This window comes from Mus caroli, unplaced genomic scaffold, assembly GCF_978045245.1.
Source record: "Mus caroli unplaced genomic scaffold, Mus_caroli_1 scaffold_2, whole genome shotgun sequence".
In the NCBI taxonomy this organism is placed as follows: Eukaryota; Metazoa; Chordata; class Mammalia; order Rodentia; family Muridae; genus Mus; species Mus caroli.
In genome coordinates this window covers 1665577-1805890 of record NW_028227257.1, presented here as the reverse complement: position 1 = coordinate 1805890, position 140314 = coordinate 1665577, and the positions used below count along the sequence as shown (strand labels likewise).

The 140314-nt window shown below is 51.0% G+C and overlaps 3 protein-coding genes and 1 pseudogene across 6 annotated transcripts; 2 read left to right on the top strand and 2 right to left on the bottom strand.

Moving 5' to 3' along the window:
• Positions 1–1933: 1933 nt before the first annotated feature.
• Positions 1934–47600, top strand: Osbpl2 (oxysterol binding protein like 2). Of its 3 annotated transcripts, none has more exons than XM_085831700.1 (14): positions 1934–2174; positions 22116–22249; positions 23339–23483; positions 26231–26306; positions 29999–30133; positions 30259–30356; positions 33642–33824; positions 35408–35515; positions 36485–36574; positions 39020–39143; positions 40602–40742; positions 42930–43053; positions 43937–44027; positions 46386–47600. In XM_085831700.1, exons 2-14 carry the CDS (start codon positions 22213–22215, stop codon positions 46486–46488), a joined length of 1455 nt encoding a protein of 484 aa, XP_085687826.1. In that variant the 5' UTR covers positions 1934–2174; positions 22116–22212; the 3' UTR covers positions 46489–47600. The 3 variants fall into 3 exon arrangements, with proteins under 3 accessions (XP_085687826.1, XP_085687832.1, XP_085687816.1); XM_085831706.1 differs by lacking the exon at positions 1934–2174 and adding an exon at positions 5038–5200 and having other exon boundaries at positions 23366–23483; XM_085831690.1 differs by lacking the exon at positions 1934–2174 and adding an exon at positions 5039–5200.
• A 7792-nt stretch (positions 47601–55392) lies between these two features.
• On the bottom strand, positions 55393–56903 carry LOC147005697 (uncharacterized; annotated as a pseudogene). The gene is made up of 2 exons (XR_015045590.1): positions 56044–56903; positions 55393–55662 (listed from the first exon to the last, which is right to left on the bottom strand). The product of XR_015045590.1 is annotated as an uncharacterized LOC147005697 (transcript).
• On the top strand, positions 56475–61100 carry Adrm1 (ADRM1 26S proteasome ubiquitin receptor). The gene is made up of 10 exons (XM_021184848.3): positions 56475–56566; positions 56912–57125; positions 57733–57849; positions 58769–58892; positions 59169–59255; positions 59703–59784; positions 59962–60194; positions 60400–60557; positions 60656–60758; positions 60877–61100. The coding sequence occupies exons 2-10, from the start codon at positions 56913–56915 to the stop codon at positions 60981–60983; spliced, it is 1224 nt and encodes a 407-aa protein (XP_021040507.2). The 5' UTR covers positions 56475–56566; position 56912; the 3' UTR covers positions 60984–61100.
• A 107-nt stretch (positions 61101–61207) lies between these two features.
• Lama5 (laminin subunit alpha 5) lies at positions 61208–111778 on the bottom strand. Its single transcript, XM_085831676.1, has 79 exons — positions 111421–111778; positions 107181–107333; positions 93486–93603; positions 92413–92531; positions 92159–92329; positions 91957–92054; positions 87315–87430; positions 87084–87202; positions 86902–86992; positions 86644–86778; positions 86386–86448; positions 84103–84243; positions 83883–84020; positions 83649–83783; positions 83428–83562; positions 83215–83352; positions 82671–82723; positions 82326–82431; positions 82179–82228; positions 81985–82090; positions 81450–81549; positions 81133–81289; positions 80846–80984; positions 80518–80660; positions 80330–80436; positions 80104–80257; positions 79633–79793; positions 79443–79551; positions 78930–79027; positions 78648–78849; positions 78358–78484; positions 77817–77956; positions 77342–77457; positions 77048–77259; positions 76536–76740; positions 76218–76362; positions 75895–76035; positions 75630–75791; positions 75320–75421; positions 75150–75233; positions 74179–74409; positions 73417–73530; positions 73110–73237; positions 72699–72779; positions 72383–72597; positions 72019–72119; positions 71643–71823; positions 71404–71553; positions 70646–70797; positions 70455–70565; positions 70162–70273; positions 69327–69497; positions 68933–69129; positions 68539–68655; positions 68245–68399; positions 67850–67991; positions 67653–67755; positions 67231–67341; positions 66358–66537; positions 66135–66283; positions 65878–66054; positions 65640–65776; positions 65407–65560; positions 65108–65241; positions 64872–65034; positions 64634–64756; positions 64404–64552; positions 64050–64326; positions 63808–63938; positions 63519–63689; positions 63313–63427; positions 63075–63220; positions 62808–63003; positions 62536–62700; positions 62292–62445; positions 62079–62212; positions 61908–61998; positions 61697–61816; positions 61208–61583 (listed from the first exon to the last, which is right to left on the bottom strand). Exons 1-79 carry the CDS (start codon positions 111730–111732, stop codon positions 61366–61368), a joined length of 11157 nt encoding a protein of 3718 aa, XP_085687802.1. The 5' UTR covers positions 111733–111778; the 3' UTR covers positions 61208–61365.
• Between the last annotated feature and the right edge of the window lie 28536 nt (positions 111779–140314).

Sequence of the window (140314 nt, the reverse complement as noted above, 5' to 3'; positions counted from 1 at the left end):
ACCTGCCCCTCCCATCCTGTATGCAGCTTCCCTGGCACCGAGGCCCAGCCAGCGGCTCCGGCCAACGCATTTGGCTCTCAGCAAGCTAAATCTAACCCAGCCCAGCTGTCGCTCCTCCAGTTCTCTCCCGCCCTGCCAGTTCCCTGCACGAGGATGTGCGTATATTCTTGCCACCCAACGTGGGCCCCTGGGACTGGTGGATCCTGGACCAGGATCCGGGACCTCTCTTTGCTCAGGTGTACTCTGCATCTGTGTTCAGGGTCCAAGCCAGGGTCAGTGTGTGGCAGGTGCTCAGGGGATACTGGGAAGAAAGACAGGGACCTATCTTCCATCAGCTCCAGTACAGCCAGGAAGAAGGAACCATAGTTTCCTGGGCCAGTTCCATGCTGGGTATGGAGTTGCCCTAAAGACTATGAGATGGAGTCTGGCTGGCATCTGTCCCACACTGCCCCAGGAGGAGGATATTGTGGAATTCCATTGTTATGGGCTTTAGTGTATGTGTGGTGGGTGGTGAAGTCCCAGCCCCTGGGTCCTGGGTGGGGGTGGGCAGTCTCAGACACTACTCAAGGTGAGGCCAGCAGGTAGGCCTATTAGACAAGCGACCACTGACCCTTCTGAGCCTGTTTTACTTAGGCCTCAGGTAGAATGCTTCAGCCTTGTCAAAGTAGCAGGGGATGGTGTGTAAGCGGAGAAATAGATGTTGGGAAAAGAGAGAGAAATCCACTTTCCACCAGTCAGAGTACAGCTGGGAAGAGGGACACACTGGCTCACTGGCTGAACTTTCCTCAGCTCCTGGGGCAGATTTTCAAGCTGATTTATCTTGGGGGCGGGAGCAGCAATGTTATCCTTCCTCCCTCTTTTCATCCCTTCCTTTCTGGCTAGAGATGTGTGTGATGATTAGAGCACCAGCCACTGTTTTGGGCCATGGCGTGACATGAGACTGGAAGGAACCCTTGTTGAGTAATACAGCAAGGCAGGAGCCAGACAGGGCAGCTTGGGCTCCTGTCACATGGGAGCAAGCACACTTCTATTTTGTTGAAGCCTTTGTTATTCTGGGCTTCTTCAGAAATGGAGTGCTTGCTAACCATTCCTGAAGGGCAGGCAGCCAAGTCGGCTCAAATGTTTCCTTCAGCAAGGCAGGATGCCATTCTAGTGACCTGTCAAGAAAATCTCAGTGTTCGCACATGCTGGGTCTTAGCTGGGCTCTTTGCGTGCAGGCGCCTCCACACACTCTGGTCAGCCTTGTGGGGGAGGAAGAAGCGTGCTGGCTTTGACCGGTTTTTCACACATCCCTCTGATCTCAGGAAACAGTAGCTAACTGGCAAGTGAGGCCTCCTGACCTCAGGTAGGCAGACTCCTGGGGGCCTCCTGATCACTTGCCGTGAGTAGTTGGGCATTTAGCTGACACAATCCACTCTAGGGCACTCAGCCTACAGTGGGGCACACAGAACTGGGAAATGAGAAATTAGCTTCCTTGGTGCTTAGAAGGGAGTCTGTGGGGCCTCCTTTTCCACCTCCTCTGGATCCTCACTCCTTGACCTCTACAGGACCTGTCACTAGGCAGGTTGTCTGGGTAGTTTCCCAAAAGAGGGAGGAGTGTTGGGGTTAGCCTGGGATGTCTTGGGCTTGCTGTCACATGGAAGGAACTTTGGGGTGAAAAGTTTAATGGGGAACACCACTTTTCCTGCTTCCTTTTGGCAGAGTTTAATAGGTGCAGCTTGTTCGTGTCCCAAAGCCACAGGGGAAAAAAGAATAAGAAAAAGCCCTTTTCTGCTGCTATTGATAACTTGTCTCTTCACGAGGCGGGTTCAACCTAAAAATACCCACCCTCCCCGACAGGGAAGCCAGCATCGTCACGTTGCAGAGGAGACTTGAAAGTTGGCTGAGAAGAATCAGTCAAGCCACGTGAGCTGGTCCAGGCCTCTGTGGCCAGGCTGCCCACTGGCAGCCGACTTCCTGTCCCCACGGAAGATTCCATGGCATGGCTGAGAAGAAAGCTGGAAGTGTGTTCTGCCAGGGACCTGGGAATATGGGGTGGAGATGGCCTCAGGCTGGCTTCAGCAGCAGGGGCCAGGTGGGGCCACATACAAGGCACCCCAGTTCCTGGATGCCACACCCTGGCCCAGCTGGCCGACACACAGGCTGAGATGAAGAGATAGTACTCTGGCAAAGAGGTAAGAGTGGAACGGGTGAAGGGCAGAGGGTGGGTGGTTGGTAGCCTGTTCCTGGGCGAGCTGCTGCTCTTGAGCCTTAGCTTCCCTGCTGAAATGGGGAGCGATCACCTCTGTTCTGCCTCCGTCAGGGGTGAGGATGGAGAGCAGGATGATAGGGTTGCTATCTGGCTGTGACCGCCCACAGCGCCAGCTGTGGTCAAGGGAGGCCTTGCGTGGGTCTTTTGAGACACAGGCAGATGGCCCACCCTTGGGGAAGGGGTAGTCCCCGCCCTGGTCAAGAAGACAGAGGGATTCTGTCAGGGAGCCTCTGGCCTCCATTCTAAGCCCTCAGAGTTGGCTTGGCCTCCAGGATCTATCCTGTAATCCCCCACCTCCACTCAGCACTTGGGACCGGATGTATCCTTTATTTATACCATGTGGGGTGGGGCAGCATCCTCATGGCATCCCATTGTGTCCCAGGAGCTGTTCAGGAGGAACACACTCCCCCAAACAGTCCTTTGGCACTTTTCAGATGCTGAGAGCACTCAAAGCTACAGCTACTCAGGGGTCCTGTGACATGGAATCTGATCTTGTGGCCCTCAGCCATAGCCCCTTCAGGAAACTCAGGGCAGATTCTGGTTTGGAGTCTGGGCATAGCCAGACTGCTGGTCCATCAGATGTCTCTGTGCCTTGCCCTCTGGAGGCATTTACTGGGTTGAGACCCAGTCTGACATCTGTAAAGTGGGAGCAATGACATTCGTCTCCCTGGTCAACTGATGACATGGGGGAACCAGAAGGGACATGGATATCATGAAACACTTCAGGGGCATTTCGACTATCACTATCTGCACTGTCATGGCCGGGCGCAGAGCCAACTCTGCCTCTTTCTACACCCTACTAGTCCATCCTAGAGGATATCGCTACTCGGCAAAGATGGAAGGAGCCCCTCCCCTACTGACAGGGATGCTGAGCCACCCAGCCCTGCACCTGAGGCTGCTGAAAGGCAGCAGCAGCCCCTAAAGGGGGCAGAAAGCCAGGAGCAGTGGTAGGCACCTGTCAGCTCAGCTTTTACCGAGAGGTAAAAGCGGAAGTGAGGAACTCAAGACTCTCCTCAGCCACAGCTGGAAGACAGGTGGTTGGAACACCACTCCGGCCCCAGGGTCAGCCCATCTACTACACAGCTTGAGTAGGGATGCCCAGCCCAGCCTGGGTGGTTATTCTGTCCAGGTGGCAGGGCCCTGTAACTCAAAGTCCAAAAGCAGGTGGTAAGCTGTGTCCTTCTGAGGCTTGTCCCTTGCAGAGGGGCTGATCTTGGGAGATTTAGGTGAGAGTGTGGGTGGTGGTGGGTTTCTGAGCTAGTCTTGGCCAGGTCCCCAGAAAAACTGCAGAACCTGGTCAGTCTGACTATCTCCGTGGCAACCGGCTAGCTGTCCTTGTCCTGGCTGGGGGGCCAGCTGCCGCACCCTTCCATCAGCCCTCAGCGGGCTGGAGTTGCTTTCTTCAGAGGTAACCATGGCAACGCCTTTGTTTCGGAAGCCTGGCCCGCCTCCCTCTGTCTCTCTCTTTAGGAGCAGAGCGTGCAGGGGGCTCTTTTCCAGTCCCAGCACGTCTCTCCTGCGCCATTGAGAAGGGGCCACCAGAAAGCCAGGCTGTCCCTGGGGTGGGAGCTAGAGAGGCAGACAGGGTCTGCTGGGCCACAGAGGCCCATGCACTCACTCCGTGTTTGCAGAGGACTTGAGTATCTTCAGAGTGGGCCACAGAGGCAGGGGGGGCAGGGGCGGGGGCCTGTGTGTGAGTGTGAGCACCACCTTACTGGAGGAAGAAGTGTGGCCTTGGAGAAGAATCCTTCATTATGTGCTGAAGAAGGTTCATGGGGGGCATTTAGAACCCCTTTGCTAAAACCTCAAGACTGGCTTAGCAAAAAACCCAATTACTCAAGTAACTGGAAAGCCTTGGACTGATGTCAGGTGCAGCTGGCCCTGGGTGACCTGGGGGTCTTGGTTCCTCCTTGGTTTCCTGTTTCAACGACCAGACAGACACCTATAGAGGCCCTCACCTCACTTGCTTCTGGGTAGGTTTGTAAAAGACAAGAGACATCTAACTTGCTTCCCTCAGGTTTGACACTGAGCTGAACTTCCTGGCTAGGACCGGACCACAAGCCCCATACCTTTGAATTCCTGTGCCCTGCAAAGTCCTATGCAAGTCAGTAGCCATCGTGATTCATGTCACTTCACCTTTCTCAAACCAGACCCCACATTCCAATATGATGAGAAGGCTGGGGAACAGGCCAGCCAATATGATGAGGCCCGAGCTACAGAGAAAACTGAGTGTTCAGAGAGGTCAGATAGCTTTCCTGAGGCCAAACAGGCTGCAGGCGTGTCCCCAGAGATTCTGGGTTTAACCAGGAGCCACTGCAGACCACAGGGCGCCTAAGGGTGTTAAACGGGATGAACCGGCCAGGGAGGCCACTGGAAGGGTAAACTGGCCCCAGGGTATGTTAAGTCACGATTGGCGCGTAAAGGCCGGCAGCCACATTTGCCATTTGTTCATACCCCAGCAACCGTGAGAAGCGTCTGCGGGGTCGGGAGCCAAAGGGTGGGTCTAGCCCAGCACCAGCCTGGGATCGTCCACGCCCAGCCACCTGACTCACTGTTTGTAAACTAGCCTCTCCCAAGGTCACTCCCCTTCCTCCTGCCTCCCCTTCCTTCTAGCTCCAGTATCTACATAAACCCACCTTCTCCAAGGGGTGATTGGCTGGACACGCCGCCACTCCCCCGTGTGAGCCGGATTCTGATAGGGCCGAGGGAGAAGCTGTCCGGAGAACGTGATCGGCATGGTTCCGCCCCCGGCGCGGCCTGCGGGCCGAGCGTTGATTGGCCAGGCGGCGGCTGACGGACGGCGCGGGGCGCGGCGAGCGGCGAGCGGCACGGCGGGCTGTAGGTCGGAGAGGCGCGGGCTGCACTTCCGCTTGGGTGTCAGAGGGTTGCTGGACGCGGTCGGGGGCGGGGCGGCCGTGGGGTCGGCGACGCCGCGGGGACCGCGTTCGGGTGAGTGGGCTGCGGCGGGGCGGGCGCGCGGGGACGGGTCTCGGGGAGGCCCATGTGCCACCTAGGCCGCGGCCGGGCTCGGGCTGGAGAGTCGCGGCGCTAGGCCGCCGGGAGTATGGACGACCGCAGGAGGGACGGGGCCCCGTGGGGCTCGAGAGAGGTCCGCGGTCGCACGCGAGGGACTCCGGCGTTCTCCCTTTGCTGGGCGAGCCGCGCATCCCCTTGGGGCGCGCGGGGAACTTGGTGCCCGCATGGCCTCAGGTCCGAGGGCCTGTGTGTCTGCACAGCAGAGTCGGAGCGCGCCTTCAGACCTGCACCGGCGAGGCAGCCAGGGCTGTCCGCGTTGAGTGCCGCTGTTGGGCCCCGCGTGGAGGCGGAGGCAACGGCGGCGGCGCTCTGTCCCCCTTGCTCCTCCGAGACGCTGCGGCCGAGTGGGGCGCCTCAGTTTGAGAGTTGGACAAGCTTTTGGGTCATGCTCTTTTGGGTCGCCCTTTGCACATCTGGATCAGTGGTTCTGTGGGGCTCTGCACACACTCGGAGGAGGCCTTCGTGTAGGCTAGGCTCCATATCGTCAGAGATGTTGATGGGACAGCTCCTGAGTGGGAGCCTCAGGGATGGGGTACTGCTGACCCTTTCTGCAGAGAGCCTGGACCCTGCTAACTGTCACTCGTCATCTCTCCCACCTTCACTTCTTGCTTGTGGCATGTGACATCTGGTGTACCAGTAAGAGATACATATGGGTCAGTCGTCTGCAGTGGGCTCTGACAAGCAACAGGTGCTCCAAAGTGTTAGTTCACTGATGTAAGGAAATAGGAACATTTGAGTGGACACATTGTCTGTCGCCTTCCATTGCCTCTGATGGTGCCATCTAAAGGGTGACAATGAGGAAATGGGTGGCTGCATGTCCTCCATAGAATCTACCTTCCTGTTTGCCCCAGGTACTGTCTGGTAATAACAACTCTTATCTCAGGGGACGCTAATTTTGAGCAATTATTTGCTCTAGATCATTAGAAGCATGAGTCTTACAGCAGTCACTAACATTACCTTTATTCCGAATAGAGAGCTCAAGTAGCTTACTTCAGAGCACCTAGTAGCAAATTAAGTAACAAAGGTACTGAAACCCCAACTTCCTCTCTCTCTCTCTCTCTCTCTCTCTCTCTCTCTCTTGTTGCTAGGGATGAGCATGGCCTTATGACCGTCAAGATAAGCGAGCAGCCTCTTTATCCCCAGCTTTACTTTTTGATATTGTAATATAATTACATCATTTCCTCTAATCCCCTAGTAGTCCCTCTGCTCTCTTCAGTGGCCTCTATTTCTTGGATTATTGTTACATATGTATATGTGTGTATGTATTATGTATCCTTAAATACATGAACCCTACCTGCTCAGTTTGTGTAATGTTACTTGTACGTATATGCTTCCAGGACTGATCATTTAGTATTGGATACCAGTTAGTGTGTTCTTTACACTCATTTTGTTACTTTTGAGGAGGATCTGATGTAACTGGGTAGGCTCAAATGTAATTGAGCATGACCTTGAATTTCTGGTCCTCCATGTTCTGGGATTACAGGTATGCATCATAGCCCTGGTGAGTTCATATTCTTTTTGAGACAGGGTTCCACTATGTAACACTGGCTGGCCTGAAACTTGATTTGTAGATCATACTGACCTCCAACTCAAGGATCTGCCTGCCTCTGCCTTCTACTTGGTGGACATTTGAGGCCAGCCTGGTCTACATAATGAGTTCCAGGATAGCCAGGGCTACATAGAGCAACCCTTACTTGAAAAACAAAAAACAAACAAAAAATGCTAAGTGAAAAAAATTTTTTTCTGCTTTGACACAGGACCTTACTCTGTAGTCCAAACTGTCTAGACCCACCCCCAGTCCATCTACTTCAGCTGGGATTATAAAAACCTTATATGAAAGTTAGGCTGGGTGTGGTGGAACACACCTTTAACACTCAAGAGGCAGAACCAGGTGTATCTCTACAAGTTTAAGATCTGTCTAGTCTACATAGTGAGTTCCAGGACAGTCAGGGCTATGTGGACAGACTCTGTCTCAAAAATACCCTCTCCCTAAAACATACTACATATATATACATATATATATCTATATATATATATGTGTGTGTGTGTGTGTGTGTGTGTGTGTGTGTGTGTATGTATATGCACACACACACATAGGGAAGGGGGAAAAAAGAAAGTTAGTATGGAGTTCTGTTTAAGAATGTGTGTTAAGAATTTAACAATGAATAATGACATATGCCCTTTAATCCCAGCATTCAAACAACAAATTGCCCTCTCACAAAAAGGATGGAAACTCACAGGCAAGATACATAGCTCACTGGGGAGAGGCACTTTCTGCCAAGCCTGATGACTTAAGGTGGATCCTGGGTACCTGTAAGGTAGAAATCCTGAACTATCTCCCAGGTTGTCCCCTGACCTCAACATGTACACTATGACTTGTGTACATACACATATGTATACACACATGTACATACACACATGCACATACACACATGCACATACACACATGCACATACACACATACACAAAATTAAAAAAAATTAAATTCTGGTTTCTTTTTGAGACAGGGTTTCTTTGTGTAGCCATGGCTATCCTGGAACTAGCTCTGTAGTCTAGGCTAACTTCAAACTCACAGAGATTGCCTGCCTTTGTCTCCCAAGTGCTGGAATTAAAGGCCTATGCCACCACTACCCAGCTAAAATAAAATTCTCAAGTATAAGTTTAATAGGAATCTATAATAAAGGACTGGAGAGATGGCTCAGCAGTTAAGAGCACTGATTGTTCTTCCAGAGGTCCTGAGTTCAATTTCCGGCAACCACATGGTGGCTTACAACCATCTATCTGTAATGGGATCTGATGTCCTCTTCTGCTGAAGAGTGTCTTCTAGTGTATGAAGACAGCTACAGTGTACTCATATACATAAAATAAATAAATCTTTTTAGATTTATTTATTATTATATCTAAGTACACTGTAGCTGTCTTCAGATGCACCAGAAGAGGGCGTCAGATCTCATTACAGATGGTTGTGAGCCACCATGTGGTTGCTGGGATTTGAACTCAGGACCTTTGGAAGAGCAGTCGGTGCTCTTAACCACTGAGCCATCTCTCCAGCCCAAAATAAATAAATCTTAAGAAAAAAAGAGAATGGCAAACTTGAGGAGGTAAGACAAGAGAAGGTAACAAGGGGGGTGAATCTGATCAAAATACACTATATAACATGTATGAAAATGTCAGTGAAACCTTTATTTTGTGTAGTTAACATATGCTAATAAAAACTTCTGTTATTTTTTTGAGAGAGGGTCTTATATTGTAGCCCTTGTGGGCCTAGAACTCACTGTGTAGATCAGGCTGGCCTTGAATTCTGATATTTGCCTGCCTCTCAGAATGTTAGGATTAAAGGTACACACCGACACCCAGCTTCATTTTTTTTAAAACATGCTAATATTGCCAGGCATGGTGTTAAACACCTTTTTAATTCCAGCACTTGGGAGGCAGAGGCAGGTGGATCTTTGTGAGTTGGAGGCCAGCCTGGTCTACAGAGCAAGTTCAGCCATAGCTACACAGAGAAACCCTATCTCAAACAAACAAAGCCATTGAACTTTGACCCTCCTGCCAAACACTTCTGGAAATGCTATGAGATCTCCTGGTTTATAATGGTAATTGAAAATATAATACTCCTTTTTTTAAAGGATTTAATGTGTGTCTGTTTGTTTGTCTTATGTGTGTACTCATTTCATTACCAGTGGAAGACAAAAGAGGCATTAAATTCCCCTGGAGCTGCTGGTGGTTGCTAGAGACAGAACTCAGGTCCTCTGTAAGAGCAGCAAGAACCCTTAACCACCACCATTCCTTAGGCTCTGTCATTCCTCTTTTTGATTAGAACATTTTTGGTGCCTTTTATTCTCCTGTGCTGCCTAAAATGGAGTTGACTGCATCTTGGAGATTATTTCTCTGATGGACAGACAGTGTTGTTATGCTGTAGCCAGGTATCTGGTGTGCCTTTGGGTAGAAGTTGTGTGACAGCCTTCATGGTGGTTGACGTGGTAGTGTGGGGTTAATGGGAAGGCTGTGGTAGGTTCCTGGGTCCTGGCTGGTCTCTGGGCTTTTGACAGGAGCAGTCACTATTTTCTCTTGCCTTCTGTGCCTTTGCCTGAAAAATGTGTTACTGAGAGGAATTTAGGTAAAATATAGCTATATGCATGTGGAGTGCTGTAGGACACCTTTGGCTTTTCCACCTTCAAGGTGAGACAGGCATGTAGGAATGATACCACACATGACATACTGAGGTCAGAGAGTCTTTGCCAAGCAGATCTGTGCTCTGGAATGCATTGCTGTGGAATGAAGGCCATCAAGTGGGTGTCCTATCCTTATAAAAACATCCTGGACACCTCAGGGTAGGGTTATTCTGACTTGCTGTGAGCCTCTGTGGTGGCACTGTGAGTGTAAGTCAGTGTCTCCTTGATATCACCTGATTCCATTTGGATGTGGACATCTGATGTACTGTTTAGCACTAATTGTCCCGTGCAGGGTTTAGTCCAAAACTCAGACAGTATTTGAACACAACTGTTAAGCGTTTCAGTCATGGGACAATGAAATGGCTTAGAGGGTAAAAGCATCTGCCAGAGAGCCCAGGGCCTGAGGACAATCCCACAACCCATGAAACAGTGGACCAACAGAACTGACTCCACAGAGCTGTCCTTGGGCCTTTACATGTGCCCTGCTGCATGTGTGTTTCCCCCATAATAATAAATAACCGAATTAAAAAATTACTTCAGAGAGATGGCTCAGAGGTTTAGAGCACTGACTGCTCTTCCAGGTCCTGAGTTCAATTCCCAGCAACTACATGGTAGCGCACAACCATCTATATTGAGATCTGGCGCCCTCTTCTGGCATGCAGGAAGGAAACACTCTGTACTTAATAAATAAGTCTTTAAAAAAAAAAAAAAAACAAACTTCAGGGCTGGAGAGATGGCTTAGCAGTTGAGTGCTGATTGCCCTTCCAGAGGACCCAGGTTCATCTTCTAGCACCCATGTGGATGCTTAGAGCTGGCAGCAACTCACATCTGGTGTACAGACAAAACACCAACACATAAATACAATTTTAAAAATACTTCAACCATAGAGTTAATAATAGTTCAGGCTTGAGTTTAATAATACTTTTGGTGTCTAGGTTCAATCCTGAGTTTGTATCTGATTTCTAAGTTTTGCCTTTTCAAAGTGTTTTGTTAACACACTTCAACTGCTGGTATTATATATAGTCTCATGAGACTACGGGTTTAGTCTGAATCTGCAGCCCTTTATAAACATGATCATGTGCTTAGTGTGACGTGAACTTGTTGACACTTCCCGTTCTTTTCAAATTCAGAAAACAATGCGGTGGTCGCTTGGTAGAACCTCCGTACATCTTTCGCTGGTGTTTTTGGTGATCACACTTCCACAGCCTCAGTGCTGGTGTGGTAGTGAGCCTGGAACGGCTGTGTGCGCTGTTGCTGGCTGCTGGTGTATGTCTCTGTCTTTGCTTGCTTTCTCCTGCCTTTCTCCGCCTTCCGTTAGAATACCTGGTTAATTTTGAGAAACATATTCTGTGGTCTCTTTTAATTGGAAAAAGACTTTGTATTTTAAAAGAGATTGGCTATTTTAAAGGGATTGAAATTTTAAGAATTTGCAAAGACTGTGGGACTTTTAGTTATTTAGATCTTGGTCTCTTGGTCTGTGCTGAGGAAGGATGAGTATAAGCAGGATGTTTACCTGTTGGGGCTGACAGGGCCTGCACCCAGGCCTGGGTACTGGCATGTTCTAGACTTGTGCTAAGGTATCAGGTAGGTAGGGTTCCTAGGGCTCTTTTTCAGAAGGACTGAACAACTACTGGTTTGAAAAAATACCTGGTAAGTGTCTGTACTGGTGAATGCTAGAGTTCTTGGTGTAGGAGCAGTTACACATGGAGAACAAGAGGTCTGTTGTGAGCATGTACCAGTCTGCTTTGGCAGGTCACAGTGGATCACCTGGCAAACAAGTGTAATCTGGCTAAAGGCTAGTTGTAGACCAGCTGCAGCCTGGCACCTTGTGTACTGGCTCTTGACAGAAAATGAAATGCTTTAAAGCCAGCAAAAGGGTGTGACACAGTGTCTGGGAGACCCTGGAGAGGGGGAAAAAAAAAGCACCATTAGTGTCATAAGTGAGGCCACCCCAGAAATTGTTAAAGGACTTGGATCAGATCTGGGGTGTATCTTACTCCCGTGAATGTGCGAGCCTAGTGCTGGCCTTTCCCAGTGGTGTGTAGCAAAGACAGCACTCTAGATTTAATAGTTTCATGCAGCCAGGAGGGGTTAGGCAGGTGGGGTTGGAAGGACAGAGGGGAGCAGTCCTGGCTCAGTGTCAGCAAACGTGGAGAATGTGTGAGCACACCTTCTGGTCCTGTCCCAGACCTCTGATATTCCCAGCCTATTTTTGGATCGAGGATCTTTATCACGTAATCAATAGCTGAGTCCCCTCGCTTCAGATGAAAGGAACACTGATTGAGTCTAGCAGCTTTTCTCCTCTCGTTCCTGCTTTGTCTTCTGTCAGGAGGAGTCGGGGTTGATGGATTTTCTGACCTTCACCCTTGGCCCCAGTGCTCAGGCAGACAGGATCCAGGGTGTGATCTTGGGTAGGTTTGGTTTTATCAGGACGAGCTTTTCAGCACAGTAAAACCAGTTCAGCTAAGGGACTGCAGAGTGAAGTCGAGCAAGTTGATGAGGAAGAACCTAGAGTGGGAGAGGAAGCCAGCCAAATACAGTGTCAGCAGGGCTGGGAGCAGGCTGATGCCCGAGGACATCTCACTCACAGGTGACCACATCTCACAGGTCACCCATCTGGTTCTGCAGCAGCTCCTCTTTTCTTGGCTCTTGCCAAAGCTGTGGTTTTGCTAAGCAGATGGTCAGTGAGGTGGGGTGGTGGTGCTTGGGGGAAAGAAGCCACGTGGAGCAGAGGATTAACCACTTGTCTGATTCTGCTGTTGTCTCAGTGGCAGACATAAGCTGTGGGGAGACCCATCCACAACTTCCCCACCCACTCTTTTGAGCAGCTTTTGAACAGTTCTCTTCTGTTGCAGCATAATGATGACTAAAACAAACATTTTTGTACAAAAGCACTGGGCTCATCTTGTGTGTACTTGAAATACATTGTGTTGGATTATAAGATAATGTTCTTGAAGTGTGTGGTATGTTTTCTGTGCTTGCTTGCTAAATGTGATCCAGTGAAGGAAGGAACCTTATGATTAGTGAACTCCAGACTCTCTTTAGAGGTGACAGTCCCCCCACCTCCCCCAAGTGGCTGCTGTTAAGGGACCCTGTTGAGCACCTTCTTGGCCTGCAATTGAGGGCCACCCTGCTGGTGTGGAGAATGGAAACAGCAGGCGATTAATGCTGTTGCTTTCCCTGTCTTTCTCTGGGCCTAGACACTTCCCATTTCCTGCATGAATTCCTAATAAACTTAGAGTCCTCTGTGACTATAAAACTTGCTCAGCAGGTAGATGCTAACAAGACTTGTTTTTGCTGTTGCTGAGTGGAAACTGAAGGCTGAGGTCAGCTGTTCACTTACACAGCTCTAAGCACGGTTAGGTTTTACTTTGGTATGGATTATGTAGCTCCTGGCAGAAGCCACAAATCTGGGAACCTAAAGAAAGCTGAGGCTCTGGGACAGCTAAGTAAAGGCCATTTGTCTCACCTATAATGGCACCTCTTGTACAGCTGGAGTTAACTGTGTTTGGCTAAAGGATTGGGAGCCAATGTTTAGTAAAGGTCACTTCTGGTTCCTTCCCCAAGACTGCCTGTGCTTAAAGCAAAGCTTGCATGACCTGTGCACTCTCCTCTTGATGACTGCAGGCCAGGCCAAAGCCCACCAGCCGCTCTTGCTTCTTTCCTAAAAAAGCTATTGTGAAAAAGTAGGGATTGTTTTTGTGATTCTAAATTTATACAAAATTTGTAAAAATAGCCACTGCATGTCTACCATGACAGGGCTCTTCAGACCTTTCATGAGTGCCAGCAAGAGCATTGTCCAGTGACTGTGAACTGAGAGCTGCAGGGGTTTGGAATGAGAGTGGTCAGTCTCTCGTTTTTGTCTCATCCTGGCGGAAGGCTTGGTCTTTGCGAATTGGCGGTGGCATTTGAGCTGAGCTTGGCTGCTGCTGCCCCAGCACAGGGCTGGGTTTAAGGACTGGGGAGTCTCCTGCTTCATTTCCTCCTCCTACCTTTTGGGAGCTGTCAAGAATTCTAGGGTCAGTGGATAATGGGCCATGCTGCCTCACCAGGCCTTTTAGAGTACGTGGTGCATGGAGTCATGTTGAACAACTCATTCCTCTCTCACACTACATTTCCTGTGGCACAATAGCTTCCTGGGTATTGCAAAATGACACCCAAGTGACAGATGAAGACAGGCATTGAAGAGGTGACCAAGAAGGCAATGCAGCCAAAAAGCATTGTCCACTCAAAGTAGCCTGGCTGTTTGGGAGAGGAATGAGGACCCTCACTAGGCCTGGGGCTGGTGACTCTAGATGTTGGGGGAAGGGTTGGGAAGTAGGAGCCTAGGCTTCAGCTGTCTTTGGGCTGTGCAAGTAAATGCTGTGACTGTGGTGGCCTTGGGATGAAAGGTGCTGTCATGATACCTATGGCTGCCGTGTCTGGTATATTTCTGACATTTCTCTAGGCTCCTATGTCCCTACCTACCCTTGAGTGAGGGTGGAATTGTACATTTGGCCTTAGCTTAGCCACTGATAAGACTTCACTGTTTGAGGATTCCTGCTCTATGATGCTACTATGTGACCTCTTGGGACAGAGCAAGTTTTCCAGGAACATCTGTGAGCTTCCTGTCTGGTCAAGTAGGGGTTTTGAGGATTGGAAACTAACATTTTCCTGCAGAAACTAAATAGAGGGTTTCTCTGTGTAGCTGTGATTGTCCTAGAACTCACTCTGTAGACCAGGCTGGCCTCAAACCTCAAACGCAGAAATCCGCCTGCCTCTGCCTCCCAAGTGCTGGGATTAAAGGCGTGCACCACCATGCCCGGCTCCCTCTCCTTTCCTATTTGGTTGAGACAAGTCATCTTTATGTAGGCCAGGCTGTTCTGGAACTCCTGCTCCTCTTGCCCCACCCTCTTGTGTTGTGGGATCATAGGTATGTACCAGCATATCTGGCTCTAGATCTACTTTTAGTAATAACCTAAAGATATATTGTAAGAGTACAGTGGAAGAATTCATGGAAGTAGTGGGGCACTTTGGGCCTGATTGGATCAGGTCCTTAGAAGACAGAAGACAGAAGGGGCCGCCTTCAGAATAGCCTGGGAGGGCCATTTTTGAAGCAGATGGACATTTATTGGGTAGCAGAACAATTGTTGAGTGTCCCGGATTGGGGAGGGGTTATGGTGATGGTATGCTTGGTGGGCCAGATGGAAGGAGAGAGTCCTGCCCCAGCCTAGAGTGATTTGTGGAGAAGGTGGAAGGCCAAATGATGCCCAGCCAGAACTAATCTCCTGGGTGTTCTCTAGGCCTCAGAAAGGGAAATCCCTGACTAGACAGCACTGATTAAAGAAACAAGGACTCCAGAGCCCTTCCTGAAGCAGTCCCTATGGAATGATTCTTAGAGCAGGAGAGCCTATAGGTCCATTGCCCAGGAGGTAAGGTCTGTTTTTTATCTGCTTTATGTGTGGTCTTAGCTTTGGCAGAGAGCTGTGTCGACACACACAAGATAGCTCTTAGGTCAGTGGGTTGATCAGTGGGTGAAAGCACTGTTGCCAAGCCTGTTGAACTGAGTTCCCCCCACATGCTGGAAGCAAGAAACAGCTCTACAACTCATCCTCTGACCGTTATGTTTGCCTGTGGTACACACATACCTTCACCCTACATATATATAAGGATAAAGGAATGGAAAAAATAACCTATAGCCCCGAGGATTCAGGTTGCCCCATGTAAAATGTCCCAATATGGAAGCAGTGTTGTGAACTTTGTGTGGTTGCAGAACAATTGCAGAACAAAAGACAGACAGGTCTTTTACCGAATACATTGTTGGGGACGTGAGGCAGGCAGCACAGCAAAGCTTAAAATGTTCTGCTGTAGGTTGTGGTATTGCTCTCTGATGGTGCTCTGGGCTTTTGGTTGGTGGGAGCCTGTAGTCTGTTAAGAATACAAAGTTAAAGGGGTGTTAGGTCAAGCAACAAGTGTGGGCAACAGTGGCTTTTAAGGGGAAAAATGATAACCCGGGATAGTTTGGCTCTGGATCTGCAACACTCCAACTCTCCACCATGGGATGTTCTGTTCAGAAAGCCAGACATAGTCTCCTTTAACAGAAAAGGCTTATTTGCCAAATACAACTTTGCATTCTTTGAGGATTTTCTGCTGAATAGAAAAAAACCATAGAGTCTGTAGGTTACATGGACTTGGGAGCCATGTTCTGAACCAGGCCCTAGAGATGATGGGACAGACTTGCAGAAGGTCTGAGGACTGATAGGTGCTGTTCCACCCTGTGGGCCATTTGTGAAGTGCTGGGTACCCTCATGGCCTTAATGGTGCTCAGCCCCATTTTCCCACAGATCTTCTTTTTTTTTTTTTTCTTTTGAGACAGGGTTTCTCTGTGTAGCCCTGGCTGTCCTGGAACTCACTTTGTAGACCAGGCTGGCCTCGAACTCAGAAATCCACCTGCCTCTGCCCCCCCCCCCCCCAGTGCTGGGATTAAAGGCGTGCGCTACCAGCCTTTAATCCCACAGATCTTCTTGTTAGTTGTGGCAGTCCATCAGGAGAGTTCCCTGGGAACATTGGTGTAGTTGGCCATGCCAGAAGGACTTGCTCCATCTCTGTCTGAGGCCCAGCTTCTGATGGCTTAGGTCTACTGAAACTAGTGCAGTGGAACCAGGTTTGACCTGACAGTACAGCAGTCTTCCCTGACCCTTGAGCAACTTTTGTTTCCTCCATGGCAACCTGCAGCCATGCTGGTAGTTAGAGGTCAGTGGCTTCACCTACAGTTGTGAGACATCCTGAGGATGAATGAGGAGATTGGGTCCTTGACCTTGTAGAGGCTTGTTTGTTTGTGTGTTTGGTTTTTTTTTTTTTTCAAGATAGGGTTTCTCTGTGTAGGGCTGGCTGTCCTGGCCTTGCTCTGTAGATTAGGCAGGCCTTGAACTCTTAGGGATCCACCTCCCTCTACCTCCTGAGTGCTGGAATCAAAGGTGTGCACCACCACTGTCTGGCTCCAACATGGGTTCTTGGTCACAGTTGGACACTAGGGGGACATATGGCATCGACATAGGCCATAGTAACTGTAGTGTCCCAGTAGCTGACAAGCTTGTATCTGGCCTCACTTTTTATGCACTCATTACAATGATTTTCTGTAATTTACTTTTAACATTAGAGGTTTTGCTTTAGATAAGAAAGCATGTAAAAAGAACAGACCTGCTTGTAGCATGTTTTCACGGAGCTTTTACAAACATAGCAGGAAAGTGGTACAAGAGTCTCTTGTTTACCTGTGTACAGCTCTCTCCGTCCAGCCTGTGCTGCCAGGGGTTCTCCCTGATTCTTCTGAAGAGACCCACATGCATGTCTGTGTACAGCTCTAGAACAGGAGGCCCCCTGAAAAACACTGTCATGATACCTTACACATAAACTTGATCTTCACACTGCCCAGTGTCCAGTTTTCTCACTGGTCTCTCTGAGTTTAACCTTGTTTGAATTTGGCTCCAGGCATGATATTAGTGTCGTTTTATGTGTATGTGCCTGAATGCATGTTGCATATACATGCACCACATCCATGCAGGAGCCTGCAGAGGTCAGAAGAGGTATCGGCGGGTCTCTTGGAACTGGGGTTACAGACAATTATGAACCACCATTCCAATTCCAAGAATTGAACCCTGGATGTCTTCAAGGGTAGTAAGTGCAGTTAACTGCAGAACCATCTCTCCAGTCCCCCATTAATGCTGTTTTATTTTTGAGACAGGGTCTCTCTAGTCCTGAATGTCCTGGAACTTACTATGTAGACTAGGCTTGCCTATAGCTCATAGAGATCTACCTGCCTCTGCCTCCTCTGCCTCTCAAGTGCTGGAGTTAAAGGCATAAAGGTTTTTTGTTTTTTGATTTTTTTTTAAGGGTTTTCTTTGTGTAACTCTAGCTACTGGAATTTGCTCTGTAGACCAGGCTGGCCTCAAACTCAGAAATTTGCCTGCCTCTGTCTCCCCAGTAGGATAAAGGTGTGTGTACAACTACCACTTGTATTTTTTTAAAAAGATTTATTTATTATATTTATATGAATACACTGTATCTCTTTTAAGACACACCAGAAGAGGGCATCAGCTGGGAATTGAACTCAGGACCTCTTGAAGAGCAGTCAGTACTCTTAACTGCTGAGGCATCTCTCCAGCCCCCATTTGTATCTTTTAAAAGGTAGCTTTTTCTCCAGGCACTAGGAATTGATCTCAGGTTTTACAAATGGTAGGCAGCGTTCTACCAGTCAAACCACACCCTTAGCCCCAACAAAATACCTTTTTTTTTTTTAACTTGTTTGTGGCCTTATTTATAGACAAGTCTTTTGTACCCAAGCTGTCTTCCAACTTGCTTTGCAGTCAGGATAACCTTGATTTCCTAATCCTCCTGCTTGCACCTCGTAAGTGCTGGGATTGTAGGTCTATACCACTGCAACAGGCTTCAAGGTAGCTTTTGAAGTATGTTAACGTGCCTTCCTGTGTGTATGTCACGTCCTACCACAGAAATACTGCTGTTGGGATAATGCCTGCCCTCTGCCACTCTGTCACTTTCTTTTCTTTCTGGCTTGTTTACTGGAGAAGCTTCCTCTGGCTTGGAAGGTTCCAGAGTCTGGGCGTTGCTGTTTGGGCTCCCACAGTGTCTAGCACAATCCTTTTCTGAGTATTTTCTTAAGCTTGTGGATTAAACCAGATGCACTGCTGCATTTTGGTATGATTTTCTCAGCAGGATGGCGTTAGTTGGCCATGTGATTTTTTTTTTTTTTCCTCCCAGAATGCACAAGCACTGTGGTCACATTTGATCTTGGTTGAGGACTGGGAAACAGTTTTACTCTTTTTGTTTGTTTGTTTGTTTGTTTGTTTGTTGTTTGTTTGTTTGTTTTGAGACAGTGTTATACATCCTGGGCTGGCTTTACCATGTAACCAAAGATGACCTTGAACTCCATCTCTGGAGTGCTGAGATTACAGGGTGTACTCGGTACCGGGATCCAGCCTAGACTTCCCTATATGCTTGATAAGTACGTTATCAGCTGAGCCACATCCTCAGCCCCTCTCCTTGTTCCAAGATAATTCACTGGATACTTGTTACCAGTTACCTCTTTGTACTTGGGCCATCCATGTCTCTGATAGGTCTGTTATGTGCATTTCGGTATGTGCCTTATCTTTGCTGTGGGAGCTTTTGTTTTGGCCTCTTGGTTTTGTCCATTTTGTGCTATTGTAGTGATAACTGCCTGCACAGTAGGCAGTTTATAGTAAACAGACACTTGCTGGCTCTCAATTTTGGATGCTGGAAGATGCAACAAATGGTACCAGTCAGTATCTGGTGGGGTTGTTCCTGTGGCATACCACTGTAGAAGGGGGCTGTGTAAGGGCAGAAGGAGAGACATAACATAGGCAAGTGTGTCTGTGTAGGTGGGAGCTGACATAGCTGTCACTGGGAATCCATGCCTTCAGGATGGCACTGATAAATTTGTTCACCAGGGCAGGCTTTTGGCCCAGTCACCTTGTAGAGATCTATCTTGGAGGGGCAGGCATAGTACATCGGCAGCCATTTGGCTATCTTACTACCTGTAGGACAGAATGGTGTCCAGTCTGAGTTTAGCAGTTTCTTTTCCTGCAGCTGCAGGTGGTTGAGGGCCAGCCCTACACTGTTAAGCAGCACATCTCTGCTTTGTACAGTTCATAGCAGACCATGCAGTGAACTGTGGCTGCTCTGTTGCTTCACAGGTATCTGGTTCCTAAGTTACACGATTCATTGGAAAGGGAGCAAAGAAAAGAGAAGCACCAAAAAGTGAGCCAGGGGCTTGGCTGATGATCAGATACTCAGACCCTTATTAGTAAGCAAGACTTCAGGGACTGGGTGGACATTGTCTCTAGTACTGCGTTGGTCACTCCAAGGGCAGAAACCATATTTCTCACCTGGACCTTCCTTGTCCCTCAGGACTCATAGGCAACTGCTCAGAGACTTTTTTTAAGTTACATGTGGCACTTTACTTATTTTCAGGGGGAAAAACCTTTTGAAACAGTTTGAAGGTGTTTGTTGTTTTCCTTTTAGATCATGTAGCTCTGGCTGGCCTCAAACTCACAGAGATCCTCTTGCCTCAGCCTCAGAAGTGCTGGGATTAAAGCATACTTGCCAGGTTATAGGTTGAATTTTTGCTTCACTGTTTTAAAATACTGTTCTTGGGCTGGGCATGGTGGTGCACTTAACCTCAGCACTCCAGAGGCAGAGCCTGGTGTAACTGTGAGTCTAAGGCCAGTCAGGTCTAAGTATAGAGACTCTGTCCTGAAAAAACAAAAGTATTCTTCCAAATAGGAGAAATTATTATACAGGAGTTCTAAAACGCTAAGCTAATTACTAAATTAATGAAAGTAATTTTGAGAAAGATTTTTTGTTGTTGTTGTTAAATGGTAGAGCTAAGTTATATAGTTGTCCTAATTCTCTGACTTGGAAACTGGTGTCCAGGCTGTGGATCTAACTCTCAATGGAATGTTTGCCTAGGTGTGTGTGAGGCTCTGGGCTCCATCCGCAGCACTCGCAGTTGGTGAGGTGGATGATGTTTTGACACATTATCCACTTACGTGTTTCCCAGCTCCCTGTGACGCATAGCAGAGCCTCCTGCGGTCTGCAGAGCCCGTCTTCACGTGATGACCTGTTGAAACTACTCTACTGCCCACACGTCTCCCTAGAATTAATATTCTATCACTTCCCTGAACAACTGTAAAGGGTTATTTTAAATATAACTCTTAAAATAATGATTACTTATCGATGTATTAGTCATTGGTTGTTATTAAACTTTTCCCTTTTACACTATTTAACTGAAGATCAAACCTAGGGCCTTGCACATGCTAGGTAAGCGCTTTACTACTGAGCAACATTCTTCACCCTTCTTTCCCCTACATTTTGTGTGTGGGTGAGTGCTATGGCATGCATAGATATCTCAGATGATAACTTGTGGGGTCGATTCTCTCTTTCTACTGTACGGTTCCAGGGATTAAGTGCAGCTTAGCTTGGTAGCAAGCACTCTAACCTGCTGTGCTTACTTTTTATCAGGAGACAAAACTCTCACTAAACTTCCTCAGGCTGCCCTGGAGCTCTGTTTTTATTTTGGGGGAGCTGAATCTTATTACTTTTTCTGTTTTTAAATATGTGTGTGTGTGTGAGTGTAGTATGTGGAGGTATATTTTCATGTGTGGAGGTACATGTATGCATGTGTGATGTGTGTATGTGTGTGTGCTTGATTGTGGAGTCTACAGACTGATTCAGTCAGGGTCTTTCTCAGTTCTTCTTCCACTTTATTCTTTGAGACAGGATCTCTTCATCAAACTCAGAACTTGCTAGTCAGATTGCGCAGGGTTCCCACCTTCAAAGCCATAGCTACAGGCAGACTGCCTTGACACGTTTACGTATGTGGGCTCTGGGTATCTGAACTCCAGTGTGCTTGCTTATATGCTAACCACTGGGTAATCTCTCTGGTCCTAGGCCTTGACCTGTTTTCCTCCCATTTATTTATTTTGTGTTTTGTTGATCTATTCTTATTTCTTTACTGTGTGTGTGTGTGCATATGGGGTAGGAATGTGCAAGGTCAGAGGACAGCCTCCAGGAGGCAGTGTCAGTTTTTCCCCACCATATTAATACTGAGCTGACTTTCATCTTTATATTAGGTATGCATGCATCTTTTGATTCCTGCTGCTCAAAGAATGAATTTGTTCTAATTCACTTTTTTTTTTTGTCTTTTTTTTTTTTTTGGTTTTTCGAGACAGGATTTCTCTGTGTAGCCCTGGCTGTCCTGGAACTCACTCTGTAGACCAGGCTGGCCTCGAGCTCAGAAATCTGCCTGCCTCTGCCTCCCAAGTGCTGGGATTAAAGGCATGCGCCACCACGCCCGGCCACTTTTTTTGTTACTTAAACATGAGATCAATTTTTTTCTTTTCATTTTCTTCCTCCTCCTCCTCCTCCTCCTCTTTTCTTCTTCTTCTTCTTCTTCTTCTTCTTCTTCTTCTTCTTCTTCTTCTTCTTCTTCTTCTTCTTCTTTTTCTTCCTTCTTCCTTCTTCCTTCTTCCTTCTTCTTCCTTCTCCCCCTCTTCCTCCTCCTCCTCCCCCTCTTCCTCCTCCTCTTCCCCCTCCCCCTCCTCCCCTCCCCCTCTTCCTCCTCCCCCTCCCCCTCTTCCTCCTCTTCCTCCTTCTCCTCCTCCTCTTCTTCTTCTTCTCCTCCTCCTCTTCCTTCTCCTCTTCCTCCTCTTCTTCATTCTTCCCCTCCCCTTCCTCTTTTGAGATAGGGTCTCATGATATAATCTTGACAGACCAGCAACTCCCTTTGTAGACCAGGCAGACCTGAACTCATAGAAGTCCACTGTCTCTGCCTGAGGAATGCTAGGATTAAAGGCATGTGCCAGTGCACCTGGCCCTTATGGAGATCAATTAGATCAATTTTAAATATGCGTATTTGGCTGGGCATGGTAGCAATCCTAGCTCTTGAGTCTGAGACAGAAGGATGTTTGAATTCTAGATCAGTTTGGTCTACATGGCAAGTTCCAGGCCAGCCAGAGTGAGAGCCTGTCTCAAACAAAAGCCAAAAAAAAGTGGGGGAGTAGGGGTGGGGATTTACAAGTTGTTTCTAGCCCATAGGCTTTGTAGAAGCTGAGTTCATTCCAAAATATTTCTCCCCTCAGATTTCCAGGATCCACACAACTTCAACATAAATATAGATCAGATATGATCCAGTAGGAGGACCAAATCCCAGAACAGTGACAGTCTTGTCACTGAAGGATGAACGGGGAGGAAGAATTCTTTGATGCCGTCACAGGTGAGCAACTATAAGAAATATGACCCAGAGACTGCATCTTGTGTAGGAATCTGTGGGCTATGGAGTATGGGATTTGGTCTGGCTTAGCCAAAGGCAGGAGTGTTAGATTGGACCTGACATTAGTTTTATTAGAAAGACAATGATGGCTTCTCTCATGAGGTGAATCTTGACTGGATCTTAAGAGACAGCATGAAAGGACAGTGTGTGTGTATGGGGGCCGGGGGAGGGCTGGATGCATGGAAGAGCCTGGCTCTAAGGCATGTACCACCACTTCCTGGCTAGTACTTTGATTATTCTAGAGTATCTGGGCATGGAGTGTCAGCCATTCATTGCTCAGCCCTGAGTGCTGGCTAGTCACAGAGTGGACTTACCAAAATCTCAAAAGAAGACACTGAGCTCCTTGGCTTTTCCAAGGCTCAGTGAAATAATTTTCATTATTTCATGACCGAGACCCATTGATTCTGTTTCACGTTGGTGTGTGCCTACAAGTGGAGTGTGCTGGAAAACAGCCTCAGTAGCCCTACAGACAGACCCAGGAGACCATGCCTACCACGAGAGACCACTGCAGATGCCTCCTCACCCACACAGTCCCTAGACGTTCCCTCTTATCCAGGGACTCGGTGTAGCAGATACTACTTCAAACACCCCTGAGCTTTTGAATACGTTTCTCTTGATATTCCCTGAAGATGGCTTCAGCCTTATTGATGTTGAGGTGATTTCTGGCATCCTAGCAGACAACAGTGCTCCCACACAGCCCCTCTGTGTCCTGACACTGAGGTGGACCATCCTTTCACCGAGTAGGCAACAGAGATGATTATTTTAAGTGTACCACTTGAAAATAGTCTCATGGGGCTGGTGGCACATGATCCCCGCACTCAGGAGGCAGAGATGTGAGTTCAAGGTCAGACTGGTCTTACATAAAGAGTTCCAGACCAGGCAAGGCTACATAGTAAGGTCCTGCCTCAAAAAACAAAACCAAACAAAAGGTTTATAGATTTTTAGGCTTCTGTTTGTGTAGTTAGTCTTGAAGTAGGCTTCTTCATCTCCCAGGTCTAGAGAAGGTGACTGTTTTTTGCTTCTTTGTTACAGGCTTTGATTCTGATAATTCTTCTACAGGGGAATTTTCAGAGGCAAATAAAATTAGTGGGATGATTGACTTGGATACCAGCAAAAGTACTAGGACTGGGAAAAATGGGGAGAAACCACCACAAGAGAATGGAATTCAAAAGCACAGGTACTCTGTCTTACATACGTTGTATCAAGGATCACCCCATATGTCCTATACAGTATCCCTTATTTCTCAGGAGCTGAAGCACCCCTAATTCCAAGGCAACTCTTCCAGGTCATCTAGCCACCAGATATCCTATGAAACTTGATGCCTGTCTACTGGAGCATGGAGATCAGTGAAGGGCAGTGTTTGACCCATGAATCCCTTTCCATGAAGTGATAGTGCTGTTCCAGGATGGCTCACAGCCTGTACACAACATGATCCACAGCCCTCATTTACTAACCTGTAGACCCACCTGCCACTCCCAGGCACCAGGTTAATCCTGTTGTTCCTTCATATATTGCTGAGATGTGTTTGACTGCTGGGCTAGCAGGACTAGTGTCCGTTCTCTTGTGCCTTCTACATCTCACTGAGAAATGTTGACTGCTGGCCCTGTCAAGGGACTGTCAAGGTTTGGCTGCGGCAAAACCATGTACATTTGTGTATCTAGACTACGTGGTCATCACAGAAGCTTCTCGATCTCGGGAAAAGCACCCATGGGACATAGGCTTCCTGCTTTTATTCTAAAAGGTGTTCTTGGCCTCAGTGGACCCTCAGCCTCTCTGCTGACTTAATGCATGGCCCACTTGTCTTCAGGGCAGGCTCCCTCTGTCCAAGGTGCTTAGCCTTCTATTGCCCTACATCCACATGCTTAGTGGGTGCAGGAGTACCTCACATGGGCTGTGAGGGCCCATGTAAGGAAATTGTTCACTCTGTACCTCACCAGCTTCCTCCAAGTGTATGTCAACTTGTGACCAAACATCAGCAGCGAGCTTGGGACCACTCCCTCATTCTGTTCCCCTCATCTGATGCTTTGGCTGCTAAATATCTTGAGGCTCTCTCGTGTCCACCCCGCGTCATGTGTGCTACCTTCCCTCATTATTCTTCCTAAGCACAGTGACACTTAGTACACTGTTTGTGTCACCCTTGTTCTCTGCCTGAAGCTCCTGTAGCAGGAACTCATTCCTGTCCTCTCACCCCCGTCCCAAGCAGCTCTGAGTAGTGCTCCATTTGTCACTGCTGAAGTGAGGGCTCACATCTCCTTACCCCTGTACTCAGGCCTGTCTTCATTCACTCTCCTAGCTTTGCCTCCCCTGGAGCCTCTTGTCTTGAGTTCTGCATCTAGACCTGTGTATACCAAAGTTCCTCCATACTGCTGTCTCAGCCTGGAGCCTTACCATCCTCCTGCATGTCTTTTCTCTTGTTGATCCTTCCCATCTTCATGCAACAGTTGGGTATTAGTTATTTCCTATTGCTGTGATAAACATCACAACCAAGACCAAACATATTCATGTGCTTGGGTATAAAAGGGTTTCTTTCGCTTGCAGGTTACAGTCCATCATCAAAGAAGCCATGGCAGGAACTGAAGCCGAGACCATGGAGGAGTGCTTCTTAACTGTTTTGCTCCCTTGGCTTGCTCAGTTTGCTTTTTTTCTTTTTTCTGAGCTGAGGCCCGCACCCAGCTAGGCAAGCACTCTACCACTGAGCTAAATCCCCAACCCCTCAGTTTGCTTTCTTATGTAACCCAGGACCATTTGCAAAGGAGTGCTGCTGCCTTCTGCTTCACAGTGAGCTTGGCCCTTCTACGTCCATTATTCAAGAAAATGCCTTGTAGACTTGCCTAGTAGCAATCAGATAGAGGTGTGTTTTTTCTCTACTGAGGTCCCTCTTCCCAGATAATCCTAGATTTTGTCAAGTTGACAAAAACTAGCACAGGGTGGATCCTTGGGGCCTGACCCTGACCCTTTATGGAGCTATATCCCCATTTCTGTGGCTCTCACAGTTTGCCATGTCCACAGCATTCCAGCTACTTTTGGCAGCCCTGGTACACAGTGCTCAATAAACATTAGATTTCTTTCCTTTTCCATTTTGTTTCAAAGTTTTTCTCTTCCTTGTCTTGACTCAGTGAGCCTTTTTTGAGGTCTTACTTGACAAGACCCCAGCTATTACTCTCCCAGGATCACAATGCCTAATCAGGGCTCTCCCGTTCTACTTCAGAGAATTGTCATTGGGAATTCCACAAGAAAAACTAGGCTGTCCTCTAAGGGCCCAGAGCAGTCATGTGTATCTGAGGGACATTCTGTGATGCCTTCTCTACACTCCTATGATGGGCCACATTCCTTCCTATAAGCTATGCAGATCTCTACTGAGGCTTCTTCCCACACATGGAGACAGTGCTTACTGTAGCTCACAGTTCCTACGGAAGCTCTAGCCTTTCCCCAGGTAGCCAGAGCAGGACTTGTGGCTAAGGTGACTGCTGGGCCCTCGTTTAGTGGAAGTGGCCTGAGAAGGTGTGCACCTTGGGAAGCTCTTGACACATCTCATCCTGTAGTCTCATCTCTGCCCACCATCTCAGGCCGGGCAGAATACTCTAAAGTAAGAAGTAAGGATGTAAGCAAAGGGGTTTCCGTCTCATCGTCAGCCTTGCCCAGAGCTCAGGGAAGGACAGCAGTGACCTGGCTGCGGCAGGGTCGGGTCCAGACTCCAAGGCCACCACGACCAATAACCATTGCTAGGAGGACTTAAAGCAGTGGTGCAGAAACCCTGTAGTGTCAGCTGTGACTTCACCTCTCTCCCAGCAGGCCATTGCTTCGAGACTGATGTTTCAGTCTCAAGCTAGGATGATGACATTGAGTAGTCCTGTGAGAAATATGTCCTACCCACTACATACTCCATTGGATAATAAATTCCTGTTGCTCTCAAATTCCTCTCAGGACAGCTCTTCCTGCTCCCATGTTCACCAGAAGCGACTTCAGTGTGTGGAGTATCCTGAAGAAATGCATTGGCTTGGTGAGTGCAGATAAATCATGTGACACATGGAGTTTAGGTATTACTTCCCTGAGACTTATAGTGTTGGTATCTAAGAAAATAGATGCTATATATTTATAATGATCATGAAATTACGATAACAAGGCAGGAAAGGAACACATGTCTAAGGGGAAGGGAAACATTATTTAGGAACAGCAGAATGCAGGCAGTTTTACAGTTAAGCAACTAAGCAGGCAGGAGGCATCCCATAAAGCCTTTTTCCTGGTGCTCCAAGATGGCTTAAACATCTTCTGTATGAGACCAGATGGGGCCCTCGACATACTCTAGGCTATAAATAGCTTTTGTCCAATACTGCGACTTTGTGTCAGGGAAATGGAGTGTCTAGTAGCCATTTGATCTTTCCACATGATCTTTGACTATTAGAGAGGCTAGTGTACTCGTACAATCTCTGGCACATCTCATGCACAAACCAGCACTTGGCAACAAGAAACTTGATCCCAAGAGTCCAGATATTTCTGTTGCCAAATTTCAGGTGTTTCTGCCTGTGTTCTTTTAATGCCATCTTCCTGTTGTGATTACTTCTATTCCCAGAGAAAACACTTTCTTCAGCCTTTTATTTTAAATCACTGTAGACAGATTGGAAGTAGATAGATTGGTGTGGAGTTGGCATTGGAAAGCTGGAAGAAGCTATAATTAGAGGTTCTCTTTTGGGTAGGATTACAGAAAAACTAGGAGCTCATTCAGAATTGCATAGTGTCCATATGCCTTCCTGGGGACGTTACCTTACCTTAATTGCTTGATTGTGTATCCTTGTTGCAGAGTTTTCTGGTTTTCTCATGAGTGAGTGATTGTACATGGGTCTGGGAGAATCCTGTAGGTTCATCAGTTTCATTTTTTATGTTTACAGGTTCCTTTTACGATTTTATTTCAAAATATGAGTCCAAAGTCAAATTCATTAAATATATGTTAGTCTGTTTTCTGTTGCCTGTACTACAAGAGCATAGACTGTCTAAACTGTAAAGGAAAGAGACTTATTCTATTTCCTGTGTCTGGAGTTACAAGACCAAGGGCATGTGTCTGGTGATGACTTCGGTGCTGGCAGAGTCCTGAGGTAGCATAAGACATACAGGGAGAGTTAGGGAAGGGGCTTGCACAGCTTTGTGTCTGTGGGTCTCTCTTTCTTTTTCTTTTGTTGTTTGTTTGTTTGTTTATAGTTCTAGGGATTGAGTCCAAAGCCTCAGAAGCATTCCACCACTGAGATGTTTAACCAACCCTTGCCCCGGTGTATTATTACTATTTACATCTATTTCTGTCCACACATGTGCATGTGGAGGTCAGAGGATAGGTTGCAGGAACCAGTTCTCTTGTACAGCATACCTGCTGAATATCTCACCAGCCCCTGCCCTGCCTGCCCTGCCCTATGTTAGCATACTACCCTAGTCAACCGTGGAGGCTCACTCCACCCAGTGATTTTACCTAATCCTAATGGCTTTCCAGAAGATTGGCATTAACACCATAGATAGATTAAGTGTCATCCTCTTAATTCTTCACAGTTAATTGGGATACTCTGACCATATCCAGAACATGACAGTCTCAGAAGCCCAGCTTCTTGTGCTCATCCCTCCCCACAAGTAACTGTCACCCACTGTCTTAGGGTTTCTATTCCTGCACAAACATCATGACCAAGAAGCAAGTTGGGGAGGAAAGGGTTCATTCAGCTTACACTTCCATACTGCTGTTCATCACCAAGGAAGTCAGGACTGGAACTCAAGCAGGTCAGAAAGCAGGAGCTGATGCAGAGGCCATGGAGGGATGTTCTTTACTGGCTTGCTTCCCCTGGCTTGCTCAGCCTGCTCTCTTATAGAACCCAAGACTACCAGCCCAGGGATGGCACTGCCCACAAGGGGCCTTTCCCCCTTGATCACCAATTGAGAAAATGCCTTACAGCTGGATCTCATGGAGGCATTTCCCCAACTGAAGGTCCTTTGTGATAACTCCAGCCTGTGCCAAGTTGACACAAAACTAGCCAGGCAGGACACCCACCCATCCTGCCCCACACCCTGACATATATACATTTCCTCCCATGCCTTCAAAGAGGCAGTAGGCTTTTCTTTATCCCTCCGACACCAGTGTCTAATGATCTTTTAAGTACTTCAATTCCCTTTCTTCGTTGTTTTTCAGTTTAGTGGGATGATGCGCTGTTTTAGATATTAGACTATTTCTGACCAAAGCAGATCACAGTGCCTAGCCCTGTATGTATATTTGCTGAGGCTCAGAGCTGGGTGCCGAGACATGGTATTGCTGGATCAAAGGAGAAATGTGTTGGCACTTTGCTAGCCGTAGCCACGTCCTCTTTGTAGGCTATGGTACTATACCCAGCAGCAGAGATGGAGCCTGGCCTAGGAACCCAAGGCTGGGAGTTTAGAGCAGGTGAGCAGTGTGCGCCCAGCTAGCCTCTCTCTTGCTGGGGGTCTTCTGTGTTTCTGCTGCCTGCTGCTGACCTCTCTGACCTCTTGCACTATAGGCTGTGGGCTCAACTTCCCTTGCTTTTACAGGTATATGAAGCCTCGTCTTTTCTTACCTTTCTGCTATGGAGGCATCCCTATATTCCCAGATGTCTGAATGTCTCTCAGCTGGTTATGTAGTGTCTGAGAAGCCTGACTGACTCTGGCTCAGGATCTGTAAGTTCAGGCTTTCAGTGAACAAGACCCTATCCTTTCCCAGAATGTTGTCTTCCAGGACCTGGTTGTCTTGCTGGTAACAGCTGAGTATTCTACCTCCCCCAGGGCACTCTATCAATCTCTAGTGACATTTGGGACTGGTGAGAGCAAAGGAGGTCATTTTAGCCCCTCGTACAGAAAGCCTGCATCAAATGAAATGAAAATAATCATCATCCTAAGAGCCAAAGCTTGTAGTTTGTTCTTGTTCCTGTAGCACCTGCGCCTACCCTGTTATAACAGCGTCACTTTCTTCTGACAGTCCTTCTATCTGTAAACGCCTTTCCAGAAGCTCAGCTCCTTCCACCTCTATGCATGGACTCTGGAGGCAGGAGCTGCAGCCTCACTTCTGTCCCTTTACAGACTCTGAAATAGCTTCCCGGCAAAGCCACATTAGAAGGGCTTGCCTGCCAAGTACCAGCCAGGTGCTTCCATGTTGTCCTAGCAGAGGCCATGATGCTAAGGATAAGTTTGTTTTTTTGGCTTTTTTCCAGACAGGGTTTCTGTAGCCCTGGGTGTCCTGGAACTCACTCTGTAGACCAGGCTGGCCTTTAATTCAGAGATCCTCCTGCCTCTGCCCCTCAGGTGCTGGGATTAAAGGCATGGGTTATTACTGTCTGCCTGTCAAGGGCAAGTTTTAACAAAGGGAAACTTGGGGCTGATACCACTCATCTAGAATAGGCGAAGGGAGGGGAGGTGGCTGTCTTGGAGCTCCTGTGATCACTGCGTTATTCAAATTGGGAGTGGCTCTCAGGGTCTGGGAGATAGAGAGCTGCCATGACTGCCACTCAGGAAACATTCCAAGTTGGGTAAGGTAGAAACCAGAGCTCACAACAGATAGCTTGCCCACACAGAGTTTCTAAGACCTTGTCTGTATGGGAATTTGAGGCTCTGGGAAGTGATCCTTAGAACACTAAAGTAAAGTGGTTTATTTGCATCTGGGGCATGCCCTGAAGCCTCAGACACCCAACCAGATGTCTTTCTGGCTTCTTCTAGGAGCTCTCCAAGATCACAATGCCAATTGCCTTCAATGAGCCACTGAGTTTCCTGCAGCGGATCACAGAGTACATGGAGCATGTGTACCTCATTCACAAAGCCTCAAGTCAGTCCCAGCCCCTGGAGAGGATGCAGGTGAGGACCCCACAGTTACAGGGCCCGAGTATTCTGCTTGCTGGGCTATCTAGAAGATGCCCTGTGGGGAGCAGCTTTGCTGTCTTGACTGAAGCAGTTCTGATCTACCTTTGAATTGTTTGCAGTCTGTAGCTGCCTTTGCGGTCTCAGCTGTGGCTTCCCAGTGGGAGAGAACTGGCAAGCCCTTTAACCCACTCTTGGGGGAGACGTACGAGTTGATCAGGTAAGGAGAGTTGATAATGTATCCTTTGCAGAAGGGCTCTTGAGTGAGCACGAAGAGCTCAGTTTTCTCTTCAGCACTGATTCCTCAGATTAGGATAGATGCTTCTTGGAGTTAGGAGCTACCGAAGTATTTGGAATGCTGTGGGTAAGAAGGTATTCACACACATAGAATGCTGGGTTTCTGATGGGATAGAACCCTGGTACTACATGAAGGTCTGGCATAGGATCTTGGCACAGTGGGCTCAAGGATAGAGGCCATGCTGTGTAGACTACTGGTGATGTATATGTATTACATGGCAGAGACAAGGGGGTCACTAGTGTTAGGCCAAAAGTGGAGTCAGAACTAATGAGTAGGACTGTGCTAGTTGTAGAAGCACTTTGATGAGAGTTCAATAACCAAAGAGAGGAGAGACAGCCCAAGTCACTGTCCATTCCGTGCCTGTGTCGCAGGGTCTTAGGACAGAGCTAGGACCTCAGGACTAGTCTGTGAGTGTTTGCTGAAATCCCTCTGAGTGGTTTCCTCTGGGTGGTGTCATGCCTCTTAGAACCCCGTAGAGCATGAGGTTGGCAGTGTGGGGTGGCTGGGGCAGACAGTAGCCAGTGCTCATGCACATGAGCAGTGTGTACCCTCCATTCTCATCCTTGGACCTAGCAGACCTCTGACCCTGGATGCTGAGTCCTAGTTCATACGGTTTGTGGTGAGCCTTTGGCTGGGCTGGGAGATTGTTGCTACCTACTTTGCCAACTTTGAGTCTCCTGCAGTTATGCAGAAAACAGTTTTGGAGATGCTGCCATGGTAAACACTCCTAGTCACATGTCACAGACCCTGGTATGGTTTTGCCTTAGTCTTGCCTGTGCCTCCAGAGACTAGTCACTGAATTTGCACAGTTCCTAGTGGGCCAATTTGTGCTCTTCAGGGTTATTCTTAGTCGGCCATGCTGTGACCTTTTCTGTGCTGCTTGTATGGCTGGTATGGTGTGCTTATGTCTCAGGAATGCAGAGAACATCAGGATAGGTTAGTAAGGAGATCTTTTCTGATGGGGAAGGAAGTAACTAGAAGGATTTAGATGAGGTCTTCTCGTTGGCTGGCATCATGATTATTTGCCACAGGCTGTGGAGCTGCAGGCAGGAGGGATGGCACCTGCCATCCTGCTCTGAGATCCTTTCTGTAGAGAGGAGTTCTGCCATGACATTCTGCCACTGCCCTGGAATCAGTGTCAACTGGTAATCTGTGGAATTCATTAAATGGAGCCTGTTGGTGTTTTAGCCATGATAATGATCTATACAGAACATGGCAAGGCTAGAAGTAAAAACCAGATGCAGCCCACCCAAGAAAATTGGTATCACACAGATTTTCTTCTGTGTGAGGTGTTAATTGATGACTTTTTCATTGTATCATAAACATCATTTTCCTTAGCTAGGAATGGTGGCACATGCCTTTAATATTAGCACTCAAGAGGCAGAGGCAGGCTGATCTCTCTCAGCTCAAGAGCAAGTTCTGTTGTTCGAAAGCTACAGAGTGAGTTCCAGGACAGCCAGGCTTACACAGAGAAACCCTGGCTTGGAAAGTAAAAAATAAGTTATAATCTTATGTGTGTGAATGTTTTGGCTACATGCATGTCTATGCACACTCTCTTGAGAGGCTAGAAGATGGTGTCAGAGTCCCTTAAACTGGAGTTAGTGATGGTTGTGACCTGCCATGTGAGTGCGGGAAATTAGACCTGGGTCTTCTGGAGGAGTAGCCACTGAGCTTATCAAATCTCCAGCCCCCAAATGTCACTTTTAAGGATGTGGCTTTGTCTGAGTCAGTGAAGTGTTTCCTTCATTTGTCTAGACTCTTCTGAGCAGGAATTGCCATTGCTGGCCACCTGTGAGCCCATCACATACAAGATGTGAGGTCCAAATCTTGTTTAGCTTAAAATGTCTTGAAAAAGATAAGATAGGAGCCAAGCAGTAGTGGTGCAGCCTTTAATCCTAGGACTTGGAAGGCAGGGGACAGGCAGATAAATCTCTGAGTTTGAGGCCAGCCTGGTCTGCAGAGTGAGTTCTAGGACAGCCAGGGCTACACAGAGAAACCCTATCTCAAAAACCAAAAATAAAAAGAAGGGAAAAAAAGAGGAGGAGAAAGAGGAGGAGGAGAGAAATAAGATAGAAGGAGAACATTTCTGGGTGATGGCGGCTCATACCTCTGCATTCTAGCTCTAGCCAGCTTAGGTAGGAGGATTACAAGCTCCAGGCTAGCTTGGGTTACATAGTATGGACCTGTCTCAACATAAAGGAAAGCAGCAGCAGCAGCTGTGTGGATGTGGAGAGAATAGGAATAGCCTGAGGTGTGGATATCAGACAGAAGCTTAGCCTGACTTGGGATTTAATTCAGAGGCTGAACCGACGTTTCCAAGGCTGCCAGGAAAACTCCCTCACAGTATGTTCCTCTCCAGGCCTGCTTGTTGGTGTCTCCACAGAGATTCCCTGACACTAAGTGGCCCTACTCCACAGTTCTGCACAGACTAGGCTGTGTACACCGTCTTTCATCCCTTCATATCCCTCTTGAACAGCTAAAAATATACTTGCTTTTCTTAGACAAGTATTCATTTTGTAGATTACATACCTTGGCAGGCAACCTTTTAAAATCTAATTTTTCAACTTTCCTTCCTCTGTAATGATTGGGAATTCTGATTCCAGCTAAGTTAGTAATTATGTGGTTTAGCTTTTATAATTCCTAATGACTACAACTGTAGGTGTATTCATAGTTCCGGAACAATTAAAAACTGACATTTTTATTGAATAAGGGAGTCTGCTAAAATCCTATTTCCTGGCCAGGAATATTCTGGGATCTAAGACGTTCCATCATAGAAGTCTTGGGAGCCTGTACAAAAGGCTGGACAGGAGCACCCGTAGGCTTTTGAGTCCATTGGGCTTACTGGCATTTAGGATTCCCTGGGATTGAGATTAGTCTGCATCTGAGGCCTGCCTGGCTGATGGCTAAAAGGTTGAGGTACCAATGGGATGAGCAGTGGGACAGACAGAGGCTCCCTTTCAGGAGAGCTTGTGTGGTAGTGGACAGGTGTACTCCAGAGTGATGGTACACAGCCAGATGAGCCATCTAAGAGGTGGTTGCTGAGTGTTTCTGCTTCCTGTCAGAACTGGAGGCTTCTGGGCCCAAATCCTATATCAGTATCTAGGGGAGGGCAGACCATGCCAGCTGGTGGGTAAGTGGATGACCCTTTGCTATGGCTACCATTAATGTGACTTTTTCTCTTCCCCCTTTTCTCATTTTTGGATCTAGGGAAGACTTAGGGTTCAGATTTATATCTGAGCAGGTCAGTCACCACCCTCCTATTAGTGCATTTTATTCAGAAGGTCTCAATCAAGACTTCAGGTTCCACGGTTCCATCTATCCAAAGCTGAAGTTCTGGGGCAAGAGTGTGGAGGCTGAGCCCCGGGGGACCATCACACTGGAGCTGCTCAAGTGAGTGACAGGTGCAGGCGAGGGCCAGCATGCCCTGCACTGACTGTGAGGACGTTATGGCTTCCACTTCTCAGAGGACTTCCTTCTGGGGAGATCCTGACCTTGTGTGGGCTGAGAGCCTTTCTGCCAGCGGCACTTCTGCTAGGCTTCCTGGTGGGGAGAGTTCCTGTGTCCATTGAGGTGGATGAATCACATCTCCTCCCACGCACTGATTGGAGCCGCTCACCTTAACCATCAGTTACTGCTTTATGACAACCCCAAACAACAGCTTAGCTTAGCACTTTATTTCTAGGCCATGCCTAAGATAGGCTAGCTCCAGGTCAGCGAGAACTTCATTCTTGGCCATAGACTCCCTCCCGAGGGCTGTTCAGAGTTGGATACTCTGCTTCCTTAGGCCACATATACCTGCTTGCTGATGCTCACTCAGGCATGTGTGTTTGTACATACAAAGTTGAGTGCCTGCAGGTAAGGACCACTAGAGGTCCCTCTTAGAGGCTGTCCAGCTCACTGTCAGCAAGTCTTCAGCATATGCTAGAGCTTGAAGCCCATTGTACCCTCCAGAGCCCAGGGCTTCAGTTGTTGCTATGGTTCTTCAGTATGAGCCTGTTGTGAGGGAGTCTCTGTAGATTTTGATCTCTACTGGCCATTTGCCAGACCATTTTAGGAACCTAGGGACAGGCTGGGGGTAGTTGAACACATCTTCAAGTTCAGCACTCAGGGAGACCAAGGCAGGTAGATCTCTCTTGAGTTTGAGGCCAAGCCTGGTCTACATAGTAAGCTCTAGGTTAATCAAACTACATAGTGAGACCTTGTCTCAAGAACCCGACAAACACTAAGAACCGAGGGGCTGTCCCTGCACAGCTTGCCAGGGGCTGTTCCCTGCACAGCTTGCCAGGAACACAAAGCAGGCTCATGAGGGAAGCTCCTGTGGTGGACACCCCAGTGCTTGACTTGTGCTTGACCTGTGTCCTGATAGTCTCTGCTTTGGAAGTTGAGATGGGCAGAATTGGAAAGCTGCAATGTGTTCAAAAAGCATGTTTGGGCTCTCCTTGGGCAGCTTGAGAGATTGCAGGTATTTTTCCTCAGCCATCCTCTGTCAGATGTTTCTGCTCTTACTCAGGCTTCTCTGATGCAGCCTCCTATAGGCACAGGTCTAGGTCTGCTGCGTTTACCCTGGGAGGTTTTCCTTGAGGCAAGGTCATTTCAAAGGATGGGTACTGTTGCTTATGTTGTCAGCAGCAGCCCTCTCCTGCACTTCCCACAGCTAGGCTGGGGCTCAAGACTGATTTTCTAGAGCACCTTTCCTCTTGGCCGCTTCCCAGGAGAGCTGCCTCTCTTTTGTTTTAGTCTTCTTTTATTGCTTATTAACTTGTCTTGGCATTTAGGTAGAAAGCTTTGTTGATGCTACAAAGGAAAGGAGAAATAAATTTCAGATGCACACTAAATCGCCTGCACTGGAAAGACTTCAAAGCACTGTCTTGCTCCCAGGCATTTATGGTTTGGTTTTGCCTGGTCGTGGCCTTCTGGGTCACCCACGTTCTGAGCTTCATTTCCCTGACTTTTTTGTTGGTGTGTTTTCACAGACATAATGAAGCCTATACCTGGACCAACCCTACCTGCTGTGTACACAATGTCATCCTTGGGCAGCTATGGATAGAGCAGTATGGGATAGTGGAGATTGTAAATCACAGGTAACAGGCCCATCTGTGTATGCGGGATGGTGATTCTGAGCCATAGATGACAGGCCAGGCTGTCCATGGGAAGTCAGGCCAGGTGAGCTGACAGATGTGAAGGGAGCTGTCTGTCTGCACTCCTCCTATCTAGACTTCCAGCCCTGCATTCCTGTCCCTCAGCTTGAGTTCTTCCTGTAGTGGGGCCCCTAGGCATTGTGTCTGACTAGATTTAGTTCTGTCTAGTGTAGAGATAATCAGAAATGCCCCATATTGATTGATTGTCTTTTTCATTACCATTGTTAATTTCTCCGCAAATGTAAAGTGCACCAAAGAAGTGTCAGTGCTAGGTGGAAACATGGTGGCCATGCTTTTTTTTTTTTTAAAGATTTTATTTATTTATTATATGTAAGTACACTGTAGCTGTCTTCAGACACTCCAGGAGAGGGCGCCAGATCTCGTTACGGATGGTTGTGAGCCACCATGTGGTTGCTGGGATTTGAACTCTGGACCTTCGGAAGAGCAGTCGGGTGCTCTTACCCACTGAGCCATCTCACCAGCCCCATTTGCCATGCTTATGTGTCAGTGCTAGGTGGAAACATGGTGCCATGCTTATGTGTCAGTGTCAGTGCTAGGTGGAAACATAGTGACCACGCGGGAACATTAGGGCCTAGGCTACAGCTGAAGCTCATGACTTGCTGGCTTTGCTGTAGACACCTTAGTAATAATATAATTTATAAATAAAAAATTCAACCATTGTCTAGATGGACACTGAAGTGATATTTTAGTGAATTACCCAGTTGTGCAAACAGTCACCACAGGTCAGTTGCAGAGCCTTACAGTCACTGAGCAGAGCCTCCTTGTGATGTTCTCCATCACTCATGGCCTCCTTTCCTAGATGACCAAGTCCTTCTCTTTCCCCTGTTGGGAAGCCTGATTGGTTCTCTAGACATTTCACATCATAACTAATGCCTGTGTTTGTTTCCACAGAACTGGAGATAAGTGTATACTTCACTTTAAGCCTTGTGGATTGTTTGGGAAGGAACTTCACAGAGTAGAAGGGTACATTCAAGACAAAAAGTAGGTATACTCATTGATGCCCACTGGCTGTGTGTCTACAGTGTCCGGTGCTGTACCTACATGTGCTTAGACAGTGGTGTCTGTTCGGGGTGAAAAAGATGAGTGTTGAGTGTGACCTCAGGTGATAGGAGAGTAGAGTTTGTCCCCTCTGGAGGAAGAAGAGAAGTGACCTTAAAAAATAGACATTTTTGAGCGTCGCCGGGCATGGGGCCGGGCGGCCGCTGTGCCTCTGCTGCAGCGAATGTTTGCCTCCCAGACGGAGGGGGAGCTCAAAGTGACCCAGGTTCTCAAAGAAAAGTTTCCTCGAGCCACAACTATTCAAGTCACAGACATCTCAGGAGGCTGCAGGGCGATGTATGAAATTAAAATCGAATCGGAAGAATTTAAAGAGAAGAGGACTGTCCAGCAGCACCAGATGGTCAGTCAGGCACTAAAAGAAGAGATCAAGGGCATGCACGGCCTTCGGATATTCACCTCTGTCCCCAAGTGCTGACAGCTGACTGACTGCTCACGCTTAAAACCTGGGGTGCACTTTGCTCACAGCAGTATTTTAGAAAATCCCTGCCCACCTACAAAAGTATCTATTTTTTGTTCATAGACATTTCTATATTATAATTATGGAAGATATGTTGTCTATTTAGAGTTAATTAAATTTCACAGGTGCCTCCTGCTCAGAAAAAAAAATAGACATTTTTAATCCCAGCACTCGAGAGGCAGAGGCAGGCGGATTTCTGTGTTTGAGGTTTTTTTCTTTTCCATTTATTTTGTTTCTGAGCTGGCCTTGCTATGCAGTGCAGGCTGGCATCAATCTCACAGTCCTGCATCCACCTCCTAAATGCTGGGTTATAGCCTGGATCGCCTGCTCAGCTCTAGTGCTACAATCTTACAAACAGAACTGAGATGTTAGCATTCGCCCAGGAGTCGCCTCCCTATGGGTACCAACTTTACATATTAATAAAGAATGTGGACATCCAATGTTCATTTCATGGGTCTGCATTATTCCACTCTAAGCCAGGGCTTTACAGAGATTTTTGTGTAGAAAATGGCCAGTAGTGTATTTTCTGGATTTTTCTCCCATTGGTAAAATTATGTTCTGGATCTCAAATTTTTATTTATAACTAACCATGGTTCAGTAGTATAAGGCCAAGAGAGTCTTTCAAGCTATTGACATCTAGTTTTAACTTCAAAACAATACTTTTGTTCTCTCTGCTTATCTCTAGGAAACTAGAAACTCATCTATTTAAACAACCTGTATATTAATGTCAGACTTTAGGTTGATGAGAAATGTCAGAACATCACATGTATTCTGTAAAGGACACAGGTCCTATCATGGTCAGAATGGTGACCAAGGCATCTTTGGAGACTGGCCTGCCCATGGTTGAGGTAGCCTGATGATTTCGAGCTGATGGAGGAGGCTTGACCTTTGGGTTTTGTATCCTGAATCCAAGCACACTTTGCTTTTTCCTTTTCTTCTTGTTTTGTTTGTGTGTGTGATATATGCGTGTACATGTTTGTGCATGTGTGTTGTGAACATGTTTATGAACGTTCGTGTGGAAGCTTAGGTCAGTGTTGGCTGTCTCTGTCTATCATTTGTCTTTTGTTTGATCTTTGAACCTAGAGATCACTGATTGATCACTGATTTGGCCTGGCTGGCTGGCTAGCTGGCTCTGTCTCTGTCTTTGCCCCCCCCAGTACGGGTATTGTTCCGGGGATCTGAATTTGGGTTCTGGTGCTTCTGCAAAAAGCTCTCACTGAATCTTCTCCCCAGCCCCAAGCCAACTTTTTCCATGGAGGTAAAGAGTTACTTAAGGATCTGGGCTGCACTCCTGAGTTCCTGTAACCAACTCTACAAGTGCCCTGAGTGGCACTGTCCTGTCAGGGCACTTCCCAAGAAGCATGTAGCCAGTTTGTGCGCTTCCCAGACAGAGAGAGGCAAAAGGAGAAAGGCTGTCCTGCATGGACTCTGTTCACTTTGATATGAGGCAGAGTCTAACTGCTGTGGAGTTTTCCAGGAATGTGATTAGATGAAGAGAGCATTGATAACCAAAGAGCAAGCAAGTCATCATGTGACCTTGGGAGGCATTATGGAGAGATTTGATAGAAAAAAGGTCTGCAAGCCTCAGGGTACATGAAAACCCAGTGCAGTGCTTAAAAGCAACAGGCTGTGGGGGAGGCTCAGTGGCAAAGGCCGGACGCTGGCCCAGGCTCTGCATAGGTACTAGCAGCACATTTCATTTCATTATGTTTGTGCTTTTGCCCCTGTTTTCTAAGGCCCCAGGGACTCCCAGGCTTCTGTGCCTTCACTTTCCTCCATCTGGCATCGGGGATGGGCATACCTCTTCTCCAGCAGCGAGAATGAGGGCCTGAAACACAGAGTTCCTTCCTGCACTCAGTGCTGCTCTGCAGGAGATTGTTGGTAACTGTGTTTTAAACTCCTTTCTGCAGCAGGAAGAAGCTCTTTATCATGTATGGCAAGTGGACAGAGTGCTTGTGGGGCATTGATCCTGCTTCATATGAGTCCTTTAAGAAGCAAGAGAAGAGAGGTGACCATGCCAGGAAGGCCAAGATGGTGAGTGTCAGCTGCAGTGACCCTGCACAAGGTGGCCACGCCCTCCAGGAGCACTGTGCTTCTCTTCAAGAGGTGTATGTAGTGGGTGGGCTATGTCCAGACCAAACTGTCTTCTCTCTAGGTTCTGCTATCTGTTCAGAGGTGTTTGACTTTATTCTGTTTATGTTGTAGCTGCTGGAAACTTCCAGGGCAATGCAAGCCCTTCCACGTAGCCCTTTGTAATACAGCTCTCACTTTGCCTGAGTTAGCCGAGGCTTACTTAAGAAGTCAAGAGCATCTCATTTCTGTTTTTCCAGTTCTTGAGTTCTCAGTAATATATTCAGCAGTCAGGAAGTACTGGCAAAGCCTTTCCTCTAAGAATTTCAGAATACTGATGACTGTAAGTTATTCTTAAGCAGAATTAGAATTAAAAGTGATAGTTCAAAAGAGGTATCTTACTTTCTAGATTAAAAAAAATCAGGATGTTCTAAAGCAGACATGTTAAATGTTCAGTATTTATTTAACAAAAATGTTTGAACTTATCCAGGTATCTAGTTTTCTTTATGTTTTATATGCACTATTGGACATCTTTTCATAATAATTTTAGTTAGTTTTTTGGAACAGGGTTTCTCTGTGTAGTCCTGACGGTCCTGGAATGCACTCTGTAGACCAGGCTGGCCTGAAACTCAGAGATCTGCCACTCTCTGCCCTAAGAGTGCTGGGACTAAAGGTGTGTGCCATCACTGCCCAGTGGTAATTTTATTTTTTTAAAAAAGGAAAATTTCTTCAAGTGCGATAGTACACTTATGCAAACACAGGAGGATATCTGTTAGTTCCAGGGCAGCCTAATCTATACAGCAAGTTCCCAGCTATCCACAGTCTACACTGTGAGATTCCATCCAGAGAGAGAGATCCATGTAGCATGTTGAGTCTGCTGAGTGCTGTCTGGTGCCAGTCTCACTAAGTTCACTGCTTCTTGGATCATCTGGCAACAAGGGCCCACCCTTGCTTTGCTGTGGGCAGTTAGAAAGGCCCAGCCTTTCATCCTGGGTCCCTGGAGTTTTCACTCCACAGCTGTGTCCAGTAGCCGACTTTAAAGGCATATCAAACAGCTGTGCCTGTTAAAATGGGATGGGCTCATGAGCTTGCCCAGGAGAACAGATGGCACCAGGAGGCCTTTCGTCTCAGATGATGTGTTATGGGTCCAGAAGGTGGGCAGGCACATGGCCAAGCATGTGTGGAGGAGGACGGTGTTTGTACCTGCTGCTGTTTCAACCTGTGAGTCCCTTCTCTGTGAGGGTAGAAGTCCAGCCTGGTACAGCTCTACAGAAAGCAAAGCCACATAGACAGTTTGAATTTTTTCTCCTCTGTTAGAAAAGGCTGTGGCACTGCACAGGGGCTTGGGAGCAAGTCTATATATAAGTGCTCTGGGGACCAGTTTTCTGGCCAGTAGTCATACTGAGGTATCCTGTGTTTCAGGATGACGGCCCCGAGAAAGCTAACAGTGATGTGCCTGGTGATGTGGCGGACGATGTTCCTGTGGCACAAGAGACGGTGCAAGTCATCCCCGGCAGCAAGCTGCTCTGGAGGATCAACAGCCGGCCCCCCAACTCTGCTCAGGTCTGTTACCCCTGAGGCCGGCCCCCAACTCTGCTCAGGTCTGTTACCCTCTCTGAGGCTGGCCCCCCAACTCTGCTCAGGTCTGTTAACCTCTTTGAGGCTGGGCCTGTCTGCTGCAGCCTATTCCTATTTGTACCTTTCCAGTCAGGCCCACAATCTTCTACTTTGTTCTTGCATGTAGCCAACCAGCTTTCCCCAAGCAGACAGGCAGGCTCCATCACATCCCTGTAATCCTGCGGGCCCTTACTCCCTCGAGCTACCATGACACTTATGTTGTGGTTCAGCCTGAGAGTAACTTCTACCTCCTGCTATGCCTGTGTGGGACCTGGGAATAAGTGGGTATGGCAATCCACCTAGCATTCATATCTTGATGTAGAATTCAAGCCAGAATTCACTAGTGCTTGGTTATGCCTTCAGAGCTCTGTCCTGATCACATTTTATCAGGAGAGCTCCAGGGACTCGAGCAGCAGCTTAGCCTTAGGCGTGACTGTTGCTGTTCTCGGGGACCCAACTTCAGTTCTCAGCAAGCACTTGTGTCAAGTAGTTCACAGCTGCCTGTAACTCCAGCTCCTCGGAGGCGGAGCACCACTGGTCTTTGAGCATACTTGCAGCACACATGCACATAATTAAAAAATAAAAAAAAATCCAAGGTGTGGTGGTACAAGCCTTTAATCTCTGGGGAGTCAGAGGCAAGTGGATCCTATTAAACTATAAGTCTACAAGGTGAGTTTCAGGACAACCAGAGCTACATAGTGAGTTCCTGTCTCAAAACAAGCAAATAGAATTAACGAATGAACAAATGAATCAGTCAGTCAGTCAAACCAGGCAAGGGTGCCCACGCCTTTAGTTCTAGCACTCAGGAGGCAGAGGCAGGGGATCTCTCAGTTTGAGGACAGCCTGGTCTACAAAGTGAGTTTCAGGCCAGCAAAGGCTACACAGAAACCATGTTCTCAAAAAAGGCGGGAGTGGGGAGCTTCAGGGCTTGTGATGTAACTTAGTTGGGCAGTGGGCAGTGACATGGCTTCAGTGGGTAAGGGTGCTTGCCACCTAGCCTGACAACTTCAGTTTGATCTTTGGAACACTCATGGTAGAAGGAAGGAATCAATTCTTATAGGTTGTCCTCTGGTCTACATGCATGTATCCACACACGTAATGGCACATGTACAACCACACACGCACACAGAGTAAATAAGTATAAAAAGAACAAAGGCCCGCTTACCTGTGAATATGTTGCCTTGCTGTATTGGTTTGCTTTTATTGCTGTGATAAAACATTGACCAAAACTAATGTGGGGAGAAGAAGCTTACACTTCCAGGGAACAGCCCATTACTGAGGGGAGCCCAGGCACACACTGAAGCAGAGACAGTGGAGGAGCACTGCTTTCCAGCTCATTCCCACAGACTTGTCTAAGGCCACCCAGAGGAGGCATTTTCTTAACTAAGGGTCCCTTTTCCCAGATGACTGTAGCTTGTGTTAAAGTCACCAAAACGAAGCAAAACAAATGAAACCCAACCAGGATTCTCGCTGTGCCACTGTTATCTTTCACGACGGAATGAACTCATGGAACAGGATTTGTCTAGAAGAATAAAGCCTGTGTGGTGTTTGGAGAAATTTCTTTTTAGATGAATTCTCTTTCCTTTTTGGTTCAGTGTGCATGAAACCCTCATGCCTATTTGTTTGGTGGATCTGGGGTATTGGAAATGGCCTGGGAAAGATAAGAATGCACACTCGTGGGCACCACCATCACTGAGGGTACTGGGCAAGCTGATTCTAGGACAAGAGGCTGTGGTAATGAAGCAGGATTCTAAAAAGAGTCAGATGTGAGTTATGGCCACCTGAGGACCATGTAGGCAAGCCAGACAGATTCTCTAACACTTTCTTCTGTGGACCTCAGGTCAGGGATGATAGCAATATCTGCTGTCCTTTTAGTGACGTCAGTACCCCAGGAGTCACTTAAGTGGGTTGACTAGAGAACATTTACATTCCCTGTGGCCCTTGAGCCACATGCTCATAGATGATGTAAGAGAGAAGGCCACCTCGGGAGTCAGGATAAAAGTCTTTGCTGAATAGGATGCAGACACCCTCCTGTTGAGCAGGTGACACATGACTGTCTGTCATGGGTTTAGTGCAGCAATGGGCCATTTTCCTGCAGCCATGTGCAGTAGTGCTTCTGTGCTTCTCCTGCAGATGTACAACTTCACCAGCTTCACTGTGAGTCTCAATGAGTTGGAGTCAGGCATGGAGAAGACTCTGCCACCCACAGACTGCCGCCTCCGTCCTGACATACGCGGCATGGAGAACGGAAACATGGGTGAGTGCTGGGCCCTCAGAGGGCTCATGTGGGTAAGCTTAGGCCTGCTCTGTGAGAAGGATGCTCAGACCTTTTATCAAGACAGACTAACAGTGTGCTGCCTTCTAAAGACCGCGCTTTATGGAACAGCAAAAGGGAGGTGAACAGCTTATCTTCCAGCTAGCCACAGACCAGTCCTTTGTAAAATATTAACCTTAAAAATTAACGAAGCTGGGCGTGGTGGCGCACGCCTTTAATCCCAGCACTCGGGAGGCAGAGGCAGGTGGATTTCTGAGTTCGAGGCCAGCCTGGTCTACAAAGTGAGTTCCAGGACAGTCAGGGCTACACAGAGAAACCCTGTCTCGAAAAAACAAAAACAAACAAACAAACAGACAAAAAAAACAACAAAAAAAGAAAGGCGTGCCTGAGGATGGGGAGAAAGGCCTGAACGTCTGGAGGTCCACTCTCACCTGATCCATGCTGGGCAGGTGGTGCTTCTCCCTCCAAATCCACCCTCTCCTTCATCAGAAGCCACAGTTCATCTCGCAAGGTGAAGGTTCAGCAGATTTGGGATTCTTCTACCTTGGGGTCTGTCAGCTCACTGTTCCAGATACTTGCTTTCCCACTTGGGCTTCAGTGCCATTAAACTGCCCAGTACATCACAGAACACACTTGGAGGAACGTTGTACCCTCCTGGGATGCCTCCCATCTGCTTGTCCTGGAGAAATGCCCCTCACACATCTGGCAGAAACAAGTCACCCTTAACAGGTGGCCGACTGGAACCAGAGTTCACTCCCCACACTTTCTCATCAAAGTGGGACAAATCCTCTAGGGGTCAGGATGTGGGTCGGGCATGTCTGACAAGAGAGAAGTTTTAAGGGCTTGCTTATTTGCTTGTACCTAGATCTGGCCAGCCAGGAGAAGGAGCGGCTAGAGGAAAAGCAGAGAGAGGCCAGAAAAGAGCGTGCCAAAGAGGACGCAGAGTGGCGGACCAGGTGAGCTGGAACAAGAGCCTCACACACCTGGGCATGAAGAGGCCACATCACATCTTAGGCAGTACCAACTCACTCCTCCCTACACAACCTGTGGGTCCATAAAGAACCCTACCCTACCACTGCTATCTAGTGCTGTGACTCAACCATGTAATGAAGGCCGGAGTGTCTACTTAGCACATATGTTGCTTAAAATCATTTACAGGGAGTTGGCTGTCACAGAAGACATATTATCTCACCCCCAGGCCTTGCTGTCCTACTTCACAGCATTTTTGACCCAAAATAGTTTTTCAAATATGGCCAGTTTAAGCCTGAGTCTAGCTGTTCATTTAAACAGTTGGTGAGAGTTTTAATGTTGTTCCCACATTTATGCATTGTGGTAGGGTGGTGCATACATACACACAGATCACCTCCCCCCATGCACTGTGGTGCCAGGCTGAAGCCCAGGTCTCTTGCTGCCAGCCCACTGTGGCACCAGGAAAACCTCTACTGTGGGTATGAAGATGTAGCCCTAAAGTGGGCCCTCTGCTGATATGGGGATATGCAGAAGGTGTGCTATGACGCATGGGCCTACACCAGCTGCCAGGAGCTTTAGCCTCACTTCTGACTCAGGTTTCTTACATTGGTTGTCTTTTTCTTCAGTAGTCAAAGGACTATAATAATTAAGCATAAGCATGATACGAACCTGTATAGTGCATGTAAACATTTCTAGTCTTTTGTGAAAATCTTTGGATGTTTGAAACAGTTCACTTATCAGGTTGGTAGTTGGGTTTGGGGGGGGGGGTGTTTTTTCAAGACAGGGTTTCTCTGTGTAGCCCTGGCTGTCCTGGACTCACTCTGTAGACCTACTGGCCTCAACCTCAGAAATCCACCTGCCTCTGCCTCCCAAGTGCTGGGATGAAAGGCGTGTGGGCCACCACCAGCTGGCTCAGGCTGGTTGGTTTTTTTGTTGCTTTTTATTTTTAAGATGGGTTACACTGTTGTCCAGTCTTGAACTCAAGCACCTCCTGATCCTAGGCTGCACAGTAGCTGAGAGAGAGGATGCGTGTCGCTGCCTGCTAGGCTCCATTCCTTGTGTTCTTTATTTCTAGGTCATATTAACAACCATCTCCAATGACATTGGACTGGATTTTTGTTGTTTTATCTTTTTGTTTTTGGAGTTGGAGTTTCTCTGTGTAGCCATGGCTGGCTACTCTGTAGACCAGGCTGGCCACAAACTCAGAGACCTGGCTGCACTTGCACACACAACTCACCGAGCCTGGATTAAAGGCCTGTTTGTCTCTACTGTCCAGCCGGTCTGGGGTTTTGAAACAAGTTTTTCTCCACCACCTGGTCTGTGCCTTTCCTTTTGTGCTGTGATGAAGATGGGACCCAGAGCCTTCTGTGTGTGGCAGACACTTCACCAATTTGCCACTGTGCCAGGCTCTGAGACAGTTATTGATGCATGAGCTTCTGATTTAATACTGTGCCTTTGATGTGCATGTCTTTGTTCTAGAGAAAAACTTGAAAATAATCTTCTTTTATTGGTCTTCTAAAGTATTAAAAAAAAAAAAACATAAGCCAGATGTAGTGGCTTGCATCTCTAATTCTAGCATTCTGGAAGCTGAGACAAGAGAATCTGAATTTGAGACTAGCAGTGTTTCAGGCAAGCCTGAACTATAAAATGAGACTCTGTCTCAAGAAATAAATAATTACAAATAGATAATCCATGCTGGGTAGTGGTGGCACATAGATTTTATGCTAGCATTCAGGAGGCAGAGGCAGGCAGATTTCGGAGTTTGAGGCCAGCCTAGTCTACAGAGTGAGTTCCGGGACAGCCAGGGCTACACAGAGAAACCCTGTCTCAGAAAAACAAACAAACAAAAACAAAAAAAACAGATGATCCATTGTGAAAATGACTTTTTTCTTCATAAAAGATTATTACTGCTACTTTTTTTCTTTGTGGTGCTGGGGATGAAGCTCAGGACTTGTACCTGCCAGGCAAGTTGTTTGGTATAAAGCCAGCCTGTCACTTTTTTGGGAGACCCACAGAATGGACCCCTGATGACTGTAGTTGCCCCTGTTTGGTGGAGGGCAGCTGCAGGAGTGCAGCCTGAACCTGGTGAGGTACAAACTTCATGGGCAGCCTCTCTCTCTCCTCTGTTGTTGTCCATTCCTGTGGAGGACCAGGTGTTGGACTTGAGGTTTGTTGGGAGATAGTGATGTTAAGTGTGTGAGTGAGCATGGCCACAGGAAAGCTGGCTGGCCAGTTACTGTCAGGGATGGGGTTCCTCAAGCTGCATCTCTTCAGTGCTTACACTGCCGTGGGAAGGCTGACTGGATGGATCCTGCCGTCTGTTGACCACCTCCCTTGCATTGCAGGTGGTTCTCTCCAGGCAATAACCCCTACACAGGAGCTCCTGACTGGCTGTACGCCGGCCATTACTTTGAGCGTAACTTCTCAGATTGCCCAGACATATACTAAGTAAGACCTGTGAGCCCAGGAGCAGCCTTGGAATCCTCAAATAGCATCTGAGCTTTATGGTGGCAGACACCACAAATCATGGAGATAGCCTCGGACGTGACAGAGGCCCTCAGAGAGCCTCGGATTGCCCAGCGCTTCACTATGTTGCAGCCCCTTCATGAAGCTCCAGTTGGGTCTTTCTAGTCACTGAGGCCTCAGAACTTCACCGTCCTCTCCCAGGTGACAGAGTGCACAAGGCCAGCAGAGCTGGCAGCACACTCTGTTATAAAATGTGTAATGAAGGAAGACCCAGCAGAGCCTGTGTGTTCCACTCAAGGCTGTGGCGTGGGTTCTGGAAGACTTTCAAACCCAAACCCAAGAAGGAGGGGAGCATGGATCCTGAAAGTATCCTGTGGCCAGGGTCCCCTTCTTTGTGGAAAACACCGTGGAATGAAGTGACAAACCTCCAGATTCTGTATTTTCTACCAATCTTGAATAAGGTAAAGATTACTTTAGAAAATATTTAAATTGAAACTACTTGAATTATCTGCTAAAGTGCAGCAAACACATAATCACCACTGTGTACCGTCCAAACAAAGTGTCCCCGTGCCAAGCCAGAGTGGCAGGAACACTGTGACTTAGATGAGGAACCCCCAGGGCCTCTCCAGCCTCGAAGGCCCTGCCTCAGCCACAGCACTCCATAGCTTCACTGTCACTGTGGACCACACCTGTCTCTAAGGTCATTTCTTCACTCACCTCGCCTGTGTGCCCTCCCTGCTCCCCCAGAGTCTTGTGTTTGGTTCCCCAGTGTGCATGTTTCAGTCCAGGCAAGTTACATTCGGTTGTGTGCAATAGAAGGTCAGAAGCAAGATCTACTTACCTGGTGTCATTAAAATTGTTTTAACACAAGTAGGTGTGTCCACCTCTGCATTCCTATCACATGATGGACTTAATGTAAAAGTGGTGACACCAAGGCTCACAGTGGCGCTCTTTGCATCAAAGATAATCTACTGTGTACACACCTGTGCATTCATATAGTGTGAGTCACACCAGGCACTTGTAAATGAGAAGGTATGATCACTATGTCCAAGCTTCCAAACTGCCTCTGTCATTAAAACACTTTGAAAATCCAACATGGGTTGAAGGTTTGATTTTATAGCTGTGGAAACTAAAAACAGGTGTTTCTGTGGCAGCCAGGAGACCTCCCAGGACTAGCGTCTCTGCTCTATCTACTGAGGTCTCTAACAAACCTTCTGATGGCTCTGAGATACGCATGGCTGAAGGTTTTGGCTTTGACATCTTTCCAAGAGGAAATTGTGAAGTGTCTGAGACAACAGGGTAATCTGTGTTTGTCTGAGGGGGACATTTGCTGTTCCAGACCATGGCAGTGTTCACACAGCTCATTACCCCAAATTGAAGACTACAAGTCTAAGGCACACTTAAAATGACTATTTCAGAAAGCCTTCAGACCTCTTCTCCAGTGATTCTGACTGCCTGAAATAACAAGCCAGTGGATTTGTATCTCTGTGTTATCTCCTAAGGCAAGGCTCTGGGTATTTTGGGGTCCATCACCATGTACACAGCCCCCACACGCAGTTTCTGTGCACATTTGCCTAAACCAGAAGTATAAGGGGGAAGGGCAAAGGGCAGCTGTGTGCAGGTAGGTGAGCAATCTCTGCCTGCACCAACACAGGAAGAAGTTGCCACTCTGTCTCTCACGTTGGACTGTTCTAGAAAGCTTCCATAATGAGCTTCCCCATGGAAGATATGCACTGAAAGACAGCCTCCTATGTATGTTGCATGTGAGCACAGCCTTGCATGGGGCCTTGGTACTTACAGAGTAGTCCTGTCGCTTGAAATACCCTCTTGGGAGGAAAAGAACAACAGGCTTTTCCAAGTGTAAGATTCTGAAGTCAGGTACAGTGATGCATGCCTATAATTCCAGCATCTGAGTTGTAGGAGAGAGGATGACCAGTAAAAGTCATCCTTAGCTACAAAGCGAACTGACTAGCCTAGGGTGTATGAGACCATGTCTCAAAAACAAAAAAGAACGTAGAGCCCTCAGTAGTGAGATGACTCTCATCCAGCTCCCCTTGGTTTTGTGTTTATTGAAGTTAGAAGTGAGCTAAGTCTCTCCACTTCCAAGGAACACTGCTCTGATCTATCAGAGACTTAAAGGTGAGAAGACAAACATCTGTAGTGTTTTATGTAAAATGTATCTTTTTAAATGATTTAAGTTTCTAGTTATTTCTCATTGCTCTGATGGTTCTTTGAAGCTGGGTCAAGAGCATCTACATCCTCCTGCCAGGGCTTAGCTAGAGGTAGGCCTGGCCCTGATGTACATCATGAACCTGCCTCTCCAAAATCCAGTTCTTCAGTCCTGCAGAGTAAACACGGGAAATCCTTTGGCTGCAAACCTGCAATGCTCTGGGAGCATAGTGCTCTAAGGAAGAATGGTGACACCACATACGTGTATGTTAGTGCTTCCAGTCTGAGCTCCAGCAGAACAGCTCCCACTAGCATTCACAGCTTTCAGACTACCCAGAGCTTACAGTGATCATTGTCTGTCAAACGGTCAGTGTCACACTTCCAAGTCTGGTACAAGCTTAGCTCTTAGGAGGCTGTCACATCTGGAGAGCCATACTCATCCATAGAGGATATGCCCTATATTTCCTATGTCCTCGTAGCTGAAGCCTAGAAGATCAAAAGAAAGGCTTGGGAGCCTCTAAAGGAAGATTCCTGCCATACTCTGCTTCTATGGAAAGTTCTCCCTCTAAAAGGGAGTTACAAGTTTTATGCCTTCTTACCATCTCAATAGACTAAATGTGAAGACACCTCTCAAAGCAGTGGGCACCTGGCATCCCAGGTCCTTGGAGTGTGAGGCAGATTAAATTCTAAGCTCACATAATGGGGACTGTCCTGCCTCAAGTTCTTGGACCTGGAGGAGTTGCATAGAAAGTCCTCAGAGCCAAGGTTTCCTCCGGTCTCAGCCACAGACTTCCGTTTTTTTTGTTTTTTTTGTTTTTGGTTTTTCTTTTCTTTTAAAGATTTATTTATTGTATGCTTTAAGTACACTGTAGCTGTCTTTAGACACTCCAGAAGAGGGTGGTGCCAGATCTCATTAAGGATGATGGTGAGCCACCATGTGGTTGCTGGGATTTGAACTCAGGACCTTCGGAAGAGCAGTCAGTGCTCTTAACCGCTGAGCCATCTCTCCAGCCCCCTTGTTTTGGTTTTTCGAGACAGTGTTTCTCTGTGCAGTCCTGGCTGTCCTGGAACTCACTCTGTAGTCCAGGCTGGCCTCCAGAAATCCACCTGCCTCTGCCTCCCGAGTGCTGGGATTAAAGGCGTGTGCCACCACACCCGGTTTAGCCATAGACTTCCTTATGTCTAATTAAAGCACCAAACATGGGGACCTGCAGCCTGTTAAAGCAGCTGACCTTGCCAGGCAGTGGTGGCACACACTTGAGAGGCAGAGGCAGGTGGATCTCTTCCTGGTCTACAGTGTGAGTTCCAGCCAAGGTGTCAGAGAAACTCCTTCTCTAAACAAACAAAACCCCCAAATCCACAACAACAAAACCGGCTGACCTTAGGAGAACTGATATCTCTCTGGGCCCTCACTAGCCTCCATGTGCTTGGATAAGATTTTCCTGGTGGTGTGCTCTATGGAAGTCATCCCCTTCTAGACTGCTCGCTCTCAGAGATAGCTGCTCTCGCCAGAGGTCGGGGAAAGCACGTCTACAGAGAACAATGACATTTCCAGCCATTCTGGCCTGGTCCCTGACCTCAGGCTGTCTTAGGACTGCAGTCCTCCTCATGCCCATGTGTGGCTGGCCCTTTACCAACACCCACACGTGGAAATGTCAGGCAAGAAAATGCCCTAGGGACATGTCTATTTTTGTGGCTGTCAATACCATTTATTTAGCAGAATCAATCATTTCTGGGTTTTGGTTTTGAGGATTGTGTACATATCTATGAGTATATAAATGTTAACTTTCAGGCCTCAGTAGAGATTCTTTGGAAATGGCTTGTGGTTGACATTTATTTTACATTGGATAATTTATCATCGTCTCGGGGCTCTGACTTTTCTGGAAAGAGCTACAGGCAAGTTCTCATATCCTACTGGAGTAGATGTTTGGACTGGGTATTCTATAGAGTTGGCCTAGAAAATGGGTTATGTCTTAAAATGGCTTGCCTTAGTGGGGAGGGGACTCAGGTGGTGTGTCAGGATGGAAGAGTGTTCAGGCCTTTTGAGTTGTCGTGGCTCTACTAACCCTCTCTCCTTGGGGACTAGAGGTTGCTGTTAGAAGCCATAAAACAGCTGGGCTGGGGGCAGCTTGATTGCTTGGGAGGGAGCCCACAAGTTTACCCAGTGTCATGACTCTGTGGATAGAGGGACAGATGGTCTTCCAGAATTGATGTGCTTGCAATGCTCCAGCTGTGCAGGGCAGATGGCACCATTGGCACAGGTCCTCAGCGCAGCGTCTGACTGTTAGGACACTGTTAGCACACATCTTACCTCCAGTCTGACCCCAAGCAGCAAGCACCAGAAGGTGGAGCTGCTCAGGCTCACACCTGCCAGGACCTCTTCTTGAGCGGTGTCACCTATGTGTTCCAGCAAGTTCATACTGTTGCATGGCCACTTGCTGCCAAAGCCCACTGCAGAAGCCATGTAGGTGCCCTATTAAACAGGCTTCCCCAGCCCTGACCACCCCCACCTGACAGATTCTGTCCCCAATTCCTTTCCGCCTGGCTGTTTTCATTTTTACTAGTTTATCCGACAGTGCCTGTGTGAGCCTGAGCGCGGGTGAACCTGGGCTTGTTCTTTTCTCTGTTCGTTCCTTTGCTTTTCTGTAAGCACTGAGATGTCTGTCACCTTTTGTCCATTCACCAGACTGATTCAAATTTGTGGCATTTGTAAAGAACCCTGGATAATTGTACACAGGTTTCCTGTGGACACCTCTTTCTCTCTACTTTGTGTACAGAGAGCAGACTTCAGCCTTGGGTGTCATTCTCATGAGCATCCATCTGTTTTCTGAAAGTCTCTCTGGGACCTGAAGCACATGATTAGGCTGGACTGGCTGATGATCAGTGAACTGCAGGAATTCCCTCCCCGGTACTAGCTCTGCAAGTACTTTAACAATTACGTTATCTTCCCAGACCCTCTTGGTTTTTTTTTTTGAGGTCACATTCATGTAGCTTGAAACCACTACCATCAGCTTCCTCAATGCTGGGATATCACATGTGAGTCAATACACCTCGCCTGTATATCAGCTTGCATCTCTCTTAGATAAATGCCTAAGAAATACTAGCTGAGTCACATGGTTATAGTACGCTTACTGTCAGTAAAAACAAACAGAAACATTGCTACCTCACCAAAGAGGAACCACAGTGGCAGGTAAAGCTAGGGAGTGCTCAGGTTGTAGAGCATTAGAAATCTGCTGACACATGGTGAGGGTTGGCACAGAACAGCAGGGCACTCAGCACCACTGGGGCATCCAGAGGCAGGCAACAGGGACTTAGAAAACTAAATGCATCTCTTCCTTATTCTAGAATTCAAGGCCAGCCTGGTGAGTTCCAGGACAGCCAGGGCTACACAGATCCTGTCTATTGAAAGGAGAACTAATCATACCATGTCCATAGTGATACACATGTAGCCCCAGCTTGGAGGGGAAGACAAAGTCTTGGGTTCAAGGCTAGCCCTAATTACATATTGAGACCTTGTTTCCAAAAACAAAACCCAACCAAATACAGTCCTACCACAAAGCTGACAAACAGGCTTTCATATTTACCAACACAGACCTGCACACAGGTACTTGTAAGAAACCAAGAACAACTTCAGTAAGTGAACAGAGATGCATCCAGATCATGGAATGTCAGTGTTAGAAAGGAGATTCCAAGCCATAAAAGGGCCTGGCTCAGCAGGTAAGGCCCCCTAGCGTAATGACCCGAGTTTTATATCCAGGATTTACATGGCAGAAGAAGAGACCTAGCTCCTGAACTTACAGACATTTTGCTCTGACCTCCACACGCAAGCCTCGGCACAGTTCCACCATTAAAGGGTGGGAAGCTAGAGTGATAGACAATGATTTGGTTCCCAGCACCTGACAAAAACCAGTAACTTTTTTAAAAAAGCTTTATTATTCTATGTAAGTACACTGTAGTTATTTTCAGACACACCAGAAAAGGGTATCAGATCTCATTACAATGGTTGTGAGCCACCATGTGGTTGCTGGGATTTGAACTCAGGACCTTCAAAAGAGCAGTCAGTGCTCTTAACTGCTGAGCCATCTCTCCAGACTAAACTGATAACTCTTAATTCCAGGGAATCTGACACCCTCTGCTGTTTGCTGCAGGGACCAGACTCGCACATACATACTAAAAAACAAAACTTTTTTAAGTCAGAAAAAAAAGACATGGGGGAACTTAATTGTCATTGAGAGACGTTCCTTTACATAGGCCATGGTGCACTAGTACAACATGATATTTTGGGGAAAAAATGTGCAAGAAGGGCTTGGGGTGCAGGTGAGCTGTGGCAGTTTGTTACGGGAGTGTTTGTCAATATGAATAGGGAACATGCCAGGCCCTGTAGTCTAAGTGTGGTATACTGTATACTTACTACCCAGAGGCTTTCAGGGGGTTTCTGAATATTTGGAGGCCATTCTGGGGTATGTAGTGAGACGGTCTCAAACAATATATGTGAACAGTGTTGGTTTGGTTTAACTGTCACCAGGGACAACTCAAAACTTTGTGATAACATTGTGAGGCAGGACTGTCAGGTGAGGAGGCCTTGAGGGTGCCTCCCTCACGCACAGGACTAAGCCCTTATGAAGGCAGGCATCCTGCCACATAGCCCTACTAGACACCGAAACTGCCCTGCTTTGACCTTGGTCTTCTGCTGGAAACTGATTTGTGTTTATTTAGAGGAAAAGAGTAGCACCTGCCCAGTGAGCCCGCACACATTGTGGATGTCTAAGATCATGAACTTGGGAGAAACGTTACTGGTTCTCATAGACCCACCTGGAAGGTGCAGCCTGGGAGGCAGGGGCAGGGAAGTATGAACTGTCTGTACTTTCTGCTCAGTTCTCTGGTGAACCTAAAATTATTCTGAAGAATTAAGTCTATTAATAAGACAAATGGAGAAAAAGCCATACCTGCCGAAGTCAGCTCCCCAGTGGCTGACCTCCCTTGTGGAAACTGAAGACTACACAGAAACCATCCACAATGTAGTCCACACAGGTCAGGGCCAAGGTAATCACTGTAGCCAACCCACTGTTAGGTTCTACTACAGGTTTGGACATTCCAAGGATTGTATTTTTGAACTGCAGTAACTGTGGGGACCAGCATCTTTGCCTTTTTGGTGCCGTTATGCAGCACTCAAATGGAGTGGCCACGAACACAGCCTTCTCAACACCCAGCCAGGAAGAATTCTTACTTGAGGAAGGGATGGGAGGTGCCATGGGACTGTAAGCTTTCCTGGCTCATGAGAAGATACTGGATCCAAGGCCCTCAACATTCATGACCTGGAAGAAGCCCAATCTCCTGGCTTTGAAATGTGGGTTCTTTGTGACTCTGGCAGCTTTGACCTACGTGGCTTTGAACAAATAACATTTGCTTGGAGCTACAGCCAGGTTAGATTTTCTTCTTTTTCTCTTTGGTGGCTTCATGCCCACTGGGCTATAGTGTCAGCTTCTGACACCAGGCTCACCAAGCCTGTGTTGACTGAACTCCACCACTGCCTTCTGGAAACTAAGATTCTCAGAAATGATGAGGGCTGCCTAGCACCACACAGAATTGTCACCTGCAAAGAGGTTTTGTTTATGTGGGCTTTAAACAGCCCGGGCTGCTCTTCCAGAGGACCCATTAAGGTTCCCAGCACACACATGGTGACTTACAAGTGTCTATAACTTCAGTCTTAAGGATCCCAGATAACCCTCTTCTGGACTTTGCAGGCACCCAGCATGTGAGTAGTTGACATGTACACTCAGGCAAAACACCCATACACATAAGATGAAAACCAATTACAAAACTGAGCTGGAAATGTGACTTGAGGGTGAAGCACTTTTTTGGGGGACGGGGGGTTATGAGACAGGGTTTCTCTGTGTAGCCCTGGCTGTCCTGGAACTCACTCTGTAGACCAGGCTGGCCTCGAACTCAGAGATCCGCCTGCCTCTGCCTCCCGAGTGCTGGAATTAAAGGTGTGCGCCACCACGCCCAGGTTGGGGTGAAGCAATTAACCAGGAATGCTTCGGCCCTGGGTTGGATAGCCAGCATGACAACAAGCAAAGAAAAACTTTCAGTTTATGAACATAACATTTTAGTGAAGTGACAGCTCTATTTTCCAAGCTGCTCCCAAATCAATTAAATCTTTAAAGAATGACTTGAAACATTTTATGTGTGTTTTGCCTACATGCATGTCTATACAATGTGTGTATGTGCCTGGTGCTCACATAGGCCAGAAGAGGGCATCCAGTCTCATGGAACTGAAGTTACAGACAGTTGTGAGCTGCCATATGGGTGCTGAGAATCAGACCTGGAGGCCTCTGGAAGAGCTGCCAGTGCTTTTAACCACGGAAGCATTTCTCCAGTCCCAATTAAATCTTTTAAATTGGTCTCGAACACTTGGCAGTTCTCCTGCCTCAGCCTTTTCAGGGCTGGGATTATCAGGCATGAGCCACCACACCTAACTAAATTCAAAGGTTTTTGTAGTAAAGCTGGAAACTGGGCCAGCGAGATGACTCAACAGGTAACATTGTTTGCCAGGCAAGTCTGGTAATCAAGTCTGATCACAGGAACCCATAGTGTAAAGAAGCAAGTTACTGAATGTTGTGCTTAGACTGCCACATGGGTGACACACACTTTTAAAAAGAGGAAACTACACAGGACAGAGTCCAACAAAAAGATGACAGACGCAAGCATGTAGAACTTACTGCATCAGAATTCCAAGCAGGAACTAAAGCCTCAGTGGCGACAGAAATGCATCTTAGAGGCGGGACTCCCTCCAGCTCAGGCTGGCCTGGAACACGGTGTCGGCGTCAGACAGTAGTAAGTGAGAAAAACTACTTTTCACCTTTGTTTCAGAAAAAGACCGCACACGTTTCACATATACACAGATGGTAACTTGTGGAGCATGCCAGAGAATTCAGCACTTGCTTAGCCCTGGAGAGGGCTGGAGGGTGGGCCTGGGGCCTAAAGCTGTCATAGAGGAAGCAAAGAAATGGAAGTGGTGTGTAAAAGAAACTGAGGACTCTTGGGCTTTACATTCTGCGAGCACCTCTGCCCTACAGGAAGGTGGCAGCATCCCACCTGACTAGTTACAAGCAGCCCCTTAGACCCCACCCATCCGTGGTGCTCTGTGAACTTGCTCTTACAGCATTGAGCAACCCCATGCTACCTTCTCCACCCCACCTCCACTCCCCCATCCCGAGCAGCCGCTTGTACTTTCCTATAATGTATGTCAAATTAGCACAAAGTGACATGAAGCTGACACTTTCCTCGCTCTCGTGTCAAGAGACTACCTCCTACCTTTTAAACCATGTGACTATTTTATGTCTTGGGCCCTGACACCTCGCTCACCCAATAATGCAAATCAGACAGGCTGTCTCCCGGCCGTGTGGAGAGAGACGGGTCTATTCAGAACTAGATGGATAACAGCGGACACCCGTCCCTGGGAACATGTCACAGCTCAGCCCCACGAGCACGTTTGTGTACGGTCCGGTGCCCATCACCCTCGTCTCGACCTCTGCAGCGCCGCCCCGTGGGGGCCCTTTCTGCGAGTCGTGGAGGCCAGGGCGCTGTTCCCAGCGCTGCCGCCAGGGGCCACCGCCGCTCCCCTATGACACAGCAACAATAGGGGCCGCTCTGGCCCGCGCTTCCGCCGGAAACAGGCCGCCGGCGCGGAGGCGGGCCGGATGCGATGGACGGCGACCAGGGCCAATCGGGACCTGGTCGGGGCCGGCCGCGCGGCTGACGGAACTCAATCCGCGGCGAGAGCGGCGGCGGGGCGGGCCAAGCACGGGCTTCCGGCGAGGCCCGGCAGGCGCCGAGGAGGAAGAGCGAGCCCGGACGGTGCCCCTAGGCCGAGTGTGAGCACCGCCAGGTAGGGGCCCGGTGGCGGCAGCGGCGGCTTGGACGCACGCGGCTCCAGGCTGGGCCGAGCGGTGGGAGGACGGGACGCGGCAGCAGCGCGGGGTTGAGTCATTCCGGGCCGGCCGCCGGTGCCCCAGAGGCGCCGGGGCCGGACGCAGCGAGGCTCCCTCCGCACGGGCGGGCAGTGACGTCGCGGGAGCAGGGGCTCCGCGGGGCTGCGCTCGGCCCTGCGCACAGCCCTGGCCTTGCGCAGTCTGGCGCGCTCCCGCTCCCGGGGCAGCCGCGGGCAGACCGGCGTATGGGTGGGACATTGCGCACGCGACGCGGAACGACGGGCCTCGCTCTGTTTTTTCAGGATGACGACTTCAGGCGCTCTGTTCCCAAGCCTGGTGCCCGGCTCTCGGGGGTCTTCTACCAAGTACTTGGTGGAGTTCCGGGCAGGAAAAATGTCATTAAAAGGAACTACGGTCACCCCAGATAAACGGAAAGGTCTCGTGTACATCCAGCAGACGGACGACTCCCTTATTCACTTCTGTTGGAAAGACAGGACCTCTGGGACCGTGGAGGATGTGAGTGCCTGTAGCCAGAACAGGCCAGCGGGCAAGAGCTGTGAATATGGCTTCATCTTCCATAGATTGGTGTAGGGGTCCCAAGGTTGGCAGAGTGCTCCAGTCACTCTGTGAAGCCATGCACCCCGTGGTGACCATGGTTCTTAAGGTTTTAGCAGAGACAGCCTGCTGACAGGGTGACAGGGTGAGCTGGTGACCTCAGCCCTGGCCCTAAACTTCCATTCTTTTGGAGGAGTGTGCAGATATGACCCTCACCACAGCCTCGGGTAGTTTAGCGCTCTGAAGAGGCTGCTTTCCTTGGGGCTCTTTGTCTCCCAGAGTACATTGTTCTTTGTTACACTTAGGAGCAGCCAGACAGAGTTGGTTGACCTTTTACTTCTTGGAACACAATTCCAGAATGTTTCTGTTAAGTCATCTGGTCCTCAGAGAACACTTTTTCTATTCCTCCAGTCTGGGCCCTCTTCTGTTTCTCTTCACTGGGGTCTGAGACTTCTTGACTCCACCCTGTTATTGGGGTCCAGCAAATATTCAGGGACCTAAGCCTTGGTGGTGCACACTTGTGTGCCTCTGTCTGTCTGTCTTCTGACTGTCCTCCTTGTGTCGCCAGGACTTGATTATCTTTCCTGATGACTGTGAGTTCAAGCGGGTGCCTCAGTGCCCCAGTGGGAGGGTCTACGTGCTCAAGTTTAAGGCAGGGTCCAAGCGGCTCTTCTTCTGGATGCAGGTAAGCAGGAGAGTGGTCTGCTCTGTCTTTCCTTGTGATTCACTTGGGGTTACTTTCCCCACAGTAGAAGGTGCTGACCTGGAAGGCCTGGTCTGGCTGCGCACCCACCACGGTGGCCAGCTCACGGTTAGCTCGTGGCTAGGCACCAGAGCCCCGCTCGTGGAGTTACCTGCAGGCACACAGCTCCAGGGCCTCAGGTCTTCCATTACTCCATGGCCACGGATTTTAGCTCCCAGAGGGTGACGCCCTCTGTTCTCTCAGCAGTTGAACGTCCCCCACTTAAGCTCTCCTGTGCTGTGTGTCGAGAGGCCCTTCAGTGTCATGGTGCCTGCATCTCACCCACATCTGCAGTGTTCCTCAAACACAGTCTGCCACCTGTTGGAGGCCATTGGCATTTTTTGTGTTTCTTATGCTGTTAATGTGGTTCTGTTGTGATATGGGACATGGGCTCTCTCTTGGGTATGTGGGTCCAGTCTGGAGTCCGGGCTAGACTTGGGGTATGTTCAAGGGTGGGGTACACAGCCATTACCATTGTCATCCTGTGAAAGGGGGCAACAAGCAGCTATTTGTCTGCAAAGTACCAGGAGGGGAGGGGCTTCCTCTCAGGCTGGGTTCTGGTCACCTGAGCACAGGGATCCAGAACACAGAGAGGACAAGGGGTGTGGCCCCTTTGCCAGGCAGTGGGGATCAGTTCGTTCCCTGCACGGCCCACTAGGAGCCATACAGTGAAGGCACTGCAGTCTTGCATTGTGATCGTCGGCTCTGGGGCCTTCTCACTGTTGCCATTGCTGTCACATTTGTAGTGCTGCCTCTCCAGTCACTGTGGGCGCTGATTGAGGATAGCTGGCCACATGGGTGCAGGGAGCCACTCCTTGTGCAGACTGCTCAGCTTTGGCTCTTTGCGTATCCTCTCTGGCAGGAGCCCAAGACTGACCAAGATGAGGAGCACTGCCGGAAAGTCAACGAGTGTCTGAACAACCCCCCCATGCCTGGGTCACTGGGAGCAAGTGGGAGTAGTGGCCATGAGCTTTCAGCACTGGGCGGTAATTATCACCTAGACCTGCATGGGGCATTGTCCTTCAGTGACTGGGAACACTGTGAGGCAGAGCCCTGCTTGATAAGTTCTGGTTCTTTCTTTCCTCCCATCTACACAGAGCTCACCTGCTCCCTGCTGTCTCCTTCCAGAGGCTGTTACCCCCTCAGTGGTTCTTGGGTGGGGCCAAGGCCAAGCATCTGCCATACAGTGCAGTGCTCACAAGGGTCTAGGTCCTGGCCAAGGCCACCACAGCAGGCCCATGTCTGATTCCTGTGTTTACCAGGTGAGGGTGGCCTGCAGAGCCTGTTGGGGAACATGAGTCACAGCCAGCTTATGCAGCTCATCGGACCAGCCGGCCTGGGAGGACTGGGTAATGCCCCGCTGTCCCTGGCTCCCTCCCATAGGTGCCCTTTCAGTGCTTGCTTGCAGACCCGGGGTTTTCTCTCAGCGTTGTCTGTGTTCCTTGTGCCTCTCCTTGGGTGGGTGGAGAGGGCCTGGTCTAGCATATGTATATGGAGTTTACCTGGGGTACAGCACAAGTGGTACGGTTACTTAGAAGGTGCTGTTCTGGCCGAGATTGGCCTGTTCATAAGTATGAGTGTGGGTGGGGTGGAAATGACCTAACTCAGTAGAATAGCTTTTAGAATGCAGACTAGTATAGCATAGTCACTACAGCCTCTTGTGGCTACCTAACCCTCCCTGTTCGTCCCTTGGCGTTGGTATTGGAATATGTAGCTTCTCTTACTGGTGGACATGGGTAGTGCCTTCTCAAGTGGGCTGGAGGGTGTATCTAGCACACATTTCTTTATTCCTGTAGGTGGACTTGGGGCCCTCACTGGGCCAGGCCTGGCCAGCTTGCTGGGGAGCAGTGGACCTCCAGCCAGCAGCTCTTCATCCAGGTAAGCTCCATCTCCCAATGCCTGACATGAGTACCAGGCACTACCTAGCACCAGCCAGCACCTTTTCCTTTTCTGAAGAGCTCACTCAGGAGATATAGGGTAGAGGATCCCCATTACCTCAGCTTGTTGCCTGGGGAGGTGGGCCTGGCTGCTCCAGCCCTTGCTCACTTTCCCCAGCTCCCGGAGCCAGTCGGCAGCCGTCACCCCATCCTCCACCACCTCTTCCGCTCGCGCCACCCCAGCCCCTTCTGCCCCAGCAGCTGCCTCGGCAACCAGCCCAAGCCCCGCACCCAGCTCAGGTAATGGAACCAGCACAGCAGCCAGCCCGACCCAGCCCATCCAGCTGAGCGACCTCCAGAGCATTCTGGCCACTATGAACGTGCCGGCAGGGCCAGGAGGCAGCCAGCAAGGTAAAGAGCTGTGGGTGGGTGCTCACAGGGTGAAGGACTGCTGACCATAAACTCCATGACTCCTAGAGATGTGGAGCCCGGTGTCCATGGCATCCAGCCACACCTGCCCACCTCATGCTGCCCTGCAGACAGGCTCCCAGTCTCCTGCCCTCTGGGTGCTTGGGTTAGCATCAGGCCACTGATGGCCACTTTGCTTGTGCCCTAGTGGATCTGGCGAGTGTGCTGACCCCAGAGATCATGGCTCCCATCCTTGCCAATGCAGACGTTCAGGAGCGCCTGCTGCCCTACCTGCCCTCTGGGGAGTCTCTGCCCCAGACTGCAGATGAGATCCAGAACACATTAACCTCGCCCCAGTTCCAGCAGGTATGGATGTCCATGGCGCTCTCTGTACCTGTCTTTTAGCATTGGTGGGTCTGGTGCCCTCGGCACCCAGGTGTGTGCATGCCTGCTCTTTGTTGCAGGCCCTGGGTATGTTCAGTGCAGCCTTGGCCTCAGGACAGCTTGGCCCTCTCATGTGCCAGTTCGGCCTTCCTGCAGAGGCTGTTGAGGCCGCCAACAAAGGTGGTGAGTACTGATCCCCCATCTGGCCAGAGCCAACCCTGTGTTTGTGGAGTACTAGAGGCTGGTTGCCTGGGTGGTAGCCCTAGCCTGAGGTTTAGTTAGGCCTCTGTGGCTGTTTCAGATGTGGAAGCATTTGCCAAAGCCATGCAGAACAATGCCAAATCGGACCCAAAGGAAGGCGACACAAAAGACAAGAAAGACGAAGAAGAAGATATGAGTCTAGATTAAATTATTCAGTGTCCGTCTCCAAGTTGGAATTGGTAGCTGTGTGATTCCGTTGTGGTGATTGTGATTTGCCCCACCCTTTCCTGCCCACCTCACTAATAAAGTCCTTTCTTGTACCTATCCAGTCTGGTCTGGGCCTGTGTTACTTGCATCTCCGCTCTGGGCTCTGTACCCCACCACCATTGCTGTGTTAAATCAACACACTCAAGTCAAAACAAGTCACTTTAATTTCAGATCTCAGTACTGACAGTTGTTGGGCAGGAGGGACAAAGTATAAATATAATGTCTGTTCTGCGAGGGTCCTTTTCCTCTAAAAAGACAGTGTAAACCAGAAATGACTTGTTATTCATAGAAAGTGTAGACAAACCCCAAGGTCTGGGAACCCTCAATGCCAAAGTAGCGGGGAGACACTGGGCTTGGCCTGCCTCTGGGTCGGTGCCTTTCCCTGCTTGGAAAGTGCTAGGGTTCCTGAGGGGCACCCGTGCATCCCCACTGCTCCCTGGATTTGTACAGAAGCAGTCACGTTGACGGGGGCCCCATTGATCAGCAGCTCCCTCAAGCATCCTCGGTAGGCAGGGAGCTCTGGCCAAGCAGTTGAAGACTCTGAAAATACAGAGGGGCCAGAAGACTGGTGTCATAGTGGCTGGGTCCTTTGCCCCTGCATTAGCTAGTCAGCCTGGCCTTTTGCTACCCTTTTGGAGGTAGACCGTACTTACTGGGCAGGCTCCCAAGGTGCAGAAGTGCTGGAGAATCAGCCAAGCTGGCTGGCAAACGGCCTGTGGTGTGGTTGCTGTGTGTGTCTACCTCCAGCCGGAGTGTGTCCCTGCCCATGATCACTGTAGAGCAGGGTTATGTCCCTTAGCCAGCCAAAACTGCTGGCTTCCACAACCCGCCCTTCTCTGTAGAAAAGGAAAAGGGTCACCTCACCTGCCACTCGGTGCCACCGTCCATCACAAAGCTCGGGGTAGGTCACCCACGTGGAAAACTCCCCTGCTCCATCATTTGCCTGCAGCAGGACCTGGGGTGAAGGACAGTTAGTTCTGCCCATCAGAGGCCACAGTGAAGAAACAGTGATCCCCGCAACACAGCTCTGCTCACCTGTTCTGTCAGTACCATCAGCTGCATGTAGGGAGTGGCCCGGGCCTGGCCCAGGTGGAAGATGAGGCCAGCAGCTGCCAAGGGCCGCACCTCTAGCTCAAGGCTCACATAGGGCATCTTGGCCTTGGGGAGCTCTGTGGGGAGGAGCAGTGAGGGAGAGGTCCAGGGCCTGGCTTAGAACTATTCCCACAAGACCTTCCTTGCCTCACATACCTAATGTGACAACTCCCTCACTGCCTGGGAAGAACAGGCCATCTTCCAGGGGGCCTGAGACACAGGGTGTGACCCCCACCATTTGCGTTGGGGTCCTCAGTGGCCGCTTATCCAGCTGTAATTTCTTCAGACAGCCGCTGAACCCCACAGACACCTGCAAGGAGCAGATGGTTAACATAAGGCTTAGACTGCCAAGGGTGGACACCCGGGACTAGACCAGGGATGGGGGCGGTATGGTTCTCACAGGGAGTTTGGAACTGTAACTGCTGGCAGGGAGACCTCCTACAGAGAGGGTGTAGGGCTGTGGTCTCTCTGCCCTGGGGACCGGATGGTGGGGAGCCTTCTGGCTCCAGGTCTGACTGCCGTCCACCACAAGCTGGATCTGCTGCATTCCCCAGCGGACAGACACCTGGTGTGGGAAGAATCGCAGTCAACAGTATCCCAGGACCCTGGGAAGAAAGGAGCTTGAGGGTCATTGCCTATGCCCTGCCACCCACTCTCTCTGTAACCTCTCACCCTGTGCCACTGGCCAGCCCGTGAGTGCTGGCGACTCTGGACCTGGAGCCGGGGCCCAGGGCCCTCAGTCTGTGCGACAAAGTGTCCATGGTTTAGAAAGAGTACCAACGAAGGACTGCGGCCCGACATGGGGGCTATAGAGAGCAAGAGGCCCTGGGAAGCCACATGTGGACGGACAAGCATCGAGAGGTGGAGCCTGAAAGCAAGCATGTTGTCAGCACGGGCAATACCTCCAATCCCACCCAAGCCTACCCTGGCCAACCTTACCTATTCCTATGGGACGGGGAGACACCCACAAACTGCAGGTAACTGGGCAGGGGTCCCCCAAACTGGTATGCATCCTGAATAGTCCCAGGGAGCCAGGGTGTCGTGCAGGCAAGGTCCCGGCTGGGTTGTCGACTACGGCGGGAAACCTAAGGCACAGACCAGACCACAATGCATTGGCCAACTGCTTGACAGCCCCAGCTACCCCAGTCCTGCCCACACACCACTGTGGGTCCCCCACCTTCTGAGCCGTGGCCCTTGAGGTCTGGATGAGTTGGGCTGGTGTACAGCCTACGCTTACATTGACACTCCCCATATTCTGGTGTAGGTCAAACACACGCTGTGGTCCCCGAAGTCTGGGAGGGGGCAGGGGCAGGTAGATAGATATGTCAGTAGCTAGAATGCTGGGGTGAGCTGGGACTTCATTCCCTACACCCACCAGCTCACCGCTGTACAAAAACATTGCTGATGCAGCCACTGAAGTTGTGGAAGGTACCAGACACAGGCAGGCCTCCCAGGAGAAGCCGTGAGGGTTCCTCAGGCTGTAGTTGGAGCATGGGAGTTGTTCTCTCATGAGACCTTACTGGTTGTAGCTGGTCATCCACATACAGCCATACCCTGGGAAGAAGATGGTGTTTCCCAGCCTAGCACATTCTTCCTGAAGAGCTAGCCTCCCCCAGGCCCTCCTGTGGCGCATACTAGCCCTCCTTCCCTCTCTGCCTGAGGCAGGGCTCACCTTGTGACATTGCTGTAGAAGGCAACATAGTGAGGGGCACCATCAGCAAAGACCCGTTGAGTTTCCACCTCTCGGTTCATAAAACGGAGTGTCACATGGCCCTCCCTCAGGGATACTTGGTAGGGCCCATCCTAGGGACAGAGGCAAGATCACCGGTTAGACCAAGAGTCCAGACCCATCCCTTCTTGCCCCCACAGGCCTAGACTGCTGGCTGCAGCAGAAGCAAGCTACCAGCAGCTCACCGGGGAGGTACGGTAATACAGCAGGTTGTTGTCCTGGGTGCCACGAAAGCCAAAGCCAGAATAGACCACTTCGGTGATGGGCGCCACATCGGGAAGTGCCAGGGGCAGGAAGCCGTGGCCATGAAAAGTCATGGTGCGTCCCACTAGCAGGTCAGCGGTGCAGCCGAAACTGATGCCCGTGGTGTTCAACCGTTTGAGGTCGACGTACTTGCCCAGAGCCTTAATACCCTTGATGCAGCCACGGACAGAGCCTCCAGAGGGGAAGAGCTGCCGTAGGCTGTGGGACACCAGTCAGGTCATGAGTGGCTGCCGTGGTGGCACTGGGACCCCACGTACCCCAGGGCCCATGCTCACCTCAGGGGCAGCTGTTCAGGTGGCACACCTCCCAAGTAGTAGGCGTCAGCCATCTCCAGCATGTTATCCTGGTCTATGCTGAACACGGTGGCCCGCTCCACACGCACCAACACACGTTTGCGGTTGCCAGCCAGTAGAAACACTTGGATCTGCAAGGGATGGGTAGCGGGCTCAGGAAAGCCAAATTTCTCTGTTGGTCCTCCCGTCCCCGGGCCCCTTCCTTGCCTTACCGCCTTGCTGGCTGCCGTCAAGGCTTGTGGGGGCTGCAGTGGGTCGGCCTTCTTCAGGCCAGAGCCGAAGTCATAGAAGAGCACAAGGGTGCCTTCCTGCACTGCCAGGCACAAGAACTGGCTCTGCAAGGGCAGGGCAGAGCGAGGTGAACTCGGGGGCCTTAGGAAGGGTCACAGCAGGGCAAAGCCAGAATGGGGGGAGGCACAGGGCAGGGTGGGACATGGGGGTCAGCCGTACCTCTTGCTTGAGGAAAAAGATGATCCCATTGTAGGACACAAGCCGCAGCTCCTGGTCAAAGCGTTTTGTGTTGCTGAACTGCTTCTCAAAGCTGATGCGGGCAAAGCCACTGCCATCCAGGTAGGAGCCATCCGTGAGCCATGGGTCACCGGTGGCCTTAGAGCTGCAGGTTGGAGGCCTCAGGTCAGCGGAGGGCGGGTAAGTGGAGGCACAGGGTGCTACTGGGCCTTACCTACCGAGCACAAGGCTTATCTACCGCAGTGTCCAGCATGAAGGTCTGCTCAAAATTGTAGAGGCTGACCACCTCCTCGTTCAGTGTGTCCATCTCAATGCAGCCCAGGTAACCAGGGAATCGGAGGGGTTCAGGGGGCTGTGGGTAAAGTGTATGGTCAGGGCACCTTCCTATCTCCCAGAGACCAACCACACTCAGGCTGCAGGAGAATTAACTTAAAAGCAGGCAAGGACTATTTCTAGGTCAGGGTAGGCAGGACTGCCTGGACACTCGAAGACGACCCCAAGGCCGAGCCAGGCCCACCGTGAAGTTGCTGGGGTAACCTCCCACGTAGAAGACAAAATCGTCAGGATGCAGGTTGAGTAGTCCCTCCCTCCCAGGGGCCACCGTGTCTCCCTTGATCTCATGAACCATCTGCTTCTCCACGGTGACAGACATGTGGCCAAACTGGAGGGTCCTAAGAGCAGAGGTGAGGGGTGAGACACAGACACAGCACCGGGAAATACAAGTCTAACCTCCCATCAAGGCAACCCTACCTGTCGATGCTAACAGCTGCAAACTGCTCCCCAATGTTCTCGTCGATGCTGAGAGTCGTGGGGCCAGCCTCTCCTAGCCTGTACACCCAGTGCACCTTCTGATTACGCAGAGACACTCCCATGTAGTCCCCAGTGGCCTGTGGCGACGGGCCAGAAGACGCAGTTAGGATGGAGACCCAACACCACCCATTTCTAACTTGCAGTCCAATATGGCCCATTCCCCCTGCCTGCTTGGTACCTGGCGGCTGCCCATGTACAGAACAAAGTGGTCCCCTGTGTTCTTGCCAGGTTCGGGTGCTGGCACTGGGCTCTGGATGTGGAACTTGAGGGCAGTGTATGCAGCAAGGTCGGCAAGGTCTCGTGGGGTACGCAGTCGTACCCCTGAACGCCCATTGAACTTCATGGACACCTTGACCTGCAAGTGTAGCACAAAAGGGTTTACTACCTGGCTTACCAGGTCCACCATCACTGCCTACATCCAAGGTGAGCACCCACCTTGCTGGCGGCACTCCGAGCTTGGGCAATGAGCTTGCGCACACGACCAATGTTGGCAGACAAAGCCAGGCTGGCATTGTGAACTCCACGGTTCTCCAGACGGCTCAGTTTGGCCAGCAGCTGTGGCAATGTCTTCTCCAGGGTGGACACTGCAGGAGGGGGTGGGATGAGAATCTTGTCTCCCACGCTTTGGCCCCCAGGAAGGCAAGGACCACTTGCTCACCTGAACTGCTTGCATCCCGTTCCACCTGGCTCAGGTCCTGGCCTTGCAGGCCTCCCAGCTGGCTTTGCCACCTTTCCACATTCTTCTGCATACCCTGAAGCTGAGACTGCACGTGGGTGGCCGTACTGAGGGCTTCGGCAGCCACAGCCTTGGCATGAGCGATCTTCTCACTGGTCTCACCTGTAACAGATGGAGACCATTTCCAGCAGCAGCCAACTTCATGTTCCCAGGGCCCTCTGCTGCGGGAACCTACCCCCTGTGGATAGCATAAGCGCCATACTTGCAGCTCAATACATTCACGATCCTACCCACACTTCTCTTCATGGCCCTGTAACCCTCCCTCCCAGGGGCCATTACCAACTCCCAAGTCTTGCCTGGTTTCTAGGTTTGTGCCCATGAGTGCCTGGGACATTGGGACATTTTGGTGGCTACAGAGAAACCCAGACGACAGGGTCAAACCACACTGTTGTCAGTTCTGAGCTCTCTTGGAGAGGCAGCCAGATGAACCCCACTCTGACCTCTGTGCTCACAGGTCAGTAGGTCTTTTCCAGGAATGCCCTTTTCCTGAACCAAAGGGCATGCTCCTACATCCTCCAGTAACTACCCCATTGCTGCTTGTCCCATGCCCGCCCATAATGTCACCACTGTCCAGCACTCTTGTGACCTGCTTATCAGTGCCTAGTGCCTACAGGGCCACTGTGTCAGTGACCTGTGCCACCCATCAGAGGCACAAGCCCAGAGTGCCCCTTAGCACTCAAGCCTCGTTGGACACACTAACCACAGCATGGACTGACTCATTAGGCATGTGTCTACTCTCACGAGGCACTACTGAGTACGGAAGAGTGACAGGAAGAGAAGGGAGAAGCCACATACTCGTGTCCATGGCCAGCATGGCTTGTGCCTCCTGGATCTGGGCTGCTAGCTGGTTCTTCCTGGCCCGGACATCATGAAGCTGGATCCCCGCAGCCTGCAGACGGCCCTGAGCTGCAGAGGGGAGGCAGCCTCAGTGCCAAGAAGTTCCAGCCAACCCTCCTGGCCCACAAATGGAGTGAGGACAAAGATAGGGGCCTTGAGCTCTATCCTCCTCTGGCTGTGGTCCCTCGGCATACCACCAAGACAGGCAGACATTACCGCCCTCCCCCACACACACACAGAGTAGACCCCGTGGAGTAGAAGCCACATAGGGCAGGCACATTTAGTACCTATTGATTCTTACACTGAACCACATTAGAATCATCCTGAAGCTACAGGGACATGTCCCAGATATCAGTGTACTCTAGGATCTATGCACTTACCATGGCCCAGCCTCCCCTGGTGTCCAAGGATGGTCTCCTCCAGGGCACTGCTGTTGGCTAACAGCTGCCGGGCTCCAGCTGCTAGGCCCCGCTGCACCACCATCTGCAGAAGATCGGGGGCTGTTTAACATGGGACCGTTCACACCATCAGGCCTGGGAGCAGGGTTCCTACGGTCCACGGATGCTCGGAGCCTCACCTCCCATGTGCGGCTGGCCTGCCTCAGTGCCTGGCCTGCCGCATCCTCGGCAGCCTGAACAGCCTGAAGGATGCTGCTGTAGGCATTGGAGGCTTCCACGGCCCTCTGAATGAAGCGGTCCTGATTGATGCCAAGGATGATGCTGCCGGGAGGGAAGAAGGATCATGGGATGTGTGGTTAGGTGTGCCAGAGAGTATAACCCGGCTGGTCATCTTCTCAGGGAGTCTTATTGCTTTAGATCTGCTCCTTTCTGCCAAAATTTGGGCCCCAAACTTCCCATGAGGCTACAAAAAAGCCTGGCTCCTTCTGGAATGATGACTTCTTCCTCCAGGAACCCTCCCAGTCTAGTCACCCGACTGTGGGCCAACCGGGGCACCCTTGGGAGTGCCACATACCCAGACAGGTTGATCGCCAGCTGGTTCAGCTTCTGAGCGTGGGCCTCAGCAGCCTCTACCAAGTCCACCTTGCTGCTGGCAGGGGAAAAGGCCTGCATCCTCTTCAGTAAGGGTGTCCAGGCTCCATCCAGGCTGGCTGCCAGGTGCTCTAGGTCCTGTGATGGTAGTGGGCCTTATTTTAATTATCCTCCTAATGTGGGGCCAGGGAGTCCAGCATAGCTTCAATCTGGCAGCAACCAGAAATCTTAGAGGAGACTAGCCAGGAATGAGTGATGTGGAGGGGGTTGTATTTACCTCCTTAGCCTGGTCTATGCCCTGCAGAAGCTCAGAAACATGGCCCAAGATGAGGCTGGCGGCTTGAAGAGTGGCCTTCAAGGTGGCATTGTCCTGGGACAGTTCCTGTTTCCATTGCTTGGGACATTTTAAGAGAGCGGGAAGAAAGGCTGTAATGGGGCTCTAAGCACCACAGAGCGATAAGTGGGGGAGGGGGACAGGATGAGGGAGGGGAGACCTGGGTCTGAGAGAACATGGGGGACAGGCAGAAAGGACCAAGAAGAGGAGGGGAGATGTAGAGAGAGGAGGGAGAACAGGGAAATAGTTGACAGAAGACCAGGGCCTGGGGAGGAGGTGGCCGGAGAGTGGAAAGGGTGGGAGACAGGGACACAGGGCAAGAAACAAATATACTCACCAGGGCTTCCTTCAGCCGTTCCTGGTTGCGGCTGTTGAGTTCCTCAGCCTCCCGGGTGGTATTGACGGCCTGGTTCAGGGCCTCACGAAGATCCATGAGGCCAGACTCATACTGAGCCAGCTGGTCCCGAATGTGTGTGGCCAATGACTGGTTCTCCTCCCAGAAGCTGGTCAGCTGTTCCTGGACACGAGCCATCACTGGCCAACACCAGAGTAGGAAGGTGGTCACCCTGCTGCCTAGACCCCATCATGACCCCCCCCTCCCCTGGTCACTGCCCAGCACCCATCTAGTCCACCTCAGAAGCAGGCCAGCTGCTGCTGTTTTACATTTGGCTCCAAGGCTCCCAGGCCGTGATCATGAGCAGCCCTGCCTAACAGGGTTTGACCCCACTCACGCCTCTGGGCTTCGGCCAGTTCGGCCTCTGCCACTGCCCCCTGGGCCCCCAGGTCACGCGTCCGCATATCCCATAGCAGCCGCTCCACTTCAGCCAGAGCCCAGCGCAGCTGCTCGCCAGAAGGTACTGAGGCATTGTCTGGAGATCCTTGGCCCATGCGAGATGCCAGCTCTACAGAGAGGGGATTGTCAGGATCTGGGGCTAGACTCCATCACCCATTTCCAAGCCTGAGAGCTGCCCAAGGCATTTCGGCAGGCCGCCAGCACATATCCCAGCAGCACTTCACAGGCTCTTGGAGCCCAAGATTAAGACCCCTCTCTGCCTTTCTCTGTTAATCCTGACATGCTGGTTCAGCCTTCCTCAAGCAGAAAGTTCACTTTTCCCCACTCCTTTGGCTGTGCCAGATCCTGTCATAAGATTGGGAGCCCTGGGCTGGAGAGATGGCTCAGTGGTCAAGAGCACTGACTACTCTTCTGAAGGTCCTGAGTTCAAATCCCAGCAACCACATGGTGGCGCAAAACCATCTGTAATGGGATCCGATGCCCTCTTCTGTAGTGTCTGAAGACAGCAACGGTGTACTTGCATACATGAAATACATAAATAAATCTTAAAAAAAAAAAAAAGAAAGATTGGGAGCCCCAGTTTCCTTTCAGCTGCTGCTGGTCTATTCCTCACGAAGGTTTGCTAGTACCAGTGGTTCTGTATGATCCACTCTCCCAGAGAATAAACACACAGGACCTAGCCAGCTCAAGGGGAGACTTCCAGGAGGCTCCGCACGACCCACCCCTCCAAGCAGCTCACCCTATACTAGGCCAAGCATCAGCGAGAGCCTTACCATTCAGGGCACGGCCCACAGCTCGCACAGACTCCAACAACTTCTGTGCCCGGCCCAGTGTGGACTCTGTGGTATCTAGCAGCTGGCCTGCCCGACCTTGGGCCCCTGTGGCCTGTGGGTACAGTTTCCTTCAGCTGTGGCGTTTGTGGGTACATGACCGAGGCAGGGCAGGATAAAAAGGGTGGCCCCTGGGATGGGGGAGGGGGCTTTGGTGTCAAGGACTGGGAGATCCTGAAGGTGAGGGCTCCTGAGCAGAGGCACCACAGGACATGGGATAGGGTCATAGGTCTTGCCTGACTGCCCAGCCTCTCCGTATCCTGTTGAAGGCTTATAATCTGCTGCTCTAGAGTCTGTAGCTGCTGTGCTGTCTGGTAGCGGGGTCCCGGTGGGCTCCGGAGTTTACTCTGTGGGGGGCAGGAGGGAGGTTAAGTACCACACGGCCAGCTAGAGGAGGCAGGGCGGCAGGCGGGTGGGCATGAAATACCTGCAGGTCAGCAATGGAGGCATTCAGCCTGTGTAGCCTGGCCCAGGCCGTGGAGCTGGCATTGATACCCTGCAGCTGCTCACGGATAGCGGGGAGGAGGGCACCAGCCCGCTCGAGGTCATCCAAAAGCAGGACCACACAGTGGTCACACACTGTAGACAGGGGAGAATGGGTATGGAGGACATGGGTGAGCCAGGGACCACAGAGATAAGCGGGTCAGCACAAGAAACCAGCACCAGGGTTATGGGTAATAAATATGGAGTGACTGGGCCAGGGCAGAACTTATCAGGAAAACAGGGTCAGCATAGGGTCAGCAAAGCATGAGAGGCTGGCCTAAGAGACTGAACTATGCCGGTTATGTCAAAGTTATAAGGGACACAAGGTCAGCAAAGGCATCATCCCAGGGTCAAGTGAAGGCCCCCATCTGGTCAGGAGGAAACTGGATGGGCAGGAGGAAGCTGGCCTGAGACTATGGAACACTTTATTAGGGAGAATCCCAGGCAGTGAGATCCACCAAAGGGACAGTGGCCAGTGTTGGAGCGACGTCCCCACTTGGGATGGATATCAAAAGGTGGATATCAGGTTAGCATGGAGTTGTGGAAATCCTCAGAAAATGGATACAGGCAGCTGGGGTCCCCTTTGGGATGTCGCGATTTAATACAGGGAAAGAACATTAGCCCATCAGGCCTGGGAACCCCAAATACCAGGCATTGTAGAAATAGTGGGGAAAGATGGAGAATAGTAGAGTGAAGGCTTACCTTCACAGTGTATGCCATGGCCCCCAGGCTTGCCTGGTACAGGCACCTGGTGCTGCTGGCTGCAGGTGTCACAGCGTTCCCCGCTGAGCCCCGGCGGACAGGTGCAGCGGCCCGTGTGTGGGTCACAGTGGCCTCGGGGACACTGGCAGCCTGCAGGAAGAGGGGTAGGCAGATGTGACTGTAGGCGCTCAGGGATGCCTGCCTTTCTCCACCCTGCTTTCCCACAGTCCTGTACTCACGCCTGCACCCCTTCTCCGGGAGGCCCCAGTAGCCAGGGGCACACTCGAGGCACTGGGGTCCTGTAGTCCCTGGCTGGCAGTGACACTGACCGCTCTGAGGGTGGCACTCGGAGCCCTCGGCAGCTGGTCCACAGGCACAAGGGCGGCAGCCCTGGCATTGCTCAAAACCGAAGTATCCTTCCTGTGATACACCACGTCGTCACAGCCTGTCTAGCCCTCAGCGTCACACCTGGCAGCCCTGGAAACCTGAGCTAGCTCAGGCTCCTCAGGACCAGCCCAAGCTCCTCCTGGCCCATTTCTCCACAGACCAGGACTCTCCCTCAGCACACTTCCTCCCTCCTAGCCCACCCCGTCCTCAGGCCACTGCCAGCCCTACCAAACAGCGGTCACAACGTTGTCCAGTCACGCCTGCTTTGCACAGACAGCGCCCACTCTGGGGATCACAAGTTTCTGTCCCACATGGGGAACAGTCACACCCTGCAGAAAGTGGGGGCTGCGGTTACTGCCCTGTCTGTCCCCCAGTTCAGTTCCTCCTGCATTATTTGGTCCTGGCCTCTCACACCCCACATTCACAACATCACTGGTCCAGTTTGGCTCTCCTCCTTACAGCCCCACCCTGAAGGGGACAAGGCAAGGACAGGGTCTAACCGTGAAGCTGGCAACTATACGGGAAGGTGGCCTGGCTACACCCGCATATAACCTGTTCTCAGGGTGCACCCAAGATCCCACTCAGTGCTTACGGGTGCAGTTGCCTGGCAACAAAGCATTGCCATAGAAGCCGGGGGCACAGCGTTCACAGTGGGGCCCAGTGGTGTGACGGAGGCAGCCTCGACAGGCACCCGTTAGGGGGTCGCAGTCACTGAAGATCATGTTGGGGTCTCCATTACCGCTGCAGTCACAGGGCTGACAGGAGCTGCCCAGCACCAGGGGGTTCCCAAAAAAGCCAGGTGCACACCTGGGGATGGTGACAAGGAGTGGAGAGGGGGAGGTCAGGGTCTGGTGGTGGCCCTGCTCAGGACACCCTGTCATCGGTAGAGATCCACCCCACCTAATTACCGCTCGCAGGAGGCACCGGCATAGCCTGGCCTGCAGAGGCACTGGGTTCGGCCATTTCTTAAGACACAACCGTCTGCAAAACTGTAAGGACAAGATAAGCAGTTGTGACACAGCAGCACCTCTCCATCGGGGCAGCCTCGAGGTACAGGGGTTCCCACCATCTCCACCAGGGCAGCCTCACGGTGCAAGGGTTCCCACCCCATCCATCAGGGCTGGCACCCGGTGCTGGAGTTCCTACCCACTCCATCAGGGCAGCCTCGTGGTGCAGGGGTTCCCACCAGCTCCATCAGGGCTGGTACCCCGTGCTGAGGTTCCCACCAGCTCCATCAGGGCAGGCACCAGGTACTAGAGCTCCCACCTAATGGGCCTGCCCCAGCTGCTTGGGTGCTGCAGAGGGGACCAGCTACTTACTTATTGGAGGGCACTGCCAAGGGGCAAGGGCAGCTCACACAGGGGGATGCTGGGTTACTGGGATCACTGCTGACGAAGCCAGGCCTGCAGCGCTCACATTGGTCCCCTTCTGTGTTGTGCTGGCAGCCCTGGGGCACAGTCCATGGTCAGTGCTGAGAGCAGCAAACCTCACTTCACCCCACCTCACCCCAACTCCAGGGACAGCTCTAAGCCAGCTAGTTTGTATCCTGGGTCTGGGTCTGGGTCTGAGTTTATCTGGAACCACAGGCTCTGGGGTCTTCCTGGCCACCCTGTTTAGAGCACTCACCACACAAATGCCAGAGCCAGGAAGGCAGCGATCTGAATGGCCATGGCACTGACAGGGGACACATCGGCCTAGGAAGAGACCCTTGGTGTCCCGGTAATAGCCAGGGGCACATTCCTGGAGAAAGGCAGGTAGGCATTAGTGACTGGATGCCAGCCCCACAGCTGGGCAGACCAGAGAGGCCGCTCTCACGTCAGCCTCTGGGGACCTTCACGCACTACAGGGGCTACAGGGACAGCATACACTGGAACATAGGGAGCTGGACACCAGAACTGCTGGCCATGTCTGTTGGGCTTCTAGACTTATGGACGTGCCAGACGTGGATATCACGGCTCAGGAATGACCAGCCCGTGGGACTAGCGACCCACCAGGGCCACCTTCTTTCTACCCTGAACATCTTTTTCTAGTGGTGGTCAGACACAAACCTTCCCTGGGTATCATGCTAGACTACCCAGATCCCCAGGTGAGGGAGGAGAGAGTGGGAATCAGGGTGGATCAGGGACGCTGACTGTGCAGGTCCGGGTGAGCAATGGACAGGTCATAGCAGCTGTGTGTATGGAGGGGTAGGCAGTGGTGAATGCTGGGACAACAGGTGAGGGTAAGCAGACACCTGAACAAGCATGCAGGCTGCGAGGAACAGAGAAGAAGACACTCGGGCAGGGGCAGACATGGGACAGGGTAGAAAGCAGATGCTGGCAGAGTATGCTCGGGGAAGGACCTGCGGGAAGCACCTTCATGGCTAAGCGCCCACCCTCACCCCTTTACCTGGCACGAGTCCCCACGGTAGTTGGCAGGGCACATACACAGTTCCACATTGCTGGCTGGAGGCCCCCTGCCAGCCTCACTAGCCACCTCCAGTACCACTCTACGCAAGGAGACACTGGAAGAGGTCTGCGAGAAGAGAGCACGGATCTGCAGCTGCTCCAGGCCGGCCAGCACCATCATGAGTTCTTCTCGGGACACGGGGTTGTGAGTCTCCAAGTGCCGGAAGTTCCCCTGTGGGGCGAAGGTAAGACTTCAGCTGGGGCAGAGCAGGGAGTACAGAACTGAACCCCACGGAGAGGATGGGGTGCATGCACACAGATCGCAGGAGGAGGGGGCTCCTGCGGTCACCCGTGGTGACAGCAAGCAACTGGGCTCCTACTTCACAACTCAAACTCAACTCCAGGTATATTAAGAACTTAAATATGCAAAGCAGATAGTTCAAATTGTTAAAAGAATATATAAATGGGCCCTTTCTGACATCAGAGAGGCAAATATTTTCACAAACAAGACCCACAAACTGAATAATCATGAAAACCTGATAAACTTCAGGATATCAAGAATCTGTTCATCCCAGCACTCGGGAGGCAGAGGCAGGCGGATTTCTGAGTTCGAGGCCAGCCTGGTCTACAAAGTGAGTGCCAGGACAGCCAGGGCTACACAGAGAAACCCTGTCTCGAAAAAACCAAAAAAAAAAAAAAAAAAAAAAAAAGAATCTGTTCATCAAAGGACGTTTTAAAAGCTTCTTTGGGCTGGGCGTGGTGGCGAGAGACAAAGAGGGGCTCCCACAGTGCCTCAGCCTGCTCACCCACTGTGTTCAAGGGTTTTAGAACCAGAGATGACTCATCATGGATGAACAGAAAGGAAGCCCGGCAGCCTCTGTCTCCTTCTAACATCAGCTTTCTCCATCATGGAGACAATGAGAGCAGCAGCTCCTTTGGGCCCTTGCTGGGCTCCAGGCCAGCTCTCCTCACCTCTACCAGCTGTAGCTGTCCTTGGTGAACCTGGCCGGGTGGAGGGTACGCCAGTTCCAGGAAGGCGATGCTCATTTGGTTGCCCTGAGAACCAGACACATGGACTAGGTGAGGGCTGGCAACTGGGCTGGTCCACTATCCCGTTGGCCACACCCACTGCGCCCCACAACCTGCAGCACGATATCCGGCCGGCTCTCGTAGGGAATGAAGATATCACCTCGCTGGGTCTCTGAGTGCAGCTCATAGTGGAGGGTCCCACCGTAGGATGACACCTGGAGCCAGCACAGTGGGAACGGTCTCCCTCTTTGTCACACCCACCCTTACCCACAAGCACCCTTACCTGGGCACCTCTCTCCTGCTCCCTTTACAATACAATGTAGCTCCAAGGTCACATCCAGGGACCACATTGCTACCCATGCACCCCAGTGCCCCAGGGTACTTCCTCCCCTCAGAGTACAATCCCTCAAACCAAATGCTCACCCTGTCTCCCAGGTAGGAGGGCGGAGCCTGCCAGTACAGCTCTGAGAAAGTGTCAGCCACAGAGCGCAGATCTGCGTGCAGCAGCTCTATCTCAGGCCGATGCTCGTGGGGTACCACCTGCCGGTCACTGCTCAACAGCACCCAGCCCTCCATGTCCACGAACTGTGAGTACACGTGAGAGTCACAGAGTGGAAACATGGCCTTACCCTGCACTCTGAGGCCCCTCTAGTGGCTCCCACCTCAGTCCCAGGCTAGACCAGGATACCTCATGGCGGGCGAGGTTAGAGTTCCCACAGCGCTCTGTGGCCCCGAAACAGAAGCAGCGGGTACAGCCCTTGGGGTTAGCAGCATCCAAGGAGAAGGTCCCCACGCGACACTGGTCACATCTTGAGCCCTGCACGTTCTCCTATGGGCAGAGAGCAATCAAGGCCAGTTGGCTATGTATTGAGAGCCAGACAATAGACCAGCTGTCATTGTCCCCCAAAGCTTCCAGAAAGCCCCACCTGCCCAGGAAGGCTGCTGAGGAGGACCATGGCTCAACTAAAGCAGATATGTAGGAAGGGGCCTGGGATACAAGCCCCTGCTCACCTTGCAATGGCACTGGCCTGTGAGGGGGTCACACACACTAGCCATGGTGCCTGCCTCGTGGCAGTCACAGGGGCGACAGCTAGGATAGCCATAGAAGCCTGGGGCACAGGTATCACAGCGACGTCCAGCTACATTGGGTCTGCATCTGTGTGTGGACAAAGGCTAGGTGAGTCCCCCTCTAGCCCTGGGTCATACAGATCCCACAGGACCCCGGCCCCTAGAGTGTGGTCTGAGAGTAACAAGACTGCGGTGTGAGAGATGATGCTCTCCCTGACCTGAGACCTCGCACGATTGTGGGGTGCCGTCAGCTGGACTCACCTGCACTGGCCACTGTCCATGTCACAGGTGGGGTCCGTCAGCTCTTGGACGCCGGGCCCTGAGCAATTACACTCCTCACAGCCCACCAAGGGGTGGCAACCAAAGCTCTGTGGCTGGCAGACCAAGCAGTCAGGGGGCACAGTGCGTGGTGGACAGATACACTGGCCCGTGAGCTCGTCACACAGGCGGGCTCCACAGTCACAGGCTGTTGGGGCGGGAAGCACTGGTTGACCCCTCTGCCCCGTTCAAGCCCCAGGTGCAGCCCATAAGGATGTGGTAGGGAAGAGCGGGGACACTACCCTACTTTTACCCCTGCCAGGCTCCTATGTGTCACTGTTAGGGCTATACTTCCTAGATCCTGTTACACAAGCCCACAAAACAGTGCACATCACCCAGGCTGCTAGCTGCCTGAGGAGCACAGACAGGAAGTGACATGCAGTCAGTGAGGCTCCAGAATGTTCCCTTGCCCACCGTGCACACTGGCTCTGATTCTCTGAGCACTGGATACTCACGCCTGCAGTTGGGGAAGCCCCAGTATCCGGTGGCGCAGCGGGAGCAGTCACGGCCAATGACGTGGCCCCGGCAGGGGCACTGACCCCCGAAGGGTTCACATGTGGGGCTCATGGCACCCACCTCATGGCAGCCACAAGGGAGGGCCCCGTTGTTGTAGAAGAGAGACAAGGAGGTGGCAGCATTCCGGCAGAACGGAGATGAGCTGCTGGGACTACATTGGGGGTAAACAGTGAGCCTGGCTCCTGGCCTGACCCTGTGCCCCAGACCCCCTGTCCCGCTTCAACCCAGCCCACCTAATGTGGTAGCCCTGGGTGGCACAGTGGCTGATGAAGTCATAGGATTTGTCCAAAGGCTCCTCTTGGAGGTAACTGGAGCTGTACACATCCTCAGGGACAATGAGTATGTAGTCCTATGGAACAAGACCAGGTGGTCACCTTTGCAAGGGTCCGGCAGAAGGGCCTGGCTGGGGCAGACTCCTCAGACTGGCTAAGGCCAGAGCATGGTAGTCCTAGTCTGGCAGTGAAGGGACAGCAAGCCAAGCATCTAGCATTGCTCAGGTCCCCTTCTCCTCTCTGTTACCCATCCTTCTCTTCCACTTCTGTTCACCAGCTGGGCTTAGTGGCTCAGATCTAGAGCCTCTCCCATGGTACACCTGTGACGGGGATACCCTGACAAATCAGGTGATACACTTGAGCTGAGACCCATAGATATGGGATGGGCATAAAGGGAAGGCTATTCTGCAAGTGGCAAACCAGCCCTGAGGCTCACCAGCCAGAACCACCGGCCTTCTGGCACACGCACGGTCACGGTGAGCTCGTTGTCGGTAACATCCAGCATCGTCTGACCCTCACACAACACCAGGGTACGGCAGCCATAACCATGAGGACAGAAGCTGGCGTTGGCGTGGCCTGGAGGGGGTCAGAACAGGAAGGTCAGGCCTCCAGTATCAACCACTCTAGCCGCATGGCCGACGGATCCTGGGTGTAGGGCAGTTAGAGATATCAGAGAACAAAGACAGGACAGGCCTTGTGCTAAGAACTTCAGGTGCTGGAATGTCACAGGCAGAGAGCCTACCTGGGAGACCAGGCCTCATTCTCTGTGAATGATACATAGCCACACATGATCAAGCACCCCATGTACAAGTGACCGAGCCCTCCACGCACCTTATAAACTAACATTTGTCTCACCACTCCTGAAAGACATGAAGAACTCTAATACAGGGACCAGGTGTTGGTACCACTCACCACAACCACTGGGCACTTGGTTTGAAAATTTGACAGCATCCAGGTTTTTCTCCCTTGCTACTCACCCTGCCAGATGCGGCCACCATTAATGAGTACCTCCACAGGGAAGGAGGGGTGGACCGGCTGGTAGCCGTGCAGCAGGAAGGCGTAGCGGCCCAGGGTGGGCACCTGGGTGGTGAAGACCACCGTGCCCTGTTAAAGAGAATCTCCGATGAGTGGCCAGAGTAAGGAACAGCTGGTCCCACCTCTGTCTGCAGCCTCTGTCACGGGGTGGCAGAGGACAGGGACCCAGAGCCCTGCCCTGCCTCACCCCCCCCCATCCCTGGAGAGGCTTCCGTCCACCCTGAGCCTTCACCTGGGGGTGGCGCAGCAAGGTGGGTTCTGCATTAGGATCCACAGCAGTTGGTGGCCGAGGCTGTGGTCCCTCTGGGGGTGCACCTGGTGAGAGCTCCTGAGACTGAGTCAGAGGCAGGTCGGGAGGCAGCGGCAAGACCTGGCAGTCCTTGAGGACGATGGGCTGCGGTGGCTTCGGGAATCGGGAGGCTAGACAGGCAGCACTGGGAAGCACCGTGAGTGAGAACACTCTCCTGGCTGACAGGTCCCGGCTCCTCACCCTAGCCACTCCCAGCCCCAGTACCTGCTGGGGTTGAAAGTTCCATGACTGCTCACACAGAAGACCCGGGGCTCCACAAACTCAGTACTGAACTCCTCCACGGGTACCAGGGTGACGCTGTGCTGTGGGGGAAAAGATGATAGGCTGCCACTGCCCAAGCAGGAGAGAGGACAGGAGGCGCGGTGAGATCGGGACGGCTGACCACATACTTTAGATGCCAGGAGTCGGCTGAGCCTACGCTCCTTCACTCTGTCTTCTGCCTGGAGCCCACACTCGGGTGCAGAACTGGTGACTGTTTCTAGGGTTGTACCCCAACCCTCGTGGCACCCCAACCTATCTACTCTGCTTCCATCTCACCTCTATCTTGGGCTCTCAGCTCAGAGGGCAAGAACACGACCAGATCTCACAGGCAAGACCAAACTACACTGCAGCCTCACACCACAGGAGCTCCTGGAACCCAGAGGCTCTGTTCTCTATATACATACTTAAAATACACTAGCAGAAGCCACCCTGGGGCAAGGGCTCAGGGAGCTTTACCAGGAAGAAGTGAGCCTGCTCAGCTGTGAGCCGGATGCTAGCCTCAGAGTCCAGGTAGAAGATGGCTAGATGATGCTGGGTGTCCCGAGCCGGACTCCGGCACAGGGAGCTGAGGGAGGGATGGACTGTAATGTAAATGGAAAACCCAGGGCAGGGCCCTCCCATCCGCCCTTTCCTGTTCTAAGCTTACCTGTATGGGCAGGGGTGGAGGTTGAGCACCCCTTGCTGGGGGGCTCTCTGAGGGGTGTGCACAGCCACTCCCATCTCCTGGTGTGAATCCTCACCGACATATTCCACCACGAGAACATATTGGCCAGGCTGAGGCACTGCCATCTCGAGCTGGATGTCCACCTGAAGGAGGGCAGGGTGACCAGAGCCCCATAGTCCTCATCCTTCCCATGGCTTCCTACAGCTAGATCTTAGAGCCCGGGGCATCTCCAAGCAGGAGAGGGCCGATCCAGGTGATGGAGGAGGCAGAAAAGCTAGGTGAATCTGCTTTACACCCAGTGTCCATTGGGGACAGCCACAGCCATTCCAGGCTGTGCACGGCAGCTCTACCATCTTACAACTTTGTCTTGCACCCACTCCACCACTGAGATAGGTCCCTCCTCCAGCCTAAGGTCCACAGCACCCACTCCCCCACAGGCCCTCAGATACCCACATCACTGCCGACGCAGGTTGCCAGAGGCGGGTGTGAGGGGCTGAGCTGCTCTGTGGGGCAGGGCCGGGGCAGGCTGTTGTCATGGCGACACAGGGCCTCAGTTCCAGCTGCTGAAGGGAAGCCATCCAGGGGTAGGTGAGCATAGACAAGACAGCTGAAGAAGAGAGATGGAAGTCAGCACAGGTCCACCCAGGATCCAGCCCCAACTCATCCTGCAGGACCTTACTTCTCTGTGGAGTGCAGGGCTGAGGGACGGTAGGTACAGGCCTCTGTTACCCGATGCTGTAGGAGAGCTGCCTCATAGTAGGTGCTGGGCAGTAGGACCACGTAGTCCTGAGAGAGGTGGGGGGTGAGTACAAGAGCTCCGGGGCCCAGAGCCCACCCTGCCCTGCCCTGCCATGGCCCTTGCCTCACCAAGAGTACACCTTCAGCCTCGACCAACAAGGCCCAGATGCCGGGGTTCAGCACAAAGGGTTCCCCAAAGCCCCTCTGGGGCACAGTGACAAAGGCAGGCTCAGTGCTGGGTGGGAAAGCCACTGGCTGGCTCTGCTCTGTGCCTGGGGTGGGTGGAGAAGGTAAGATGATCAGGCTGAATCCACAGACCACCCCTGAGTCTGCACTTCCCCCATGTAATGTACAACTCCCAAGGCGCCAGGATGAAGGTGATACAGGCCGGGTCCACTACCTGCATGGCTTGGGTGGTATGGGGTAGAAAAGGAAGCAGTGAGCAGACCCCACTCACAGTTGGTACAGCTGGAAAGCTTGCTCTCTTCACGAACAGAGATCTGCCCATTCACGCTGGATGATCCACGGTTGACATATCGGAAAACCAGCCGAAAGAGGTCAGGGGAGGTCACGTTCAGCCTGGCCACAATCCTGGGCTATGGTGGTACAAGACAACAACGTCACTCCTCTGACCTTCAACCTGAGTCCCCTGACCGCCAGGTGCTGCTTGCTCTGCTGGCCACCCCAGAGACCCAGCAGCTTCCATCTCTGCACCAAGCCCAGGGAGGGGGCAGCGTGGTTCACCTGGATAGCTGTCATGTGTGCGTAGCCTCTCCAGCTAAAGTTCTCAAACTCCAGGGGGTTGAAGCCAAAGCGTACAGCGTGGCCCTCGGGAGTGGCCACCTCCTCTAGTTCCAGCCGCATGTGGTGCAGGTCTGGCAAGTAGTGGTCCTTCGCTGGCCTGTCATGGAACAGGTGTCTGAGTGGGACAGGCATGGGCCCTACATGGCCACCCAGATTTCCCAGGGGTAGCTGGGTACCACGTGGGCTCCTGGCAAGAACACAGGGATACTGTTCATGCTGCCTCCCCAGCCCAGGCCCAGTCAGTGGAAGGAACTTACTCGCTACAGGTGGGTCCCTGGGTATTAGGGCGGCACCTGCAGGCACCTGTCTTTGGTTCACAGCCTTGACCCAGGGCACCACCAACATCACACCTACAGCCTGTGTTGGGGGAAAAAAAAAGGGTCAGAAGCTGCCTAGCTCCTAGCACCTTCAGGGGCCCCTCCCACAACCCTCCTGGTTAGGCCCCATAGGCACATCTCTCTCTACCCACCCTTAGTAGATAAACTAACATCAACTCTTCAGGTCTGCTTTGTGGGGAGGGGTAAGGGAACTGGGAGGGATTAGTGATGTCTGTTACAAACACAGGATGGAGCAAAGGGGCCATGTGTCAGAACAGAGATAGACCCAGCACAGGCTGGCGGTGGCAGGGTGGAGTATGGGGGGTTGAACATAACATCTCATCCTCTTGCTATTGTCAGAGTGAGACCCCTCCGTGCCTGACCCACTTGTACCACCCTGGGCCTCAGTCTTCCAGTGTGCATCACACAGTATAGACATTGACTGGGAGATGGGGGGCAGTGTACGAGCACTTACTACGGCAGCCAAAGTAGTCAGTATGATCCAGGCCAAAGAAGCCATCCTTACAGGCTGCACAGGTCTTGCCACACACGTGAGCCTTGCAGAAGCATTGCCCATTGCCCTGGGGAAGAACAGGAAGTGAGACTTGGTGAGGTGATTGATACGCTTAACCCTAGACCCCAACCTGATACTCAGACACTCTGACTTACCTGGCACTCAGTAACTCCACCCAGGGTGCCTCGTGGGTCACAACTGCAGCCTGGGGAGAGCAGAGCAGGATTGAAAGCCCTGGGGGACAGGATGGGGGGACAGGTCTACCCCTCAAACCCCTAACCATCCCTCTAGAACAAACTCACGTGTGCAGCCTTCAGGGTTACTAGCGCTCAGCCCCCAGTACCCAGGTTTACAGCGATCACAGCTTGGCCCTTCCACGTGAGCCCGGCACATACAGGGAGCCTGTGTCTGGGAGAGAGTAGGGCTATAGGAAAGAAAGGGGCCGAAGCCCCTCACCCACCCTTACCCCATGCTTGGCAGCCACCCAGAATGGAAATAAAGGACCAGCAGAAGGAACAAATGGGCCCTGAGGTTGCCTCAGCAAACAAGCTGCAGCAGCAGCAGAAACCAGGGTCTCTCTGGGCTTCAGGTTTTAGGCGAGCTGGGTCTCCTACCTAATCCTGCACCATGGGCAAGCCTATGCTTACCTCAGGAAGGGCAGGATTGGCTGGGGCCAGACCAGCAGGATGACAAGAGCCAGCTATGGAGAGAGAACCATGCTTTGATCATTCCTTAGTGACAGGGCTTCCCCAAGGTCAGGGGCACCCCAGTCCCAGACAGAACCCAAGTCCCTCCTGTGGTTGTGAACAGATGTGAAAACACAGACCTCCCCATGCCTGTCACCAAGGCAAGGGCACACATGTCTCCCCAACCCCCATGCTGCAAGTGGCCACACAGCACGTGGCTACATACGTGAATACACACGGACAATCACTCCCACGCAATGAATGCATGTAACATGCACACAGAGCAATCACATGAATGATTCACATGCATGAACATTCACAAATCTCAGAACACAGGCGGCACACGGAAACATCACACGTGAACACAGCACATGAACACCCTTAAAAACACACAGCACACAGCTGCAGAACACAGTCCTTGGATGCACACATGAGCTGACTTCCGTGAACAGTGCACAGATCACACAAACAGGACCACCCTCCTCTGCACCACCCCCCAGCTCACCATCGCAGTAGGGGAAGTTATAGGCGCCTGGCACACACATATCACAATGTAGTCCTGTCACTCGGGGTCGACACCTACACTGGCCGGTTGTCGGGTCACAGGTTGTATGCAAGGAGCCATCGGCAGAGCAGTGGCAGGCTGTGGGGAGAGATCAGTGGGTGGGTGCAAGGTAGGGCTACAAACTGCACACCTCCATCCTCCCAAGAAACTTACGGATGCAGCTGGGGAAGCCGTAGAAGCCGGGGCTACATTCCTGACAAGTGGCACCCGTGTAGCCAGGACGGCAGTGGCACAAACCGCCCACTCCACACTGCTGATCCAGGGCCCCCCGAGGGTCACAGGCACAAGCTGTGGGCACACAGGCAGGGGGTGGGGGTCAGATCCTGGTCCTGTGGGGATGGCTTAAGTCCTCCTTGCTCTAATTCTCTGCTCACCGTGACAGTCGGGATACCCATGGTATCCCGGAAGGCATTGGTCACAGTGAAGACCGTCAAAGCCAGGTCGGCACTGGCAGCGGCCAGCCTCGTCACAGCCTTCAGGCAGGGTCCCTGCTGGGCTGCAGCCACACACTGCAGAGTAGAATGTGTTACTGGGATCCTGACAGGAGGGAGCAGGCTGTCCCTCGGGCACCCCGGCCACCTGTGCCCACATGGAGGGATGCCACTCACGCTGACAGAGAGGGAAGTGGAAATAGCCAAGGGCACAGTGGTCACACCTGTCCCCCTCAAAGCCAGTGCGGCACATGCACTGGCCAGACTCTGGGTCACAGAGGCTGTTGGCTACCCCAGGGCTGGAACACTGGCATGCTGCAAAGAGAGAAACAACTGGTCAGTCAGAGCTTACTTTGGTGCAGGGTCATCTCACCAGTGGATGAGGGGAGGCACTCACGGTGGCAGCTAGGCCCGTAGAATCCAGGAGCACAGAGCTCACAGTGGGCACCCCGGAAGTTGGGTTTGCAGACACACCGTCCCAACCTTGGGTCCTTCCGGCAGGCATTGCCCTGGGTCCCTGCAGCATTGCAATCACAGTCTGGGAGGAAGGTGGGGACAGGAGGCTTAGACGCAGGCATAGGCCAACCCTCCCGCCTGAAAGACCAGCTTTTTTACAAAGTCACATTTTTTACACATTAACATAGCACAAATTAGGACCTAAAAAGAGTAAAAAACTACTCCCCAAGCTGGTACTTTCGGCAAACAGTGATGAACTGCAGATTCAAACCACCTATGTGGCTGCTGGGTGTGCTGGTGCAAGCCTTTAGTCCCTAATTTGAGGAATAAAAGCAGGTGAGTATCTATGAGTTCAAAGCCAGCCTGGTCTACACAGATAGTTCCGAGCCAGCCAAGGCTTTATAGTGAGACCCTGGTCTTAAAACACGTACATACACACACACACACTCTCTCTCTCTCTCTCTCTCTCTCTCTCTCATGCACACTACCACCACCACCACCAACAACAACACAGCTATTAATCCGTCACAGTTTTAACAGAGGCTCCTAATTAACAAAAGCACAAATGCAGGGAAAGACTAAGATGACAAGCCAGACAGAATCTTCTGAATTTATCATTATTTCTGGGAGTTGGGACGAAGGAAGAAAGCCCACCAGGTGCCCAAATCATGCAGCCAAGAGTACTTTAATATCTGATTGTTGATCCTGACAGGAATGATGGCCTGAGGCTGGTGGAAAGCATTGCAGTAGCTGAGTAATCAGGATACAGACAGGAAGATGTGTGGCAGTGGCGTGTGTCTTTAATCCCAGTGCTTGGAGGTCAGAGGTAAGTGGTTGGACTTCTGGGAGCCTGAGTTCAGCCTAGTCTACATAGCTAGTCCCAGGGTAGCCAGGGCTATACAAGAAACCCATCTCAAAAAAAAAAAAAAAGACAGCAAACTCTCAAAGTCACCAGTGAGGGCACAGCCCAACAGGAACACACTTTGTTCCTCCAGCTAGCAAAGTCCAGAAAGGAAAGGTTAGCTGGAAAAGAAGGAAGGACAAGAGGACAGTTGAGGCCCAGACTGACGTCAACAAGGGCAGTCAGGGGTCAGGCTACTGCCCCTTCCCTCCAGTACCAGTGGAACTGCAGGGAAACTCCAGGAGAGAAAGTTCCTAGGGCCAAAGAACTGAAGGGCAAAGAAGGTGGGTGGATAAGTCAGGAAGAGTGGGCTGGAAGGTGAAGTCTGCAGGCATTCCAAACCAGCCAGAGATACCACACACAAACACTCAGGGCCAGGCGACTGAGAAACAGCATCCACTTCTGTCCTGCCCTAGAAGGATACGATCCTGCCAACAAGAAAAATCATCTAAAAGGTGCAACCCCAACCCAGAAACACTGAGAAGGGGCCTCTGTCTCGGTGTTAGTTAGGCAGACAGCTGAGGCTACTGTGCAGGTCAGCAATGGTCCAGCCAGCAGTTATGCACACAGTCAGTGCACCAATACTGTTGTCTTATGTTAGGGAGCCGACTTGGCACCTGGGCAAAAGGCCACAACATGTGCAAGTCTGCTAAGCCAGAGACTGCTGACGTCTGGGAAACACCCTGTGGAGACGAGACCATGAGAAGTCGTTCATGCCCGGATGTTTGTCGGAGCATCTCTCTGAAGGCGGGCAGGGTGGCTGATTAATTCGGTGCTCCATCTGTCTATAACACAGCTGTGGAAGTCCATGTTTACACAATAGTGGTAGGGAAGACACAACCCCTAAATGGCATATGTGGTTCACTGCAGTGTTTGTTTATAAGAATGGGCACACACACGGAGTTCAGGGTGTGTGGAGGGGGCTATTTGCTTTTTAAGGTGCTGACAATGAAGCCCAGGGCTTTGCAAAAGCCAGGCCAAGTGCTGCACCACCGCTACAGCCCCACGCAGAGCTTCTGGAAGGGTTTTCATGGGAAGATACATCTCAGCAGTTAAGAGCACTAGCTACTCTTGCAAAAAAAGGAGATTCAGGACCCAGCCCCCATGGGGTGGCTCAGAACTGTAACTCCAGGACCAGGCCAATCCAACACCTTTTCTGCCTCTGTGAGCACCAGGCAGACACACACACACAAAAACATACATACACATGAAATAAAAATTAACTTTAAAAGTTAACAGACTAAAGGAAAGGTGACTAAGATAATAACTGGCCGTCCATGCACAGCTTTGTCCTGTGGGTCCCGATGACTTCAGGGTACTTACTCACAATCTGTCCAGCGGGAAGCAGCTGTTCTCTCGTGTCATTGTGGGGAAATGAAGGCAGAGCTGAGGGAGGAGATAGCATACTTGTCCACCAGGTCTGTGGAGCAGGCTCTCCGGCTCCAGTACCACAGACCTCCCAGGGGCTCTGGGCGACTCCCTGGGTCTTCTTCCACCCTTCCTAGGCCCTTTGATCCCGTCAGACTGTGACCCTGAGCCTTCCCAAACATCCCCCACCCCGAGTTCCTCGCTGGCCCTCACGGTAGCAGTGTGGGAAGTCCGTGTAGCCCTCAGCGCAGGCAGCACACAGCTCTCCTGTGAAGTTCGGCCTGCAGTAACAGCGGCCCGTCAAGTCTTCACAGGTCCCATCCGTGAAGTCTGACTCACAGTCACAGGCTGAGAGAGCACGTCAGGGAGAAGAGAGTCATAAAATAGGGAACTATGGTCTGGCCTCCTGGGGTGGGAGGGGGATCCCTAAGACTCGCAGCCTCCGAGGCTTAAGAACACAGCTCTACTTACGCCGACAGACATGAGGTGAGTCGAGCGGCTGGTCAGGGGCACGGAAGAAGCCAGGCAGACAGCGCTCACAGTTGATACCCGTAGTGTGATGCTGAGGATACAGACACAGAGATCACTAAGTCCAGGCATGTCCTTATTCTCATCATACGGCCATCTACACAGCTGGCCTTTGCCTAGCCCACCTGGCAATCCAGGCAGACACCTCCACCCTGGTACACGTTGTCCTGGTTCTGGCTGGCATTGCGCCGGTCCACCTCAGGGTCATAGTAACAGTCGTAGGCATGGCCGTGGCAATTGCAGGCTGCGGAGTTAGGGCCAACAGTTAGCGTGCCTTCCATGGCCCTGGGACCCCTGGGACATATTCCGTGAGCCATGGGTGCAGGCAGTGAATACTACTAGTGTGGTATACGCACACTGGCACTCATTGGCGCTGTCCGTGGTGGCAGGCTTCCACGGCTGCTGATTGAAGCCTGGACAGCATCGGTCACAAGAGCCTCCACATGTATTGTGCTGGCAGGCACACTGCAGCCTACGAAGGGACAGAGAGGAGTCAGGACCCACCCCTACATCAGAGGGCTAGAGACGAGGTGGGTGGTACGTCCTTGGACATCACTGGCCTGCTGTTTGGGCACAGGCTCCCCTCCCCACAGTTCCCCAGCTGTCATGCAGTAAGTTATGGTCCAGACTTCCAGCTCCCATCGCAATGGCTCTGCACATGTTTTGAGCCTTAGAGAATAGGGAAGAAAGGGACAGACTCCCTATGTCAGGGGATAGAGGATCCCAGTGACTCCCTTAGGGTGTGTGTTGGTGTTGGGGTGGGGCCTAGGCGCTAACGCAGGTGGAACCTTGGTTCTCTCAATACCGCCTACACCCAAGCCTTGATCCAGTTCTAAGGAAGGAATACATTAGTTACCCAGAGTCCTGGATCTTATTCAGCTTGTGAAATCCTGTCAGTCAGACACCCCCATATATCTAGGGCATTTCCCCAGGGGCTAGTGGCCAAGAACTACTTCCTCTTTCCAAAGGCCGGAGGCCCGCCGCTGTCCCAGTGGGCAGGGGGACAGCTGGCTGGAGATGAGCACAAGACTGGAGCATCTGCGTTGTATAAACCAACACCTCCCACGTTCTACCAGCGTGTGGCAGGGTCACAGCCAGCCCGCTCAAAGGGGCAGCATACACATTTCCTGAGCAAGAGGCCAGAAGCCTATCTGTGTGTGCCAGGAACTCAGAGCCTCAAGCCATCAAGCTTGACTCCCACTGATCCCCATTGGGGGTCCCAGGGCCTTGGGAGTCAATTCTGCTTCCTGATCCATCCCGAAGGCTTCTGGGAAAGCCTCAGCCTCGGTGTAGAAGGAAGGAACTACCTGTCAGCCTAACCCAGCTGAGGCAGAGCTCAGGTCTGCCACGGGCATCTCGTTTTGAGTGATCTACATGGTTAAGAGGCATCCCTGAAGTAATAAGGGAAGGAAGGCTGGCCAATGGGTAAAAATCCCACAAGTCTGTCTCCCCTTGGGAGACAGAGGTCCCAAGGAGGCCTTGCAAAGGACACAAGAGTGTCTACAGATGCCACACACGACAGACTTGGGCCCAACTCCGTTTAATGAAGCAATCTGGTAAAATGCTGTAAAAGAATGTTTTGGAATGACTATAAACAAAGGAATCTAAAAATAGGCGGATGTGAAAAATGACTAGTTAGAACTTCTAGAATCGAAAGAATGCAATTATTAAATTAAAAAAAAAAAAAAAAAGCCGGGCGTGGTGGCGCATGCCTTTAATCCCAGCACTCGGGAGGCAGAGGCAGGCGGATTTCTGAGTTCGAGGCCAGCCTGGTCTACAGAGTGAGTTCCAGGACAGACAAGGCTACACAGAGAAACCCTGTCTCGAAAAACCAAAAAAAAAAAAAAAAAAAAAAAAAAAAGCCAAGCTCAGTGCGGTGGGGCATGCCTTTAATCTTGGCAGTTGTGAGGCAGAGGCAGGTGAATCTGTGAAATCAAGGCTAATCTTGTATGTATAGAGAATTCCAGGCTAGCCTCATCTACATTGTGAGCCAACCAGAGCCACATGGAGAGACTCTGGAAATAGAACCTGGAGCTGGAGAGCTGGCTCAGTGGTTAGAGCACTGGCTACTTTTCCAAGGCCAGGGTTGGATTTCTAGTACCCACGTGGATCTGACACCCTCTTCCGTCCTCCTCAGGTACAAGGGACACATGTGGGACACATACATATGTGCAGGCAAAACACTCGTACATATAAAAATTTAAAAATGTTTTTTTAAAAGGAAAATGCAATTAAGGATTTTCAACACAGTAGGTAAACAACAGAACAGACAGAGCCAACAGGGACATTCTCTGAGGGGACATCCTCTGAGGGAAGGCCACTGAGAAGACAAAAGGAAAACACAAGGTGTTTTCAGACAGGGACCACTGCAAGAGGGCACAGAAGAGGACAAGGAAGACTATGGCTACCCAGTTAACAAAGACACGTGCATTCTGAGATCTCAGAACTAGAGACACCCCCCTCCACACTTCCGGCTGAATCCACAGGGTACACAGGCAGAGGTCATAAAAACACAGCAGCAACACCAACATCAACTCAAGGAACCCTGGCCCGACAAGGTCCTAATGCTGACCCAGGTAAAGAATTCCTCCAAAGGTCTGAAGGCATAGTCATCAAAAAAGAATCAAAGCCAACAATGCCCTAGCTCAGCAGCCGTCTTCCAAAGGTGACTGGCAGACGGTCACCCACTAAGTGGCACACTGCGGAAAATGGAGAGCGGTCCAGTGGAACAAGGGGCCGTGAGAACAGGAACCGGGAACAAGAAGGTGATGGAGACGCTGGACAGAGACAAGTGTCCCAGGTGGGAGGGCTGTGGGGCTGAGGACCAGGTCATGTGGGGAGGAGCAGGGTATCTCCGAACATCTGGGTCTGCCTGAGCCAGGCAAACCTGTGACAGAATGCAGGCTGCCAGGCCTTGTGGGACACCCTGTCATCACAGCTGCCATAGAGGCTGAGACAGAAAGTCTGCCCAGGGTACAGAGTCAGAGACAAGCCTGTGCACAACACAAAGCAAGAGCACTGGGCTGGGGCTCACTGATACAGTGCTTGCTTAGCATGCACAAGACTTAGCTTCTTCATCAGAGGTAGAGTCATGGTATGGACAGGTGGGGGTGAGGACCACACTGGATAGACAGGATGAGGGGAAGGCGGCAATGAGACCTCCCCTCTCTGCTGCAGTAACAGAAGACCTCATCTCTAGGGAGGCAGCAAGTGATGAATGGAAGAATGCATTGGCTGGTTTGAGAGCACAGGCTGGAGCTCTGAGATAATATTTTGTTGAAGTCTGTGGCTCTGGGGAAAATGCCAGCATACGCCTATTCCTCAAGCCCTGAAAGGAGGGCTGGGCTCAGTTCAGGCCTGAACATGTGAGACTGGCACAGTGGTGAGCCTCTCCCATCAGGTAAGGATGGACCCAGATGCTGGGCCCCACTTCCTCTAAGGCTAATTTGGCTTACTAATGGGCCTCATCCATTCCTGGCCATAGGGAGCTGTACTCCCACTTGGCATTTAATTTCCCAGGGCAATCAGCAGTGCCTGGAGCCGCACTGCCAAAGACTCATTTCCATAAGTGTCCCCAGAAGGCCAGGACTGCAGCCTGCCTGCCTGAGTCCTTCAGCTGGGGACACCGTGCCGAGAGAGAGAGAGAGAGAGAGAGAGAGAGAGAGAGAGAGAGAGACAGAGACAGAGACAGAGACAGAGACAGAGACAGAGACAGAGACATATCCTTCAGCTGGGGATACCACGCCATACCTGCTTAAGTTGCTCTGCAGGAGACAGCTTCATCAGTGTGTGTGTGTGTGTGTGTGTGTGTGTGTGTGTGTGAGCACGCGTACATGCAAGCTCTCATCCCAGTGTCTTAGCTTCACCTACTTCCTCTATAACCTGGAGCCTGTAAGGCCCCAGGAGAGACCCTATACTGAGTTCAGCTCAAGACTTAGGACCAAAAACTTTGAGGCAATGGGGGTGGCAGGTAAGCTGCTTGCATCCTGTGGGAGTGTCCTGGGGCACGCTGAGGGGACAGGGGAGGGGGCTGCCTGGCCGATGTACTGGGTAGGACATGAGTGTCTCACATGGGCTACCCACTGCCAGCTCCATCCTGCATCTCTATCCCGGCCACCTCCAGCTCTGCCCTGCGGCTCTATCCTCGCCTGTCCCTGCTTTGTTCTGACTCGTGCCTCGTGGAGGTGGAGAGTGATGGATCCTGGCTACCTCCTCAGAGCAGCTGTGCTTACTTATGCCCACAGGGCCTTGTCTGTTAGAAGCTCAATATTTGGCTGCTGCCATTGGGGAGGGAAGGGAAAAAGAGGAAAGGAGGGGCGATGCCGAGAACAGCTTCCAGGCAGAGTAAGGGCTATGGTGTCAGGCTCTGGTCATCCATTTAGGTAAGGGCTTACTGGGGGAGTCAGGCCACCAGAGGCTCTAGACTCAGATACAAATTGTGTGGTGGCATCTGGTGGTGGGTGGAGTAGATACTGGGTGCTTCTGCCTAATCAGCTGGCTCTGGATGGGTTATGGGAGCTTGGCTGTCAGGCCCAGGGCCAGGCTAAATCACTGCTTACTTACAAGAGCTTACATGAGCACTGGGTACACTAAATGGGGAACACTTGCTGCTCCTGCCCTTGACCTTGGCCCTTGCCCTGAGTGTGGTGAAGGAAGGAGAAAGGCAACAGAGAGTCTTTGTACCCTAAGGAAGTACACAAAGCGGAGCTGGGGTGGGCTTCCTGGACAAATGGGACACATCCACCTGGGGATACAGGTATGTGCCAAGGGACCATGGCTATCACTGATGCCCATCCCAAAGGCCCTGGGTCCGTGGCATCAGGTAAGTCGCCACTCAAGACCAGGACAACCTGAGAGGCTCACATAGTTCTACCTCTTCAGAAGGGGAAACAGAGACTCGGTGTAGCAGCCAGTGCAGGTCCCATTGGGAAATCAAAGCTGTGATGGGCGGGTAGGTAGATGAGAACAGAGAGACAGACAGAGAGCCACAGGTCTCACCTGAAAGGATCCAATGGGTCCTTGGCGTCACAGACATCTGCGTGGCCATGACAGACACAGCGACCACCAATGCTGATATCTTTGATGCTGTAATAATACTACAGTGGAGGCCATGAGCATTAGGTGTCACCTGACCATGCCACCTACACCAACCCCCTGCCCCAGAGCTTCTACGAGTCTCTAGCCACACCCACGTACTCACCCTGCGAGTGACTGTGGGGTCCCGCAGCGCCTTGCCCATGAGGTGGCCCAGTAGCGTGTTGGTTCGCAGAAACCGCAAGCGGATGTTGGTGGCTTTGGTGAAGTCTCGAAGTAGTGGTGAGTAGGAGAAGTTCAAGGCCCCAGGGCGCCCATTTACCAAGGACACCACGATCTGCAGAAGGTGGGGCGGATGAGGCCAGGCTCAGAAACAACAGGGACCCACCACCCCCAGACAAGCACAGCTGTGCACTCCACCTCGCCGTTCTCCAAAGGCACTATTCGTGAGTATTCTGTGGTACAGATAACATCGTCGTCCTGCGTGATGCGCTCTAGAGTCCGAGGTCCAAACCGCTCCAAACAATCCCTCTTGGAGGCTGCAGGAAACGGGTAAGAAGGTGGGCTAACAGATGCCAGATACAGACTCCCATCCTGGGCCCCAGCCTAGCATCCCTGTGCTGCCTACACACTCTGAAACACAGATTGCTGCCCCATGTTCTACTGACCAGCAGACGTTATCAAACAGACAACAAAACCCTAGCTAGGGGCTGGAGAGATGGCTCAGAGGTTAAGATAAGCACTGGCCGTTCTTCCAGAGGTCTTGAGTTCAATTCCTAGCAACCACATGGTGGCTCACAACCATCTATAATGAGATCTGGTGTCCTCTTCTGGTCTGCAGGCATACATGCAGACAGAATGCTGTATACATATAACTCTTTTTTAAAAAAATAAATAAATCTTAAAACAAAACCCTAGTTCAATGTAGACTGGATGGCAGAGCCTTTGCTACCACAATGCCCAGGCCTCTCTCTTTCTGGGACATGCCAGAGAATGGTGTTCCTTAACTTCTCTGCAGGCACAGTCTGCAGTTGTCCCTTCTTACTCTTGGCCAGGGAGTTTTGGGGGACGTGTCACCAGGCCTATCTAATCAGAGTACCCCCACCCTGCCAACAAAACTGGTCAGGTGGCATGTGGCCGGCCGGGCCTGCCAAAAACTCCAGCTGTCTCCTGCCACAGGCAGTAAAGCTGGCAGGAGGTAGGCCCACAGCTGCCAGGGCTGCTTTGTTACCACGGGAGCAGCCTGAGCTCAAGCCTATCTAGAGGAGCCATAAAATGGCCCAAAGATTCCTGGTAACACCAGTGTAACACCATCTATGTCCAAGGTCAAGCGTGGGAGTTGATAAGCTCCCATCTACCCCTAGGTGGCGCTGGCAGCAATGAACCCTAAAGAGGCCATCACAGGGGTCAGGGTTTGCTTGGCATCAGGGGCCTTGAAGCAACTATAGGTCCACCGCAAGGACTTCTCCAGTCCTGCAGCTAAGGACACTCACAGGCAAAGAACTGCCACGGCTGATAAGTGTGACCGAAGTCTGTGGACCGCTCCAGCACCCAGAGGTCAGGCCGAGGTGAGTTGGCAAACTTGATGAGTACATAGGCCACATGGAACACCTGCAGGGGACAGGGGGTGTGACGTCAGACACTGGGTCCCTCCATGGAGCTTCCCGCACTCTTAGGTGTGAGGTACAGCAGGCGATGCAGAGGCAGGTCTGTGACGAGATCTTCAGGTTTGACTCTGAAATGTCTTCCCCAGCAGGCTCCTGTTTTGAAAGCTTGGTCCCAGCTGGTGGCACCATTTTGGGGACACATGGGCTATTCTGAGGACATGTGGAACCCTTAGGAAGTGAGGCCTCACTGAAGGAAGTGGGTCACTAGGAGCCTTGAAGACCTAGTTCCTATCCACCATGACGCGACAGGCTTTGACAGCATGCTCCCGTTGCCATGGACTGAGGTGCACACTTTTAATCCCAGCTCTCGAGAGGCAGAGGCTGGAAGATCTGAGTTTGAGGCCAACCTGGTCTACATAGTAAGTTCCAGGATAGCCAGGACTATTACAAAGAGAAACCCCGTCTCAGGAAAAAAAAAAAAAATCTGATACCAAAGTAGTTAGGCTGCTGTTATCACTAAAGCTAATTACATGGTCCCCAAACTCTGGAACTGGTGTGAAAGGAATGTGGAAGATTGGGAAATGTAGGTTATAAGAGTCTAGAAGCTGAGCTGGAAAGATGGCTCAGTGGTTAAGAGCACTGGCTGCTCTTCCAGAGGTCCTGAGTTCAAATCCCAGCAACAACATGGTGGCTCACAACCATCTATATATGAGATCTTGGGCCCTCTTCTGGCACGCAGGTGTACATGCAGATACTCAAACATTAAATTTTAAAATCTTTAAAAAAGAAAAAAAAGAAAAGGAGAAGTCTAGAAGCTGGAGGTAGAGCTTGCTGGGCCATTCTGATGCAAGCATGAACACCAGGACCTCAGTAGAAATACAGGCAATGATGCCAACAAGGAGATACCTCCCTGCACAAAGCATGTCTCACATGATAACCTGACTCCCATCCCCAGAGCCCAACATGAAGATGGAAGGAAAGGAGGCTCCACATGTGTACCACGGCCCACATACACATACACACATGCACATAAATACACATAAAACATAATAAAGCAATGTGGACAGGAGGCTGGAGAGGCGGCTCAGCTTAAGAACACAAGCCGCTCTTCCAGAGAGCCCAGCTTTGATTCCTAGCACCCACGTGGAAGCTCACAAATTTGTAACTCGGGTCCTGGGAGTTTCAACACCCTCTTCTGGCACCAGGCTTGTATATGTGGTACACAGACATGAGGTTTCAGATTAGAACAGTTATCCCATAGAAAATCAGACTGGGGTCATTCTGGGAAGGCCATCTGTCCACATTTTGCCTGTGCCCAGAAATTGTGAGAGAAGCTAAATTCAAAAGGAATGAACTAATGAACGTTGTGGGGTAAAGGTCAGCATAGCTATCCAGGCCGTGTCGTGGTTATTGCTGGCTGCCTTCGGTCAGATTTACAACCAGAATCAGGAAGAAAAAAAACGGAGCAAAGATGTAGAGGATGGGGCTGGTGAGATGGCTCAGTGGGTAAGAGCACCCTACTGCTCTTCCGAAGGTCCAGAGTTCAAATCCCAGCAACCACATGGTGGCTCACAACCATCCGTAATGAGACCTGACGCCCTCTTCTGGTGTGTCTGAAGACAGCTACAGTGTACTTACATATAATAATAAATAAATAAATCTTTAAAAAAAAAAAAAAAAGATGTAGAGGATGTAAGTATAGTGGAAAGGCAGCTCGTTTAAATATAATTAAGAGACTAGCAACCTTAATTAGAAGTTACATAATTAGCACTTGGAAAATAAGAAAGGTCCCTGGAGGCCTTCAATGCAGTAAGGTGACTTCATCAGGTTCCACAGTGAAACCGTCAGCTCTCCTGAAAAGCTGCTGCCCGTGGCAGAAGGCTACCTAGGAACATGGCCTCACGGTCTCAGGTATCTGTAGCTGTACACAAGGGGCCCACCTGTTGCTCAGGCTGGTGACAGATAGAAGGTGGCATCACCTATATGGTAGCAGATTTGCTGGAGTGGAGTTATGGCGTCACAGAGGCTTCTACCAAGATTTCTGAGAAAAGCCCATCAGGTTTCTAACAGAGTCAGGTTCCAAACGAAGCCCAAGCTATAGCAAGGACCTGACCATTGGCGAAAAGCTACAGGCACCAAGTGGAGTCAACCCCAGAGAAGTTATGTAGTCTGCCAACAGCAAGCCATTTGGACAGGGCCACCTGCGTGGCAGAGCTCGGATTGCCACTGTATGCCACAAATGTTGAGCATAAAGCTACAGGATTTAATGTTTGTCCTTTTTACTTTGATCATTCTTTCCTTTTAGGATAGGAATGTCAGGGTTTTTTTTGTTTGTTTGTTTTTGTTTTTTCGAGACAGTATTTCTCTATATAGCCCTGGCTGTCCTGGAACTCACTCTGTAGACCAGGCTGGCCTCGAACTCAGAAATCCACCTGCCTCTGCCTCCCAAATGCTGGGATTAAGGGCATGCGCCACCACTGCCTGGCACACAGTTTTTTTGTTTTCTTTAAAGATTTTATGTATATGAGTACACTGTCACTATTTTCAGATACACCAGAAGAGGGCATCAGATTCCATTACAGATGGTTGTGAGCCACCACGTGGTTGCTGGGAACTGAACTCAGGATCTGTGCTCTTAACAGCTGAGCCACCTCTCCAGCCCTGTGATGCAACACTTTTAATTGCAGCACTTGGGAGGCTGAGGCAGGCGGATCTCTGTGAGTCTAAGGCCAATTTGGCCTACATAATGAGTTTCAGGACAGCCAGGGCTATATAGTAAGACCTTGTCTCAAAAAAAATAGATAGGTAAATAAATTTTTAAAAAGGAATGGTACTGTTATTTTATACTGGAAGTAGCTTTTAGTTCTTACAGATGTTAAGAGTCTGCCCTGAGTCCAGAGGATACTTTGAGCTTTGGAATTTGTGAAGTGTTGGAATTGCTAATGCAATTAGCAATCAGGGCTTGCTAGGGCTCCTCCACAGCCTGGCCAGTCCCAGCCTTGAGCTCTCAGCCATCACAGGACACCTTCTCAGCAAAGCACTCTGATGGATTAACAAACCACCTTCGCCCTGAACATCCCACGGGCCATCCTCTCTTCACAGGCTCCCACCCACCACCTTCCTCAGACTACCTCGCTGCCTAACTCTACCAGCTGTGGTCCCCCCTCACCTGAAGGACCCCAACTTCACTGTCACCACAGGTATCAATCTTATCTCTGCCAACAGGTGTACGCAAACTACCTCAGCCCAAGGGTAAGATGAAGCAGGAAGTTCCTTATTCATCTGTACTGAATGCTGCCTGCCAGAAATGAAGTCCTTGGAATAAAGGTATTGGGTGCGCAATTTGCCCGTTTCGCTGCCTGGGACTGGGCTGCAGCTCAATGCTACAAAACTTTTCAAGAATATATGAAGCCTTAGATTCCATCCCAAGAAAAACACACACCTCAACACTCCTCATTCACTCTTGGCCTGCACCTAGGTTTCCTATCACCTGCTATCTACCTGCATGCCCAGCTCAGCCCACAGAGCTGGCAGGCCAGCCTCAGACCTCTCTTCCTTCCTAAATGCTTCAGGGAGAGCCCAAAAGCAGCCTCTCCAGGATCGGCCTCTCCTGTGCTGAGGGGGGGGGGGGGGGGGGAGTGGTTTCCACAGCCCGTGCACAAGTCTGAAAGCTGAGAAGAACGCACCTACGCACACCCAGGTCTTGGAGACTGGTGTGAGATGAACAAGAAAGGGGAGAAGCCATCGTCCAGGCTGGGATCTGTTCCAAGCGCTGGAACTAAGGAGGCCAGTGGTGTGAGCAGGTCAAACCTGGCCTGCACAGGGTTAGAGCCCCCCTGCTGGCTGCTGCCCCAGCTTCTCACCAAGAACAGGTGGAGGTCAGCAGGCTTAAAGTGTGTAGGACCCCTTGGGGAAGGGGCACCTCGTGGGGAAGGGGGACCTCTGCTCCAGGCTGTATTAGCTTGCTTTCTGTCACTGCGATGAAGCACTGACGGGAGGCAGGAACTGAAGCAGAGACAGGGAAAAATGCTGCTTATTTTAAGTGGCTTGCTTCCCTCCTGGCTTTCTCAGCTACCTTTCATAAATAACCCAGGCCCACCTGCCTAAGAGTAGCACCACTCACAATGGGTTAGGCTCTCCCTTCAACCATGAGTCAGGAAAATGTCACACAGACATTCCCACAGGCCAGTCTGAGGGAGGTAATTCAATCGAGATTCCCCTCTTTCTCGTTTTTTTCTACATCTAAGTTTGCATCAACTTGACAAATAAACCATCACTATTAGACCATAACCCTTCTTTTCTGCTTTTTTTTTTTAATTTATTTATTTATCATATATACAGTGTTCTACCTGTATATACACCTGCAAGCCAGAAGAGGGCACCAGATCTCATTACAGATGGTTGTGAGCCACCATGTGGTTGCTGGGAACTGATCTCAGGACTTTTGGAAGAGCTGGCAATGCTCTTAACCTCTGAGCCATCTCTCCAGCCCCATAACCTTTCTTTTCTAACCTCGTTCCATGATTCTTTCAACCCTAGGGTCCCCACTGTAGCTGAGGCTGCACCTTCACCAGTGGACTCTCCTGGCAATGACAAGCCTCAGCTTCTGCCCATGAGTCCTTCAGTTCGGTAGCTTTCATGACACCAAAGCCAGTACCATGCAGGAGACTCTTATACGTTACCAAGTTTAGCTTAAGGAAAAGCCTTGAGGGGCTGGAGAGATGGCTCAGCAGTTAAGGGCACTGACTGCTCTTTGGGAGGCTCCAGGTTCAAATCCCAGCACCCACAAGGTAGCTCACAACCATCTGTAACTACAAGATCTGACGCTCTCATGTAGACACACATGGAGGCAAAACACCAATGCACATAAAATAAAGGCAAATACATTTCTAAAAAGACCACATTTAGGTAAGAAAGAAAGAAAAAGCCTTGGCCCCACGGACTGCAGCTGCTGTGTGCTGGCCCGGAGGGAACGCTTCCCAGACTTCACCCCAGTGATGCTGGTCTTTTCCTAAACGATCATGGCTGATTTCTCAGCTCCAGCCAGTGAGCATCAAATGCCCCAGGAAGGCAGAATTTGCACATCTGTGGGGCTGGTTTCTTGTTAACTTTAGTCCCAGAGGACCAGAACCACAGAAGCCCTTCTTGTAGTTTTTGGAAACATGGTTTCTCGGTGTAGCCCTGGCTGTCCTGGAACTCACTCTCTCGGTCCATCAGACAGACCTCGAACTCACATAGATCCATCAGCCTCCAGCTCTGAGTGCTGGGATTAAAGGCATACACCACCACGCCAGGCTAAAACCACAGATTCCTAACTCTAAATACCACATGCAGGGCTGGTGAGATGGCTCAGTGGGTAAGAGCACCCGACTGCTCTTCCGAAGGTCTGAAGTTCAAATCCCAGCAACCACATGGTGGCTTACAACCACCCGTAATGAGATCTGATGCCCTCTTCTGGTGCGTCTGAAGACAGCTACAGTGTATTACATGTAATAAATAAATTAATTAAAAAAAAAAATACCACATGCATGACTCCAGTAGAGTCTGAGAGGGACTCTCAGGCTTCCTCTGAAATCTCACAAACCGGGCCTCCACTGTCCAAGGCCCTCAGCAACCTTATCTTCAAAGGCTCCACCACAGTTCATTAAGTATGAACCCAAAACTCCAAAATTCTCCCCCTTCTTTCCACAAGATAAAGACACCAAAAACAACATGGGTGAGGTCAGCCCAGCAATGCCCTCTCCCTGGTGCGAGCTCCTCTCTTAGTCTGCTCTGTCACTGTGCAAAAAAACAATAGAAAGCAACTTGGGGAAGGGATTGGCTTCATCTTACACGGAAGGAAGCCAAGGCAGAAACCAACACTGCTTCCTAGTTTGTTCCCCCTGGTCCTTCTTAAATAACCCAGGCCCACCTTGGAACAGCACCACCCCTAGTGGTCTGGGCCCTTCTACAGCAGTCCATTGTCAAGAAAATGCCCCACAGGCCAATCTGAGGGGGGCAATTCTTCAGCTGAGAATCCTTCTCATAGCTGGGTGGTGGTACATGACTTCAATCCCAGCACTCAGGAGGCAGAGACAGGTGGATCTGAGTTCACTGCCAGCAAGGTCTACAGAGCTAGTTCCAGGACAGGGAGGCCTACTCAGAGAAGGGGGAAGGGAGAGAGGGAGGGGAGAAGGAGGAAGGGAGACAGACAGACAGACAGACAGACAGGGAGACAGAGACAGAGAGACAGAGACAGACAGAGTCACAGAGGAGACACAGACAGAGACACAAAGAGACAGAAACAGAGAGTCATAGACAGAAACATAGACACACACACACACACACAGGGACTGACCGACTCCAGGCAGGCAGTGCACCAGGACCCCAGACAGTTTGAGCAGCCCTTGCTGAGATAAAGGGGTGGGACCAAGCACAGCCACTCTCCCCCAGGGTAGGGGCACAGGCCTATTCACAGGCTGCCAGTTCTGAGGTCATTGTCCACTTCCCTAATGGGGTGGGGGGAGGGCAGGGAGACCCCACCCAGCTGGAGGAGGGATTCTGGCCTCTTCAGGGACAACTTACTTTGTACCCTGCCTCATGCCACAGCCTCTTGTGCCCTGTGGCCCCAAACTGAAGGTCAAGCAGGTCCAGCAGGTCTGGGATTGTATAATGACAGAGGGACCCTTGTGAAGAAGACAGGCCAGGGACAGCAATCGGGACACTGGCTGCCCCTGGGAGCTGGCAGCCCGGCCCTCATGAGTCCCTGGGGCCCACCCCCGCCTTTCCCTGGGCCCAGCTCCCCGCTGCACCCTTGCTAGAAGCTCTGGCCTTCCCCAGTCAGCTGGCCCTGCATTTTTCCCAGCTGAGAGCACTTTTACAAACACCAATTCCAAGCTGCTGATGGGCAGAGTAAGGGCACATGGAAACTTCTAAGCCTGGGCTGGGATGGGATGGGATGCACTTAGCCACCCACCTCTGTCTACCTGTCAGGTTAAGCCTGTCAACTGTCCTCAAGGGCTTGCTGGCCGCAGACACTGGAGGGCAGGAAGGCTATGCCCTCACACCTCTCATCAGTCTCCAACCTGGTCCCTGCTCCCAGGACTACAGCAGTGCCCGAGGTATGACCCGGGAGGGGCACAGACCCCTGGCTTCAGCCCCTCCCCCGCCACGCCTGCTCCTCTCAGCTGCCAAGGCAGCCTGACCTTTCTGCTGCTGCACAGCTCTTTGCAGAGGGAAAAAAATGTCTTTTAAAGCAAAAAGCAAACAAAAGCTGGCGGTTATTTTTAAAATTCTTGCTATTTTGGGGCAGGCACGTCTCCAGGGCAGCAGCCGGGGCCAGGCTCTTGGCCCACCATACCCCTTTACCCGTGTCCAGCCAGATCTCACAGGGCCAAGACTCCAAAGGAGGGGTTGTGCCCATAACCCTGCCTGACAGGGCTGGCAAGCATCCCATAAAATAAGCTGGCCATCCTGGATGGGAATACAGGGCAGGCTCCAGGTTCAAGGGACCATGTGGCCCTATGAAGCCATTTCTGCACCATAGGGAGAGGGAAAGGTACTCAGAGAAGCATCCAACATTATAACTCTATGATATGAAGAATCCAGGGCCCCAATGAGAAGATGGACTTGTCTCCTGGGTGGACAGAGGTGGAGCCAAGGTCGCCAACCCTAGAACCACCTGGCACAAGAATGGAAGGAAGGCCAAGGAAAAAGCCAGATGGCAGTTAAGAACACTGACTACTCTTTTAAAGGTCCCAGGTTCAAATCCCAGCACCCACACGGCAGCTCACATCAGTCTGTGACTCCAAAATCTGACACCTTCACACAGACACACATGCAGACAAAACACCAATGCACATAAAGTGAAAAAGGCAAGTGGGTTTGGATATCACACATGTGAGGGTGAGAGGAGAACTGGTGGGGGCTTCCAGGCCCTGCGACGTAGGCACATACAAGGTAAACCTCCTGGCAGGCAACGTCTTAAACATGGATACGGCTTCACTAAGAGGGAAGCTACAACTGGTGCCTCCAGGGAAGGAGCAGCGATCTGCCCTGAGTTTACAGCCTAGTTCTCCCCTGGGCCCAGGGTCTAGGGAGCCCCAGGCTGGGCGTAGGTGGCTGTGACCTGTCCTGGGCTGAGGGGACCAACCCACAGTTCTAGTGGAGTGACTCAGCGGGTGGCCTGTGACTCAGCCTGGACCCTGCAGGAAGAAGGCCCATTGCCAATTCCCGGGGACAGGCCAGGGTCCCAGGCGGTGCTGGGCGGAGGCAGGAAGCCCTTCCTAGCCCCAGGCATCCGGCTAATGCCCTGACCACTCCCTTCAGATCAAGCTAGAGCACCTGGACCTTCTGAGCCCTCTAAGACCTTGAGGAGTCCAATCCAGCCCTCAGTCTCCTCTCCTCTCCTCTTTCTCCACCATGATCACCTACAAATCTGCTGCCACCAGACGGAGCTGCATTGGCACAGCCATGATAGGGTCTGCTCAGGGTTAAAAGGGCAGAGCCATCCCTTCAACAGACCAGGGAGTCCAGAAACAGGCACTGTGTGGACTCCACCCCAAGAGTTGGGGGAATGGAAAAGCCCTGAGAGGCACCAAGCAAGCCCACCACTCAAAATCAGGAATAAAAACAAATAAAATGGAACCTGGGTGCCGCTTAGTGATGGGGTGTTTGCTTACTGGCATGTGAGGGCCTGGGCAGACTGCAAGAGTCAAATAATACAGTAAGAGCAAGGGATGGAGGTTGGTATGGTAGCTCGTGCCTGTAATCTTAGCACTCAGGAGATCGAGAGGCAAAGGGTTCAAGGTCATCCTTGGCTACTTAACATGTTCAAGGCCAGCCTGGGCTACTTAACAGGTCCAGACTGGGCTACAAGAGATGCTATCTAATAAGAATTACAAAAAAAAAATAAAAACTGGTGGTACACACCAAGAACAGATAGCTGCCTGGGGCCACATGTGTGTTGTAAGCCCAGCAGAGAGAACGGGCAGAGGGGACAGCAGGTTGTCAACTGTGGGGGTCCCAGCTAAGCAGATAACAAACAGCCCTCAACACCCCAGCTGGCCTGAGCTCTCAGCCCCTCCTGCCTGTGTGGATCAGCCTGGTCAGGCCAGAAGGTCATCAAGTGGGGCAGAGGAAGTAAAGTTGATCCCAAGGGGACCCCCCACGGCTGAAACCCAAACAGTTTAGTCTCCACTGAGAGGTACAGGGAGCTCAGAGAGGCCAGCACAGTGGAGTTTGTTTAAAACCACAGAAAACAGGAAGGCTTTGGGGGCTGCCAGGGCATGGGGGGGGCACAGGGGTCAGAAAGGGTGACTTAGGAGTGTGCATCGTTCTATTCAGAGTGTGAAGGGATCACTGCGCGAGAGACAGCAGTATGTGGCTTCTGAGAGCCAGTGTGGCAGCAAAGGAGCAGAGTATCCAAGGGGGGGGGGGGGTGAGAAGGGGGAAGGGGTGGGTAGGAGGAGGCCACAGAGGGCAAATGGGAGAGAAGTAGGGGAGGGAGGTTGACAGAGGAGACCTAAAGGGAGGCAGAAGGGGTTGGGGGAGAAGAAGATAGATGGAGAGGTATGCACGAAGTGTGAGCATGAAGCAAGCAGTAAGGGAAGGAAGGTGGCTCCAACCCAGGGTTGGTCTGAGAACCTGCCTGCATAGACCCCTACTCTACCCTACCCCTTCGAGTCCAGCTCAAGGAGTCAGAATGGCACAACCCTGCACCTGTCCTGGCCACTGGACTCTGTAACTTGTAACTTAAGCCTGGCCATGACTACACTTCCTGCCACTTCCCTGGACAACCCAAGCGGTCTCAGGACATTGGCCACATGGCTGTGTGCCCAGCCAGGCCCAGGGAGCCATGCCAGAAGCTTCAGCCTCATGACCACTAGCAAGCGGCCCGAGACCTATCCACAGAGCCCCAACCCGAGGGAAGCAAGACAGGGCGAGCCTACAGGACACCTGACGGTCAATGTGCCACCTTGCGTGCACATCATTGTCCCAGTCCCAGAGAAGACGATGTGGGGCAGGGGGCAAGATCCAGGTCATAAAGCCATCCCTGGGGCACAGGCCCCTCATCCTAGCCTTAACCAGCTTTAACCGGCTCAGCCCTCATCCTAAGTGCCCTCACTGTCCCTGTCTAGACCACCCCCTTTCCTTGCCCTCAGTCTGGCACCTCCAATGTGTCCTGCAGTTCAAGGCCTTTGGGGCTAGGTCTCCTGTAGCCTGTACACTAGAAGGAAGAAAAGAAGACCCTGTATCAGGAAGGAGACTAACACTCCTCACCTCTTTGAGCTGACCTGGGAAGGGGAGCTGATGCTACAGGCGAAGAGGAACCATAGCTGATAACCCCGTGCAGTCAGGTTTCGAGGGAGACAATGGAGGAAAAGGACACGGGCCAACTCATCCCTGCCTGCTGGGGGGTTGCCATGAGGCCTGAGCCTGGCCCCCTGGCACAGGGTCGGACTCTGGAGAGAGCAACCTGACTACTGGGCCCCAGAAACTTCCAGATAAACACAAGGAGATAAAAGAGTCCCTCTGCAACCCTTGGCAAATCAGGCTGAGTTTCAGGAAACTTCCTTTGTCCTCAGCTGAAACCTCTTCCAGGGGACCCTCCCCAACAGAAAGACTCCTCTTTTAAGCTCCAGGAAGTGCCCAGTCTCTCCTAGGTGTCCTGGATGCTCCCAGACAGGTGTGGTGGGGACCAGCCCTTCCAAGGTCAGTGCCAGCTTTGGACTCACACACCAGAGCATAAGATCCAGGGCAGTCTAGCAGCCCAGTCCGCCTTCCCCAGCCTGTAAGGCTCCCTGCCAGCCACCCCCACCCCCTTCCCAGGGCATCCGCTTTCACCAGAACAAAGGCGCCTGGCCAGGCGCTTCCTGATGCTTCCTGAAGGAGCCAAAGCCCAGGGCTAGCGCCTTAGAGGACCTCCCAGGCCTGCAGCACAGAACCCAGGAAGAACTTCCCCATGAAACGCTGGAGTCAGTCTGCCTGCCCCAATCCCAGAGCTTCCTGCCCCTGCCATGGCTGCCAGTCACTGGGCTAGCTGTGACAGGAGCTATAGTGCAGAGAGAGAGAAGAGACTGGTGGTGAGCTCTTCTCAGACGTGGATGGAAAGGCTGTCCTTCCCCTGCCTCATGGGAAAACTGAGGCTCAGAGAGACAAGACGCCAATGCATGAAGCTCTCTCCTAGCTTGGAACAACCCAAGGCCCAAGGAGGAGATGTGAGGATGGTTCTGGGCCCTGGAGGTACAGAGTCCACACTTTGTCAGGAAGGCAGTCCACCGTTGTTCCCCCTCCCACACAACACTTGGGCAAAGTGCCCACCTGCTCTGTAGGCAATCTGAGGTTGCCATGGAGATAGGGCCCCCTCTCCTCAGGGCTACCCCAACTCTTGCCTCCTAAGGTGCAGCCAAGCAAGACAGGGAAGGAGAGCACGGGTACCCACTTGTTACCCACACCGACGGACAATTCAACACGCGCCCTCCCGTGGGAGTCCCACTTCTGTGCCAAAGAAGAAAGTGGCTTAAGGTTCAAGTGGTTCGTGAGAACCCCTAAGCTCTAGGGTACAGGAATTCAGACGATGGAAAGCTGGGAGATCGATCGAGACCAAACCAGACCAAACCAGACCAAACCACCCCGGGGCTGTGGCCTCCTCCCTTTCCCCTTCCTCTCTACAATGGCTGCCGGAATGGAACACAGTTGTGGATCGGTTCCCCTGAAGTTCAAGACACTCGCTGAGATCCAGCCTGCTCTCCAGCTGGCTGCCTGTCCTCAGGCTACCAGGTGGGAAGCAGATACCTTCCTCAAAGGCCTGCCCTTGCAGGTCCTTGCCTGGCTGTGGAGACCTTACTCTGCCTCACCTCTCATCCCCTCCCACCTCAGGTGGCAGAAAGCACACAGGTCCAGGAAGGAGCAGAGGCCAGCTGTGTTGTGGTATAGGCATGGAGACACAAGTCTCTGGACTGGCAGAATCATGTGTAGGATCAACCAGCCCCAGCCCAGCTTCATCTACACACCGTCAACCTGTCCACCATTCCCACAAGCCAGGATCCCAGTGGACTAAGACACAGCTACATGAGTGTGGCCCAGTCCTAGAGTGACACCAGAGTCCCCAGGCCCTGTTCACCTTTGGGTGGCTTGCATATCATGGAGAAACAGCCTGTTCTACCCTCCTGCCTGAACCGGAGCCTGGAGGGCCTATGAGGGTTCTGAGCCATCAGGTCAGTGTGGGTTCAGTCACTGATCCCCTGACCTAAAGGTGGTCACCGGAGCACAGGTATCTCAGGAATGTCCATTTCTACCAGGCTTCCTCCACATTCCTGCGCCCCTCCCATCTCCACCAAGAATTCCTCAGAGTAAACACACCAGGGAGCCTCTGAGGGAACAGGGGCCCCAAGCAGGTCTGCCACACCTCCGTGTGGCGTGCGGTCAGCACTTGGCCCTACCAACACCGGTGTGACGCCTGGGGGTGTCCCATTCACTCCCCACTTTGCCCATATACATCCGGGGATACTGAAGAACAAAGATGCCCACTGTTGGCTTACAGGCAATTCCGCTAGACTCCTCCCAAGGACCTTGCAACGGCTTATGGCAGACATTATCTGCCACCAGGTGTGAGTGGCACACCAGGCGGCATATAAAAGGACTGCTTGCTACCCCGCCCTCTTTTCTCTCTATTCCCTTGTGTTCCTGGCTGGTCTTCTCTCTTTCTTTCCCCCTGTCTTTCTTTCTGTCTTTTTCTGACCTCCTTTCTCTGCTTTCATGGCTCTGCTTCCGTCTATCTACCTCTACAAGGTTCTCATCCCACTCCTTCAAATAAACCTCCCTTTTTTGTTTTTGTTTTTGTTTTTTAATTAATTTATTTATTTATTATATGTAAGTACACTATTGCTGTCCTCAGACACTCCAGAAGAGGGAGTCAGATCTCGTTACGAGATGGTTGTGAGCCACCATGTGGTTGCTGGGATTTGAACTCCTGACCTTCAGAAGAGCAGGCGGGTACTCTTACCCACTGAGCCATCTCACCAGCCCGTTTTGTTTTTCAAGACAGGGTTTCTCTGTATAGCCCTGGCTGTCCTGGAACTCACTCTGTAAACCAGGTTGGCCTCGAACTCAGAAATCCACCTGCCTCTGCCTCCCAAGTGCTGGGATTAAAGGCGTGCACCAGAGCCGGGCGTGGTGGAGAGCCGGGCGTGGTGGCGCACACCTTTAATCCCAGCACTCGGGAGGCAGAGGCAGGCGGATTTCTGAGTTCGAGGCCAGCCTGGTCTACAAAGTGAGTGCCAGGACAGCCAGGGCTACACAGAGAAACCCTGTCTCGAAAAACCAAAAAAAAAAAAAAAAAAAAAAAAAAAAAAAAAAGGCGTGCACCACCACCACTGGGCTCAAATAGCCTCCCTTATATCAGGTCTGTCTCATGGCGTGAATTCTTGGGGGACACCTTGGCATGGGCCCATCAGGTACCCTCTCCCCACGCCGGCAGCCACATTATACATTATAACATCCACCCACAGGCCTTTGCCTGTGCTGGCCCTGCTCCCAGCAGCCCTGCAGGCCATGGGCTTTGTCTCCCAGGATGGTGACCTCACCAAAAATGAACCCTACCTGGCCCAGGTCCAGTGTGACGTTGACCTCATTGTACTCCAGGCCACGGGACAGAGGTGGGCTCTGCCACCAGCGCTCCGTGCCATCGATGGCGTTGCTCACAGGGTGTGCCTTGTTGCTGTTGGCAGCTGTACAGATGTCACAGTACTGGCCCTGCAGGGAGAAGATGACCAGATGACCAAGAAAGGCTAAGCACCCCCTATCTCCCCGAGAGCCACCATCTTGCCATATGAACCTTCGGTCTCAAAACACCGTTCTCTGTTCTCAACTTTCAGCTCCTCATCTTTCAGTCAGTCAAGAGGTATGTATGGCTCACACTACAGAAGCAGCGTCTGAGGGGACACGGGCTTTAGGTGAGAAAAATCAAGGCGAGCCTCGATGGGAAGGCAGCTTCAAGAGGCTCTGGGCAGAGAGCTGGCTACTAGAAAGGCTCTAGGATTGATGCAGCCAAAGAGCAAAGAAGGCAAAAGCAGGTAAGATCGCCCCACCCCTCCCACCTACCACTCTCCTTGGTGGTCACTGTACCACCAGGAACTTGGTAGCAGGGATGGGAAATGGGTTGATAGTATAGTATGGGAAGGGGAGGGAGTTAACAACATGGGATTGGGGGATGGGGCTGATAGTATGGGATGGGAGAAAGAGGTTGGTAGTAGGGGAGGGAATGGGGTTAACAGTATGGGATTGGAGGGATGGGTTGATAGTAGGGACGAGGGAGGGGAATGGAGGGGTTGATACTATAGGGGCAGGAATGAAAGAGTAAGAAAGGTCGAGCTGTTAGGAAGAAGGATCAACTGGAGAAGAAGGTTCATGGAGGAAACAGATGTCCCCAGCTCCCAGTCTGTGCCCGGAGACACACCCAGCAGTCCAGTGCTTCCTAGATTGGGTCTCCAGAGATAAGAATTAAGCAGGTTTTGAGGCTGGGAGGGGGTGGGATGCTGCTAGAATGTAAATATTCCCACCAAGTGGCAGTGGCAGCAGAGCCTGGGACTCCCAGCCGCCATTTCTGCCCTCTGAGACAAAGCCACAAGTCCAGGTGCCCTGAGACCCTCAGTGTCCCCATCTGCAAGGCAGGGATAGGGTTGTGCTGCTGAAGATGTCACCGTCAGGATCACACACAGGGCCTGGCAGCTGCTTCAGTCACAACCTAGCCACCTGCTGGAGCCTGTAGGAAGTCGCAGCCGAGCCCTGGGTGGCTGTACCTGGTGGGGGAGGGGAGGGGCCATGGATCCCGGCCAGGAGAGCCCCCGCCCCCTATACTCCAGGGAAACCAAACCTGTCCTACACAAAGACCACACTGGAGATGTGACAGGACTGCGGCCCAGAATGTGACCCGACCCCTCCCAGACTGAGAGTACAGAACAGAAATTCTTTCTGAAGAGGTTGGGGTGTGGAGAACCCTGGTCCCGATTGGGAGGTCTCAGTGGCGACAGAGCCTCCAGTTCCCACGTACACACAGTAGGCTTTGCCTCCCTGGAAGTCCAGCTAGCTCCAGATTTCCACCTTGTGCATCCATTCCTAGGGTTGTTTGTGGCTCCCCAAACCCCATGCGATGACCTCTGGGGAGCTCCTGCCAGGCAGCCTATATAGAGAGAGCATGGTGCTCTCTTGATCTTGGTTTAGATATCATCCCCTGGGCATTGTCCTGGACCACCCCGGCTGACTTGCACCCTGCCAGGCACTGTCTGTTATGTTTATCCCATCATACAAACTATCTGGCTAGTTCTCCTCTTCCCCCCCCCCCCCCAGCTCTTTGGTGTTAGATAACACCTTCCTTGCTCCACCACCCCCAGGCTGTGGCTCAGAGGGGCTAGGACAATCATAACCCTAAATGAGCCAGTCTGTCAGTCCTAAATGATGATCCCCTACCTGCAACCTGTGTGTCCCCAGCTCTCAGAGCCATGGAACGGAGCAGAGGAGGACCCTGAGAGGACCCTGCCCCATGGGTGCCAAGCAGGGTGGGATGGGCATGCCTCCTAAGGAGGCTTCTTGTGGTCCAGACTGTGAGGAACATGATCATACTGCCCCAGGAGTCAGGCCCAGGCTCAGGGATACAAGGTGGGCACCCCGGGAGCCCAGGAGTCCAGGGCAGTCAGTGTGTGCCTCCTTCAAGCCAACAGAGAGGGGCTGGAGAGTTGGGAAACCACAGTGAGAATCTCCAATCAGCTCTTCACTGAGCAGTAAGCCGCAAGCACCCTTGGTGGTCTGGATTTCCCCCACTGACCTCTGGCTCACAGCAGACAGGGCTGGGAAACTAGGCTTCCTCCACCCCCTGGCGCAGAGGGTCCTGCCAGGAACAGAACTCGGAAACATAGGAGCTGATTAGGACTTTCCCTTCCACTGAGTCATGCCAGCAGAGTTGTGATGCCAGCGGGGAGGGCAGGAGAACCAAGCCACTCTCCATCCTGCCCAGAGGCCCTGTTTTGTTGCCATAAAGGGTCTCTGACTCCTTGGGGACAATCTGTGACTCTCATGCCTAACCCCTTGATTCAGCCATTGCTGAAGCAGCTGCAGTTTCTACTTTCTCACCAAGGAGGTACAGCAGAGAGGGGCTGTAACTTCTGACCACCTGGCTAGACCTTTGCCACTATAAAGAGGTAATAACAGTTTGTGCAGAATCAGATCCATCTGAGCCAGTGACCCTCCGAGAAGGCCTGTGCACAGGATTGGTCCCAGATCGGTGGTCCAGGACCAGGATGTGCAAAAGGAGTTGAGTTCCCTTCCCAGAGAATAACAATTACTATGTAAGCAGAGATAAAGGCCCTAGGAGCCCAAGCGGTCCCTCTGGGTCAGGACAGATCCCTACAGGGCCCCCTCCTGAGACTCAGCTCCCTGACGCCATATACTGAGCAACAACTGGCTAAGAGACACCTCACTTCTGTTTTTTTTGTTTGTTTGTTGTGTTTTCGAAACAGAGTTTCTCTGTGTAACCCTGGCTGTCCTGGAACTCACTCTGTAGACCAGGCTGGCTTCGAACCCAGAAATCCACCTGCCTCTGCCTCGCAAATGCTGGGATTAAAGGCGTGCGTGCCCCACCACCGCCCGGCCCGGCGGCACCTCACTTCTGAACGCTCGCCTCAGACGGATCCTGCTCTGACTTGTAAAGCTTCAAAAACAAGTGTTTATACCTTCCCAGGCCTCAGTTTCCCTGTCTCTGATGGCCCACACCTGCTCTTACTCTGAGACTGCAAGGGAACCAGAGCGCAGGGAGCCGGGCCCTTCTCAACTCCCCCTCCCCACTTGGAGGCCCCTGAGAACGGGCGAGGTGGGCAGGCAAGAAGGGTGGTGGCCAGGTAAACCAGAGAACAGAACTGAATTCCTTCACCGCTCCCCTTTCTCCACCCCGACGAATCCGTTTTTCAGCTATTCTTTCCCTCGCCAGCCTCCTTCCAGGAACGTGGAAGCAGGTCCCTAGAGAAGGTAGCTAAAGTTACCAGGCCCTAATGGCTCCCAACTCCTTAGGTCCCTAACGTGAGGCAGGAGTCCTGCGGGGGGGACAACGTGGCCCACCTGCAGGCTCAGCCTGGAAAGGCAGGGCTCAGGAGAGTCCTTAGGTACAGAATCCACATCTCCCAGGAGACTGAAGCCTGAGAACCTACCACCTGCTGGGCAGGGGGCTCCTCCACGATGGCCCACAGGTGTTAGCGCTCAGTTAAAACTTTGCCTGCCTGCTCTCCCCTCCTCCCTCTGAAGCTCTCGGATCCCAAGCAGAAAAGCTTCTTCAACTTTTGGCTGAGACAGTGAGACCCAACACCAGGAGAAAACGGCGATGGTGCGGCTTCCGCGCTCATTCCGTCTCCATCCGGGAGGCCAACAGGTTCCAGCCTGTCCCGGGGGAACAAGGAGCTCCCGCCCCCTCCTCACAGTCAGCGGGCACCCTGGCCAAGTTCCGCCCACGCAGGGATCCCGGACTTACGGCTGCCGAGGACTGATCACCGGTCCCCTCCTGCTTAGGTCACCCCCACCCCCCACCCCGAGCTTCACCAGCCCCAGGGGCCCTTGGTCCGCGAGTCGGACACTTCATTGGCTCTTCCAGAGGCACGTGCCGTGTCTGCACGAGTTTCGGTAGCCGCATCAGGGTCTCTCTTAGTCCATCAAAACATGGGGCCAGGGAGTCTTGGTGGGAGAGTCAGTCCGTACCGACTCTCCCCAGCACTGGGAGCCCCTACGAGATGGCTGGGTTCCGGCGCTAGAGGTGGAACACCACAGGATGGTGTAACCAGCTCCTCCGTGCCGCGCTCACCTGGATTGTCTGATTGGGATCTCCGCCAGCCACCGGACCCCCAACCAGCTTGCAGTAGAGGTCCTCGGTGGGGCGTGAGACACTGCGCGTCGGGGCCTCCTCGCCGCAGGTCGCGGACGCGGTGATGCGAGCGCCCTCCGCCAGGTTGAAGTAGGGCGGGTGCAGGCTGAAGCCATCGCCCCCGGGAGTGCGCGCCTCGCCTACCAGCGCCAGTCCAGCCAGCAGCAGTAGCAGCGGCAGTGGCGCGGGGCTCCGGGGGCCAAGAGCGCCCGGTGCGCTCCCCACGCAGAGCTGCCCTCCGCGCTTCGCCATTTTCCTGCTGGGGGCTGCGGCTCTAGGGACAGCGCGCACCGCAGGAGCCCGGCAAGTCTAGTTTGGGGCGGCCGGTCCCGCTGGCCCCGCCTGTCCGAGGACGTCAGGCCCCGCCCAGGCCCGCCCTGGCGCCCGAGCCTTATGCCCTGGAGAGGGGGTTGGGGGAGGGCACAAGAGAGGGGGCGGCCTGGGGACCTTAACCCTTCCGACCCCGGCCAGACCAGCGTCCTGGAAGGGGCACCTGCTGGCCGCCGGCCAGGCCGTGGGAACTTGGCGCTACTGAGCCTTTCCTCTCTCCCAGGTCGTGGCTTCGATCCTCACGGAGACCCCTTGCTTTTTCCGTGGATGTTCAGGACCCCAGCATGCCGGGCCTGCCTCTACCCGCCCAGCGGCTCCCCTTTTTGTTTCCCTAACTTCAAACAGGTCTCAGCCACCTGGCGCCTCCCCGTTGCCCTAGCCGGTTACTCTCTTCCTTCCCTGTTGGTGTTTGAATAAACTGTGTGTAGCTGTGGGTGGGGACCCAGAGGAGATGTGATCTGCAAATGGTGGGGGAGGGGGAGAAGACCAGACAGGAGGAGACCCCCTACTTCCTCCATTGTTAGGTCGGATTTAGCCCTGTCTACCCTCTATTGGGTTTTAAACTCCTCTGCAATAGGGGATCAATACAAGAGCAAAGAAATGACAGGCGCCCACCCATGGAGCATATCCAAGGATGCTCATTGTCCTATAGGTGCCACCCCATAGGCTCCTTGGGAAGCTGAGACTTTGCTTAGACATCTCTTTTTCTTTCTTTCTTTCTTTTTTTTTTGTTTTGTTTTGTTTTTGTTTTTGTTTTTGTTTTTTCGAGACAGGTTTTCTCTGTATAGCCCTGGCTGTCCTGGAACTTACTTTGTAGACCAGGTTGGCCTCAAACTCAGAAATCCACCTGCCTCTGCCTCTGCCTCCCAAGTGCTGGGATTAAAGGCTCTCGCCACCACCACCCCGGCTTAGACATCTTTTAAGCAAGCCGTGCCTCTAGCTCCTGTGTTTCTGGGGTACAGTGGGTTCCAGTTGATCTGCCAGGCTGAGTTGCAAACACTGAACGTCCTAGAGGCTTAGCTAAGATGCTTGTGTACCTCATGTCTGCTTCAGCCACAGCCACTAGATCCCCTTCCCTTGGATTCTAGGGCCAAACAGGAAAGCCCCTAGGGGTGTAGAGGTCGAACTCAGCAACAGGGCTAACAGTTCCCCTTATCTCCTAGCCAGGCCACCATCTCACGTTTTTGGGTAGGACTCCCATCTTGCTGGGCCTTCTGGATAATCCCAAGGGTCCCAGTGAGTTCCTGAAACACTGCCATCATGTCTTGGCCCGGTTCTGACCCGTAGTTGTCTGGAAAGTTTGCACCATCCTCCTGCCCTCCTGACTAACCCCCAGCCTCCTACAAATCTTAAACCCCAAGGGGCTGGGAGGACCCCAGTCTCCGTTGAAAATGCGAGGTCACGACAAGCTGCCCTCCCTGGATGCTTCCACTTTCCCTCCCCGGAATTCCTCTATAACCTCACTATTAGTTTTCCACCTGGGGGAGGGCAAGGCAGCCGCTTCCCTTTGCTTCAAAGTCTTGGTGTGGGGGAGGGGCTGGCTCCAGGGAGGGCGGGAGACAGGGAGGAATCTGGAATTCAGTAGAGTAGGCTCAGATGCTGATTTATGACCCCGTGTGAGGCACAGCTGGGGCAGTAGCAGGTTCCCAGATGGCTGGCCCCACCCTACTACTGCCTAGAAGTCCCCCATGCCTCGTTCACGCCTTTACCCCCTTTAGCAGCTGGGGGTCTTAATAGCCTGAGGCTGAGAGATACGTTACCAAAGCGTCTGACCTCCGGGCTTGATAGCCTGCTGACTTCAAGGGAGTTTCTCCGGGGTCTAGAGGGCAAAGGTTGTGCCAGGACTCCCCTGAGCCCCCTAGTGGCCAGGCAGGATGTACTTTGGATAGGTCCCAGAGGACCGGCCAGTGAAAGAGAGGGGGCAGATGGCTGAGAACTTGCCGAGTCAGCCTGGCAGCCAGCACCGGGAGGGTTAATCCCAAGCTAGCTACTTCCCAGCAGACAGCTGGCCCAAGAGCAACTGGTGGTGGACGGGGCGGCTGATGCCGGCAGAGGACTCTGTGGCACGGGACTGGTGAGGTGTCCACACACTACCCTGTGGCAGCTGGTCTGCCTAGGCCAGGAGGGAGCAGCTGGATCTGAAGCTAGGGAATGGAGCAGAAGGAGATATCCCACGAGGGTGGGGTACTCTGCCCACTCCATCTCTGTACCCATCCCCTGACAATCCAGACAACATCAGAGGGCCCTGTCCTTGGGAGAGGGTGCCTCGTCTAGAATGAGGTAAGGAGTAAGCTGGCCCAGAGAGGGATGTATGTCAGGAGCGGTCCTCACCAAGGTCCAGGCTCAGAGGAAGGCAGAGAGGTCAGCTGCAGCTTGTTGGGGAAGAAGTCTGGCATGGTTTCTTCCTACCCTGGCGTAGGGTTCTATTCCAACAGCATTCCAGGGCTACTCGTCAGCCCCTAAGCCACCCAATCTCGGGGGCAACTGTTGGAAACAAAACCGACATGAGCTGTCCCTAGAAGCCCACCTTGGGGCTGCCCAGAGGACAAGAGGATAACTCTTGCTCACACTCAAGGGTGTCTCTAGGCATCACAAGCAACAGTAGACAGGCCCGGGGACCCAGACTTCAGGTGGCTGCCACACCCTCATAGAGAGCTAGCTCTAACTACCTCTTGCTTAGACAAGCCAGGAAGAGGGTCCAGTTCCAAGGCCCAGGATGTGTGTCTCCATGGGGACACGCTTCGGAGAAAAGGCAGGTTGGAAGCCCCATTCCCTTTCTCGAGGCTGCCCTGAGGCCCTTTCAGAGAGCTGATGGTAGAACCTCTGGCCCTGCCCATGGAAGGCAGCCAGGAGCCAATGGCAAGACTGATTCTGGCAGCTGCTGTCAGCAAGATCCAGCTCTGTCCTCCAAAGATTCAGACTGGACAGATGCCAAAGGGAGTCACAGCCCTGAGAAGCTGACATCAGGATGTCATAAACCCAAAGGACAGCATCTGGCCTCTGTTGGTCACTGCCTGGCAGAGTAGCACATCGCGTCCCTCCATCAGCACTGTCTTTAAGACAGAGCTGGGAAGCTTAGTAAGAGGGAGGTCCTCAGGCGTGGTACCCTGAAACCCCTCCCCCAGTCTTGGAGAACCCTGTTGCAAGGCTAGCTATCTGATCTAACTTCTCAAAAGTCTCCTGGTTCCTGTACCCATAAAGATGGAGCTGGGAGCTGCTAGACATCTTTGGTCTGAGAGGGGGCCTAGAAACTAGTAACGACTTGTCCCTTCATGGTTCTTTAGAACCTTCAGGCCCAGGCACCGTGAAGACATATGTAAACCTGCATACAGTATACTGCCTCATTTCCACACGAGGAACCTAAGAGTCCAAGCAGATCCATCACCTCTGTAGGCAATGAACTCCCTGACCAGAACCCTCTATAACCACTGCAGGCCTGACCCAAGGTAGTCACTGCCCATGGGTGGAGGCCTGATGGGGGGTGGAGGTGGGAGTGATTACTCAGGGACTGAGTAATGGTGGGTCAGGTCCCCAGGCTTTACTCGGGGCTCCTCAAGGTTTCTCTCACTACCCAGCTTCTCTTCTCTGTGGGTGGATGAAGGTGTGACTTTAGCTGGATGCCCTGCAGAGAAGGGCAAGCTTATAGCAGGTACCCAACCTAGGAAGGTCTCCACAAAGTTGTTAACATGATGTTCAAGAATCCACAGTCCAGGGACTGGAGAGATGGCTCAGCAGGTAAGAGCACTGACTGTTCTTCTGAAGGTCCTGAGTTCAAATCCCAGCTACCACATGGTGGCTCACAACCACCTGTAATGAGATCTGACACCCTCTTCTGGTGTGTCTGAAGACAGCTACAGTGTAACAGTGTACTTATTTATAATAATAAATAAATCTTTGGGCCGGAGTGAGCGTGGCTGACTGGAGTGAGCCGAGGTCCTAAATTCAATTCCCAACAACCACATGAAGGCTCACAACCATCTGTACAGCTACAACGTACTCATGTACATCAGGTTACACAGGGAAACCCTGTCTCAAAAACAAAGCAAACAAAAAAAGAATTCAGGGTCCAGTTTTGAGGTTTCATAATCTTGGTGAGTTTATCTGAAGGGGGGCTCAGCAGATAGGATGAGGTACCCAGAGCCCAGTGAGTAATGGTTCAGGTCCTGGGGTTCCCCTGCTTCAAGCCCTGGCAGTTCTTAGAGGAAGATCTGCGCTCCCAAAGAGACCCCTCATACTATACCACGTAGTTTTCCTGTAGATCCAGCCACTTCCCAGACTGGGGTAGGGGGTGGGGTGTCTCAGGAACTGGAACAAGGGGCCTCCCAGAAGTATCCTTGCCAGAGTATAGACACACCTCTACCTGCCAGCTTACGCAAGAGGCCCAGCCCTTTGCCTGAGAGACAAGTCAGGTCCTTCAAGGCCCACCAGCTTCCTGGGAAGGGATAGACAATAGGCCTAGGAAAAAAAGGGGCCTGTCCTTTCATGGTGAGTCTGCCCCTAGGGAACTACCAGGTAGAGAAAGTACCAAGGGGTCTCCTGGCACCTGGCTAAGATAAAAGATGCAGGATCTGTTGCCTTCCCTGCCCCATCCACACCACCTCCTAGATAGCACCCTGCGAAGCCTGAGGCTCAAACCCATATGGAGAGGGCAAGAGAGACACAATGGAAGAGTAGTGGCATCTGGGGATGCTGTGCTCAGTCCCAAAGCTGTCCTGTGCTTGCCCCCAGTACCAATGCTCCAACAGGCTCCTCCCTGTCCTGCCTGGTCAAACTGGCTCCCATGGGGTAGGTGGGGGTGAGGGCCTGAGAGAAGTGCCCACAGGCGGCCTTATATGGCCAGGAGGCTTATGCTCAGGAGGAATGCTCTCCTGAGGGCAGAGCCTGACTCCAGCAGGGGCAAGGCTTCCTGAGCTGTCAGAGCGCTTCCCACGGACCCTGGTGTCCTGGCAGTAGCCCAGCAGGGGAGCCACCCAACAGGACCTTGAGAGGATGGGGTCCTCAAATTCAAATTGTGCCAGATTTTCTGCACTGGCAAAAACACAACTGGAGGTCAGCCTACCCTGTCTCACACCCATCAGACAATTCTTTGCCTGGGCCCAGCAGCCTCTGCTCTTTGCCAAGAGCAGCCCTTCTGCCCACCTGCTCCCTCCACCTCTCCTAACCCTCCTCACTCACGTCTCTCTGACTCTCTGGGTTGCTTCCTCAGGCTGCTTTCTGCCTCTCTCTGTCTCTACTTCCATCTTTGTCTATTTCTCTCTGTCTCTATTACAGTTTCTGTTTCTCTCTGTTTTTGTTTCTTTGTCTCCATGTATCTGTCTGTCTCCTTCTCCATCTCTCTCCAACCCCCTGACCAGCGCTGCCCTAGACCTGCCAAACTCAGCAGCAGGGTCTGGTGTGGCCCTGGAAGGGCTGGGTTGGGCAATGGGGCAGTTGCAAAACACAAATACCCTGGGCCCCGAAGCTGACAGGCCTTAGTTCTGTAGCTGCCATAGGGCTGACCTTCTAGAATCTTTTCGGGCCTAAAAGTGCCCCTGTCCTGCCCTCAGGTCTCCACACTTCAGGGGCTGGTCATGCCAGGACACCAAGATCTTGCCTCACACTGGCACAGATGGATCTAAGCCTGATTCTTATTCACAGGGATCATGGGACATTTCATTATCAGCAAGGTGGCCCCAGACCTTCTTTCACCACTGACATGCTGTGCTGCCTCAGCTCAGGGAGGACAGCAAGCTGCCCCTGGGAGTTTGCTGGTGCTGCTGTCTGTCTCCTGTGGTCCCTAAGAAGCGTTTAAGCACAGTTTGTAGGAACTAATACCAACATCAGTGGGAAGCAAGTAACAGCCTGAGGTGTGAGAGCCAGTAGAAGTGGCAATGTGAACCGGGGCTCACAAAGTCTGAACCGACAATCAGGGAGCCTGCATGGGTCTGACCTAGGTCCTCTGCATATATGTTAAGGTTGTGTAGCTTGGTGTTCTTGTGGGACTCTTAACAGTGGGAGTGAGGGTGCTGTCTCTGTCTCTTCTGCCTGATTTTGGGACCCTTTCCTCCTACTGGGTTGCTTTGTTTTGTCTTAGTGTGAGGTGATGTGCCTGGTATTATTGAAACTTGATAAGCCATGTTTGATTGCCGTCTCTAGGAAGCCTGCCCTTTTCTGAAGAGAAACAGAGAAGGGGTGGATCTAGGGAAGAGGGGAGGTGGAGGAGGGACTGGGAAGAGAGGAAGGAGGGAAAACTGTGGTCAGGATGGAATATATAAGAAGAATAAATTGGATTTCTGAGTTCGAGGCCAGCCTGGTCTACAAAGTGAGTTCCAGGACAGCCAGGGCTACACAGAGAAACCCTGTCTTGAAAAACCAAAAAAAAAAAAAAAAAAGAAGTGACTAGCCGGGCAGTGGTGGTGTACGCCTTTAATCCCAGCACTTGGAAGGCAGAGGCAGAGGCAGGCAGATTTCTGAGTTTGAGGCCAGCCTGGTCTACAGAGTGTACAGAGTGCATTCTAGTATAGCCAGGGCTCACATGGCGTTGAGGCACACATCATGGCTGAGGGGGCAGGTGTGACCACCATTATATAAAATCCAGGTCAGTTTGAGGCCCTGACATAGACTGGAAAACACAGCCAAACTCTGACTCTTGCCTGGGTGGCAAACTCCTCCGCAAGGGCACAGAGTGTCTGATAAGGGTCTCCTGACTTAAAGGGCGGCAGCACTTTAAAAGACTTGCTGTGCAAGGTTAGCAGGCTGAGACCACTGGCCACAGTGGCTGAGTCATGGGTGTATCCAAGAAGAATGCGGAGGCTTTTCTTGTTAATAAACACTTTATATATCTACATTAAAAATCCAAACCGTGACAACAGAGAACAGATGACTCTGGGTCACTCAGTCCTGCACATAGGAGCCCTGTGAGGCAGGATGGGTCTCTGAGCCTCAGCACACAGATCAGACTGGCCACATGACCTGTCCATTCCACTGTCTCTCTCACACTGACCTGGAGGCCAGCCCCTCCCTGTGCAGGGCCTGGAGTCTCTAAAATGGAGACAGAGCAAACGGGTGAAGGACTTGATGCTCATAGGACATCTTCATTGTGGCCACCTGAGGCCTACAGGGATGGTCTTCACTCTATGGCCCCTGAGTGAACCACGGGAGTGATAAGGAATGTCATGAGGGAGGGGCACACACAGCTGAGGAGCAAGGATGTCGACAGACTGGTGACAGTGCTAGAATTAAACATAGTCACACTTGACCCTGTGGGGACTCCCAGACAACCTGTGAGTCACAGGATGCTCTGTACTTATGTCTACAGCAACAGCAGCAGCAATCCTCACTGCTGAGAGGAGGAGAGGACCCAATGGCTGTCAGCCATGACCAGCACAGGAGAGTGGCTCCTGCAGGCTGAGAGAAAGACTTGCACTTCCACCTACTTGCCGTCCAGACCTTGAAGCCTGGCTCTTTAAAGAGGCCGCCCAGAGTTAGAGGTGGACAGCTCAGGACACGCTGCGGCCATGGCCCTCCTGATTTCAACATGAAGCTCAATTATGCAAGATCAAAGATCGGATCTAGTCTTGGAGGCAACTGGGGACCCTGGAGGCAGGGTGGGTGCCTGGGGCCTATCAGGCTGCCGGTAGAGGCAGGGCCACATCCTGGCAACTGTGACCTCACAGACTTCTGACAGCAGCTGGTCCCTGTCAACCCACACTAGGAGGCCTGTACCCATGTTTAGGTTTGCAGTGAGCCCAGGGCATCTGACCCTCAAGTGGGCATGGCCTGGAGAGACACCACGGGATCCCCAGGAGCTAGGGGTCCTTCCTGACTAGACTTCAGTTGGGCCACCACCCCAGCCTCCTGTGGCTAGAATCCAGATGGAAGGACACCCATCCCATCCCATCTCATACACAGGGGCCTGGCACATGTCTTCTTGGGGTCTGTAGTAGTTAAAACTACGAAGTGATACCCAGATACTGTTATTGACTTTTTTTTAAAAGATTGATTGATTGATTCATTCATTCATTCATTTTATGTGTTTGAGTACACTGTAGCTGTCTCAGACACACCAGAAGAGAGTATCAATTCCCATTACAGATGGTTGTGAGCCACCCATGTGGTTGCTGGGAATTGAACTCAGGACCTCTGGAAGAGTAGTCAGTGCTCTTAACCGCTGAGCCATCTCTCCAGCCCCTGTCATCGACTGTTGTCCCACTTATTTAGTAAAAGCTTGGGGAAATCCAGTGTGGGCAGAAACTTTAGAAGGAACTTGGGGTGTCCAGCTCAGGCAGGGAGACGTTACCACAGCTGGATCCTACAGGCCATCTCTGGACAGGCTGAGTAGCCCTCAGTTCAGGCCAGGCTATCTGGGAACATGGGTTAGCCTGTGAGGAGGTCACACCTGGAAACGTAGCTATCCCCTTACTTGTGTGGAACGGGGAGAGCTAAGATGGAGGCTCTGCTCCAGCTCTGTTTGCCCCAAATTTCAACATTAGCAAAATATTTGTCCTATGACTCTTGTGTGGAAATACATTTCCAGGGAATGTAAACACATGGAGACCGAGAGGCTCCCGCTGGCTGAGGGTGTGCGGGCGGATGGGTGGGAGCGTCCCACTGTAAGCGCAGGATTATTCTTTCCAGGGGTCTGTATGTCTCAGCTGAGGGACTGCTCCTGTCCTCTGAGGGCTTCCTCTCAGCCTGGGGGGCTGGGGGGGGGGGCAGGGAGAACCATTGTGCAGTCTCCTAGTTGATCCTAACTCTACCAAGCCTTGCTGTGCTATCGGGCTAACATGGCTGCCCCTAGGACCTTTGGACACAGTGATGGACTATGTTCCACCTTTGTCTCCATCTGTCTTGGGCCCTCTGGCCTAGTCCCTGAGCCACCTCTGTGCATGGAGCCAGGGGCCACTTACTAGCCTCAGCAGGGTTGCATTCGGTCCAATGGGACACTGTCACCTGGAGTAAGCTGCTCTAAAACCCGTTTCACAAAGAACAGACCACAGCGGAGAGACCACTTATGGACTGTTGCAGATGGTCATGTGACCCCAGACACCAGTGACTCTGTTCTCCCAACCCACCCCAACTTCCGCTCCACCCTGCGCACCAGGTTGGAAAAGGTCTGACCTAGTAGCTTGGCCTCTTTCCAGTCCTTTAGGCAGGGCGGGGACCCCTGCTGTCCTCAGCAAAGCTCAGTCCAACTCCACTGAGCTGAATCTGGGAGGAGGTTATCTGGGTCCCTCCTGATGCTGGCGCAGGCTGTGGGCCCCTGTCTCCACCAGGAATGCACAGAGCTCCCGCCCCTGCCCACCCAGGTGGAGGAATGCAGTGGGCCTCTTTCTGGAATTCCCCCAGGCCTGGCACCACTGGCAGCTGAGCTCTGTCTCTGTGCACAATGGCACCAGCGCTCTCAGGTCCGCTCACTTGGAAATGGGAGTCCACTGCTCTAAGAGCGCTTCCCTAGCAAGCCAGCATGTAGCTCCTCTTTGGAACCACAGCTCTTTAAAACCCCACCACCACCCACTGCTGGGCTATGACTTTAACTCAGCGGTTCTCGATGTGTGGGTTGAAACCCCTTTGGGGTGGCAAATCAGATATCAGATGTTTACATTACAATCATAACAGTAGCAAAGTTACAGTTATGAAGTAGCAATTGTGTGGTTGGACTCACCACAGCATGGGGAACTGCACTAGAGGCCCCAGCATTAGGGAGTTTGGGAACCATAGCTTTAACTCAATAGTAACTGTTGACTCCTAATTCAGGGTACCCAGAGTTCCAACCCCAGCACCACCAAAATAAAACCAAAACCTGTCCAGTAAACCTTGTTGACTGATAGGGTTGGTTATAGATCCATAGTTTGTGTTCTATGCCCTTTACTTGTCCCAAGTTGTGACAACCACAAATGTCTCCACGTTGCCACTTGTCCTGTGGGAAACCTCTGTGACTCTCCTGCCCTGCCCCTCACAGGCCTGAACAAACAGGTACTTGTTGAGTACTTGTGGAATGAACAACCTACGGAGTAGTGGAAACTATGGCTCAGGTGCCCCCTGGAACTGGAGCTAGGGATGGTGGCCAGACAGCAGGGGCTGCACAGAATCCCGGCCAGGGAGATGGTGAGGTAAGAGTGGGTCTACAGGGTCGGGTCAAACTCAACCCAGCTTCTTGGCCAGGCTTGGGGCAGGTCAGGTTGGGGGATAGCTATCCAGTCTTTATTATACAGTGAAGAACAGTGTCCAGTGGCTCTGTGGCCATGAGGTTCTCACAAAGGGAGTAGACAAAGTCCCTATAGGGGACAGCAGCCCAGGGAGAAGCATAAGGTGATGGAGACTACAAGCAAGGGGGTTCCCAGATAGATGCCTTTAATGGACCAGGTTCTGGCTGCAGCTGCACAGCCAGGTCGTACCGCAGAAGTAGAGCTGAGGTACCTGCCATCCCTGCTGCAGACAGCCTCAGGAGGGCACAGCACAGGAGAGTTTCAAAGCTTCCTTCAGGACCTTGACTCTCTGGGAGTTTTTCCTTGAGTTCTGAGAACATTCCAGTGGGACCTATAAAGTTGGTGGAAGAAAGAAAAAGCCTCCAGGAAATATGGCGTCAGGCTCAGAGAGGCAAGCCCAGACAACTCACCTGGGCAGGAATTTGGATTCTGTCCCTTTCCATCAGCCAACCTTGGCCTTGGGGCTTGTTTTGACAGCCATCAATACACCCAGATGGCAGTTCCTCTTTGATAGACTGAAGCCCTGGAGAGGTGGGTGCGGTTCCTCTGGAGTCCACCCAGGCTCCCTAGCTAGGAACCTCATCTCATCTGGAAGGTGAAGTCCCCCGGATTCTGAATCCCCCTGTTAACACTACTGTAGGCTAAGCAGTGCCTGGGCCCTCAGTCTCCTAGCTTCTGACTCTGAAGGAATGACTTCCACTTAGCCTCATTTTTTTTTCCTGATCTGTTCAATGGGATCTGCCTGATACTTTCTCTGGTGTGCTAGGAAAGAATATTCTCAGGGTGATACAGTGTCACATGGAGAGAAAGTAAGGTGCTTTTTGAGATAAGGGTGTGCTGTGCCACTAGCCAATCCCGGCTGGCAAGCTCACTGGGGCAGCAAGTTCACTTTTTAGGTTTTAAGGCGGGTGGTGACTGTGGCTCATTTTATGGGTTTGACCTCACACTCTAACTCAACTGGCTAGTTCATACTGGACAGGACAGGGAGGGCGTCAGTCTCAGAAATATTTAGGGTTGAGCAAACAGGAATGACAAAAAGGTTTTACTAGGTGGAGCGTGTTTATGGAATACTGGCCCTTGGATGTCTAGCCATCTTTTACAGAAAACAAAAACTGGAGAGATGGTTCAGCAGTTAAGAGCACGGCTACTCTTCCAGAAGACCCAGGTTCGATTTCCGACACACACATGATGGCTCACAACCATCTAGAATTATCCCCAGGGGACCCGGTGCATTCTTCCGGCCTCTGCAGGCGCCTCATGACCTGTGCATTTGCACAGACAGAACATCCACACACATAAAATAAAGATAAAGGCTAAAAAACAAAAAACAAACCCTTTTCTCTTGGAACCACCACAGGACCTCTCCTAGGTGCCCCAGCTAGGGTCAAGATGCCATGTGTAGGCCCATACATATCAGAACACTGGTGTTAGAGACAAGGCTGGGCTCACAAATCAAGAAACCACTACTGAAAAGAACACGTGGAGCCTGGCATGAAGGCACACCTTTCATTCCAGCACTAGGAAGGCTGCTGTAGTTGGAATTCAAGGCCAACCTGGTCTATACTGACTGAGTTCCGGAATGCCCAGGGCTACACAGAGAGATCTTATCTCCAAAAAATCAAAATAACTAGCTGGGCGTGGTGGCGCACGCCTTGATTCCCAGCACTTGGGAGGCAGAGGCAGGCAGATTTCTGAGTTCGAGGCCAGCCTGGTCTACAAAGTAAGTTCCAGGAGAGCTAGGACTATACAGAGAAACCCTGTCTCAAACAAACAAACAAACAAACAAAAACAAAAAGCAAAAAACAAAATAAATTGAAGGTGGCTTGACAAAGCACAACTGGGTGGGTAGTTGCCAAGATCTGGAAACCAAGCACAAGCAGCCACCAATGGTGTCAGCCTTTCTTCCTTAACTCAAAGGGCACTTGGCTGTGCCTCACTGGCTGAATTCAACATCACAATTTAAACCTGATTGACTGGTTTGAAATCTAGGAACAAAATAAATCAAAGGGGTACAGGGGGTACAGAGAGAAGGGATGGGCTGTTTGTTTGTTTGTTTGTTTGAGACAGGGTTTCTCTGTATAGCCCTGACTGTCCTGGAACTCACTTTGTAGACCAGGCTGGCCTCAAATCCGCCTGCCTCTGCCTCCCAAGTGCTGGGATTAAAGTCGTGCACCACCATGCCCGGCTGGGATAGTTTTTTTTTTTTTAAGATTTATTTATTTTTTAAAACATTTATTTATTATTATATGTAAGTACACTGTAGCTGTCTTCAGACACTCCAGAGGAGCGTCAGATCTCATTACGGATGGTTGTGAGCCACCATGTGGTTGCTGGGATTTGAACTCGGGACCTTTGGAAGAGCAGTTGGCGCTCTTAACCACTGAGCCATCTCTCCAGCCCCTTAAAGATTTATTTATTTATTATATGTAAGTACACTGTAGCTGTCTTCAGACACTCCAGAAGAGGGCGCCAGATCTCGTTACGGATGGTTGTGAGCCACCATGTGGTTGCTGGGATTTGAACTCGGGACCTTCGGAAGAGCAGTCGGGTGCTCTTACCCACTGAGCCATCTCACCAGCCCGGCTGGGATAGGCTTTTAATTGTTTTTAAAATCATTATTTTATGTGTTTTGCCTGTACATATATCTGTGAACCATATGCATGCCTGGTGCCCACGGAGGCCAGAAGAGGGCACCAAGTCTCATGGAAATGAAGCTAGAGATCCTATGGGTGCTAAGAACTAAGCCCAGGTCCTCTGGGAAAGCAGCCAGTGCTCTTTTTCCGCTGAACCATCCCTCCAGCCCGAGGGGTAAGTTTTAACAGATAAGTATTCGAGGAAGTTGTGGCGTTGAGTTGATGAGTCAGGGTGTCAGACATATGGACATTCCAAGAAGCAGATTACATCTGGCTAAACAAACACTCAGTCTTCGACAAAGTTACAACAGAGGAGGACCTGAGAGGAAACAGGCATAAGACGACTAAACATGCTTGATAGATAAAAATGATTAACTCTTCACACACACACACACACACACACACACACACACACACACACACACACACCCATCTCGTTATACATTCTCTTCTTCAGATTCCTTTCAGAGGCTCTAAAGGAAGGGTCTATATGGGTACTGGGTGGAGGCTGTTGGCACTGGCTCCCCCTGTAAGCCTTCAGAGTAGACCTCCAACACAAGGTTGTCTATGACAACCTCCTAGAATCATGACTCAACTATTATAATTATAGATGTTGATTATAAGATTATAATTATAGATTTATAAACTGAGGTCATCATTCCATTATCCAAGCCATTGTTCCATGAAGCTAGTAAAGCAGTCATCTCTTCCTACAGTTCTGGCTGGTTTGTTGGTGAGAGCATCAAGCCCCTGGAGAGCCACGCTGACGGTCCCATACAGAACAACATTGTTTGGAACAAACAAGTGGCACTGTCTTCCTCACACACAGACTCTGCCTTTTCTAGCTATAATCTTGTCAATCCTGAGCCATTTCTTTTCTTTTCTTTTTTTCCCCCCACATGTGAGAGATTTATTGGGAGAGAGAGAGAGGAAGAGAGGAAGGTGGCAGCAGAGGGAGAGGGGGGGAAGGAAAGAGGAGCCATTTCTTAAGACTAAGTTGCTAACCCGTTTTGTGGACAGCATCTCTGGTATCGATAAGGAATCTTTTTTGCTTGTAACGGGTTTACTCGCTACAATCTACAGTTTTATTGACCGTTGACCACCAGGCTCAGTTGAAATTGGTTGCTATTTGGTTTTAAGGTTTGAATTAACTTGGGGCTCCCTGGGACACTTGTATACCATCTGTATAAATATGGGAGTCTGATAAGTCTCCTGGAGTTAACAGATCCCTTTTCTAGCGGGAGGGGCCTTTAGGAAGGTGAGGGCATCTAAATACTGTAGTGAAAGAGGTAGCCAACGGGACTAAAGGACTTGTCACTCTAAGCCACTGATAGGATTTCAAATAAGGATCCTCCACAATTCACTAGGTATCTCATGGCATGACTGGTCATCTCTTCAAGAGATTGCCCAACACTAAGCCCTATTACATTGCCCATGGGGTCAATGATCTTCCCACCTAGAGAAGCACGAGATGCGATTAGTCCTGGGGGTGGGAGCTCAGTGGCAGCTAGGGCCTCACAGGAAACAACAGGACTCATTGCTTTAGGCCCCTCAGTCTTGGAAGAGGAGTATCACACAGTGCATGCCGTTTGGATTGAAGGGCCACCCCAACAGGAAGGGGACTATTTGAGTCTCTGGCTGTCCAGTCACACACAAATAATAACCACTTTTTGTTTTTGGTTTTTTTTCGAGACAGGGTTTCTCTGTGTAGCCCTGGCTGTCCTGGAACTCACACTGTAGACCAGGCTGGCCTCGAATTCAGAAATCCACCTGCCTCTGCCTCCCAAGTGCTGGGATTAAAGGTGTGCGCCACCACTGCCCGGTAAAGGTCTGTTTTAAGTCTTAGGCTTCCATTATAGCTAGCTGAGGATATTGGTCAGTAGCAGATAATATTGGGGTCTAAGTGATAGAACATTGGGAACAGGTTTGTACTTGAGCAAGGGAGTAGTAAAGATTTGTTAGAAGTAATCTGGGGGGCCGGGCGTGGTGGCGCACGCCTTTAATCCCAGCACTCGGGAGGCAGAGGCAGGTGGATTTCTGAGTTCGAGGCCAGCCTGGTCTACAAAGTGAGTGCCAGGACAGCCAGGGCTACACAGAGAAACCCTGTCTCGAAAAAACCAAAAAAAAAAAAAAAAAAAAAGAAGTAATCTGGGGGTAACTGATCACCCCTTTACCTGTTTTAGGGTAGATTTTCCTATGGGCTCTGTCCTGGTCCCTAAGGTCTGAATATTGAGGATTCTTGGTGTGGGATATGCTGTTATGAGGCATTTGGGTGACAGTGTTGATGCGGACAGTTAGGAGCAGTGGGCATGTTTATTACCTGTCACTCCTCCATTAGGGCTTTCATAGCATGTGGGGAGGGTGGCTTGTAAGTCCATCCCTAGGAGGGCGGGTTATAAGCCCATTCCTAATCCTGAGTGGTCTACGGAGTGTCACTTCAGTCTCTACGGGCTCTTCACAGCACTGTGTTTACGTTGGTTTCCAGAGTTCTGCAGAGACAAAGGCACTTAACCATCCCAGAGTTGTCTTGGGCTTTATGTGTCCCCACAAGGTATTACCAAGCATTCATCAAACTGGACAGAAGTATGTTGGCTGTGACTACATGGTTACATTAGTAGTAAAAAAAAAAACACTGTCCGTTGCCTGCATTAGAAGCAAGAGTGTCACTAAAGTCCTTTTTAAAGTGAGCCTGTGACAAGAAATTAATAGGTTTGCCTTTTGAAGTATCCTGAGATAAAAATAGCCTCAGAGAGTTAAGGTCGCGAGCGAGGAGCAGGAACTCAAGACCTGCGTGATCCTGGCAAGCGCAGCACCAAGGCACGTGGTAGCAGGTTGAGATGTCACAGGATGAGAGTGTAGGGTGGTTTAGTAAGGAGTGTCGAGTATTAAAGACTAGTCTGTCCTTCCTTCATATTCAGATGAGTTTGGCCAGACTTGGTAGTCATCTCTTTGACTGTGGGGTCACTTTTTGGCCTGAGTGCATGTTCTTAGACTCTTCGGGTTCTGTGTGGCCAAGCAGGACTTGGTCAGGTCCTACCCAGAGGGTTCCATTTTCTTCCTCCCAGAATTTGGTCAGCACAGTTACCTGGTTCATGCTATAGGGCAGGAAACTTGGATGGCGGTGCCTGGGCTAACGGCCCTTGCAACCCAAGAAAGGGCAGAGTAGATGACAGTCCAAGGTAATAGTCCCTGAGAAACTGGTTCTTGGCTTTAATGGTTGTGGACCTCTAGTAGGATTCAGAAGGATAAGTGGTAGACCATCTCATATGGTGACAGTTCCATGTCCCTTCAAGGGCCAGTCCTGATTTTTAGGAGGGCAATGTAGAGATACATTTTGTCAGGGTAATTTTGTTTCAAGTATTAGTTTGGCGAACTGTCTTTTTAGGGCTTGACTTGTCCTTTGTCCTTGTCTCAATAAGAACGTCGTCCCCCATAGGCCCTTATGTTTGAATGTTTAATCAGAGAGTGGCACTGCTAGAGAAGGATTATGAGGATGCCGGGCGTTGGTGGCGCACGCCTTTAATTCCAGCACTCGGGAGGCAGAGGCAGACGGATTTGAGTTCGAGGCCAGCCTGGTCTACAGAGTGAGTTCCAGGACAGCCAGGGCTACACAGAGAAACCCTGTCTCGAAAAACCAAAAAAAAAAAAAAAAAAAGAAGGATTATGAGGTGTGGCTTTGTTGACAGAAGTGTCACTGGGTGAGCTTAAGTATGAGGATGTAGCTCTCAACTGCCGCTCCAGTGCCATATCTGCCTGCGTGCTGCCATGTTCCCTGTCATAATAACTAAGCCTCTGAAGCTGTACACAAGCTAGGTGCTTTCTCTTATAAAAGTTGTCTTGGTCATGGTGTATCTTCGCAGTAGTAGAACAGTGATTAAGACTAAGACTATCTTCTATCAGAGGAGGGGAGGCTGCCAGGGGCTATGATGGTCTCAATGCATTTCACACGTCGGGCATAGCTGCATTTTTCTATCTGTCTAGGTAAAAGCGATTTCCTGTTTTTTCTTTCTCTCTCTCTCTCTCTCTCTCTCTCTCTCTCTCTCTCTCTCTCTCTCTCTCTCTCTTTCTCTCTCTCTCTCTCTTTTGGTTTTTCGAGACAGGGTTTCTTTGTGTAGCTCTGGCTGTCCTGGAACTCACTCTGTAGCCCAGGCTGGCCTCGAACTCAGAAATCTGCTTGCAGCCGGGCGTGGTGGCGCACGCCTTTAATCCCAGCACTTGGGAGGCAGAGGCAGGCGGATTTCTGAGTTCGAGGCCAGCCTGGTCTACAAAGTGAGTGCCAGGACAGCCAGGGCTACACAGAGAAACCCTGTCTCGAAAAACCAAAAAAAAAAAAAAAAAAAAAAAATCTGTTTTTTTTTTTTTTTTTTTTAACATGATTTATTTTTAAATTATATGCCCATGAAAGCCAGGACTTACAGGCAGTTGTGAGTGCTGGGAATTGAGCTTGTGCTTTTTGCAAGAGTGGTCAATGCTTTTAACCACCAAGCCATCTCTCTAGGACCCCTCCCCCACCCTCCTCTTTGTAGCTCCTACCTTGTTTTACCTTGGGGGTAGACACAGGACAGGGAACTCAGGATAGGAGGAGAGATGTGGGTGAGATAGAAAAGGGAAATTTCTACTAAGTGGCCTCCTTAGCAAAGTCACGTGCCAGATTGTTCCCCTTGATCTCAGGAGTTTGTCCCTCTGGGAGCCCAGGGACATGTCTTGCTGCAGTGTATTCAGGCAACATTAAGATACAGAGGTCTTGAGTTCAATTCCCAGCAACCACATGGTGGCTCATAACCCTCTGTAATGGGATCTGATGCCTTCTTCTGGTGTGTCTGAGGACAGCTACAGTATATTCATTTAAAATAAATAAATAAATAAATAAATAAATAAATAAATAAATGAAGTAAAAAGGTACCTAGAATCTGAGTGATAACTTCCTGTGGACAAGGCACTCTTCCTGTCAATTATACCCTGTGAGCCCAGCTCTCTCTAAACGCATGCTACACCAAAGGCTTATTTATTTATTTATTTATTTATTTATTTATTTATTTTTAAAGATTTATTTATTTATTATACGTAAGTACAACTGTAGCTGTCTTCAGACACTCCAGAAGAGGGCGCCAGATCTCGTTACGGATGGTTGTGAGCCACCATGTGGTTGCTGGGATTTGAACTCTGGACCTTCGGGAGAGCAGTCGGGTTCTCTTACCCACTGAGCCATCTCTCCAGCCCCCAAAGGCTTATTTAGAATCAGAGTCAAGGCCCCGTTTAAAGCACACAGCTCACAGATCTGGGCTAACCAGTTACCTGGTACACTCCTTACTTTAGGGTGCTTGCTGTATTAGTCAATACTCCCGACAACTGGGGCTGGAGAGATGGCTCAGTGGGTAAGAGCACCCGACTGCTCTCCCGAAGGTCCAGAGTTCAAATCCCAGCAACCACATGGTGGCTCACAACCATCCGTAACGAGATCTGGCGCCCTCTTCTGGAGTGTCTGAAGACAGCTACAGTTGTACTTACATATAATAAATAAATAAATCTTTAAAAAAAAAACAAAAAACAAACAAACAAAAAAATACTCCCGACAACTGCTGCACATTAGTGTTTACCTTTCATTCTGGAGGATCTGTCTATACAGAATGTAAGCTCAGTCATTACTGTGTGTGTGTGTGTGTGTGTGTTGTATGTTGTATGAATACTTTGCCTTTCATGGATGTTGGTTCACCATGTGTGTGCCTGGACTCTGTGGCAGTCAGAAGAAGACACCAAATCATTTGAAACAGGAGTTAAAGGTGGACATAAGGTATTGTGGGGGTGGCATTGAACCTGGGTCCTCTGCAAGAGGCTCTTAACCACTGAGCCATCTCTTCTAGCGCCCACTCCAAGTCCAATCTTGAAGTGAGTTTCTCTTATGTCAGCTGGGACCTCAGCTTGATATTATATGCTGTCCAAACAATGTGCTCAATATTGGTTTAGGACAGCCAACAAAAATTGGGCTGCATTCAAGGACTTGTCTGAATCAAGTAATCTCTGTTATGATAGCTCCATACTTCAAGATCTGACAATGGGTGAGCCATCTGCCCACCCTTTGGTTTCTTACTTTCCGTTGTTAAAAGAATGGTGGTTTTCACCCACTGGATACATTTTACCAGTCCAGAGTAATAGTGTGAGTACCTTGGGTAGTACACCACAGGTGGTTGTCAGTGTCCTCTGTTCTTGTGCAGGGACACTGAGTGCTGTCTTTTTATTAGCACTGATAAGTATGGCAGGGATAACACTAATACAAGGCAGTAATAGGGAGGCTGCTTCCTCCTCCTTTTCTTCTTCTACCTCCTCCTCCTCCTCCTCCTCCTCCTCCTCTTCTTCTTCTTCTTCTTCTTCTTCTTCTTCTCCTTCTCCTTCTCCTTCTCCTTCTCCTTCTCCTTCTCCTTCTCCTTCTTCTTCTTCTTCTTCTTGGTTTTTGAGACGGGGTTTCTCTGTATAGCCCTGGCTGTCCTTAAACTCACTCTGTAGACCAGGATGGCCTCGAACTCAGAGATCCCCTTGCCTCTGCCTCCCAAGTGCTGAGATTAAAGGTGTGTGCCACCACCACCACCTGGCTTTAATGAGGGTTCGTCAATGTCCTCTACTGAGGGATCTGGTTCTTCCAGTTGTCTCTGAGTTCATCATGTGAGTAGAACGTTCCCAAACCCAGTATCTGCCCCTCTTCCTAGGAGAGTTTGCTAACATAAGTTGAAAGAGGGTCTCAGGTTTTGGGGTCATATTTCTTGGTGACCCAGAATGGGAGATTCTCAATTCCCCTCTCATGCTGATCACCTGAGGCCAGTGTTTGCTAAGTCTGACACAGGGTCTGTCTGAGTTGAAGGGTTTTAGAGAATGGAGGAAGGGAAGGAGAGGGGACATCAGCAGCTGCATCAGGGGGATCCAAGGAGTCAAGAATCTGGTATGGTGTGTGAGCCGAGCAAGCAATGGGGCTTATTTACCCTCTCTCCTATGTGCCTGGCTATCCTGATCTGCTTTTACAGGGAGCCGAGTTATGGAACCTTTCCTCCAGCACTGAGCATACTGAATTCCCTCTTGGGAAACAGGACATTTGGAATTTTCTTATTCAATGAAAGGCTGGCATACCCAGTTTCCATTTGTCTTAGTTAGGGTTTTACTGCTGTGAACAGACACCATGATCAAGGCAACTCTTATTTATTTATTTATTTATTTTCGAGACAGGGTTTCTCTGTGTAGCCCTGGCTGTCCTGGAACTCACTCTGTAGACCAGGGTGGCCTCGAACTCAGAAATCCGCCTGCCTCTGCCTCCCGAGTGCTGGGATTAAAGGCATGCGCCACCACGCCCAGCTGGACCTGAGAGTTTTACATCTTCATCTGAAGGCTGCTAGTGGAAGCTTAACTTCCAAGCAGCTAGGATGAGGTCTTAAAGCCCACACCCACAGTGACACACCTACTCCAACAAGGCCACACCTCCAAATAGTGCCACTACCTGGGCCAAGCATATACAAACCATCACATTCTACTCCCTGGCCCCTATAGGCTTATTAAAACACATAAGTCTATGGGGGCCATATCTAGCATATTTTTTCTTTTCTTTTTCTTTTATTTTTATTTTTTTTTTTTTTTGTTTTTCAAGACAGGGTTTCTCAGTGTAACTCTGGCTGTGCCACCCAAGTGCTGGGATTAAAGGCGTGTGCCACCACGCCTGACTTTTTTTTTTTAAACAACATTGTTATTTATTTCTTTATTTTTAACAATTTTTTAAATGTAATTTTATATGAGTACACTGTAGCTGTTACAGATTGTTGTGAGCCTTCATGTGGTTATTGGGAATTGTATTTAGGACCTCTGCTTGCTCCAGTCGTCCCTGCTTGCTCAGTCCCTGCTTGCTCTGGCCCAAAGATTTATTTATTATTATACATAAGTATATTGTAGCTGTCTTCAGACACACCAGAAGAGGGCATCAGATCTCATTACGGGTGGTTGTGAGCCACCATGTGGTTGCTGGGATTTGAACTCAGGACCTTTGGAAGAGCAGTCAGTGCTCTTAACCTCTGAGCCATCTCTCCAGCCCCACAGCATATTTTAAAGTACATTTAGTCCAACTTTCAAAGTCCCTATAGTCTATAGCAGTCTCAACAATGTCAAAAGTCCAAAGTTCAAAGTCTCTTCTGAGATCCATCCAATCATTTAACTCTAATCCCCGAATCAGGATAGGAAACCAGCGGGACAAACTCCAAACTCTGCATCTCCATGTTTGATGTCAACACAGTCTTCAGATCTCCAACTCCTTTTTCATCTTTGTTGACTGTAAGAAACTTCTTTCTTTTGGGCTGGTTCCACTCTGTTAGCACCATTACTCAGCAGATAGCCCATGGCTCAGGCATCTCAAACATCTTGGGGGTCTCCAAAGCAATTCAATGTTACAGCTTCTTGTTTCAATGTCTGGGATCCACACTTGATCTTCTGGGCTCCCCCAAAGGGCTGGCATCATTTCTCCAGCACTGCCCTCTGTAGCACTCTAAGCACAGGTTGTCCACTCCTCTGCCTCTGCTGTTCTTGGTGATCACCCCATGGCACTGGCATCTGCAATACACTGGGGTCTTCTGCTGCAACTAGGCTTTGCCAATGGCCTCTCATAGGCTCTCTTCATAATGCCAAGCCTCAGCTCCTTTGCATGACCCCTTAAGTCCTGGGCTGTCAACTACAACGGAGGCTGTACCTTCACCAATGGCCTTCCATGGCCTTTCACAGTGCCAAGCCTCAACTGCTCTTCATGACCCCTTCATATCCTTCAAAATCAGTACCACCTGAGTGACTCTTACACATTACCAAGTCCCGCTGCAGCACAAGGTACGATCTTGGCTATCTCTGGAACACAGCTTCTTTGTGCTCTCAGAAAACAAAACACTTCCCAGAAGATTTCCCCTGAGTGATGTTGGTCTCTTCTCAATCACTACTAATTTCTTAGCTCCAGCTAAGCAGCATCAACTGTCCCAGTAGGCTATTTTTCACTCTAGAGCCAGAGTCACATATCCAAAGCCTCCGAGTGCTGGTGCTTGCAGGAACTGGTACATGGCCCTCCTTATTCTATTACCAACTTTCTGTTTTCCAACTCCCTCACTGCCTAAACTTGGCTGTCCTGGAACTTGCTCTGTAGATTGACCTTGAACTCAGAGCTCTCCATGGCTCTGTCTCCTGTAATGCTGGGATTAAAGGCATGTACCACCATGGCAGGATTTAAGTTTTTCTTCACCTAGAACCTGGTTTGTCCCAGGATGGTCTTGAACTCAGAGATCTGTTTGGCTGGCTTTGTTTCTTGGGATTAAGGGTGTGCACTGCCATGCCTGGATCTAAATTTAGTTTGGTAGGATCTTGCCCCAAAGTCCTACTCCCTTAATCTATCTGAGAGTTCCTAGAACACAGGATTCAGTTCCATTTCACTTCCCGGTACCCTTTTAATATGTGAACCACATGATATATATATAATTTGGTTTTTTGGAGACAGGGTTTCTCTGTGTAGCCCTGGCTGTCCTGGAACTCACTTTGTAGACCAGGCTGGCCTCGAACTCAGAAATCTGCTTGCTTCTGCCTCCTGAGTGCTGGGACTAAAGGTATGCGCCACCATGCTTGGCTATGTTTTATATTTTTTTCTTTCTCAGCTTGCTATGCTTGCTTAAAATGCTCTTCATGAGACTTAACCAAAGAACAAAGTCTCTGCTGGGCTTTTTTTTTTTTTTTTTGAGACTTCATTTTTCAATGCAACTAATATAAATTTCTTCATTTTAGCCTCAAGTAGACTCTTTAGATATGGGCAAAACATAGCCATATTCACCAAAAAAACCACAAACACAGTCTCTATGCCACATACTAAAATTCTTATCCTCTGAAACTTCTTTTTTTTTTTTTTTTTTTTTGGTTTTTCGAGACAGGGTTTCTCTGTGTAGCCCTGGCTGTCCTGGAACTCACTTTGTAGACCAGGCTGGCCTCGAACTCAGAAATCCGCCTGCCTCTGCCTCCCAAGTGCTGGGATTAAAGGCGCGCACCACCACGCCCTGCCCTCTGAAACCTCTTAAGCCAGGTCTGCACAGTTCAAATCACTCTCAGTAACAAAAGTCTTTCATATTCCTATTAGGACAGCCCATTAAGCCCCATTTAAAGCATTCCACTGCTTTTCTTTTTTTCTTTTTTTTTAAAGATTTATTTATTTATTATAAGTACACTGTAGCTGTCTTCAGACATTCCAGAAGAGGGCGCCAGATCTCGTTACCGATGGTTGTGAGCCACCATGTGGTTGCTGGGATTTGAACTCTGGACCTTCGGAAGAGCAGTCAGGTGCTCTTACCCACTGAGCCATCTCACCAGCCCTCCACTGCTTTTCAAATACAGCAGCAGGACTTTTGACATTTGTTGTGTCTTCTTGCCTTTAGTGTGGGTGTTTTCTGCTCAGTATTTGAGCACGAGGTTCAAAGAGCTATTCGGGGAAGTTATAAGCCACATACCGAGTTTCAGTCACCCTCTTCTGTGAAGGTTTCTTACGCTCTCGTAGTTGAAGAGAGGTCCAACACTCAACACTCCTATGGAGGTTTCTTGTACCCCAATTCTGAATGCTTGGTCTCCAACTGATTCTTTACAGGGCAGTTTTCTGTGTTTGGTGGTTCTTAGCAATGGATGTGTTGCCACAAAGTCCTGATGAGGTCCAAAGGGACAGCCAAAAGGCTGGAGTCACCAGGATACCCGTGGGACTTCAGACTGGGCTCCACACTCAGCACCATCTCCCACTCGTTCTCCTTCAGCCTCCAGGATGACCCAGCCACCACGGAGCACCTCCACGCCCCACAGTCTCCCTTACTTTGTTTTGTGTACAGAGTTCAAGTACTACAGGTCTTGCCCGTGTCCTTCCTTGCACTGTTGAGAACCTGGTTCTCGTCTCCTTTAAAAATTAAAAGTTGCCGGGCGTGGTGGTGCACACCTTTAATCCCAGCACTTGGGAGGCAGAGGCAGGCAGATTTCTGAGTTCGAGGCCAGCCTGGATTACAGAGTGAGTTCCAGGACAGCCAGGGCTACACAGAGAAACCCTGTCTTGAAAAACCAAAAATAAATAAATAAAAAGTTGGGGCTGGAGAGATGGGTCAGTGGTTGAGAGCACTAGTTGCTCTTCCAGAGGGCCTGAGTTCAATTCCCAGGAACCACATGGTGACTCACAACCATCTGTAATGGGATTAGATAGATAGATAGATAGATAAATGTCTATGGCTGAGCAGTGGCGCACGCCTTTAATCCCAGCACTTAGGAAGCAGAGGCAGGCGGATCTCTGAGTTCCAGGCCAACTTGGTCTACACAGCCAGCCCCAAAGATCCTGCCTCACAAAAGAGTAAGCTTATATATATCTGCGGTGTGTGAGTGTGTGTGTGTATGGGTGTGTGTGCACGCACACACCTGCATGTGTGAATACCTGTAGAAATTAAAAGGCAGTGTTGGATTTCCTGGATCTGGAATTTTGGGTGGTTGTGAGCAACCATGTGGGTGCTGGAAACCAAACCTGCATTATCCAGAAGAGCCCTGAATTTTCCAGATTCGAGTCCTGGGCTTGATTCTTCACTAGCTGAGGGAGTACTACACACTCAGGGCCCAGGGACCACTGCATCAGGCCTAGATGCACTTCCCTGGGAAGGGAACTGTGCACCTCCTCAGGAAGGTGAGAACCCTGGGCAAGCCCCCATGCTGTTACAGACAAGAATGGGGTCACAAATTAAGAAATTCTCACTCACTCAGCGGGGAGGTGGTGGCACACGCCTTTGATCCAAGCTCTTATGTGGCAGAGGCAGGCAGAGCTCTATGAGTTCGAGGCCAAGCCTGATTTATGGACTGAGTTCTGGGACAGACAAGGCTACACAGAGAAAAAACCAAAACCAAAACCAAAACCAAAAAAAAAAAAAAAAAAAAAAAGTAATCACTCAAATTAGGAGTCACAGCAAGGAAAACTTCATTTGTAGGCAAGAACATCCATTCTGAACTGGCCTCCGCATCGCACCCCTAATGTGACTGGTACAAGGGGTGCTATGGCTGCCCCTAACTGGCTGAGACTCAGCCTCACAATCTACATGCATTAACTAGGTTGAAGGAAAGCGACAGAGTACAGGGAGAGAGGTGTATGTTAAGTTAACCATTCCAGGAAATCGTGTCAGTGAGTCAGAGTGTCAGACATATGGACATTCCAAGAAGTAGATTATATCTGTGAGCAAACACACAGTCCTTGACACCAGAGCCAAGGGGGAGGACCTAAGAGGAAACAGGCACACAGCTACTAAACTTGCTTGATAAAAAAGATTAAGTGGCTCACAGCACTGGGGATATGTCCCTGCGGGGGCAGCCCCCGCTCTTCCCAATGCCTAGATCTCCTTGCTTGGCTCACACACGCTGCTTCTGACCTGGTAGTGGCAACAGTCCAGAGTGGAGTCCTAGAGCTTCACATTCATTCCAATTCTGCTCTACCTGGGAACGGAGAGACCCAGAGTCAGGGCAATCTGTGCCTGGGGTCAGAGGTCAGCCTGGAGGCTGGGCGTGATTCTGGACCTGACAGTGCACCTCGGTTGGAGGGAGCTGTTGGCTGTTGTTGGAGTTAGTGGACTGCTGGGCTGCAGAGGTTCTTCTCCTGTTGCTTGGCTCAGAGCTGGGTCCAGTTCCTCTAGACCCCAGACAGCAGGGCCGACTCTGTTGGCACTGCCTAACGGGCCTCACTTGAACCCCGTGTACCTTTGGGAGAAAGAGGGTTATATGACTGTCTGTGTGCTGCAGACCATGGCTAGGAAGCAGAGGCATCAGGAGCCACTCTCTGAGTTGGCTGTCAGAGCCTTCACCCAGGAGGGGCCTGAAGCCCCTGATCAGAGGGGGCCCGCCCCTTACCTGGACCCGTTATTTATCCTGACCAAAGTTCAGGCCTGTGAGGAAGGTTTCCTTGCCCTGAACTGGATCCCTTTCTTTTCTTTTCTTTTCAGTTTTTTAAAGACAGGGTTTTCTGTGAACTCACTCTGTAGAGCAGGCTGGCCTTGAACTCAGAAATCTGCCTGCCTCTGCCTCCCAAGTGTTGGGATTAAAGGCATGCGCCACCACCGCCCGGCCCACCCAGCCTTTTAATTAGAAAATTGATGATGGTGATGATAATGATGGTGATGTCATCTGTGCATCCTCATACATTCACATGCCCACAAATAAATAAATAAAAAGTAAAATATAATAAGAATAAGAAAGCATCCTTTTTACAACAACTAAAAAGCAACAGAGTACAAAGCCAGCCCGACTCCCTGCATGGCATGGGCGGTTGAGATCATACAAGACTGTTCACACTCCCTGCATAGTGTGAGCGGTCGAGATCATGTAAGACACGTGGGGTTCACTGAGGCAGAGAGGGTGTGAAGTGTTCTTGGGGAGGAGACCCGAGGCCCTTCAGGAACCCTGCCTGACAAGACTGCCTTGAAGCAGGAGCTTGAACTCTGAGGCCTGAGATTCTGCAGGGAGGCATCTGCTTAACAGCGTATGAAGTTTGTGGTCCTTACTTGGTCTCTGACCCCATTCCCACCCTGGAGATCTTACAAGAGGTTCTGTGGCTTAGGTGAAGGTGTTCAGATAGTCTGGAAGCGGCTAGGCTGAACCGTGTTAAGCTTGCTCTTGTTCCAGAATGGTTCTTGGATGCCCCCTAGTGGGGACTAGGAAAAGTACAAGGGGATGTGAAGTGACCTTTCAGGATGGCACCTGCTGTGAGCAGTTTCCTCTCCTGCAGATCCTTAGGAGAAAGAAACTCACTCCGCTCCTCCAGTGGGGGTGGTGGGGTACTCACTTCTTTACTTTGGGGGTCTGGAATTTTGTGCATCAAATTACTTTATAGAAAGGGTCACCCAGATCTTGTGTGCCCTGAAGGTGGAATTGCAATTCCTTGCTGGGGTGCTGGAGAGGTGGAGACAGATGAACCCTGGGATTCACTGGCTAAATTGGCTGAGATACAAACTCATGAGAGACTCTGTCCCAACAACACCCAGAGCTGACCTCTGGCCTGTGTGTGTGTGTGTGTGTACAGGCCAGAGGTGTATGTGTATACAGGCCAGAGGAGTGTGTGTGTTTGTGTGTGTAGATGTATATGTATGTGTATGTAGGCCAGAGGTTGGTAGCTTTTTCAATCACTTTCCGACTCACTTTGCGAGACAAAGCCTCCTGCTGAGCCTGGAATTTGCTGCCTCACTAGATTAGCTGACCAGCAAGCTGCAGGACTTCTCCTGTCTCTGCCTCTGGGACCTTAGTCCTGGCATTACAGGTATGTGTTGCCACATCAGGCTTCTAGGGATTGAACTCAGGTCCTCATGCTTGTGCAGAAATCATTTTGCTGATTCAGTCTTCTTCCTGGTACCACCTTCCACCCTCACCAATTTTTAATTAATTTATGAGACCAGGTCTCACTATGTAGGCCTGTTTGGCTTGGAACTCGCTATGTAGACCAGGCCGGCCTTGAACTCACAAAGATCTACTGGTTGGGATTAAAGATATGTGTCACCACTCCTGGCCTCCCCCTTTTTGAAAACAAAACAAAACAAAACAGTCTGTTTTGCTAGCCTGGTGGCATGGACCTATATCCCAATAACTTAGAAGACTGAGAGAGTAGAATGTCAAGTTTGAGACTAGCCTGGGCTACAAAATTGAGTTCAAAGCCAGTCTGGGAAACTTAAATGAGATGCTGTCTCAAAATGAAGAGCAAAGTAGGGGCTGTGGGTGGGTGGAGGGCTCTCTTGGGTTAAGAGTGCTTCCCAGAGGACCACATTAGGCAGCTCACAGCTGCTTGTAACTCCAGCTCCAGGGGCTTCAGCTCCTTCTGGCCTTACAGTACTCACATATACAAACACACACACATACAGATCCAGGTCGCATTGGTGCCCTCTGTTTCTGAACTGTAGTTCATTCCAGTTGTAGTCAAGCTGACAACTGGGAGCAGTCATCACAGTTGGGATGCAGTTATATAATCATTATGAGACACTCATTTTTGTTTGTTTGCTTTTTGAAACTAGGGTCTCACCAGATAGCTCTGGTGTCCTAGAACTCTCTATGTAGACCAGGCTGGCCTTGAACTAACAGAAACCAGTCTGACTCCCTCCGTCTCTGGAGTGCTGGGATCAAAGGCATGCACCGCCACCACCTGGCCACTTGCAAATTTGTTATTTTCCATCGAATTTGTAAAAAACGTTCAGAGACTGTTTATCTCTTGCCTCCTGTCCTCTGGGATTCAAACTGCATGTGTATTATGCTCTGACTTTCCTCGGACTTACTTTCTCTCTCTCTCTCTTTCTTGTTTTTTCGAGACAGGGTTTCTCTGTGTAGCCCTGGCTGTCCTGGAACTCACTCTGTAGCCCAGGCTGGCCCCGAACTCAGAAATCCCCCTGCCTCTGCCTCCCGAGTGCTGGGATTAAAGGCGTGCGCCACCACGCCCGGCTGACTTTCTCTTTTTAAGATTTGTTTTATGTAAGTACACTGTCTTCAGACACACCAGAAGATGACATCCGATCTCATTACAGATGGTTGTGAATCGCCATGTGGTTGCTGGGAGTTGAACCCTGAACCTCTGGAAGAGCAGTCAGTGGATAAGCCACTGAGGCATCTCCTCAGATCTTACCCCTCATACTTTCTAATTTTATTTTATTTTTTGAGATA

Coding starts and splice junctions, on each gene's coding strand:
- Lama5 (XM_085831676.1), bottom strand. CDS start 111,732: ATGGCGAAGCGCGGAGGGCAGCTCTGCGTGGGGAGCGCACCGGGCGCT. Junction 107,334..111,420: donor ATCCCAATCAGACAATCCAG/GTGAGCGCGGCA, acceptor TTCTCCCTGCAG/GGCCAGTACTGTGACATCTG. Junction 65,777..65,877: donor TGTACATGGGCAGCCGCCAG/GTACCAAGCAGG, acceptor CCGTCGCCACAG/GCCACTGGGGACTACATGGG.
- Adrm1 (XM_021184848.3), top strand. CDS start 56,913: ATGACGACTTCAGGCGCTCTGTTCCCAAGCCTGGTGCCCGGCTCTCGG. Junction 57,126..57,732: donor CCTCTGGGACCGTGGAGGAT/GTGAGTGCCTGT, acceptor TTGTGTCGCCAG/GACTTGATTATCTTTCCTGA. Junction 60,759..60,876: donor TGAGGCCGCCAACAAAGGTG/GTGAGTACTGAT, acceptor TGGCTGTTTCAG/ATGTGGAAGCATTTGCCAAA.
- Osbpl2 (XM_085831700.1), top strand. CDS start 22,213: ATGAACGGGGAGGAAGAATTCTTTGATGCCGTCACAG. Junction 30,357..33,641: donor GAGACGTACGAGTTGATCAG/GTAAGGAGAGTT, acceptor TTTTGGATCTAG/GGAAGACTTAGGGTTCAGAT. Junction 36,575..39,019: donor GGGTACATTCAAGACAAAAA/GTAGGTATACTC, acceptor TCCTTTCTGCAG/CAGGAAGAAGCTCTTTATCA.